The 144,179-nt window shown below is 35.9% G+C and overlaps 9 protein-coding genes and 2 long non-coding RNA genes across 17 annotated transcripts in view; 6 read left to right on the top strand and 5 right to left on the bottom strand.

The window, feature by feature from the left end:
* Positions 1 to 3,967, bottom strand: part of LOC105325492 (mucin-2) — a 12,017-nt gene extending 8,050 nt beyond the window's left edge. Inside the window, exon 1 of the mRNA XM_011425079.4 lies at positions 3,605 to 3,967. Within this exon, the coding sequence (XP_011423381.3) occupies positions 3,605 to 3,811 (207 nt within the window). The 5' untranslated portion in view covers positions 3,812 to 3,967. The remainder of the gene's footprint in view (positions 1 to 3,604) is intronic.
* Positions 3,968 to 41,098: 37,131 nt separating this feature from the next.
* On the top strand, positions 41,099 to 43,799 carry LOC105325504 (uncharacterized protein sll1735). Of its 2 annotated transcripts, XR_010708375.1 has the most exons (5): positions 41,099 to 41,311; positions 41,751 to 42,360; positions 42,530 to 42,628; positions 43,134 to 43,244; positions 43,563 to 43,799. XR_010708375.1 is itself a non-coding variant. In XM_066068580.1 (4 exons), the coding sequence occupies exons 1-4, from the start codon at positions 42,174 to 42,176 to the stop codon at positions 43,697 to 43,699; spliced, it is 534 nt and encodes a 177-aa protein (XP_065924652.1). In that variant the 5' UTR covers positions 42,148 to 42,173; the 3' UTR covers positions 43,700 to 43,799. The 2 variants fall into 2 exon arrangements, 1 of the variants encoding a protein (XP_065924652.1); XM_066068580.1 differs by lacking the exon at positions 41,099 to 41,311 and having other exon boundaries at positions 42,148 to 42,360.
* Positions 43,800 to 44,097: 298 nt separating this feature from the next.
* Positions 44,098 to 58,163, top strand: LOC105325493 (carboxylesterase 1C). 3 transcript variants are annotated; one of them, XM_066068555.1, is made up of 4 exons: positions 44,119 to 44,255; positions 45,631 to 45,720; positions 47,663 to 49,202; positions 49,410 to 49,662. In XM_066068555.1, exons 3-4 carry the CDS (start codon positions 47,665 to 47,667, stop codon positions 49,582 to 49,584), a joined length of 1,713 nt encoding a protein of 570 aa, XP_065924627.1. In that variant the 5' UTR covers positions 44,119 to 44,255; positions 45,631 to 45,720; positions 47,663 to 47,664; the 3' UTR covers positions 49,585 to 49,662. The 3 variants fall into 3 exon arrangements, with proteins under 3 accessions (XP_065924621.1, XP_011423382.3, XP_065924627.1); XM_066068549.1 differs by lacking the exons at positions 45,631 to 45,720; positions 47,663 to 49,202; positions 49,410 to 49,662 and adding exons at positions 56,184 to 57,726; positions 57,955 to 58,163 and having other exon boundaries at positions 44,098 to 44,330; XM_011425080.4 differs by lacking the exon at positions 45,631 to 45,720 and having other exon boundaries at positions 44,105 to 44,330.
* Positions 58,164 to 59,436: 1,273 nt separating this feature from the next.
* On the bottom strand, positions 59,437 to 66,866 carry LOC105342497 (mucin-5AC). The gene is made up of 22 exons (XM_066086471.1): positions 66,555 to 66,866; positions 65,826 to 65,852; positions 65,539 to 65,745; positions 65,064 to 65,180; positions 64,714 to 64,875; positions 64,434 to 64,586; positions 64,127 to 64,297; positions 63,798 to 63,941; positions 63,512 to 63,676; positions 63,357 to 63,413; positions 63,159 to 63,254; positions 62,959 to 63,069; positions 62,573 to 62,734; positions 62,199 to 62,348; positions 61,936 to 62,094; positions 61,627 to 61,779; positions 61,306 to 61,455; positions 61,080 to 61,229; positions 60,833 to 60,988; positions 60,574 to 60,729; positions 60,082 to 60,228; positions 59,437 to 59,606 (listed from the first exon to the last, which is right to left on the bottom strand). Exons 1-22 carry the CDS (start codon positions 66,604 to 66,606, stop codon positions 59,437 to 59,439), a joined length of 3,015 nt encoding a protein of 1,004 aa, XP_065942543.1. The 5' UTR covers positions 66,607 to 66,866.
* Positions 66,867 to 68,610: 1,744 nt separating this feature from the next.
* LOC105342490 (uncharacterized) lies at positions 68,611 to 75,205 on the top strand. 2 transcript variants are annotated; one of them, XM_066068541.1, is made up of 14 exons: positions 68,611 to 68,853; positions 68,892 to 69,012; positions 69,120 to 69,218; positions 69,476 to 69,937; positions 70,084 to 70,254; positions 70,339 to 70,469; positions 70,712 to 70,895; positions 73,261 to 73,341; positions 73,716 to 73,748; positions 73,993 to 74,046; positions 74,169 to 74,366; positions 74,542 to 74,577; positions 74,674 to 74,736; positions 74,964 to 75,205. In XM_066068541.1, the coding sequence occupies exons 2-14, from the start codon at positions 68,955 to 68,957 to the stop codon at positions 75,083 to 75,085; spliced, it is 1,692 nt and encodes a 563-aa protein (XP_065924613.1). In that variant the 5' UTR covers positions 68,611 to 68,853; positions 68,892 to 68,954; the 3' UTR covers positions 75,086 to 75,205. The 2 variants fall into 2 exon arrangements, with proteins under 2 accessions (XP_065924613.1, XP_065924611.1); XM_066068539.1 differs by having other exon boundaries at positions 68,615 to 68,853; positions 74,169 to 74,399; positions 74,964 to 75,204.
* A 224-nt stretch (positions 75,206 to 75,429) lies between these two features.
* On the top strand, positions 75,430 to 91,966 carry LOC105342492 (kinesin-like protein KIF23). 2 transcript variants are annotated; one of them, XM_066068517.1, is made up of 23 exons: positions 75,430 to 75,536; positions 78,078 to 78,123; positions 78,547 to 78,639; positions 78,925 to 78,963; positions 79,285 to 79,390; positions 79,721 to 79,857; positions 79,988 to 80,112; positions 81,235 to 81,396; positions 81,805 to 81,917; positions 82,229 to 82,350; positions 82,690 to 82,792; positions 83,077 to 83,156; positions 83,350 to 83,469; positions 83,689 to 83,812; positions 84,388 to 84,461; positions 84,637 to 84,739; positions 85,565 to 85,773; positions 87,421 to 87,531; positions 87,857 to 88,189; positions 88,290 to 88,380; positions 89,698 to 89,837; positions 90,803 to 90,993; positions 91,171 to 91,966. In XM_066068517.1, the coding sequence occupies exons 1-23, from the start codon at positions 75,451 to 75,453 to the stop codon at positions 91,202 to 91,204; spliced, it is 2,742 nt and encodes a 913-aa protein (XP_065924589.1). In that variant the 5' UTR covers positions 75,430 to 75,450; the 3' UTR covers positions 91,205 to 91,966. The 2 variants fall into 2 exon arrangements, with proteins under 2 accessions (XP_065924589.1, XP_065924593.1); XM_066068521.1 differs by lacking the exon at positions 75,430 to 75,536 and adding an exon at positions 76,612 to 76,749.
* A 3,029-nt stretch (positions 91,967 to 94,995) lies between these two features.
* Positions 94,996 to 105,887, bottom strand: LOC105342493 (blastula protease 10). The gene is made up of 13 exons (XM_011449458.4): positions 105,681 to 105,887; positions 102,835 to 103,055; positions 101,810 to 101,884; positions 101,521 to 101,613; positions 100,298 to 100,385; positions 100,068 to 100,206; positions 99,609 to 99,693; positions 96,348 to 96,542; positions 96,114 to 96,243; positions 95,898 to 96,014; positions 95,545 to 95,651; positions 95,251 to 95,375; positions 94,996 to 95,151 (listed from the first exon to the last, which is right to left on the bottom strand). The coding sequence occupies exons 1-13, from the start codon at positions 105,853 to 105,855 to the stop codon at positions 95,004 to 95,006; spliced, it is 1,698 nt and encodes a 565-aa protein (XP_011447760.3). The 5' UTR covers positions 105,856 to 105,887; the 3' UTR covers positions 94,996 to 95,003.
* Positions 105,888 to 106,446: 559 nt separating this feature from the next.
* Positions 106,447 to 112,230, bottom strand: LOC105342494 (transcription activator GAGA). Its single transcript, XM_011449460.4, has 2 exons — positions 112,000 to 112,230; positions 106,447 to 107,418 (listed from the first exon to the last, which is right to left on the bottom strand). The coding sequence occupies exons 1-2, from the start codon at positions 112,069 to 112,071 to the stop codon at positions 106,768 to 106,770; spliced, it is 723 nt and encodes a 240-aa protein (XP_011447762.3). The 5' UTR covers positions 112,072 to 112,230; the 3' UTR covers positions 106,447 to 106,767.
* Positions 112,231 to 117,549: 5,319 nt separating this feature from the next.
* On the bottom strand, positions 117,550 to 127,398 carry LOC136270581 (uncharacterized). Its single transcript, XR_010708381.1, has 4 exons — positions 127,271 to 127,398; positions 122,175 to 122,277; positions 117,945 to 118,099; positions 117,550 to 117,790 (listed from the first exon to the last, which is right to left on the bottom strand). It is a non-coding gene; the product is annotated as an uncharacterized lncRNA (long non-coding RNA).
* A 4,933-nt stretch (positions 127,399 to 132,331) lies between these two features.
* On the top strand, positions 132,332 to 138,038 carry LOC105342498 (acidic leucine-rich nuclear phosphoprotein 32 family member A). Of its 2 annotated transcripts, none has more exons than XM_034465977.2 (8): positions 132,332 to 132,496; positions 134,265 to 134,408; positions 134,559 to 134,678; positions 134,977 to 135,133; positions 135,225 to 135,284; positions 135,748 to 135,839; positions 136,817 to 136,877; positions 136,993 to 138,038. In XM_034465977.2, exons 1-8 carry the CDS (start codon positions 132,437 to 132,439, stop codon positions 137,064 to 137,066), a joined length of 768 nt encoding a protein of 255 aa, XP_034321868.1. In that variant the 5' UTR covers positions 132,332 to 132,436; the 3' UTR covers positions 137,067 to 138,038. The 2 variants fall into 2 exon arrangements, with proteins under 2 accessions (XP_034321868.1, XP_034321867.1); XM_034465976.2 differs by having other exon boundaries at positions 132,333 to 132,496; positions 135,748 to 135,875.
* A 1,707-nt stretch (positions 138,039 to 139,745) lies between these two features.
* LOC105326825 (uncharacterized) lies at positions 139,746 to 140,922 on the top strand. The gene is made up of 3 exons (XR_010708382.1): positions 139,746 to 139,829; positions 140,478 to 140,533; positions 140,708 to 140,922. It is a non-coding gene; the product is annotated as an uncharacterized lncRNA (long non-coding RNA).
* The last annotated feature ends 3,257 nt before the right edge of the window (positions 140,923 to 144,179 follow it).

Genomic DNA, 144,179 nt, shown 5'->3' on the forward strand with positions numbered 1-144,179 from the left:
ACAACCTAGCTGCCGATCGACCCTCATTTTATTGTCATGTTTGCGGTATTTCTACACATCGTTATTTCCTTTTCCAACGTAAAACATAGAAATCGTGTTGAATTTTAACAAATAGACCGAAATCCCCGAGAGTTTTTTTTACCGAGTTGTCCATGCACATCTGATGAGGGGCTGCTTATGTTGACCGACCTGTGCATGTCTTTGGTGACACTGTTAAAAAACTGTTACAAGTAAAATGGAATCTGAGGGGCTATGACCCGCACACGTTAACATACTGATCACAGCCTGGACGAACACAGATCGGCTCCTTTAACCTTCACGCACTCGCAAATATATGCAATTACGAGACCTCTCGCCCTTTGTACCACGAATGAACTATTCCATATCTTAATAGTGTTCGTTTTATTTCTTCTCATTTTTATTTTAAATTAAATTAATTGAATTTGATTTATATGTCTTCATGATGATATGACATAATCAAATTGATATGATGTACAATATACCTTATAGCTCTATTTCTGTTGATAAGTTGACAATACTTTTCGATAATACTCAAAGTGACTATATTTTATACATGATTGATGAAATCTTTATAATTATATCGAGTTATTATGCTGTTAAAAGATTGATCATACAGATATAATGTACAAATATCTGTCATTGGCACATGTATCTGTAATTTCAGAAACGGAAAGTATTTTTAAGACATGCCCTGTCTGTAGGGGCTCTTATTGGCTCGTTGCTGGCCTTGGTGAAGTAAATCTTTGGTACGTACGTAAGTAATTTTAAGAGAATCAATACATTGATGGATTAAGCTGATTGGCATAATGTAAATGTTACCACCAATGAGACCCCTCGGCCACAGTACATATAGGATCAGAAATGTCACGAACTGCACTCTTGGCGATGTACATGAGAGAGAGAGAGAGAGAGAGAGAGAGAGAGAGAGAGAGGGGGAGAGAGAGATGGTTCCGTTTAATAGAAAGCTGATAACAAAAAGTCCATCTGATTAAATAAATGAAAATTGTATTTTATTTGCTTGTTCTACAATGACATTTAACCTCTGTAATGTTTTTTAATCACATCAATACAGAAACCGGTTATGATACGGAGTATTACTACATCATCAGTAACTACATGTATTATCTTTAGTACGTCGTTTCTGATTAATAAATAAAAAAAAATTTACTTCTTTTGAAACATATAAGATTTTCTTGTGAACCTTTGAAGAAGCAAATTGAATTCCTAAAAAGTATGATAAAGAATTAAATTATCAAACTACATTTTAAATACAATTAAATAAAATTAATTTATGATAAGAAAGCCTACGAATAAACTTAAGACCATAGATCAATCAGAAGGTCAGCTGTGGTGTCCAATTAAGAATCATTATTTATAATTAATTTAGCGCCAAATTACTGGTACAGAGCCGTACAATTTTAAAATGTTGTAAAAGTCAGCATCAGTGATGTATGGTAGTAATTATATCATCAAGACAATAACAAAAACACTTATTTCCATTTGATGAAGAAGAAATTAAACCCTTTTGATTTTTACAGAGTCCTATGAACCAGTCTTTTAAATATTTCATTTCCTCGTTTGTCGCCGGATCATTAAAATATTTTTAAAAAGTCGGGTCACGGATTTAATTGAAATTCATTCATCAAGTCAGCAATAATTCAAAAAGAAATTGGTAGAAGACAGAGGGCCTACTACATCCTATATGAATTTACTAATTAAATTTCCTGCAGAGGTAAATGTCACACATTGAAATTCAACAAGTGACGCTGGAGTTTTTATGAAATGAAATTTAAATATTTATCTAAATATACACTTAGGAAAAGAAAAACTTGCACGCTTGCGCCATTTTAATATGTGTTTTTATTCCTTATATGTACAGCTGTGCATTTCATTACCTATCTAAAACAATAATGTATATTTTTCACTAGCTATATAGTGTATTCTGAGAAGCGCTTTTTGAGAAATAAATGTACAAGAATAGTCCGTACGAAGTTGGGAACTATTCTTGTACAGTCAGTGGTTTTGCATCTCATAAAATGCAAAGAATGGTCAAGACCGCCTCAGTTCTTCTGGCAAATTGGTATTTCGTGAACAAATAAATCAACGCAAGCACCTCTTTTTGCAAATTTTGGATTCACTGCTTGAAAAGTTCAAGTATACTTACTCAAGAGAGTAAGACTTAATTTGCAGGACCTTATAAATATCGCTGTTGTCACCATTATGTAATTCTTTAAATCAGCGCTTTGGAACACATACTGTTTCGTAACCAGCGACACTTTAGGCTGAATAATTTATGTTTTCAGAGTTGCACTGCTTCATTTTTATCCCAAACACATTCAGAACTTTGCTTTCTAAAAGGATTTTATTAAAAAAAGCATTTGTAATTCTAAGCAGTAGGCAACCATATTGCATAATAAATATGACTAAAATGTCCATCTGTGACAACCTTTGTTGACACATAACTAGTGTGTACATCAATTAGGAGACCACATGCCTTACATTAATTACTGTGAAATTTGCACGCGGATTAATCAACGAAATCCACAAATACATGCAGGACTGGAGTGACTTTGGAACTGGTGTATCGCTTAAATGTAACTCAAAGTTACGGGATCTCTAAGTCAATATAAAATGTAGATTTCATTTCAATAATGAAACTTCTTGTGTTTATTCGTAAATTAATTCCATCCAATTAAACAGTGTCTTTTAGCTCATTTATCTCCAGCAGGCTTTGATTTGACAGCAACATCTTCATTCCAACATTAATATTGCTCCTTTTAACTTTACATACACGTTAATTAATATACACTTCCACTAATTGCAGATTGGATAGTCGTAGGTATACATTTATTTACATTTTTTTGAAAAATTGCCATTTTTTCATTATTAATACTTTTACAGACAAAGTGTGCAATATGCAGTTATTTACACACACCTTTTATAAAAGTAATGAACATATATTACCAAATATTACTGTACATTTTACATTATTTTTTTCATAAATGGCAAGAAAAGCGTGTGTAGAAATTAATCCTATTTATTGCTACAACACTTAGCCCCCACCCCATTTAATTATTAGATATTCATATTAAGTTGTCAACGTTCATTCCTAGCCAACTAAATCAACGTCACCTCTAGCTGAATCGTACAACGACAAACACTTTAACATTGCTATTAAAAAATTTAAAAAAATTAACATCTTAAATCTCGTTGAATTTTGTATACTGTAGACACGGCCTTTCCTTAGTTATTTGACCTTCATAACTACTATTTTCTCCACATGTATTTAATCCCAACTGAGTCGTTCAAAGAAAACGAACAAAAACAATTTATTTCTTAGATTGAAATTGATATGGCATTTGATTTTATTGCTCAAATTATTCTAGAATTAATACCGGGGTATTTATAATAATGATACCAAAATGCATTTGCAGCAAATTGACTACAACGATTGAAAAAGGAAAATAAAATGTTCGTAAAAGTTGAAAAATAACATTAACTTTTATAGAAATAACTTGTCACAGATTGTATGATAACCTAGGAAATAGCTCAAACACATACACAAACCGCTACTAATACTAACCTTAGAACACTGAAAACTCTCTGGCGAAAGCTGGGGTTCGGGGTTCTCTAAATTCCGAACTTTGTGTCTTGGAACAGGGTAAATAAGTTCTGAGTAAGTTTGCACTGCACTACTAAATCCTTGTACTGAACACAGAAAAAGGAGCAAAAACGCACCCATGGTCAAAATATGTCTATTGGTAATACAAATATATTGGGGACAATCCATTCAAATGACAAGCTTGAAACAGATGAAACTTTTTCACTCGAAAATAAAAGTTCAGAAAACTATCACATTGTTTCAGACCATGTCAACGAGAACCCCGCTTCTAGGTGTTCAAGCGGTTCGCGGATGAATACATCGTATGCAAATTTTGATGTTTTTAAAAAGAGGTACAATTTTAATGTCTGACGCTTGACAGCTCTCAAAACAAGTGAAGCATGGAAGGTATATTCGTTTTTCTTTCATTCAAACTTCCTGTAGAGTGTTAGTTCCATTTCGTAATAATGCTCCTTATATTTCAATTTTTGGTCGTTTGAATATTAAAAAATGCAACTAGTCCAGCAAAGCATTGTATAATACTCACAGCTTTGACAGCCTATTGTTGCGGGCTTTGTTCTGCATTTTTTGATGAAAATTAATTAGGAATGGCAATTAATTTTATGTTAACATCTTCATTTGTACACAAATTGCATACAATAAATGGACGTGTCATAATTTTAGTAAGACGAATCACGCACTGGTCCTAGAACAGTCAAAATTATCCGGAGCCTGGAGAAATGTAAAAATAGATACTGTATAAATACAAATAATAACAATAATACTTAAAAAGATAAAATCCCTTGACAAAAGGCAGATTTCTCGATTTAAAGATCAACTGATGTCTTTCCTACGGTGTTATATACATATATAACCAATAAATAAAGTATTAATATAACTAGAAGATGAGGTAATTAGTATCTCATCTTACTCAAAACAATAGATGTACATTGTATATAGAATCGCCCCCTGTTCTCACCCAGTATAAAGAGAATATAATCGTTTGATCAGCAATTCATTAATCATCATAACGATCTAACTGTGGTTATCAATGGCAGACATATACGATCATAGTCAGGGTCGTACACACAGCCCAGGCCTGACAGTCATAGCTGTTGTAATGGCTCCGTAATGTGTGGGGAGGGTTCCAGTGGTGCACGGGGGAGGAGGGCGGGGGGACAAGTCTATAAACCTATGCAGTCCCAAAAAGCAAACTCTGCGACATCATTATACAATGTAACGCTTACTGTAAATAACATGACATTATAAAAAATTGTAATACAATAAAAAGTGAAGTTAGATTTGCATTTATGTAACTCAACAATTAATTATAAAATAAGCATGCATTAGACCATGCAAATGGAAAAATGTCTAGGATAACATAATTTTATAATATCAGCCTTTTGAAAACCTGTTCCGAAAATGATAGATTAGTTTGACCGCGAATTATATGGACATTTTATTTGTTATAGAGTAGCACTGGACAACAGTCATCTCCCATTTAAATTTTACACGATTTTAATATACTATTCTGTTGAACTTAACGTACAACAGAGAATTTGAACGTTTTGGACTCTTTTATAATTTGATGCAATCTTTTTTGCCGAGACGAAACACACATGCATGTGAATCCAAACACCGTCTCGAATTCCAGTGAAAAGGAAAATAAGCAAAAATGTTGTATTCATCTCATGATATTACCTTTGTAAACAAGTTTGTAAGGAAAGGGTTGATTAAAACAAGCATTTAACATTTCGCCCTGACGTCATTTGATCACGGACGCCTTTACTGTTTTCTCTTTCTTTGTTTCGATGCATAACAACATTAAGTGGCAAACAGTGCAGTGTTATCCTGTTAATTTTGTCGATTTATTTTTTAATGTGCCAATTTTTTAAAATAGAAACATGTATATATAAATACAGCGGTGTTATCTTAGTTTATATGAATTGTAAACACCAGATTCAACAATCAAATCTCTGAATTGACGACTGATTACATGTAATGTACAACATTGTAAACCTTTTTCATTTAAACGGACTATTTACATGAATATGACAACAACCAAAAAATGACCCCCTATAATAAGCATCACAATTTTACTATGTATGTATTGGTTTGTCCAAATATAAGTATGAAGTTTATTTCCGATATCGGACATATATGATCATAGTCATGGCCGTACACACAGCCCAGGCCTGACAGTCATTGCTGTTGTAATGTCTCCGTAATGTGTGGTGAGGGTTCCAGTAACGCCGTGCAGGGAAGAGGGGGGGGGACAAGTCTATAAACCTATGCAGTCCCAAAAAGCAAACTCTGCGGCATCATTATGCAATGTAACACTTACCTATTGTACATAACATGTCATGAGAAAAAAAAATACGATACAATGAAAAGGGCAATTAAAGTTGCATTAATTTTGTGTTACAAAACAACCTGTTATTAAATAATCATGCACGCATTTGACCATGCAAATAGAGAAAGGTCTTGGAAAACATCATTTTAGAATAAAAACCATTTTGATTCAGAAAACTGCGAATGGTCACTATGTGCATTTAATTTATTAAAAAGCAGCGTTGGGCTACATGCATTTTACTTAATATTTTCTCCACAATTAAATTTCATAATTTAAATGCATATTATTCTTCTGCACCAGGACGACCTTAGTTGACACTGGTATAACAATCATAATGACCACGTTGCAGTGTTTCTAAAGTTTTGGAACATTTCGTTACTAGATGCAGTCAATATCCTAAATAGAAACATAAGTTGCAGAACATCTGTTCTTTTTCATTGAGTGAAGCAAAATAATTTTTTGTAAATACCAGATACAACAATAAAATCTCGGAATTGATGACTGGTTACATTAACTGTCTATAACAAGGTCTTCATATGACCTCCTACAATGAACAACGAACAACTAATAATAGGTTAACTTTACTTTGTTCATAAGGACATACATATGATTATTATTTTTGTGCCTTCGACTAAGAGAATTTGACATCATTTTTCACTTGTATGAAAGTGAATAACTCTGAGCTCTAGCTTAAACTTTTAGTTTTCATTGAAGATGTTTTTATCCAAGACTAATATACCGACAGATTTTTTTAAAAAATAATGCTTATTAAGCCGTGTTACCAAAAAACGCGTTATTTCTGACAGAAACAACATGTACCACTGAGTGCTAATATGCTGTAAGAGTCAAATAAAATACAAGTTTACGTTATATCCACTTCTCTTCATCTATATCATTCGGGTCTTATCATATATGTTGTCCTTTGACAACATTCTGCTCCTCGACACAATGTATAATAACTTTCTTGTTTCCCCTGTTACTTTACCTAAATACATGTTGGTCTATACCAATTTACTCTGATTGTGAAGAAGTGTTATTTTAAAATCTTACGCGTTACTTTTAGATGAATTTGTACGTTCCTCTGTTCAAATCTGTTCAAATTATTCTTGAAAATACGGTAATCTGAATGTGGGCGGTTATTTGGTGAAAGAATCCGACAAAAACATCGGTTTGTATGAGACATTATTTGATACTGTAATGGTTAAAACTCGCAATAAGTATAGCTTTTACCTAAAATTAAGACGAGCAAAGATGAGTAGTAGTTTTGTCAGATGTGTTCTTAAATATCTGACATTTGAAAAATGGCTAATTATAACACGTATGTTTCCTTATTTTATAAGCTAAGGGAATCTTAATGGAAAAACCTTAAGATTTGTAAAGAATTTGAGAGGATGGTATTGAGTGACAAAATTGAATGTTTCATTAGATGTTATTGTTTCTGACGTCACAACTAATGAAACCAGAGGACCGGCCTAGCGTGGCCCGCTGGATTAATTACTTACGCTGTAAAATGTCAGATTTAACAAACACTTGTTAGTCATTTCAAACAATTAACACAGTTTACTTAAATCAGACACGCATTCATTTTCTATTTTTAGGATAAAACTCCCAAATGTGGGTTTTTTAATGAATCCATAGCCTTGTCATTATGACAAGCGGTTTCTGAATTTTTGCTATTATAACATGTTATAAATACAATAATCTATTAAATATGTGGTTGTACAAACACAGAAAGTGATTAGTTTATGGGGGAAATTTATTCAATTTCTTGTTTTACACATTCGTGTCTTTATTTTGCATTTTTTGAATATCAATGATTTATGGAAAGAAACATATTAGATAAAAGAAAAAAAGAAAATGAAAAAAAGGAAAAATGTCAGGAAAGAAAAATCAAAAAGGAAAATGTTAACGTCGATTTTCATTTATCGGTTATGTCTATTTGTTCTATAAATCCATTGTTTGATTATTATTGATTGATATTTATGAATTGATTGATTTTTGTTTGAGTTAAAGTTTCTTGTAGCTTACCACATAACCAACTATACGGTTAAGACATTATGATATATGGTGAGGGACTGAATAGATACATCATACCGTTACGTCAAAACGAAGGAGAGAAAGAAAAAGATCCTGATTTTGATAATAACCCCTATTTAATTATACTTTATAAGATTGTATCGAAGAACACAGAGTTATCTGTTCACACTCGGTCATCAATGTACCGGGTCCTTTGATTTATTGCATCTCATTAATTAATTCAGATTTTTTAAACAGAAGTCTGATAGCCATCTACATTGTCAGCTGTCACCGGTTCCTTTCATGTTACAATCTATTTCAATCGTTGTAGAATTCATTATTCTATTCTATAATTCTTCATAATTAACTGTCCTTCTGAATATAACACTTCTTATGATAATATTGCTATGCTTAGAATGAAATTGACGCTTACATTTCACAGCTATGAAAAGTTATTTAAAAAATCAATATTAAATATATTAAAAGGTGTTTTACTTGATGATTAATATAATTTCATCTGATTACCTGTAAATTTTTTCGTGTTTTTTGTTTTGTTTTTTCATATTTTTTTTTTTTACAAAAGCAGCCCACGATATATAATATATTTCTTTGCCAAACACATTTGTCAAGATATAATATTAATATTTATTATTAAATATATTAATATATTATTATTATTTATATTTAGACAAACCGAATTTAAGACCATTTACTTTTTTAAAGCTGTCATATGCATTTGTATACAGAGAGGTTTCAGGCTGACACAACTTTATCTAGGTCTGTGAATGGATTTTTTATGAGATCTCCACATATTTTAGACACACTTTTTGTTCAGAACAACAAAATATTTTATCATACTTTCATGTTAAATACTGAAATCTGATTGGCTTAGACGCAGTTGATAATCCGTTCTATTACTCTCAGTGTTAGCAACACTCTTAGCAACGGGTTACACTATATAAATAGTGCCTGTTTGGGAGGGTAACAGTTGAAATTGACACCCCGAGAAAACCATTGTCAACCGACGCGAAGCGGAGGTTGACAATGGTTTTCGAGGGGGCACTATTTATTTTGTTATACTGAATGTCTTTTTTAAAATTTTTAAGAAAATTTTACTGCTTTTATATAGGAATAATGTGAATTCTACAGCGAACCGTACGCGCATAATTTTCGCGCATGTAACATTTTTTAATGTTACCCGTTGCCAAGTGCGTTGCTAACGCTGAGGGTAATAGTAAATATTATTAACTGCGTCTTAACCAATCAGATTTCAGTATTTAACATGAAAGTATAACAAAACGAATTGTTACATGCGCGTAAATTATGCGTGTACGGTTCGCCGTAGAATTCGCGTCATTTCTATATAAAAGCAGTAAAAATTTCTCTAAAATTAAGACACTCAGTATAACAAAATAAATAGTGTCTGTTTGGGAGGATAACAGTTGAAAGTGACACCCCTCGAAAATCATTGTCAACCTCTGCTTCGCGTCGGTTGACAATGGTTTCCTCAAGGTGTCAATTTCAACTGTTACCCTCCAAAACAGGCACTATTCATATACTAACGCTTGTGTCAATATATTTTTGTAGTATTCTCTTATAGATCTTGCGTGCATTTCATCTATTCAGCAAAATTGTTTGCAAGTTATATTTTGATGAATATATCACGTGCGCCATGAATGCCTACAATTTATCCCTCACGTCCATTATTAACAATAAGGGAACATTGATCTAAATTTTCAAAAAGAATAAAATCATCAAATATAATTTTCAAAGTTATTCTGTCTTCTAGATTGTGTTAACTGAATCTCTATTTCAGTATTTTGAATACAATAAATTCTAAACACAAACTAAACTAAATCGTGTTTTTTTTTTTACCCAAACAATTTTCTATAAAGAACATGGTCGCGTCTTGCTCTTGAAGAAAAAACGTTTACCAATGTTTTTTTCCTCAACAAAGTTAGTGTATCCTTTGTTTTGTAACAAGAAACCAATTACATCGCCATAAATTTCAGGAGCACTGAAACGCAGAAAAATACACCAAAAAGTGTTTCAAAATTACAATGTTGACGGACACGTGTCTGCTGTAGAGCATGTTCTATTAAGTAAATTAATTTTTAGAAGCACGCAAGATCTATCTTAATTATAACTAATAAACAGTTCTCACTTATTTTGCATATAAAAACAGAACAAAACCAAAAACAGTTTGATGGATGATCAGGATTTCGGGATTCAGTGATAAGTATTACGTATTATGCTCACGACCACCAGACACAATCAATTAACCTCGCTCATGTTACATGATCACACCTGTAATTATTACCTGGTAAACTTCTCCGACATGACTCTGCAACGACCTGGAGATGCTGAGGAAATGCAGAGTTTAATTAATTGTAGAATACACTGGGGGAATACCAAAAGTATGACAAACAGTTGTACACAGTCTTACAATAAATTATACATGGGATTTTTGATGTGCAGTATCATCACAATACGATGAATCCTGCGTTTCTGTGAAACAATTGAATTTACATGACTGTATAATTATATGATCACCAGTTAATATAAATACTTTTTGCGCTTTGTGTTCTGACAGCAGTGCCAAAGCTCTACATTCTTCTTTCCAGGAAAAAAAAACCTCATGGCAGCCAAGATGTACAACCTACGTTGTACCGAATCAAGCAAATACAGAGAAATACTATAACTTTGACAGAAAAATCAAATCAGCTGTGAGAAGGAGCATATATAAAAGTATTTCATTTACTATTATACTTAAATGAATTTTACTGTAAACCCTAGACTGATTGATTGAAGAAGTAGTAATAAAACATATACATATACATTCATGTTGTAGTATAGAGCGGCCGTGGTACTCGGTACTATACCTGTAGGATAGTTGTTGGTCACATCATACGAATCCGTCATTATTACTTTATACCGATTTCTAAGAACTCAAACCTGTAAAAATGAAGATTTTTTTTTTTTTTTTTTTTTTTTTTTTTTTTTTTTACAAAAGATGGAAGGAAGACGCTTAGGATGTCAGCTCTGTAGTTTTTACCTGTGTTATAAAAACAAGAGCTATGAAGATGAACAAAATGAATAAGGTCAGGGTGCCAACAGTTCCTGCACCGATAGCTGAGATTGACAGGGACACGGTGGTAACTATTAAACAGGAACATTTTGGTACTTATATTCTAATGTAAGCCGAACATGTTGAAAGTTGTCAAAAATAGTCTCTTATATATCAACAACCTGTCTCCGTGCGATTAATTACGAGATGTAGACATACTGAAGGTGTTCTGCATAATTAAAGACCAGTTAGAATGCAGAAACAGCCATTAAAATTAATAAAAGCATTTTTAAATAGCATAATAAGAATTATGGATTATTCAGAAACATGTAAGGCGTCAGCATTGTTATTATGCAAAACAAATTGCTTTGCTGCGTGGAGGATGCCCGGAGTATCATTGACACACAGGATAACCATCAAACGTGATTTACCTGCTGTTCACCTGTAGATTTATTGCATCACGCTTTGGTATCCTCTCTACATTCTTATCCTCACAGTCACCAAAGAATGGAAATTCTTTCAATCGGAATACGAATTACGAGGAGCATGTTTCTTTATCGAAGGTTCACTTAACAATAAAATGCTTTCTTTGGTGATTCATTCGGGATATGAAGGTAGCGACATTGCAGGAAAAATACATAACCCGTGTTAGCGTGTTATGTAAATTTTTCTTGCAATGATCGCTACCTTTATAACCCGCATGAATCATCAAAGAAAGCATTTTATTGTTTATATTAACATCTTTCTTGAACTAATTGATAAACTGATTATGAAAAGTTAATAAAATTCACTAAATTACTGTTAATGTACAAAAGTACGTTAGCTAAAAGAAACAACCAAATCGTCTCCTGTGAGACTTTAAGTCTGACATCGTCATGATTATTTCGTGCAGTCCGGGATTTTACTAAGGTCGCTGTAGGTTCAGACCAATTGATAAACAGTGCGTGTCAATTTCAGTCCTGTCACTTTCAGCCGCTGTAGATTTCGACCAATCGATAAATAGGGCGTGTAGATTTCAGTCTGACTGTTTCCGTAAGAAATAGAGGAAATTATGCTTGGTAGATGTAAATATATCATGGTATCGCCATGCAGCCCACGTGTCGACACATTCTTTACTTACCCATTATTATATACATGTAAGAACCACTAGAGTACTACAGTAAGATACAAGAGGCTTCACTCACTGGACTCTAAGGAACTGGAGAAGAATCTGGTTTAGTTAAAAAAGCAGATTTATGCTTCAGCATCGAGATGGCTGTATGCGTGTTTACGGCGAAAAAATGAACGTTTTGCAAACAGCTGCGTGGTAGAAGCACAGGGACCAAGCCCGTTTTAACATTAATTTCAATGTAACCATAAATAAAGAAAGGGGTCGAACTCTCACCCAGATAAAAAACTACCAGCTAGCTCGCTTCAAAGGCCTGATAAATCAATAATTTTTACAACACTTGCAATATGCATGTATTTTTCAGAAAAGTAATGTCTAAGATACACTCATGCCGAATTTCGAGTTGATGGGTCTCAAAAAACTGAACTATTATTTTGACGTCTTCGACAAAGACTGATTCTGATTGGACCATCAGGAATATTAACCAATGAAATTGAGTTTGACATTTTCTATCACAATGGCCGGTCTGGTCAGAAGTCAATCGCAACTTCTCGGGCCTTTCCGGCAAGCTCGGAAAAACACCTCGAATGTATTAACATCACCGGGTGTTAGAATTTTATACAAAATGGAGTCGCTTCCCATTAAAAAAAGTATCGGCTAGACAGTCTTGTATGTCGCTTCTGTGTTATATTTTAGTGTATATCGTTTACTTTAATGAAGTATAGCTCACATCTCAACAGATCATGAAATTTGTTGTTTTTATATCAAGTTCTATTAAAAGGGGGGGGGGGGGGGGTTGTCATGGACGCCTAGGTAATACATTCGAGATGTTTTTCCGAGCTTGCCGGAAAGGCCCGAGAAGTTGCGATTGGTCAGAAGTTGATGTGGAAAGTTCATTTTGGAGAGTATTTAAGGAATTTTATCGGAATTTAAGGATGTAAGTAGCGTGCGTTTGATGTGAGATTTTAAAAGATTAGTGCGAATGTTTCTCGACTTGTTGCAATACTGCTGTTGTCATAGGCAAAATCCCATCGTGAGCCCTGGACCAGTAAATGTCCGCGTAAAAATAACTGGCGAATTCGAGAGAATAATGACGTAAATCTCCGCTATTTTAAGACCCATCAACTTGAAATTCGACATGAGTGTATCTTAGACATTACTTTTCTGAAAAATACATGCATGCATATTGCAAGTGTTGTAAAAAATAATTGATTTATCAGGCCTTTGAAGCGAGCTAGCTGGTAGTTTTTTATCTGGGTGAGAGTTCGACCCCTTTCTTTATTTATGGTTACATTGAAATTAATGTTAAAACGGGCTTGGTCCCTGTGGGTAGAAGTTGACAGATTCGGTGAGGGCAGTGTTATGATGTGGCGCTATTTCTTACAATCAACGGACGCCACTGGTTCTTGTTCCTGTCAATTTAACGGCGCAAATGTATCGCGACGAGATCCTACAGCCTCATCATTTCCAGTCATCAACACGCAGAGAAAGGTTTTCCAGCACGACGACGCCAGACCGCACACAGCACGTGCTCCTGTCGACTTTCTTGCTGACCACAACGTCACTGTGTTACCCTGGCCGTCCAGATCCCTGGATTTGAATCTGATTGATCATCTCCGGGATCAATTGGATAAACGTGTGCGCATGCGTCAACCAGCCCCGCAAACTCTTCTGCAATTACAGCAGGCACTACAAGAGGAATGGCAAAAATACCCCAGGTCCAAATTCTACGTTTAATTCAATTAATGCGGAGAAGGGTTACAACAGTTTTGCAAGCAAATGGTGGTCACACAAGATACTGATGTAATTGTGCAATTAAACATTCGTTAAACCTTCGCGTCAATTGACAATGGTTTTCTCGGGGTGTCGATTACAATTGTTACCCTCCAAAACCAGCACTATTTATATAATGTTAACATTTTTTAAAGTATAGATGATGTGCCAATTCATTGCTATTACAAACCATTGCCTGTAAAAGTTGCTTTAAAATGTCCGTTTCTCGTAAATATTGCATACTTGTATTAATGTGCCTTTCCCCAATCGAGTTTCTTTTTAATTCTAGAATTCTACTAGTAATGTCTTCAGCGGAAGCGTTATTTTTGTTTTATAAAATGATTCTCAAAAATCTTTTTAAAATCCCATATATCTATCACAGTGCAAAATTGACTGTTCTATAATTATCTTTATTTCGGACTTTACTTTTCAAATACAACATTTATTTTGTCATATATTCTTAGAATTTAATGTTTACAAAGTGAATTACCCATTGACACTCGGCAGACTCTTTATTTAATTGTTATTACAAATCAGACAGATGTTTCTCCCAAGAACTGCTAATCTCTTGAAACAACATTGCGTAATTATATGCCTTTCATGTTTTTTGTGACCGCGTAGATTTTACGGTACTAGGGAAATTCTTCTGGATCTGTATCGGTCGTGTGCAGTACGGACGGGGTGAGGGAATGTTGGCGTAAAAGTAACAAGTTATAAGGTTGAGGCGCGCTGTGGGCCGTAAGTTAAAAACGAAGGTTATGTATGCCGTATTCCCAAGGGTCCACCAATATGCAATTCCAGAGAAGTAAAACCAAGTGATGAAGGATTCCGTATTTATTATCAATCGAATTTAAAAGATGAACAATAACAAACAAATAAGCGACACAGACGGAAGTGGCCGGTAATGCGTCAGGCCTCCGAACTCCAGATTGACAAATACAATTCAGTATATATAAGAATCTAAACAATGAGTAAAGGTGACAATTTGATGACATCAAATGAATTGAGTGAAAGATTCACAGGTATTAGGTAATTAGATTAACTCAATGAGTCTTTGATGGCCAAGACATGAAAGGCATATAATTACGCAATGTTGTTTCAAGAGATTAGCAGTTCTTGGGAGAAACATCTGTCTGATTTGTAATAACAATTAAATAAAGAGTCTGCCGAGTGTCAATGGGTAATTCACTTTGTAAACATTAAATTCTAAGAATATATGACAAAATAAATGTTGTATTTGAAAAGTAAAGTCCGAAATAAAGATAATTATAGAACAGTCAATTTTGCACTGTGATAATATCCCCCCGCTCCGGTAAAACACGTCCTCGTGTTTGAAAGGAACTGTCAACGGTAGAAGTGTCCGTTCCCATAGTGTCCGTTGTAACCGTTGCTATGGTTGGGGTATAACTGGTTTCGCAAGTCACAGATTTCTTTGCGGTGTTGAGATATGACTTGTTTTAAATCAAAATTTGTTTGATGTAAATCTTCGATATCTTCCATCTGATGTTGAATAGTTTGATCTTGGTGATAAATATCATCACGAAGGTCATCTATGATGTGTTGTTGCTCGGATAAAGAATATTCTAAATCGGAATTTCGAATGTTCAAGTCAGAGATGGTTTTTTCTTGGTCCTGAGAAATTTGAAGTTGGTGATGATTTTTCTGGATTAGCGCTTGAATTTCTTCGGATGCCATTTTGTTTATTTCTTTGGATGCGTCCAGTTTTGTCTGTAGCTGTCTTATTTCTTCTCGGGAATTCTCTTGAATCGCGTGCATTCTGAGTCTTGTCGAATTTAACTCCTTTTTCATTTCATTAAACTGGGTAATCAATCCTAAAAAGTTGTCCTGTGAATCTTTAAGAGATTGTTTTGTTTGGGCAAGTTCGTGTTTAAGAACAGCCGAATAGTCCATCAAATTACGAAGGGCCGAATTTCTGACGTTGTAGAACGGAAGTTCCTTCAGATGTTGTTTTTGTTGGGAATACTCTTGGATCCTGTATTTACCACGTACCTGGTTCGATTTTGATTTCTCTGCTCTGTGAAATGTGCAGGTCCTGGCGAAGTGTCCAGGCATGCGACATCTGAAGCAAGTGTTGTTGAACCAGGGTCTATGTTGTTTGGAATTTGGGGGAAAGGTCCAAGACATCCAAGCTGGCCGAAATCGATAAGTGTCCATCGTCGTAGGGGAACTCGCTTGCTGTTTAGGTACGGGATCTAGCTACTGCAAGGTATATGCAGCAGCCCCGGGCGTTGTAATTACCCTTAGGATTCATCCACCATTGTGACCGCGTAGATTTTACGGTACTAGGGAAATTCTTCTGGATCTGTATCGGTCGTGTGCAGTACGGACGGGGTGAGGGAATGTTGGCGTAAAAGTAACAAGTTATAAGGTTGAGGCGCGCTGTGGGCCGTAAGTTAAAAACGAAGGTTATGTATGCCGTATTCCCAAGGGTCCACCAATATGCAATTCCAGAGAAGTAAAACCAAGTGATGAAGGATTCCGTATTTATTATCAATCGAATTTAAAAGATGAACAATAACAAACAAATAAGCGACACAGACGGAAGTGGCCGGTAATGCGTCAGGCCTCCGAACTCCAGATTGACAAATACAATTCAGTATATATAAGAATCTAAACAATGAGTAAAGGTGACAATTTGATGACATCAAATGAATTGAGTGAAAGATTCACAGGTATTAGGTAATTAGATTAACTCAATGAGTCTTTGATGGCCAAGACATGAAAGGCATATAATTACGCAATGTTGTTTCAAGAGATTAGCAGTTCTTGGGAGAAACATCTGTCTGATTTGTAATAACAATTAAATAAAGAGTCTGCCGAGTGTCAATGGGTAATTCACTTTGTAAACATTAAATTCTAAGAATATATGACAAAATAAATGTTGTATTTGAAAAGTAAAGTCCGAAATAAAGATAATTATAGAACAGTCAATTTTGCACTGTGATATATCTATACGCATATTTTTTTGAGATGTATGTGCTATATCAGTCATGTACTTATCAGAATACATGTATAATTGGCTATGTGTAACTTGTAAGTGTTGGTAAATTGTTGTCAATTCAATTCAATTTAGTTTATTCGCTCACACCATGGAATGGTACATGAGGTCAATCATTATATACACTTCAAAAGTCAGAGGTACATTGTATAAATGAATAGATAAGTAGTAGATAAATAGTAAATAAGCATAAATATACAATATATACAATGAAGATAGGAAAAAGTATAATAATGGAGGACAAACTATTATATCAAACTGTATATTTTGATAATAAAATAACATAATTTTTTCAGGTTTGTAGCATTAGAACAAGACATAAGTTGACAAAACCTAATAGTATTTGGCGCTGACCAATATTTATCATCAAGATATTTACGTCTAAATGTCAATAGTTCTTTACATTCAAGAATATAGTGAAATTCGTCAGCAATTTGACCTGAATTACACAGTTTACACACTCTTTGGTTTAAAGGTGTATTGTACCATCTCCCAGTCTCCACTGGGAGATGGTGATTTGAGGTTCTAAATTTCATAAAAACCTTTCTGAGCCTAAGTGCCAATATATTAATGTAATTTTCATAATTAAAATTTTTCTTAAAAATATTGTAAATTTGCCCTTTTGACGAGTCATTAATTTCACTAGACCATTTTTGGATATTGGTCTTGTAACCTTTGTTTTACACTTGTAGAAATCCACTTTACATTTACAATATTTTATTCATACCTAATATTTGAAAAACCACACATATCTAAGGGGGGGGGGGGCAGACTCATCCAAAAAATCTTGACAAGCAAAATTAAAAAAAGGGAAATTAGAAATTTCCCAAAATATTCAAAATCCTAATCCGGGGGGGGGGGGGGGGGAGGGTGGGGCTGGCGTAGTATGACACTTCAATTTCAATCTTAATATCCTTATTTCCATATTATATTTTTACATCCTTCCAGAAAAGTGGGGGGGGGGCAACTCCATGATAATTCAATTTTTTATATGTAAATTTTAAAAAATTAGTTGCTGCGAGAAAAAGTGGGGGGGGGGGGGGGGGGCCAGGCTGGTATCATTCTGGTATCATTCTGGTATATACATTGATACATAAAGGGAAACGACCTGTTTCCCCGTAAACCATATAGGATGGTGTACTACTTTTTAAGTTAAAAACATATTTTAAAAATTTCAAATGTACACGTTCTATAATATACTGCATAATTCATTTGTATATAACTGCTGGTCAAAAAAGATTCCGTTATAATTATCATTTAAGAACTGAAATCCAGAAAACAAGACACGATATACCATTAATAATTACATTAAGCCAATGTCTGAAACCGAAACGGGGGGTGTTTGCTTTTTCTCCTAAATAGGCTTAGATTTATGAATGCGTCTTATTGAATAGGAATAGCAGAGTTGCTTTTCTTACTTCAACGATCACATGGCAAATTGCCTTCTATAATGCATCGTCTCAAGCCATTGTCCGGAGCCCGCAAAGCTCTCTTCCAAATGGGAGAAGATCGTGCAAATATATGGCCAATTGGATTGCGACAATGATCATAATGTGTTTTTATCCGGGCTGTTTGTAAGAGGTAGCAAGTTCCCTTCGATCGTGTATACAGACCATACCAAAATCGGCATGTCCACTGCGTAGGTCAAGTTTATAATAAAATTAATTGGTATAAAGAACAATTCCAACTCCCTTTCACTGCAAAGATAATTCTTCCCGAACATCCGTATGTCATTTATAGCTAGCTAGGCCCAAATGATTACATTTATTTGGTAACGCTACACAAGATAAAGATTTGGAGTTGTTGTTCTCTTCATTGTTGGTACATGAATACAACTAATTATACAAGTCGTGCTCATACGCGGATCTTGGGCTGCGTTTTACAAAAGAACTTACGACTTACAACAACTCAATAAATGCTAATTAATCACCAACTAATCAATGATTTATTCTTATGGCTGGAAAATATAAATATGGGAATTGATATATTTGTAAACAAATGGTTTTATGTCAATTTTGTTCTTTAGCGATCATTTTACGAGGCTGTAAATATTTACGACTTTATTAAAGTTTGCCAGGAGGGTCTGGGGCATATTTTCGGTATCTAAGTAAGTAAATTTAATTTTTTTTTAATTTTTCAGAGGTTCGGAACTCCACCCCTATACCCCCTCTGGATTCGCGCGCTGTTCTAGAGAAAGCGACGCCAATTTGTGTTTGTCCGGCTTGAAGACCAAATATTAAAATTCTAGTTATTAACGACAATAATATCTAACCATGATCCAAATCCCGTAAGAAACTTATTTTTGAAGGGAGTTGAAAGACAAAGGATACCAGTATTTTTATAACAGTTTAATTTTAAAACTCATATCTTTATATAAAAGTATTTCAGTATCATTTACCGAGACAGCCTTGATACTGACACCGCACGGCTCATCACCAGTACCCAGAAGCTGCAGACACCCCGACACTGCTTTCTCTTATCACGAGAAACTATACTTGAAACTAGTACTGGGTCAAGACCAGTTTAATAAGTCATTGCGCCTTCACTGTTCACCACCTTCTGTAAATTATAAACTGGACACAAGTGAAAAACTTTCACTGAATAGTACATTTATCACATACAAATGTAAATGACGGTGCCCGGCGAGTCAACCTCCTGTCTTCGTCGTAATTTTCGAGAAAGAAGATGGGTGGATAAGGCGTGTAAAATGCCCATACGCGATCGGACAGGCTACTGAAAAACTAAAGTATCAATAAATCTGATGGGTTTTTTTTTAAATCAATTAAAACGATATATATTTAACGAATCATTGATTTTTAACCTATAGGTATGTTCAATACTTGGAATATGTTGACTCAAACAAGCGTATACGTATCAAAACCTGCAAATACTGTCATTTTTTAGAACTTCAAGGCATTTTCTTTTATAGAGTGCGTCTGAGCTCCATATTTTTCTCATAGTCTAATTAAGGTCTATTGGAAAACAAACCGATTTCAATCAACAAAAACGTGGAGAGATGACCCACTATACATTAAAAATATCATTTTGTATCCCAACAACTGAACGTTTTGAAAAAAATAATACAAGTCCGGTAGTTCGTGACCTTAGTCACACATAATATCTAAAAAGACCACTTTGTTGTGTCTGAAATGGCTCAGTGGTTAGAGTACCTGGCATAAGCTAACCTTATATATCTAGGGTTTTTATATTACGGGTTCGATACCACCACAATTTTCGCCAATATTTTTTTTTCTTATTTATTGTTAAATATATCAAAATCTGACTATAGTTAGAAATTTTGCTTTTGCAAAGTTGTATGATGATATATTTGAATAGATTTAATTGGGGGAAAATAAATTTAAAATTGTATTTCACTACTAAACCGAATGGGCATTTGCGCCATCTTATTCCCCCATCTTCTTTAGTCTTGTTCCTCATCGCAGTCCACACACATACGTTGTGACCCTCCCCATCCCCCATATTATGGCTTAAATGATTTGGAAACAAATATTGCTGTGTATATTTCTGTAAAATTTGTGGTCAAACACTCGTATACTTGTAGCTAACATGCCTATGCCCCCCCCCCCCTCCCTGCATGGCCCAATGTTTAATAAAAATAATTATTTTTTACCCCATCACCATATGAATCTGTAAACTTTGTGCATGGTCAACCACTCGTATAGCTAACACGTCTATGCCCCCCCCCCCCCCCCCCCAAAAAAAGAAACAATAAATACACTTAGGTTCACGACAAATTACAAATAGATTGAATCCGTTTACCGTTCACGTTTGACTTCCAATATTAAGGATTTAGTTACTATAAAGCAAACTTTTCAAAAGCATTAAGTGTATCCGTAAATATTTAAAATCAGATTTGTAAAATATATAGTGTTCAATTGCAATGCATGCTGCACGTGAAGTATTAAATCAAACCCACCAGTAAACATACTGACAATATGGGATCATTCTACAAGACTGAAGAGATTTACGACTTTGTCGCAAGTTCTTTTGTAAAACGCTGTCCTGCAATTCATAACCATGTGTGATAATGCGTTTGTTTTTTAAAGAAACCAAAAAACCAAACTTTGCGATAGAAAGGTTTTCAAATGCGGTGCAATATACAAGGAAAGCTTTTTCGATCATCATTTTATTAGATACAAAGAATATACCTTGACAATCAAATGAAGTCGTTCGTTTTATAATGTTAAATCTTATTTATATTGCATAATCATTCCGGATGTTCTGGGAAAAAAAGATATACCTAAATCATTTAAAAGACAAGGGATTGGCATATTAAGGTGGTATGGGCACCTGTCGATATAAATGTGGATAAAAGTACGTTATGATCAAAATACTTTTAAATTTTACAATATTTGACGAACAAAAATTTTTTTTTGAAAAGGTAAAAATTATATAAGTCCCAACTCATTGGTAGTCAACGCTCTGACCCATTGCGTTGCGCAGTTAGGTATCAATTTTGGGAAAGAAAAAGTTCATAAAAAGTTCATAAAATCATACCAGTTGATTTTGTTGTTTATTTTGATCAGAAGTACGTCACAAAATGGAGGTGCCCCATACCACCTGAAAATGTGAAGCATCCAGAGTTTGGTGGTTCCATGTGCAACGGTTCTCTTTCAATCTTTGTTACCTACAAACTTTTATAAACTATACTCTGTCCCGAGTTTTTGCTTTGACCACTTTTTGCTTGATATTTCCATAATCATAAATACCTTCGTGCTCTAATTAAGTTCATCCACTAATATGAAAAATGTCCAGATTATCTGTTTTGAAACACCCCCTCTACCGCTTCAGGTTTCAATACACATCCAAAAATAGAAAGTCTTGTACAGAAGGTGCAGTGGGATAACTTTAACTTTTTAACCAAAGATTGAATTCTCTATTGAATGTAATCTCTAGGATTCACATCAATGAAAATAACGTACATGTATTGATGGTAAACAAAAATATACTAGAAAATAGAAAAATCGTCTTGATACTCAACAACTTTTCCATACATCAGCACAGTATTTCATAGAAAACTATACAAATCGGCGCTCTCTGGATCAGCGACCCCCGGTGAAGTCGACTCCGAAATCCCCTGAAGACGTGCAATTCACGGGCAGGCCGGGACTTGTGCAATTGGATTTGTGTTACACCATATTGCCCTGGTCCCCGCCGTAACGTAATCACAATCTACTCCCCCGCACCACCATTAACTTGTACCAGCCTCCTCCTCAACCCTCGCCACGGATTGATACTTCAATATGTTCCCTGCCGCAGGACTTCTTCTCTTTGCTGTTGGCTTACCTTACGTTATAGTTCTACGAAATTTTCGTTTCACATTGACATGGCACGCAATTGCCGAACATGTTCCGGTCCCCTCGTCTTCCGGTTCCTGATCGATGTTTCCGGGTCTCCGTCGTAATCGACATCCAGTGCAGGCCGGGACAGGTGCAATTCACGTAAACGTCATGAAATGATTGCTACCTTTCACAGCCTACATTGCATGACTTTCTAATATCTCTAAACGGGAATCGCAGTCCCTCTTCAGCCATTCCAGCACGCTGAAAGTAAACACAATATATGATTTATACAAGTGCATTCCTGGTTTCTCACATAACACATAATGAATTATATCAAAGTCCTACTTTTATAGCCCAGATCTGCAAGAGATTTTCTTTTTTATAAAACAATGAACTATTGGTCATAACTTAAACTCAGACGCTTTCCCTGATCCTAATAATCCGAAATAATCCGGGATTATAAGCTCTGTCCGGTTCTGCTTTACAGACTCAGATTTAAGTTACGTCTGTGGGCTCTGAGTGGACGTCATCTTAACACACGGTATTACGTTCAGGGTAATTCCCCGAATCTGATTACAAGTGGTCAATTGAACTCCACCAGATGAAAAGGTTTGTGTCTGCCGTCTACCTTACTTATCAAAAACAATACTTACTGGATTAATGATGTCAACGATTCTAGACCGACAGCATGTATTAGTTAATAAAATGGTAAAATTCTTATATGAACGCATGTACAGATTTTAAGCAGGCATTTAAAGGTCACGGAGATTTTTGTTGCGTCCGTTAGATTTATATTTCGACTCGCCAATAAACAATACACACTGTAAATTTAGCGGTTCCGCCGCTATTCAGACACTGACCCCACCTCCAAACAATATTCATAATGCCTAGAACAAATACGGAATGACACACACTTCTTCCATAATGAACTCGGTAAATGTTTTGTAAAATTCCACTGACAAACAACGGGGTATGGACCTGTGGTAGCGTTTGGTTAGCTGGTCCCCGGTACCTCTGGATCAGGACGGTCCTCCCTCGCGGCGTGGAGCCGGTGCGCGCTCTACTGTGTGTGACTTCTGCGAGTCTCGGATTCGTCTCCAACACGCCTGTACAAGTGTTCAATCTTTTCGGCAATAAACGAGATACATTTAAAATATCAATGCACAAAACGGCTCGTATTACCTCAGTGGAATGTCAACGCCATCACTAAATATTGTATAAGACGATCGCCGGAGATTTAATATTCCATTTAAGATGTATACATAAAGATAAAACGCGCCAATAACTTCGCGCAAGAACACAGCGCTGAGTGAGCACATCAGCGCCCTCAATAAGACTGTCCCCCGGAACGATGGACCGTCCGATTGTCCGCCTGACACAATTTATCCTGCATCAGATTGGGGCCCCCGTTATCCCTTCTATCTAGTATCATTATAAGTTAGTTCCTTATCTCCCATTTATCTTTCCAGAGGTTTAATGCCAATTAATGGACTTAAAAAAAGACAATGACGGTCTCCCCAAATCATACCCCGGGTTCACGTCATACCCTTCCATAGAGCTGCAGCTAGCATTGCTCTGTCCCAGGACGTCACAAAGACCGCTGGGTTGTGGGTATTGGTGCCCAATGACCCCTAAGCAGGTGCCCGACTCATCTGCCGGATCTCTATAGCTTTGTTGTTATTTGTTGATTCATGACTAAATAAGATTCATACAGTCAATTCCAGTAGATCGATCAGATAACTAGTCAAGTATACATCGCTTTTGTTTCGCCCCATGGAGGGTACCGGGGTGTCAATTTAAATCGAGGATAGCCAACTCGGGATATGCTGGGCACTCAAGGACAACCACTAGCACGGGTCGAAACAGGAGAACTGGGAAAGCTACATGCAATCATGTTTTGTTCTATCCATGTTCGGGGTAGCACAAAGAGGTGCAAATAAAACTCCAAGACCAGGAAACAAAATTCTTCGCGTTTATTTAATGTACGATTATGAAACATCAGACCTTTTTCTGCTATACTACGTGTCATGCATGGTAAAACTAGAAATGGAATTACAAATGACATTAAAACACACAGCATATGTCGCATTTAAAACATAAATCATCAGACAACTATTTATACAGCCGTGAATATGGAATTTAATTGTAACACCAGTACTACAAAGCTCAAACCTATTGTGTTCAGAGCTTCCCCCTCGATCCCGTCCCCATAGCACTGAATACCAAAGGTCGAGTACAGAGATGGAAGACAAGTTTTATACAGAAACATCAAAGCGGTCGTTAAAAAATATTTTGGTGCGATAAAGCAGCCATGAATAAAAGTGAATGGAAATTTGAATTTTTATCCAGCTCCGCTATTGAAGCGTGATACGTGGTGATCCGCCCTATTCCGTCTTAAGAAACGTCGTCATTACGTTTTTCTTTTTCATATTTATTTAACAACTTTTAGCGCTTCCGAAGTCGTCCACCCCTGCGTTGTTTATACCGACCACGTGTATGTGGTAGTCGCCATATTGATGTTTTCATTGTTCCCGTGGACACGACCCAGATATCACGGATAATGGGTCACAAAATTCTGTTGGTTTTTTATTATTTTGTCAAGTACACTTCTCTGCAATTACGTTTCGTTGGAGAAATGAATCCGTTAAGTAAACACGCTTAATATGTAAAAAATCTAGGACGGCTTTAAATAAGCCCAAATGGGACATACACTTTCCCGCCTTATCAAATGTTCTTGGAGATCTTAAATTTCAGGACGAAAAGGCTAACAAAGGAAGTCTAGCAGAGCCACCACGGAGATAACTCCTTTTCCACGAAAAGACAAGAGCCCAGACACAGAGAACAGGGCTTACTTACCTTTCACATAAATAACAGAGACAGTTAGATCCGTGAATATCATTGACCTGTTTTATATAACTGACGGGGGGACGGTTACACAGTGGAGGAGCCCCGCGTGTGTCCGGGAGTCCCGCTACCCGTGGCTGCACCTCTCTGTCTGCCAGTGGCACGGTTACCTGTATCGTCACATACCTGGTCTCCGCGCTGACTAGGAATGACCAGACTACGGCCGAGAGTCCACGGGGAGGAGAGACAGGCCGACATACCGTTTACTTACCTACAAAGGTGTTTTCACATGTATTGAATCGCCGTGCAATTGACGCGCTAAATCACACACACACTCCTCGCTGTGTATTGTTTGTGTTTGCGCTAAACACGTGGTTCCATGGTGTTCCTTTGAGTACCTAGTGATCGATCTCCGACCGTCCAACGGGACAACCTTCAGGGGGTGGGGTATGGTAGGCCCCCGTATGTCTTTTTTTTGGACGTTGGATCCTTTCTCCCTCCTTTGGTATGAAGAGTTTCCAAATATTTAGGCTTCTATCACAGGAAGGTCAACAGAAGTCTGTCGTAATCCAGGTATAACAAGCGAGGGGCACGCCAAGGGATATCGGGTATCTTATATGGGATTAGGAAAATTATTTTATTTTCTAATTTGTATCAGAATTATCTTTTTTAAAAATAGTTCTCTGTAAAACATCAACAATATATGTATACACTGTACAAAATACTGTCACAACATTTCTTACTGTCATTTTGATTATTTCGCAAATAAAATCATAAATAGTCTCAGATTAATAATTCCTTTACTCCGTCCATTGTACTAAATCATTGTATTAAAACACAGTATGCATCAAATGTGCACTTATTCAAATGATTTTTTTTCTCTCTCAAGAAGTGTACAAAATTAGGTAGTTTCGAGAAAAATTTCTATTTTCTTTGTAATTTAGTCAATACATGACAGCGTGTCCCGTGAGTACCCCCCTAATATTCCAGGAGATCAATAAGCCCTGGTGAATTGCTGTACTGTGGCGATATAGAGAGGGCAGCGAAACAAAGATCAGATCACCCCAGGATTAACAGGCGTGACGAGACCCGGTCACAACGAGGCGCGCCACCAAAGGCACTCCACAGGCACCGGGTACCCCGACATACAGGCGCGGATCTAAACACTGTACACATCAATGGGTGGATCTACAGGTACATAAACTGGATTTTGGATATTTGAAATTAAGGCGTGGATCTAAATACTGTAGACATCAAAGGAGGGAGTCTACGGGTACATGGTGTTCCGCTTTTCAGGCGCAGATCTAATCACTTCCAACATCAAAGAGTATGTACAAGCAGTACGGTAGTGCATGTACTGAGATTCCTGAAGAAATTTCCGATGTATTTAGGACAGTTTTTAGGCCCGTGCCTTGATTAGTTAATACCCATACATGTATATCCAGTCTTTGATGTTGAGGGTCTTTAGGTCAAGGTCCATATATTGGAATACCCACTCTTTTAGGGGATATTGAGGCACGGACATAAAATTGTTAACATTTAAAGAATGGATCTTTCTTCATGTTATAGAAAACCAAGATATCACTGCGCTACCTAAGAACTGTTTACATATATAGGAAAAATGGATCTCGGTTATGACTTGTAAATGCTTTGTCAAATAGCATTTGTTAGCATTGTTCACTTGTAATACAAAATTAATTCTTGCAATTCATTAAAATTGTTTTTAGTCTTTTCTTTAAATATTACTTCAAAATCATATTCTAAATTTAAAGTTTATTATATATTCGAAGGAAAAACCAAATGCAAATTTTCTGTTTTAGGATTGTGCAATTGTATACACATACATATCAAGGCATTCTTAGGAAAAAATATAGCAATTTTACATACCTATTCAAAGATCATTCCTATAAAACTCATCTACGGTAATATTCTTCCCAAACAAAATGCCACACATAATGGGGTTCTGAGCTAACATCAAAAGCTTTAGAGTCCCTACATTCTATCACTACATGTACCTACATGTATGTCCCTCTTGATTACCATAGTCAGCCCTACCCCTCGGATTCCCTGCCTGGTGAGTCCTCCACCCACCGTCCCGTGTTCCTTTATATCTCTCTCCCCACACACTGCGACCTGGTGGAGGACATACAATGGTCACCTCGATCGGGTACATACATGTCTGCTACAAAACACACAACCCAATTCTCCAAAACTCCTTCTCCTGTGTTGCATATTGATTTTTTGAGCAATTCTTTCACTTCTTTTCCAATACGTTTAAATTCTAAATAAACAATATCAACAACCTGCCCGTGATAAGAAAGCTATTGATTCAAAAGGCGCGCGGAGCGAGAGAGACTGGGAACAATGCGGAGTTTGCAGTAGTTCAATGTCTGTTTTATTGGGTTATTATGCAGCCAATTATCACATTATATTTACCAGATTGTCATGTCATTGTGAGAGGAGAGTCGACTGAGCAGAATGTCAGACGAGGCCCCTCAAACGCTGACTGCACTGATCTGACAAACCCTTCACTGGGATGTTCCTCTAACAGGTGCTCCTATAACCAATGCCCCTCACAAAACACCTTTTAAGTTTTTATGACCAGAGAGGGGTCAAGTATCGGCCTCACCTGAAACTGTTTTAAACAGCTAAGGTATCCAATATCTGGTACCGTTTTGGGATATGGAACAATTTTTGTCACATGACTTGTATGTAATCAGGATTGGGAAGCACCAAGCCCAGTGCTGGCCCCCCGACTATTTACAGCAGTTCAGTAGGGAGCAGCTATGGTGTCTATAAAGAACCTCTCAAACACTTGTTAAATATCTGGATATTGATTTAAACTGTCTGAACTCCCGGGTACAGTTCTGATATTATACCACATATGATGTGTGCATTACATAACTATGCCCGGCTACAATGCAGTAGTCAACGGTACACAAAAACATGACAATGCACTTTACAGAGGCATCAATCAAGTGAATCAGGACAACAAACTGGACCAGTCCAAAACTACCATCAATGAAAATGTTTTTAAAAAAATTATTAGCAATTTGACAACATCTGGACCTGATCATTTTCATGTCCATGACATTTTATGGTCTAACCTTGAAATCCATGAAGATTTCATCTGATTCTCCATGAGCAGTGTTTACTGCAGTCATTATCTGCTTCTCTCCCACGATGTGCTAACCATCAATGCACAGCTTCTGAAAAAGAAAGAAAATTTGTCCATTCCTTGATAGCACAACACACATTCACTATAGCTCCTTATGGATACACATCATCAGGTACAATCAAAGTTTTACGGGTCAGGTACAAATGACTTCTCTGGATGAAGCTCACAAATTTGTTACTAAAAATCATGCATTTAACGAATGTTCTGAAGGGAAAAAATACCTGTAGAGATGATGACTGCTTGCATTGATATATGTTTTACAAAGACAATAAATCTGAAGTTCAAAGTGCAAGTTCAAGACTCCACTTGTCTATGCATTGATCCCCAAAGACTCAAGTCATTTATCCTTTATCTTGCTGCTACCAGTAATGTACCCCAACCATAGTCAGTGCTCCCTTGTAAGTGTTATTACATAACGTAGATCATGTAGAGCAGAACTTTTTGGATAGATTAGCTTTCTTTGGTGCAACAAGGAAGAAGCTACCAAAAAACATTGATCAACCAAAAATGTCTAATTTCTCTGACGCAGAAATGACAACACAATTCAAAACATAAATTAAGGGGGTAAAAACCCTGATCCACTGCAGCATAGAAAGAGATCTGAATTCATTCTGAGGACAAATGAAGCTTTTCATGTAATTGAATCCTTTTAAGGATCACAACAATAAAAAGGTGGTGAAGTTTCAATGGAATGTATGACAGCTAGATCAAAAGCAGGCCCCTAAATTTAGTCTTCAGAAATTGATTTTATTCCATACAATACACAAAAACTTCCAAAATAGTTTGCCATAAAAAAAAGATGTCCTTACAAAACACCATTTTTCATTTGTGATTTACATATGATACAGAGAATTCTTTGTAAGGCACAGTTGGTGGAAATGGTGCTGCAATAAGCTAGCCATCGAACAGGGAAATTAAAATGGCTGAAAGATATTCTACCTTGGAAACTATAAGCAGTCCCAACACCAAAATGATCTGCTGCAGAAATGAAAAACCTTCAATGGTTGCAAATACGTAATTCACCAGTAGCAGCAATGACCTGGACCTCATCAAGTTTACTGCTGAGAGGATACCTAGTATTAACTGTCCAAGCATATTCAGTTTTAGATTCACTTTTCCTTTTAATAAATAATGATAAGGAACCTATAAAACATGTATTACATGTAGAGCATGTTCACTTGGTGGTTGTTTTTATTTGTTTTTTAAACATTTCTAACTTTTACATCTCTGTAGAATCATTTTGAGCCAAAGGCCAGGATTTTTTTTTCATCCAAAAGTACCTGATGGGATATAATTCAATTTCTCAAAACTTCTTCTGCCATTACCAGATTGTTGGAGAACCAGAGACTAGGGGTAGCTACAGTGGAGCGGTGTTTGACAGCTGGGGCTTTACGGGGAGCTTTACCCTGTGGATCGGGGCCGTTGTGGTCTGGCAATGGTGAGGATAGCATGGCGACAATGCTGTAGTTGTCGGTGTCTCTGGGATTACAACTATCCTGATTTAGGCCTTGTTATCAGCCATTATAGATTTCCTATCAAACAGGGAGATCCCCTGTAACTCCTCACACCAAACCAAGGCTGTCCATCACAAACCTTGAAAGACCTTCATTTGTAAACAGTCAGTACCCCCCCCCCTTCATCATCTCTGAGGCTGGACACACTCAGTAACAGCAGCTTGTGCAATAGCCATCATCCATTGCTTGTTAAACATGAAGAATGCACAACATGAAACAGCCAATTTGAACAATCTATTAACAGATAACCAATTTCTTTTAATAGAAATTATGCCATTGTCCCAACCTTACAAAGATATAATACAGCAACTTCCCACCTGACCATTAGTTCAACAACAGCTATTCTTCAATGCTAACTTTTACTATAGAAATTTAATGTCAATGACCAAACTAAACAGAAAAGTAAAAGAACGAGTTTCAGACAAATCCATAGGTTAAAAAGAACACCTTTTCCATTCTCAAGACATCAGTTTTCCATTGATCAGTCAGAGTTATAAACTGTAGACTCTACCTATACCTGTATTGGACACAGGTTCTTTCACATTCTAGAACACAGTCACCCATCTACTTGACCCTATCTGACATATTTCAGAACAAGGAATTTGGGTAGAAGTCACAAGGAGCCATTGAAGTGTTTCCTATTGAATCCTCGTGGATCTCTTGGTTAACAAGGAAGCTACACAAGTCAGTAATCTGCCTGCAAACAGAAACTCTGGTCGTATTACTGGGGTCGTGACAATGTCTCCTTTACTCACCTATCAACCATTACCTACACTGCACAGATTGCAATTCTACATGTTCTCGTCCCAAGTTTCTGCATTGAATACCATGAATTACTCAAACCCCTAGGAAATAAGAGTTGCGCTTCATAGCAGCAACAACAACACTGATCTTTAAAACACTGGGTAAGAGTAGAGAGGGAGGATGAAGGAAGGGAGGTCCAGATATCGGCCGGGACGAGTGCAATACAGAAACCACCATCACTGCTTTGCAGCCGCTCCAGCCCATACAAGACCCCTGATAATAGAAGCCCTCCACATGGTAGAATCAACAACAGCCTTCAGGTAATCCAAAAATAAATATCTACCGTTCTTGGCAGTCCCCTTACAAAGCTCTACATGTACGTACAACACCCTTAGTACGATCTAACAACAATTGTCCATGATTCCTCATTGGTCCCATTTATATACAGAAGAAACAAATTCTAACATAGTTCCCCTTCTGTGAATCATCAGCAGGTTGACTAATTGACCAGTACTATCATGGCAGGAGAACTTAGTAGTACAAAGATAATGTACTAATGATAAGTAGTGACCAAAAAATCCCTACCAAATGAACAACCTCTGATGAATTTTTGTAGGGAAAAAAGAAACACTGAAAAACAAAACAAACAAAATATCCTATTTACAATCATTAAAAGGAAACCTAGTGTCCATTCCTTTGTTCATGTCATATTAGGCAATGATAAAGTCTGTGACACTGCGTGGCACTAGAGCCTGCTATATAGCTAGCATTTAAAGTTTTAGATCTGTAGATACCAGAGTTCCATTAAATGCATGTTCCTACAATACCCACACCAACTCATGACCTTCCCAACAGTAGTCAGGTTTCATTTGAAGATCACCAATAATTCAGTTCTACAACCATGTTCTTACTGAATGTACCTGCATTAACCTAGTTGATCAGAAAATGGGCAAATCAAATAACTTTATACAAAACGATTTTCTTTCAAAAGAAGACAAAAATTGTTGATAGTTGACCTGCATGTCCATAAAACCAGGTTTTACTTTTTACATCAAGCAAAAGAAAAACTCCTAAAAGCAGTTAAAATCTGCCAGAAGTTTGGAAAATATCAGTGTAACTTCCTCAAAAGTCCTCAAAACTTTAATTATAACTTCTTAATAAATAACAGAAACTCAAAATTAACAATTGAATCAATATTTTTGAACAACACACATTTTTCTTACCTGGAAAAATGCAATGAGTAAATCCATATATTTGATAATCAAAACTTAAAATAATTGAAGACTGATGCTTTGTCCAGTAATTCCACTTTGTCTGTGCGTGCAATGGGGGGACACAATAAAATTCCATATCCACACTCAAATACACCCGGACTAAAGTCAATATTTATATGGTGTACCCGGCCACTTAAAACTCGTACTACAATCTGAAATGCAAGTCTGCTATATTTATTCTCCCGAATTAAGAGGCCCACCAAGGGGTTGGACTTATACACTGATTGTTCTAGCCCTAGTCAGCCAACAGCAATGTGATGCACAGATAAGCTTGTTCTCACATTGGGTTCTTTTTCCCCTGTTCATGCTGGATATATCATAAAGATTCAAGCATTACCAAAATCAGCAAATTAAGCAATTGTCAACTATTCCTACTCTTCGGGTTGGATTCGCAAAAAAAAAAATAAATACTTATGAAATTTGAATGAAAAAGTTTCTGTGAATACTGTAAAAATTTAACTTTTTGGAACTATTGTATAAGGGAACTGGTCGACACAAAAATGAAATATATTTCAAATTGGTAAGTTACTAGTAATTTCATCACATAAAATTGGTGTTGCTTTAAACAAAAGCTGTCTTTCCAATACACTTAGCACCTGATTTCAATAGAAGATATGGCATGAGTAGATGCACACTGAATTGCACTGAGAAACATATAAATGCTATCTATAACAAAAAAATGCCTTTGTTGGGAAAAAGCCACCAAATTGGTTTTTAATTATAGAGTATTATAAAGCTGTAAGTAAACAACTTCACAACATATCCTATCCAGACCTGTCTCAATCCTGCCAGTGCTTGGGGACACTGCACTCTCCTACACCAATTGATCTCAGACCCCTACTTTTATTGGCATATTAACAAAAGGTCTTCACAGGGAATATTTGCTACCTTTGTTTTAAATTAACACCCAATCAGATCAATTTGTCAAAACACCCTAACGTATATACACACTTACATAGACAGCAGACAGAGCACTATAACAAATCGGTCTTCATAACCAAGCACCCTTCTCACCAGAAAGGAACACAACTCCATTAGCATTTAAAGACATTAACATAAATTGGAAATTCTGCTAGGAGCAAAGGTGAGATTCATGCAAGATCTTGCAGGCACCTGCCATTAGGAACAGGTATGTACACTATGGAATGGAGCAGTTTGAACACTTTTAAACAAAACAAGGTCTTATTCAGTAAAAGTGAAAGAAATTAAATAAATATTTGTACTGGTAGCCAGTGTTGGAGTAAGATAAGGAGCTAGAATTAGTGGTCACATGATCTTTCTTAAATCCCCGATAACACACTGCCCTAATCAAAGGCATCACAATAAAAAATATACAAAGTCCGATAACTCCAGCCAGCCAACCCAAGCAAGGGAGATAAGCCCCTCCAGCACAACAGAGTGCAGTGTGATACAGGGCTGATAGTGGGGAGGGAGACACAATGACCGTGATAGGTTTCCTGGAGGCTGCCTCTGTGTCGATAGCCCGGGTTGTACAGACCCCAGGTATCTGGGACCACGATCACAGGTAAACACTGGAGGCTTGGGGGGCCCCGGCCAAAGGACCAGAAATAACCGGCCATTACGTCATCATCACTGTGACGATGATTGTGGGGACAAAAGGGGGACTGAGTAATGAGAAAATAAACTTGATAGGTCACAAACCACCAGTCTAATCAACCCAGCCTCGTGACAAATGACTGGCCGTTTCTCTACAAGTCTTATTCTTTTTGCCACCAGGGTAATCAAGTTAAGAGGTCTTACAAAGAGATTAATACTTGTAAATCTCTTTCAGCAGTTTTCATGCCTTGGTACCTCATGTCTTAATCACCGGATTAATTACACTGGTAATCACAGATTCTACACAATCAAGAGGCCCTATTTATTTCACTGGAGTGTTCAATAACCGGTCATCAAGAGCTCACAAATACCTATACTCAGCACAAAATATCAACACAAACCAAAAGCACCAATTTTGATTATTTCAACAAAATCTACACAGGAATTAAACAGCAAATATCATGGTATACTTCCAAAAAATGCAGGGTTTCATCTAAAAAAAAATTTTTTATACTAGACAAGAAAGCTTGTTTCTTTTTATTGAAGCAGCTATTTATGATCAAAGAAACTTTTTAAATTGCCTCCTGCCACTCTTAGCTAAGTGAAAGCCCTGTCAATTTTAATGAACTAAATTTACTGACAATATATTCTTTAAATGAACATGAAAATGAAATAAAATTTACTTTTCTTGCTATTTATATTTAGCAAAGTTCCAACTTGACTTAAAATAGCAATTGTGCCTTGATTTAGTAATCTACAAAAAAAGTGCATTTTCTTTTTTAATTTTCATATTTTGATTTCATTTGTAAAATATTTCCTTCGAGGATTAATATATAAATTTATTAATTTTGTTTATTTATCTCATGACCAATTCATGTACTAGTACCTGTAAACAGACAATTTACTTGACTGTCCAGAGCTATCATTTACAAGAACGAGTTGGTCAAAGTGTCTTCAGCAATCGCCCAAATGGGATATAAGACTGTTTGGGATATATTAGCCCAAAAGGGGTACCAATTTAAAATAAAATTGATTTTGATATAAATTCTCTTTAGAATATATGAAATGTAACAACTTTTGGTAAACAACTTTTTCTGTAACCGTACTAGTACGGAGATTAATCCCTCAGTATATCCAAAACTTCTTTTGGATCAATCTTACAAACTATAGACATATAAAAAGCTTCTTCACCAAAAGTTGTTGCATTTGATACACATTAATAATTAAACCTAATGTTTGGGGATGTAACATTTGTGTCAATTTTGTTACCTCTCGCACACCCTCACAATCAGACACTAAAAGGAAAACTTAAACCAATTTGTGCTTTTATAGTAAGTAATGAAGTCTTCAAAATGTTTTATGAACAGTAAGATATTCATATATATTTACATCTACCGAGTTGATTTTCTAATGGACAAGCTCTATAGAAACTAACAGGACTGATATCGTCACGCACCGTTTACCAATTGGTCGAAACCTACAGCAACTGAAACTGACAGGTCTGAATTTCTGAAATCTACGCCCCGTTTACTGATTGGTCGAAACCTAATGCGACCTAACACAAATCAGGGACTGCACAAAATTATCATTTTGATGTCATACTCAAATTCCCATAGGAGACGATTTGGCCGGTTTTTTTTATCTAACATACTGATGTACATTAAGAATTATTTAGTTAATCTAACTTATTTTTTGCAATCAATTTATCTATTTAATAAATAAAAACAATAAAATGCTTTCTTTGATGATTCATGCAGGTTATGAAGGTAGCGACCATTGCAGAAAAAAATTACATAACCCGCTAACGCAAATTTTAGCAAAACTCATAATTCTTCAAGTACAGCAACTCTCAATTTTACAAAAATATTGAAGGGTACTTTATTCAAAACTGTCCCTTGCTTCCTAAACATGTTTGTCTCACACAGATTTGCAAATAAAACTTTAATTGGACAAAGTCTCTTCTCTGCATGTACTAAATACATGACTGAGACAAACCACATTGTTTCAATAGTTTGTCATTTTGTTTATATTGAAGGATTTTTAACCCAGTGTAAAATTTAATGACCCAAGCAGACTTTTTTGGTCATCAAATGGCGAGTGGCTTCTAATTTAATTACGTTGCAAAACCTGAAATAAAGTCGCAAATGCAACCTATTTAGTTGCAACTTTGAGCCCTGGCTCACTAGTGAATATACAAAATAAGCAAAGTTAACATTTAACAGGAAGTGTTTGACATCACATTTGTTATAAAATGAATCCAAATGGTGGCCAAGAAATCTTTGACAAAAAATTGTTAGAAAATTTTGCTTTTGAAAAACAAGAGATGTTTGTGACACACCTATGCCCCCCCCCCCCACCCCCTAAAAATTGCTTGATCACACCACAAACAAACTTTGACCTAGATATTCTTAAAATTAAATTTGCACACCAAATATCGTATCAGTATGTGCAACTTCTGTGAAGAAAATGAACAGAAACTGCAAATAATTTGAATTTTTCTGTAAGTCCAAGGGGCATACAACTCTGTCAAAAATTGCTTGATCATACCCAAAACTGAACTTGACCTAGATATTCTTAAGATAAATCTGCACACCAAATTTCAGTTCAATATGTGCAATTTCTGCAAGAAAATGAACAGAAACTGGTGGTGGACTGACAGACCGTACGACAGACATCAGCAAAGCAACATATACTATATACTCTCATAAAAAATTAACAAGAGCTTGGACTTTGGGAAATACATGTAAGTGACAAACTCCAATATTGATGAAAGTGGGTTCTACTCATGGTCCAGCCATTGGCTAATATGTATATATAAATACATTCAATGCAATGACACTTGTCTGACTTTATCCATGGATGTATATTATTTCAGTTGAAACAATCAATCTAACAGAACAGAGCAGATTGCGGCAAAAAAAACTTTTCAATTTTGACAGTCTATGAATATTAATGAGCTTCTCTAAGTGATTTAGAAGAGAGGTCAATATTTGACAGATTTTTTTGATGAGCAAACTAGATAGTAACATCCCATCAAAGTCCAAGCACTTGTTAAAAACGGCTCTGAATAGGGCAGAGTTGCAATTTTCACTGAGAATCAAAAAAGATCATTTGTCATTGTTTTGTAAGATACAAACTAGAAATCTCCAAGCTTCAATCTGCTTCACTTGCAATAGATGACAAAAGAGACAGAGGGACATGCATGTACTCTTACATGATGCACTGTGCCACCACATGAAGAATTCAAAATTGTGAAAAGTTTGTAAATTACATAAAATGCCTTAGCCATTCAAAAGTGCTTTTAAAGTTTTGTGGCATTCTTATATTGGAATTGTACTGAGAAACATAAAAAACATGATTAAAGTAAACAAGTTTTTTATTTTTCTGACTTAAAATTTTATAAAATTCAAATGTTTAACATTTTAAGTCATATTGGGAAGAAGCTGGCAAAATTCTATTCAGCAAATAGAGCGTTACAACCCGAGTTTAATATTGTCACATTGCAGCACAAGCAATAGCATGTGAAACAAAACAAAATGCACGAAAAATTCAAGATGAAACTTACAACATTGAATCAAGTTTATATATGAATTAATAAGATATACATAAATACATAGTAACAGCATGGTTTTACTTACAATTCAGATTTACAGATTCCAACCATCTATTGTCTTTCGTCCGGTAAATTCATCAGTTACAACAGGTGCCTACAAAAATCCATTCAGATACCTTACACCATCCATGACACTCAATGTTAAATTTTAAAAAATCCCTATTATTTTTGTACACAATAAAAATTTTTACCTGTGCACAAAGACGGCATTTCAGTTACAGAACAATGCCAGTTAACAAACTCCATTTGATGATAAGTGCTAAGGTAATTAAAATATTGTTTACTACTTTAATATACAATTTAAAAAGTGTAGATATAAGTAATACCAGTAACTCTGAGTGGTTGACAAAACTCGTCAGTTGCCAACATTCTTGATTTTCCACTTTCGGCCATGTGGGTCACGATCAAAATTAAGTCGCACCTTGGCCAAACGATACAAATATCCCTGTGCCTTAACATTCAAAATACGTTCAGTAATGTGAGGGGAAATGAGAGACATGCACTTTCAAACACTATTACCTTTGTTTTTGCTGATATCGTGACTTTGTAAACTTTTCCCGCGAAGTTTCTGCGAATGGCAATGGCGGCCTTGACATGTGCGTACATATCCCATAATCCTACATTCCTGTTGTTACCTGTTGAAGAAGCAAGGCGCCAATTTCAAAAATCGATATACTCCAACTTCTTTCTGATTGAAAATCGTGTAAGATTTCTTTAAGTTGATTTTCGTCCAATCGAATCGTTGGAATTTGTGGCAATGTTTATGAGGAAAACTTTTTTTGTACATGACACTTATCTGCATTGGCGTTGAAAGCCAATTGAAGGGGGGGGGGGGCTAGATATCAGAAATCTTGACAAATAAATAAATAAATAAATAAATAAATAAATAAATAAATAAATAAGATAAAATATAAAATAAAATAAGAATTATGGGTATGGTTATGTCTAACTTTGCAAAAAAAAGGCTAAGCACCCCTACCCCCCCCCCCCCCCCACTTAAATTAAAGTCTGTACAACTCAATGTACCTTGAGCAGATATTATAAATTGATACGAACCCGTCCCTCAAAAGGCGAGCGACGAAATTTCACCTTTTTTTGTCGGATAAATTGTCATGCATACACTGATTGATAATATAATTGGTAAAAAAAAAAAAACCAAAAAAAAAAAAACCACCGCTTCCCAATCAAAATTATTCAGAGATCTCAGAGAAACATTCATTACCACTTTTAAAATTATCCCTTTTTTTTTTTTAAACATTTGCATGAATTCTCCGCATTTCTGGGGGGGGGGGGGGGGTGGATAAATAAATTATGCTTCCTTGATTTTAAAATATCTTTTTAAAATGTTTGTTGTTAAAAAAAAGATTTTTTCTGGTTGTTTTTTTTTTCATGAGTTGTTATATATAGAGGATATCTATATTGTGTGATTTTATATTTGCTTTATCCAACGAGTTGAAATGGTGTATATATTCGCGAGGCTTGCCGAGCGAATATAACCATTTCAACGAGTTGGATAAAGCAAATATAAAATCACACAATTATAGATGTTCTATTTATCTCATACAATTTGATTTATATTATGAAGCTTTTGAGACAGTCCCTTGTGTGACCCAAATTGGTTATTTTTTTTCAAAGATTAAAAACGATGATGCAACGTTGTGTTATGCGGCTATTGTGACCTTGCGCAATACAATTTAGTACGTCATTCCTGAGATAAATCTAACTGTTTTAATGTAAAGTTTCACTGAAATAAACCTTAAAATAATTTTTTAGCTCTAGATAATTTTTCTTAGAGCTTATTCACTTGATTAAATGGAAATTCCGATTAGAAGACTTGAATAATCAAGTTTGTTGACATACACAAAGTTGCGAATGCTCGTTAGTTTGAATTGACTCGAACAAGGAACAGTTGTTGATGCATGATGTTTAATAACACAAACACTAGGCTAGCCTAATGATTCGAAGTTGAAAATAATGAATAAGGATGCTTACTGGTGGTGGAATAAAAGTCTCATGAAACATTATTTCGGTAAGTTCTTGTATATAAACACAACCAGAGCGCTCTGTTTTCATCGCGTCGTCAGGATGAACTCCTTGATAGTTAACGTAATTTATAGTTTTATAAACTTCACAAAGCAAATTGAAAGTTGGAAGTGGGCTAAATTTATCAAAAATCTTGACAAACAAGAAAAAAGGGTTTTGTGGTTACGGTTATGAATAACATAAAAGGTGTGGGGGCAAACCTCCCCCCCCCCCCCCGCCGGTTCCGACGCCTGTGCTACGCAGTTATGTGTTTTCCTTCATATTTGTAATTTAAATCTTTGACAAAATCAATTTTATATTAATTTTTGTAGTAGATATAGTTATGTTGAAAGTACTAGCAAATCTTCGAAAATAGGTCACTGAAGCGTTGATGAAGCGAGGGGCTATGTCAAAAGTAGTTCCGACCGGAAGTATTTGATATAGCATCACCCGTGTGATAGGCCTATAGCAAAGGTTTATCACACGGGTAATATACACCACACGTATGAGATAAATAGCAATCCCCCAACTTCATATAATTTGTAATACTTCAAGTTATGTTAATGCAAAACCTTTTATTAATGTATGTATACCTCACCTAAGGCATGCTACATGTACTTTATGTTAAGGATGTTTATTTATTTGATATCATATAAGATCTTTTTATTTCACCTCCATATTGTGACGTACACTACTCTCTGTTGAAATACGCAATAAAATCAAGTTAATTTCATAATTTTTATCTTTCCCAAAATTATTATCTAACAGCGGAGCGCTAGCGCAATAAGTTAAAGCGTTATAACTATAAAGAATCTGTTAGCCATGAGTTCGAATCCCGCTGGGGCTTTTCTATATTTTTTACTTATAAGTGAAAATTTTAAAACGTTGAGAGTATTTTGATTATAATGCAGGCACGTAGCATCGGGTGGGGGGGGGGGCACTTTTTTCCCAGCAACTAATTTTTTTAAATTTACATATAAAAAATGGAATTAACATGGAGCTTGCCCCCCACTTTTTTGGGAGTTTGTAAAAAAGATTTTCTTTTCTTTTTTTTTTTTTTTTGCTTGTCAAGATTTTTTTGGATGACTTTCAAAAACGATACTACGTGCCTGTAATGTACTTTTATTCACATTAATATAGACAGGTGCCCCATACCGCCTTTAACTAAACGGTGGTGAGATTCTAAATATGAATTAAAGTTATTCATTCAATTCAATTAGACTTTCATGTCTGGAAATGTTGATAATTAAATATAAACCATAACCACAGTCATGTCGCGTCATTTTCGTATGTACCAGTTCACTCCCTTAGCACAGACATGCTGAGAGAGGCGTCTTCACCACACGTGAATGAGTTTTATATATGTATGTAGTATTTTAATTCTGAGATAACTTGTGATGTACATGCATGTACTTGTTGTATGAATAGTGTGTCACCTTGAATCACAAGCTGTACGTACTACAGTGGGAAAAGGCCATGTAATTGCATTAATGATAGACGAAATCATAAGTTGAGAATTGATATATTTCACAAAATATATTCACTACTAAATATTTTTGCAAAAGCAATTGCAATTACTTTCTATGAATATCTCATTATATTTAATTTATATATATATATATATCATTACCTGACTATTGGTTATTTATATGTCATTAGGGGTGTATTCGTTTGGTCGATTTGAGAACTGCAAGAGTAATCCTGATTTGCTCGTTTGCAGTATGGAGATCCCCGGCAGATCTCCACTGTCTACTTTCCAAATAGCAGGTAGACTCTGGAGAAATCCTGGACCAGTTCTAGAGGTAGCAAAAGAATACACCCATATCATAGGTTTGGTTTAATTGGGTCATTATAAGATTACCCATTATTGACACGTGCAAAATATTAAAGAAGGTAATGTATTTGTTAACTGAAAAATTCCAGTTTACGGAGGATCCTCCGTTTCATTGCTCCGCTGTCAAATTGGTATTATTGTATATGGTTTTAATTAATTCTTAAACTGTCTGGAAAATAGCATTGTTACTACACAACTAAACATTTTGTTTTCATAATTGTATGCCAACACGTAGTTCCACGTGAGATAAGGGCCGCGATTCTCGGTATAAAGATGGCGCTCACGTGTGATGGGGCCATCACACACTATGAGGGTGTACTGTACGCTGGTCTGTCTGCTGGGCGTGGTGGCCGGTCTCCTGGGGGTGGTGTCCGGTAGGACGGTTATACAGGTGGCCCACGATCTACACGCCACCACCTTCACCTCCCTGGTGGCCAAGGCCGGACTCTCCCATCAACTCGGCTCACAAGGTCAGTCCTGCCGGCTTCATTGTAAACTGTGTCATTCAAATATTACGATGTATCATGATGTTTACTAGTATATCATGGAATCAATACATAGTGTTTAGGGAGTGATTGTACAAGCAATTTTAAGAGGATTGCTCCTCTGTTTTTGGGTAGCCATTCTGGGTCACTTCTAGACTAAAAATTATGCATCATATATTAAATATACTTGTAAATTCATTTTATAAAATGCCAAATAAACTATATTGAATAAAAAAAGTTCGTCATTTTTAAAAAATGGAATCAATAATGTGTGTACATCATGGCAAAAGTGAAACTTATTAGCACCACATGTAAATGCTATCAAAATTTAAAAATAAATGAAGGACGAACTATATTAATATCTCATGTGACATGAACTTTCCATCTTCTTTGCTCTATGATTTAAAATTTCTCACGATTTTAGGACCATTTACACTGTTTGCGCCAAGCGATGCTGCTTTTGCCAAAATCTCCAATGATGTCATGACAAAGCTCTCTCATGATAAAGACCTTCTTGCCAAAGTGATCAAATACCACGTGGCCGCAGGCAAACAGTTAATGTCCAGTTTCAGTAATGATATTGAGATTGGATCATGGGAGAATGGTTACAAAATTAGGATCAATCGCTACCATAACGGCCAGGCAAGGAATCTATCACTCAATATGACAAACGGGTTTACGTGAACACATACCAATATTTTTAAACCGATCTCTGAAATTAAAGATTGCGCAGTTCGAACACAAAGTTTATAAGAATTTAATTTATTTTATTCAACACAGTTTTACTGCGATATGTTTTAAACATTGACGCATGATGACGTAAGGTATCTCTTCATTTCGCTAGGTGATGACAGCAACTGGAAGTAATATAAGCTCACGTGATAATCTTGGATCCAATGGAGTGGTACATCTCCTTGATGATGTCATGTTTCCACTTCCGGAGAACAGTATTCTACAGTACTGCGCATCCAACCAGAACCTAACACAGCTGACTTACTCTTTTGTCCGAGCCAACCTACAGTATGACATTCAAGGTGTGATCTAATAGTCTAAATAAACTAAGCTAACATCTCTCTGCAGTATTTGATTTATTCTATATCGGATCAAACTTTCAGAAAATTCATACGAATCATATGCAGTTATATATCTTAATTATTGATTAGTCGTAGTTCGTAATTACAATCACTTCAACTGTTGTTCTAGGTGGTCCCTTTACCGTCTTTGCTCCAATAGAGGCTGCATTTGACGCCCTTCCTACTGGGTTTCTGAACACAGAGTTTCTCACACTGTCCGCTTCTCGAAGTGAGTACAATGAACCATAGGATACAATATACTCCTCAAAAATCGTCAAAAATCAGAAAGGAACGTAGTCAGTGTTTCAGACAGAGATTTTCTCTGTTTGTTACTGATTAATTTGGGGAACAGCTCGGTAGGATGCCACTCGGCAACTTGTTATAGATAGTTTTAAATTCTCTGAATTTTAAAACTTCAATGTAACAAATGTTTTACTCTGTATGTATAATTTGATGACGTAACCATTACGTAGTGAATAGATACCTCTGCATATATGAACAATGTAATATTATATCATATTTGATGAAATACTACATGTATTATAAACTTATTAGTGATATACTTTCTTATTTAGTATAATTCTCCCGGTAATGATTGTTCCATGAACTGTGTATCTCATTTGATTTGTTACAGACGACCTCCAGCATATCCCTACATCCGCGTATCTCTATTTGCAGACCTTCTAAAACATCATCACATTCGCCTACCTTCTAAAATATCTCTCTTATTTCAGACCTCTTACAATATCACTACATCCGGGGCACGTATTACAGCGCCGGTCTGATGGACGGAGATAAAATCCAAACCGTCCAGGGCACCGATGTCGTCATCCACAAAACTAACGGTAACTCTGCTTTATGGTCAGATTATGGAACTTCTTAAACTATTACTATTTTCTCTGTAAAGACACTTATCTTGTTTGTTTTTTTTTATTTCTCGAAGTATATCCATTGATTGTCCTTTTGGGTTTTTTTTTCTTTTAATAATTTTCATATATTCTCTTTTACTTGAAGTATTCATTACAAGTGTTTAGTATATTATTAGAATCAAACTGTCTTGAACGAGAGGTTAATAGTGTGTGCTTATGAAGAATACCGGTATGCTACAGTGTTGCCAGAATACACCGAGATATCTTATTCAATTATATAATTTGAACTTTCAGGCGCGGTGATGGTGGAGAATGCCAAGGTTCTACAGGCGGACATCAAGGTCACTAATGGCGTCGTTCACCTGATTGACAAGGTCTTACTGGTCACAGATCACGTCAGCGGGGAATCCCTGCCTCAGTCCATCGGATAAACCCGTTGTAAGGGATCACACTTACATCCACCCATCTCCTACATTGTACATAGTCACATATGTTCACCTTTCATTTAATAAATGTGTTTTTCTACTTATATTGAGATTTCTTTATGGCTTTCTTGTAAACAATTATCCGCCCTCTTTGGAAAAAAAATCCAGAAAAGATACTAACACATGAATACGTCTTTTTAAATTATGGCTTAAACTCCAATTTTGGAATCATCCTATCTACATTGTATTATGATACATGTGTATACATTTTGTCCTGAAAAGAAGTTTTTAATTCGTCTCGCATGAAAGGACAGTTTGGTGTCGCTGGGATTCATGATATAATTGGTTGATTTAGATTTTGAATCTCGACTTTTTCAAATTTTTAATGAGCATTCTGGGCTTTCGTAGGCTCGGGACTTATTCTAACCCTACAATTCGTCTCGGGGAAAATTTATAGTCTGTCATAATAACAAAAATCGCTTTGGGTAGACGAGTAGCAGACATACGTTCAGGCCTGTTGTAAAACGGGCTCTTTAAATGGGACATGCTTTACATAAAGGCTTCACAGTCAACTATTAATTAAGCTCGCTGCCTCATCTTTGTCCAGTCCGTGCAAGGTTAAAGTGAATACAGTAAGGTAAGGACACATATCATTAGCGTGTTTTAGCATCATTTTGATACCAAGGCGCAAATGGTCATAAAAGGGTGTCGACAAGTACAGACCAAATATTGCAAAATCGTCCTGTGTATCAATCACAATATTAATGCTGGTTTTCTTGCAACATGTGCAAACCGGTCGTATATAAGTTGAAAGTGAAAATGTTATTTAAAATAAATTAATAATTTCAAAATAGAATGCAGCATACTTTATGTTCAATTGTGTGCTAGTTTGTTTGTTATTTTCGATCCTGCAGGATAGCTTGCGAAATTGCTGGTATGGTGTGGCATTGCTGTCACAACGATCGATTAAGCAAGACCGTTGATAGCCGTGCTAAGAAAAGCAGTAGGACACAAAAAGTATTTACGTTCAACACTGCATGTTTTGTGGGTTTTTTTTACTCCGTGAAAATTGCATTTTTTCACATGATGACACAATGAACAAACAAACGGACTTTCTTTTACAAACCCCGAGAGTGCATTTTGCGTTGACTTGCTTGCAGCTACATGTTGAGATTTTTTCTCTTAATAGAAATAGAACTAGCACATGTTTTACAGTTCACACCGCGGCACTAAATCTCATCGTACTTGGAAAAAATTTACCAACATAAACTTATTGACCACTTTCTGTAAACAAATATTCTAACACGTTTGTGATTTACTGATGGCCCACATAAACCACACAAGAGCTTCCGGTCTGTTTAAACACAGGATTAAGTTTTAACTATTTAAACAATGGTAGATAAACATTTTTCTTTTGTGTTCCATGAAGGTTTGAAGGTAGTGGGCTACTTCAATCGTGAACTCGACTAATAAATAGGCACTACCACACAAATTTATATAAGCTCTTCGATTTCGTTGTTCTTAAACTCATGGTCGACGTGTAGCATTCCTTACGTTGATATAGATTTTGCGCTTTTATTCCTTGTGATATGTACATTTATAGTTTGCATCTAATACATTGACCTGTCTTTTCTCATGACTAGGAAAAAGTGCAAAATATTGATTCTAGAATTATTATAACGAGGTTTCATAATATTTTTTAACTTAAATAGCCTAGATATGAAACACAAAGGTAATAATGAAAGTACGAAATAAACGAGTCCCTTCTGTCTACAAACATTTTCCTCATTTTGCGACTTCATTGTGGTTTTAGAAGATATTTCATTAGCATTTGCAATATCGTTGTCAAATCCATGTCTGTACACATTACACAATGGTAGATGGAGACCTATATATTCTATTGGAATTAATGACGCTGTTGAACTGAGTTGCAAAAATCACAGTCAACTATTAATTGAAACTCTGATAGTAAGCTCACTGCCTCATCTTTGTCCAAGTCCGTGCAAGGTTAAAGTGAATACAGTAAGGTAAGGACACATATCATTAGCGTGTTTTAGCACCATTCTGATACCAAGGCGCAACTGATCATAAAAGGGTGTCGACAAGTACAGACCAAATATTTCGCTTGTGGGTGGATTTTAGGAAATCGCCATATCAGTCTGTTCATTTTTATTAAGTCATAATTTATTGCTATTCAACCAGAGTTTAGTTACTCAAATCTTGATCTTCATCCAAGCATACCTTTAGGGATGTAAAGGATGAGAAACATTCTATGTAATGAGCCTGAAGCTTAAGAGGGTATTAGATCTGTCCACAGCTATAGGGAACGCAACAGGATTTCTCAAGACAAATGGCCCATGGGCCACGTCGCTAACCTGAAAAACAGTAAGACCATTTTTTTTTTTAAATTTCAAAATTTTCATATATTCGAAGATTTGACAATACATTAAACAATACATGAAAGGAAGCCTACTTGTTTGGACAGTATTTCCTAAGATATAAGAAGCAGTAACTGACCAATCTCCTTATCCTAGGCCTCGGTGTATCAAAGATAACAAAACTGTAATATGAACTAAAACTAGTCATAAAAAGTGAAAGAAGATCACTGTGATTTTGATATGAAGATTTGAAGATACTTACATTGTAAAGTTACTAAATATTTAATTTATTGCATTGTATTTGTTAATATTTTAAAACGTTATTTATATACATTTCAGTGGCGTAGCTACATTGACGCAATATGTATGTTTCTTTTAAAGCATGGTTTGCGTGAGAATATTTATTATATCCTCCAATTTCGGAGGAAAAAAATCTTACCTTCAAAAGCGGAGGTAGCCTACGCCAGGCAAAGGGGAAAGTAAATTCCCATGGTAATATAAAATTACAAAACAGACAATAAATAAGTTTGCATCATATGTATGGTAACCGTAAATTATAACTCTTAATCCCTTATTAGACAATTATACCGGGTTTAAAATTCGGCTCGAGAAATGCTGCAACTAGTAAAATTAAGTCCCACTTTCACCTTTTTGTCAGTCGTGGTTGCCTTATACAAAACTTATATAAAACCTTATATAAAAACTTTAATTATTTTTTAGGTGTTTTTTGTTGATTTTTTTTTGTGTATCTGTTGATATGTGTTGTTTTGTTTCGTTTTTCAATTTCTTTAAAATTTTTTGGTTCCAATATATTTGATTAAAAGAAAACAAAAAATGTATATCTAATTCAGCTTTTTCTCTAAGTACAATTACAATATCATGGCTGAGGTATAAATTAGTACATTGTACAAGATTAAAATTACTGTCATCAAAAAGTGCTCAGCCTCTAGGGGACCGCCGCACCTCCCAAACCATCTGCTTAAAAACATTTTGTCCCTAGCTAGGCCACTGTACTTCTATGTTGACATTTCAGCACCTCTTGGGCCCAAGTATTGGTCGGGGGTAAGTTTGAACAATTTTGAAAATCTGCACTTCTCATTAAAACTCTGAATACCTCTTGAGGTCCCAGTATTGGTCTACATGGGGGTCATGGTTTTTGTTAGAATCTTCACTTTAAATACAAACTTTGATGTAAGTATTGGCATTTCTGGTGCAGTGGTTCTCGGGAAGATTTTTTAAAAACACACACCTTATTTTCACTGTTTTATGGTTACCTCCCTTTAAAATAGGGTTTCGTCATTTATTTTAAGAATTTAGAAAACCCCTTTCCATAAGAGTGCTTTGTACACAATTTTGTTACTTTGGCCCATGGGTTCTAGAAAAAAGTCAGAAATGGAAATTTTACAGACAGAGGACGGACGGACAGGGTAATTCTAATGACCCCACCCCCTTGTACTGCGTTTGCGGGAGAATAAAGTTTAATTTCAGACATCGTATTTTACAGTCTTACAGTTGCTTATATTCCAAATAATACACCTTAAAGTTATCATGTGAAGGTCAGCTCATATTTGTCGACACTTTGTTTTTCTAGGCATGGAAGTATATCAAGGAATTTTCGTACTGGTCTTTCTGGCTTCGTTTTGTAGCTGCAACGACGATGGCCACCAATCAGTTGTCATAGAAACTCCATCGGGACCAGTCCGGGGCTACCATGAGGCGCTCCATGATGGTCTCTATGTCCATCGTTTTATTAAGATTCCATATGCACATCCTCCTTTAGGAGACCTCAGATTCAAAAAACCAAAACCAGTCGGAAGATGGACGGAGGAACAAGGAATTCAGGAGAAAAATGGGCCTGCCTGCATGCAAGAAGACTATGGTTATATAGAGTTCAAACCAGAATACACTGAAGACTGTCTCTATCTCAACATTTATGTCCCAGGAGACGTGTCACGTGACAGACGTCTGTCCGTCATGCTGTTTATCCACGGGGGTGGGTTTGTCATGGGATCTGCTGGAGAATACAATGGCCAGAGACTGGCAGCCCAGGGAGATGTCATAGTCGTAACCATCAATTACAGACTTGGGTTGTTCGGTTTTCTTAATCTACTTGATCCTATAGCCAATGGTAATTATGCTCTTTGGGATCAAATGACGGCACTACGCTGGGTACATGAGAATATCGAGGCATTCGGAGGAAACCCCGACTCGGTCACCATTTTTGGAGAATCGTCTGGGGGAATGTGCGTTCATCACCAAACCTTAATACCAGCAAATATTGGAATGTTTCAAAGAGCAATTTCCATGAGCGGAGTTGTAAATAAGCAGATTATCATGAATGACAATGATCTGAAAAAAGTTCTTAATATGATTTCAGACAAAACAGATTGTAAACAGGAGAACAAGGCCGAGCTCTTAATGTGTCTACAGAAGCTCACCCCTACAGAAATTCTGGGTATTGTAAATATTTATGAATTCATGACACCAGACAACTACACAGAAGAGATGCTAATTGGTCCAAGCATAGATGGAGAATTAATCAATGGTCAGTTGTATCATACCATGCACGACAGGTCGTCACCCGAGGCGACTTTCTTTCGGTCTCTAGATTTCATGTCTGGTACAACCAATGCAGAGGGTTCCGTGTTGTTTTACTCGCTCATGCCCGATTTCCAGGAAACGTTCAACTTTTCTGTCGAGGACGGGATCCCAAGACGTGTGCTGTGTGAAGGTATCATACCGGGGCTAATACAGGGACTGTATGGCAACAGACCAGACCTGTCTCAGAGACTGTGCGAGTTTTACACCTCTGACAAAGGGAACGACGACCAAAGCAATCGAGCGTTGGCCTTTTATGGAGACCTTACCATGGTGGCTCCATCCACCAGTGCACTTATTGCACACAGCAGAAAGAACACAGCACACAGGACCTACAACTACATCCTCTCTGCCCCAAGCCCGGTACCATTTGAACCCCCACCCCCGGCATGGTTCAGCGGAGCAGGACATGCGGACGACCTGTACCTTTTGTTCGATATGCCCATATTGCCAACCAAAAATCGCTTAGAGGAGAGACACACAACACTCAGCTCGAGGATTATTCGCTACTTCACAAACTTTGCCAAAACAGGGTAAGTTAGATGAATTCAAAGAAAATTGAGAGAGAGAGAGAGAGAGAGAGACAGAGAGAGAGAAATTTGTTTTTATTATAGTATCTTTTTCTGTAAAATTGGTTTTAGTTTAACAAAGATGGTCTTATATTAGAGGTCACGGTAAATCGTTGATGCGAACTTTGTTATTACTGATTGCCTAGTATATTTTATATATTTATATTTTAGAGATCCAAATTCTGAGGAATTGCCAGAAACATGGCCTCTATATGATATACAGACGCGTGAATATCTGGATTTTGACTTTGAACTTTCAGTCAACAAAGACTTCCATGTTGACGCCACAAGAATATTTCAGCCACAACTACGGGAGCTCTTCCAAAATGAAAAACAGGAGCTGTGATTTTGATCTCATATTTTATTAAGAAGGTAGACATTGTCAAATCATACCAATTAAAATCCTGTATGTTTGTAACTCAAATGGCTTTTATTTTATTTTATTTGTTCGTAGTTCTGAATGAACAAGATATCATAGTGATTTGGTAGATTGAAAATCTGCATCATTTGATAAGCAGGACATCTTATTACACGAGAAAGGAGAATGCGCAGTAGTTGGTTTTAGTGTAACGGTTATCGATGCCGTGGCCTGGCGAGTTGATGCAGAATGACACGGGTTTGTTGCTGGTATTGGGACAAGGGATGATTAAAGTTCCCTACAATTCATAATTTGATATCGAAGGCGCCACATAGTTGAAAGATTTGTACATGTATATATTAAACAGTTCTTTAATTGAGTAATAACTCTGTGTAAAGCTGCATTGGAGATTTGTTTCACATGACTTAATTCCTGCGTTTAATTTGGAAAAAATATGAAGTTACTGGGGTTTTATTTCAATAAAATTTCACACACGTTTAAATATTATCTCTATGCTAGTATTTAAAGACACACTACCACAAACTGCATTTTGTTTTAAAATCCAAACAACGTGGGTAGTTACACTCGCATCCTGCTCATATGTTGTTATATATGCTCAAATGGTTTATTTCTTTTCATTGCAATTTTTTATTAAAAGTAAAACGATTGCCTAAATAGTACATTGCCTCCTACCAACATTTTTTCTCTCTAAAATACATTGGTACTTTTATCAGGAGTTTTGTTATTTTTCTCCAGAACATAACTATCTTTATAAAGCGCTTAAGATAGTTGTTCAGTGCGTCTCCATTATATGACTTCCTTTAAAATACGCGTCTCCACTAAATAAGTTGTTCAATACGACAACTTCTCCACTAAACTGTTCAGTGCGTCTTCAGAATAAACTAACTTTGCAGTGTGTCGCAAGAAAAAAAAATCACGTTTCAATAACTAATAAGGCTGCTTTTCATTTTTTTTTTGGAAAGAGAATTTGTCACAAAATGAGAATGTTCCATACCTCCATGAACTTATACAGCAATACAATGTGCACTCATATTGTGTACAACACAAAATATGTCAATTTCTACACATGAAGGTAATATTTCAATTAAAATAGGCGTATAGAGGAAGTAAATGTTAGAAATACAAGATGCTTAGACTGCATTTGGAGGGCAAATCGGTCTTTGAATGAGGCAGAATATGCTATAAACTAATTCAACTTATTTTAAAGTAATTTCGTCTCCAGGACCACTAAGATTTCGACTAAACATCACACAAAGCATCTTTGAGAAATGGGTATATTTAAATGACACCTATATCGGCTTCCAATTTTTTATGAATTTTTTGTGTGTATTTTTTGATAGAGACCTGAAACATCGTTTTAGCTGCGAACATGATTTCTTAGAGTTAAAAATAATATCAATTAATGCACAATTCTATGAACACATATCAAAAGACGGCTACATAAACTTAATAATATTTTTTTTAAACTATCAATGAAAATGAAAAACAAGAATTGTAGCTATTTTTTAAATCTATGGATAAAACTGCAAACAAACTGTTACTCGCATTTAACAATTGCTGTGCAATCATATTTCAACAAGAAATTGAAACGAAATAGTGAACTTGGAGAAAAATTGGAAAATCTTAAAAATCGATTCGATTCCAATTGTAATTAAACTAATCCCGAACGAAATCATATACAGTTACATGTAGTATGTATCACAATTTTGCAAAAAATCCAGGTTGTTTATCTGTAAAATGGTTTGGTCGTTTACTGACTTAATTCAAATATAAAATTTCAAAATTATTTTGACCGAGATCAGTTTTTTTCTTCAATCGGGATCGGTTCAATTTTGATAAATAGCAATTTTCCTATAATTTCGCATTTTCGTTTCAATTTCTTTGTGAAATATCTTTGTTTATTAAGTGCTTTATTTGACTACCGGTATGTGCTATTCTTTAAATTTTATCCATGATTTAAAAAGATATAAAAGAACTCCAATTTTGATTTTCAGAAATAATTTTTTTATACTTGACCAAACAATCTTTGGCATGTTTTTGATCAGTTTTTCCTATTTCACTGAAAAAAAATCATATAAAATAAGTGAAAGCCGATATTGATTTGATATTGGTTTTGTGGAATCATATTTCAAAAAATATTCTCTATCGATTCATCAAATAAGATTTTGGTGTGTCGAGGAACTTTAAAGAGGTCTGGGTCCTCATTTGCAGATAAATATTACTTATAAATTTCAACTTCAATAGGTAAGTCTACCAGGCTGTTTCGTTACTTCCAATCTTCCAGCGTAGCGTATGCTCAATTTCAGCTATAGAGGTAAATAGGACTGAGTAAAATTTTAAACTTTAAAAAAACTATTGCATAATAAATGGGGGGTTTTTTGTTTGAACATATTTTATTGCATAAACATATACAAATGGTTCGAACACAAGTTCTTACAACTTACGAGGTTCTTACCAAGTATAACAATTTACAACTGTATAGACGTTTAGAATGGAAAGTACATAGAAATGGATATTACTAATATAGTTAAGTTATTGAACAAACGTACATGTATAAACAGTTCTGTTGAGTTTGGTCTAGGCAGTAAAATTGAAATTACAAGAATATGCCACAATCTCTTATAAATAAATGGTTGTCATAATAACGTTCCTAAGCCTGCAGAACGTAGACGGGGTCTTTAAATGGGACACGAACCGATATACCGCTCAGCACTCAACTTTTTAAAAAAATATTTTAATCGATCTCTACAAGCAAGGTACCAAGTCTGAATAAATCAAGGTATGTAATAAAATCATTTGGGTCGTGTTTTCATCAATATTCTGGGGTAAGGGCGCTGATCAGAATATAGACCTGTATGTTCGTGCACAAATTGGAAACATGGAATTGAACTGGTCGGTTGAATCTATACTACTTTAATAAAATAATAAACTCGAATTTTTGGCCTGTAAGGACCATGTTTACTCAGGGTTTGAGTTCTCAAGTTTGGGTTGTTATAAAGTTCAATGTCATGAGTAAAATTTGTTCTCAACACTAAAAGTATTTATAAAATGAATTATTATTCATATAGCATTCGATAATTTTACTTTATTATGGAATTAGGCTCTAACAAAGTTGGACTTTAAGCAAAACAGAGGAAATTCGGACTAAAATTTTCTGATTTTGTTTTTCACTGAAATATTCTTGGTAGTACTGTAACATTCAAAATTAAGATTTTATTTGTTAGTCAACATAATTTTACATATTTCCTGTTGGTTTGAAATCACTTTTTCATTTAAATAATCGAATGGTACACGCTACAAAAATATTGAAAAATGCTAAAAAAAAAAAAAAAATGACAAAAGATACAATTATTTCAAAATTTTGATCATGAACTCATACTTATGGTTTTTCATTATCATCAGTGGAATTTTTTTTCATTCTGAATAAACGTATACATTAATACCGATAAATCGGAAGAGTGCTGTTTGTCTTTTGTTAAACATCATTGGTACCTGACGATTACCAATTTGTTTTAATTTCTCAATTAAGCTTCGCTAATCAATAATCAACGAAAATTTCTCTGGATTCACTATATTTTATAATCTTGCGCATGCGCATTGCATTCACGCTAAACACGTGGGTAGGGGGGGGGGGCTCTTTATTTATGTTTTTACAATATCACATTTGCATGGATAAACTCAGAAACGATACTACAAATACGTGTAAATTTTTCTTTGGAAATATGATAAATATTCTGTTCATATTAATATAGATTTCCTTTGAGAGAAATTATAAAATAACAAATATAGAACCATTTTAACAAGGCCTTGGACTTTCAGTAGGATGTATCTATCTATTTCTTGCATCAAAACAAGTTCAAAATGACGCTGGTTTCAAGCAAAATATACACCGATTGGGTAGACTTAACTGAAAAGCCAGACACATTTTGTTCAAAGAGCTAAGTGGCTATCAATGCAATAGACAGGCCTACGTCACATTGCTGTTTGACACAACTACCCAAAGTCCAAGCTCTTATAAAAATGGTTCTATATCAACTTAGTACTTGCGTGATGGCAAAGAAATATTTAAAAAATCACATTATATTTCTAAAGAGAGTGTAGATAAAGTGCTCTATCGTTAAAATGATAAATGTGCTACGGACCCAGTTTAACGATAGATATTGCCTCTGTGGCAGAGAACATACGGGAGATAACTTAAATCCCGAGAGTTCCGAATGTCAATATGGTGTGTAAATTGAAGCGAGCAAAAAACGTTGGTGAAAAAGTGCTGGATAATTAAACTTTTAGATGAAAGGTTTTAACAACCTCAAAAGGTTTGCTATGATTAATTTGACTGTTATTTTCAATGCAACTTCATTGTTTTCTCCAAAATCGTTTCGGAGCGATTCTGCAATTTTCTGCTACATTACGGGTATATGGGAGGCATTCCAAATGTGGTGAGCATGGTGAGGGCCTGTCCCGAGACAAAGTTAGATTATTTTAACGAAGGGGAGTGTGGTGAAATCAATATCTTGATTGTAGGCATACAGCTTTGTTATGTATATGCCAACAATACGATGTGTCTATTTTTCTACTTCGTAAGTGTCCGATATGCAATGTCAACCCGTGCACGCACGGGTCAAAGTCTGGTCTATATGCTGATAAATCAAGACTTTGCCAATAAACTAAAAAATACCTGCACCTACAACTTTGGTATTTCAAAGCGTGCTATATGATGTGCGTAACTTATAGCTAAATTTTACCTGATAAGTAATTATTGTAAAGTTGTTTAAAAACCACCTTTCATTTTCGAAATAGCAAAAAAGATAGTGAGGTGGTGGACACGCTTTTGCGGATCCAAGTCAGTGGGGTTAGCATTAAAATATATATCCTTGCAATAAAATAATATTGAATGATTGCGTAAACAGTGAAAACATGTATATTTTTTAGGAACTTACTTGCAATTGGAATATGCATAGAAGTTAAGATTTGACAAATGAATGATAAATTTGATATTGAAATTTGATAAACAAGAGCACCGCAAAAGCGGAGTAACTCCGCGAAATGAAATATTGTGCGGGAAAATGCAATATTTCTAATAGGATTATACATGTCGTTGAAGACCAAATATCTTTTTCTTAAAACCACTTTGAATTAAAATATGTCGTTTATTCCTATCCCCAACAACGCTCGGGGTGTAATGGGGGGGGGGGGGGGGAGCGGTTACATTAACATTCTCTTTATTCAGTGACATACATTACGCATTTAGACAGTTGATGTAGACAAATATAAGTTTAATTATGAATATAAAAAGTAGTCAAAGATCTTAGACTAGCGATATATAATCTGCTCTATGGGAAAATTCGAATTTACATAATAATTTAAATTTCCACCCATTTTTTAAAAATAGATTAACGTATCTACAGCGATTAAAATGAAATGAATTCCCGGTTAATAATGTTGACGATATTCATCAAATAATCAAAGTCTCTTCTGAATTATAAACCTGTTCTTATGTTAGTAATTATGGAAATAAATTGCCAAAATTCGACTCAGACGGCTGCTCGTTTTGATTAAATTGGGAGGAACTTATTGTCTTAATCTCCTGCTTGCATCAATTTTTCACTTTGGGCGTCCTATCAACTCCCAATTTCTTCATAACGCTTGTTCCTTACAATAACAAGGCATAAATCCAACAAAATATCAAGTTGTTGGTTTGAAATGTTTACTTCTACGAACCGGAATTGTTTATAGTCAAGTCGTGCATAAAAACAAAATTCAATCATAATTTTAACAGTTTTACGATATTTTGATAAATATTTAACAGAATTCCTTAAAAGTCAATAGGCATTGTCCTTTATTCATTCTTATAAAGTGTACAAAGTTTAATAAACATACATCCGAGGGTTTTCTTTAAATCTTCCTCACAAGGCTGAAATGGACACACATATATACATACATGCACACACACACACGCACAGCAGCGATGCTATACCCCTTCGCAACCAGTTCCGCTTTGGGATATTAAATGTCCAAAGGACCAAAATAAATTAAGATAAGACTTTTCCGACCTTTTCGATATGCTCAAAAACTGTGCAAAATTAAGGCCATTCACTGTACGATGTCCCATTTCTGCAAATATATCGTTTTACAAATAACGTTTGTTATGGCAAAATTGCGACGGAAAAAAGCATTAAAATGTGAGATTTGTGTAAAACTAAATAGTTCGTTTTCGTCGAAAGCTTACTCCTTCAGTATCGCATTTTCCTGAAATTGACACAGCAAGCAACCAAAAATTAATCTAAAATATATTAATACCGGTTTTTTTTAATGTAGGTAAATGTGATATCTTTACTCCTGGTAGATTTAAAATTATTGACCACATTCTTTAATCAAACGTTCTACTAACATGTTTATTGTTAGGTGTGATTTGCTCTTGACCTAAATAAGCCAAGGGCTGTCCTGTTTAAACATGGGTCCTGTTTGAACTTTAACTTTAAATTCACAGTCTGAGTTCCCATAGCATTTAATATTCCAAATCATACAAACACAGATCAGCTCATATTTGTCGACATTTTGTTTTCAAGGCATGGAACTATACCAAGGAATTTTTGCGTTGATCTCTCTGGCTTCGTTTTGTAACTGCAACGACGATGGCCACCAATCAGTTGTCATAGAAACTCCATCGGGACCAGTCCGGGGCTACCATGAGGCGCTCCATGATGATCTCTATGTCCATCGTTTTATTAAGATTCCATACGCACATCCTCCTTTAGGTGACCTCAGATTCAAAAAACCAAAACCAGTCGGAAGATGGACGGAGGAACAAGGAATTCCAGATAAATACGGACCAGCGTGTATGCAACAAGAGATCGGTCTTAACTTAGAGTTCAATCCAGAATGCTCTGAAGACTGTCTCCATCTCAACATTTATGTCCCAGGAGACGTGTCACGTGACAGACGTCTGTCCGTCATGCTGTTTATCCACGGGGGTGGGTTTGTCATAGGATCTGCTGGAGAATATAATGGCCAGAGACTGGCAGCCCAGGGAGATGTCGTAGTCGTAACCATCAATTACAGACTTGGATTGTTCGGTTTTCTTAATATACTTGATCCTATAGCCAAAGGTAATTATGGTCTTTGGGATCAAATGGCGGCAATACGCTGGGTACATGAGAATATCGAGGCATTCGGAGGAAACCCCGACTCGGTCACCATTTTTGGAGAATCAGCTGGTGGAATGAGCGTTCATTACCAAACCTTAATACCAGCAAATATTGGAATGTTTCAGAGAGCAATTTCCATGAGTGGAGTTGTTAATAGACAGTCAATCGCAAAGAATGACGACCTTCAAAAAGTTCTTAATATGATTTCAGACAAAACAGATTGTAAACAGGAAAACAAGGCCGAACTCTTGAAATGTCTACAAAAACTTCCTCCAGCAGATATTCTTGGAATCATAAATGTTTATGAGTTGATGTCACCAGACAACTTTACATTAGAGATGCTGATGGGTCCAAGCATAGATGGAGAATTAATAAACGGTCAGCTGTATGAGACCATGCACGACAGGTCGTCACCCGGGACCAGCTTCTTTCGGTCTCTAGATTTTATGTCTGGTACAACCAGTGCAGAGGGATCCTTGCTGTATTTCTCGCTCATGCCCAATTTCCAGGAAACGTTCAACTTTTCTGTCGAGGACGGGATCCCAAGACGTGCGCTGTGTGAAGCCATCATACCGGGGCTAATACAGGAACTGTATGGCAACAGACCGGACCTGTCTCAGAGACTGTGCGAGTTTTACACCTCTGACAAAGGGAACGACGACCAAAGCAATCGAGCGACGGACTTTTATGGAGACCTTTGTATGGTGACCCCCACCACCAGTGCACTTATTGCACACGGCAGAAAGAATACAGCACACAGGACCTTCAACTACATCCTCTCTGCCCCAAGCCCGGCACCATTTGGACCCCCGCCCCCGGCATGGTTCAGGGGAGCAGGGCATGCGGACGATCTCTACCTTTTGTTTGATATGCCCAATGTACGCACTGAAAATCGCACCGATGAGAGACACACAACACTCAGCTCGAGGATTATTCGCTATTTCACAAACTTTGCCAAAACAGGGTAAGTTAGATGAATTCAAAGAAAATTGAGAGAGAGAGAGAGAGAGAGAGAGAGAGAGAAAGAGAGAGAGAGAGAGAGAGAAATTTGTTTTTATTGTATCGTTTTCGGTAAAATTGGTTGTAGTTTAACAAAGATGGTGTTATATTAGAGGTCACGGTAAATCGTCGATGTGAGCTTTGTAATATCTGATTACCTAGTATATTTTATATACATGTATGTATATTTTAGAGATCCAAATTCTGAGGGATTGCCCGTAACATGGCCTCCGTATGATGTACAGACGCGCGAATATCTGGATTTTGACTTTGAACTTTCAGTCAACAAAGACTTCCATGTTGACGCCACAAGAATATTTCAGCCACAACTTCGGGAGCTCTTCCAAAATGAAAAGCAGGAGCTGTGATTTTGATCTCATTAAATAAGAAAGCAAAAATGTACTTACCTGGTCTATTTTTTATCTCTTGTAATATCATAATAATAGAACAATCTTATAACTATAACGGGTGTGTTCCCGTTTTGCACACATTTGATATTTGGGTATAGAACAATAGGTGTGATTTGTGTTGTAATAGTAATTATAGTCTGCTTTCAATCAAAGAATTTACCTGGATTTTTACCTGTGTTTTATCAGCGCCTTACAATGAATTAGCAAAAAGAATATAAATATTTTGTTGTGTTTTATGTCTGATTATTAATAACTCACCATTTTTTTCATTTGATCAGATGAAATAAAGATAATGATATTTTTAGTCTTTAATTTCCGCTCACTGATAATAAAAATAATGATTAGATGATTTGACTTTTACTTTTTTGTCCATTTATCTTAAATATATAATGAAATGAATATTGAGGGAAAATTCTGGTTCCAAGCAAACTGGAAGCTGATTCAATGGATAATTATATATATGATGTATAATTAAATGATGATCAAATGGGAAAACTACACGTACAGTCATGGGGTACTCCGTGTCTCTTTTTACAACTTGACAGTAGTTCTTATGACATCACCGCTTTAGTATATATTGTGGGTGGTCACTTTCTGGTTTTTCAAATCAGTAGCTATATACATGAAGCACAAAAAATTTCCTCAAAAATAATAATTTTAATATTGATTCGGTAAGTTCTTATGACATCACCGCTTTAGTATATCGCAGGCCACTCTCTGGGTTTTTTTTTTTCAAATCAGTAGCTAAATACATGAAGCACAAAAAAATCTTCCACTACTATAAAAAATGTCCTGGTTATCTGTTTTGAAACGCCCCCTCTACCGCTTCAGGTTTCAATACCAATCCCAAAATAGAATGTCTACGGGGATTTTGCATTGCATCAGCCAATAATAAGCCCGGATTATAACGTTGAAAAATAGCGCGAGGTGTCTCGAGTACTTCCGAATGGAGAAAAGATGTATACATTTCACATTATAAACCCCTGTAAGAAATTTGTTTTTGGTTCTGTAAGCGTTTTAGAGTTAAAAGGGATAATTTGTCAATGATGATATCTTGGATATTTTCCATTTCATCGATTTCAACTGTACTTCTTTCACTGGTATGTGTATTTTTATTAAAAATCATCAAAAAGTGACGGAAGCAATAACTTGGGACAGATTATACAGGTTTTTTGTTGACCACAAGAACATTGTGAACAATTTCCTAATGATTGGATAACCACTAACTGTGGTCGAATGGTGTGTCCCGCAAATATACCGGTAATTCACTGTTGTCCTGTCTTCCAAATAAAAATCAATTGCGCTTCTCCTACTTTTGCCGTAGTTGATCGTGGTGTAACAGTTGTTGATGAGATTGGTGGACGAGTTGTTGAAGATTGACGCGGGGTTGTTGTTGTTGGAACAGGGACAATGGTTTGTTTTCCACTTTGGTTTCCTTTAATGGAAGATAGGACGTCAGATATGTAATACGTTTAAAGGCTTTAAAAACATTTTGAAAGTCACAAAGTTTCTCGTCAAATGACATACATGTATTAGGTGTTTCTAGTTCATTTCTAACGTGTAAACAGTTTATAAATAAAATACGAGGGGATCCCAGTACATACCAACAAGTTTGCTCTATTGATTTATATTCAGCATCATTTTCCTAATATCATAATGATTACTAAGTAAATGATTTTATCCAAAGTCTAATCTTAGCATTTAGTTTTTGACTCAGAAAAAACTACTGTTTTCTTAATAGAAGAAAACACATACTCTAAAAATATAAGAGCATTTATTTACTTTTCCTTATAGATGTTAAGAATGCTGTCAATACTTTAGTACTAGAAAATTGGTTGCAAAAATATCGGCCTATTACCTAGAAAAAATTACTTTATCTCACGCTTACTACAATTATTCCATCATTATACCTGAGCACGAGCATGTCATGCAACCCTGGGCGTCCATAACAACACAAGCTGGGTCACATCTGTTAAAGTCAAAGGAGGGACATCCCCCTGCTCCCGGAACTGACGTCACTGACGCTGTAGTATACCCAGATGCAGCGGTGGAAGATGCTGCAAATAAATAGAAACAGTGAACAAATATGATAAATACAGTATAAAATATGATAAAAACATTAATACAATATCAAATATGATAAATACATTAAGACAGTATTAAATATGATATACTAAGTGCATAAATACAGTTTCAAATATGATAAATACATAAAAACAGTATCAAAGAAGAATTCGACTGAATGACCTTCTTATTTTATCCTTTTAGTATATCATTTAAACTTTGTCCAGTTTCGTAGAATTCTAATACATATGTAGCATAATTAAAATGTAATAGATTGCCATTGCTTTTTTAACAATATATAAGCTAGACATGTTTACAAAACGAAAAAAATGAACTACCCGCACAGTGACACGTTAAGCACCCTCTGGAGTCCATGACAACACAGTTTGGATTACAGGCACTAAAATCAAAGGAAGGACAGCCTCCTGCCCCGGGAACAGAGGTTGTCGTCCTTACTTGTTGCGTGGTCTGACCAGGTGGCGCTGTTGTTGACCCTGCCAATAACACTCTAATTGAACCATCATTTAAATTTTAACCCATCGTTATTTTAATATTGCTAACTTAAAACACTTTAAAGCAAGATATATAACATCTTACCAGTGCAGTGACAGGACAAGCAGCCTTGACTATTCATGACGACACAGTTAGGATCACATGTACCAAAATCAAAGGAAGGGCATCCTCCAGCTCCGGGAACACTGGTCACGGCACCGATTGTAGAGGTTTGTCCGCCAAGAGGAGAGGGAGTGGAGGCTGCACGTCCGAGACAAAAATACAGTTAAACTAAGATCTGTAAATCGCAAACCTTATACATGTAACAACATTTGGCCTGTTATAAAAGTACCTTTGCAGTGACATGACATACAACCCTGTCCGTCCATTACCACACAGCTGGGGTCACAAGTGCTGAAATCGAAGGAAGGGCACCCTCCAGCGCCTGGAACCGACGTCACTGTTGCAGACGTTGACCGACCACTTGGAGCAACCGTTGTTGCTGAAAAAAAGCACAAAGTTGTTGAGCTTATATTTTCCTGAATCACTGGAGTTTGGTGAATTTGAATTTTGGGCACCTTTACACTGGCATGATAGACATCCTTGGGCATCCATTATAACACAGTTGGGGTCACATGTACTGAAATCAAAGGGAGAGCATCCACCAGCACCAGGGACACTGGTTGTCCCCGTGGTTTTGTTAGTTGTGGGGGGTGCTTGCGTAGTCACTGCAATGCAAAACGTAATTTACTGTTTAGTTAAATTGTGGTAAATGACTAGCACTTTGTACAGTCATCAAATATCCCTGCAATACATAAGGTCAGGTGCCTGTGAAGGAAACATCTATATTTGTAAACAAGTGTCTTTTGAAAGAGCAGTCGATTACTTATGTGTGATACCTGTGCAAGTACAAGACATGCAACCTTGTGCGTCCATTACAACGCATTTAGGGTCACATGTGCTGAAGTCAAAGGACGAACACCCTCCAGCACCCGGTACACTGGTTACCGCCCCTGATGTACTTGATTGTATCCAAGATGGGGCCATGGTTGCTACTTAAATCAAAAACACTTGTTTTAAAACAGAGAATTTAAAAGTAAATAAAGGTTAATAGGCTTTTTATTATAAAACAAAATCAAACTCACCAGTATTTAAAATATTCATCAAAACATTAATTTAGTTTTCTTTTTTTTTTTAAATTGACCGACCTGCACAGCTACAAGACAGGCATCCTTTATCGTCCATGACAACACAGTTTGGATCACAAGTACTGAAGTCAAAGGCCGGGCAGCTCCCAGCCCCCGGGACACTGGTTACCGCCCCTGATGTGGTATTGGATTGACTGCCCGATGTCGCTGGTGTTGTTACTTTAACATTGATAACCATTTCAACTTTAGACTTTGAATGTCATATCCTTATATCATTATAATAATCTGTACATTTCAGTAAGTTTCCATGTGGCTGCTATTACCTGCACAGTGACAAGACAAACAGCCCTGAGCATCCATTACAACGCAGTTTGGATCACAGGTACTGAAGTCAAAGGCCGGGCAGCCCCCAGCCCCAGGGACACTGGTTACCGCCCCTACGGTAGTAGACTGTCCACTGACAGGCGCTGTTGCTATGAGAAAAAAAAATTAGTGAATAAAAAACCCATCAAACTTGGCAGTAAAAAAAAATCGTATATCTATTTACCATTTTTAATTTAAACACCTCTTCTATGGAGCTAGTTCGTCAATTGTAGATATTCAAAAACGCGGGGAGGGGACATGATTAGCATCAAGAACATTAAAATATCAAAAGAAAAGGTGCGCTGCATATAAAGACAGAATAAAATCTGTTCACCTGCACACGAACAGCTCATACACCCGTGGTCATCCACTGACACACAGGCCGGGTCACAGTTACCGAAGTCAAACGTCAGGCACCCCCCAGCGCCAGGCACCCCTCCACCACTCGGGCCGCCTCCGGTGTTAGTATTGATTGACGGCGATGTTGTGGAGCTGACTTCAGGCAATGTGATGAAAATTGTCACTGAACTAGGTCTTATGACAAATTCAAGTATCGGTTTTGCTTTGTACATTGACAAAGTTGTCTTAAATTATTTACTTGAGCAATCATTTTAAAAACTCTCTCTCTCTCTCTCTCTCTCAAACTCTCTCTCTCTCTCTCTCTCTCTATCTCTCTCTCAAACTCTCTCTCTTTTTCTTTCTTTCTCTCACAAAACTTACAATGTTGCGAACAATCACAAATAGGACAGCCATGAGCATCCGTCATTTTGCATACATCGTCACAATCGTCTGCTTTAAACGGGGAACACGTAGCACCAAAACCGCTCGTACCTTGGAAATGATGTGATATTACTTCAAATTGTTTATTTTGAAATTATTGTCATTTTGATAACGTATAGAATTATGTCACGTGACGATACCTGCATTAGAAGGACACGAGCAGACGACACAGCCACTGGCGTCGATGTTCAGGCAGGTCAGCTGACAGTTTTTGGGAATGGCGGGACATCCCCCTGCTGAATGAAAAACAAGTTTACAGAAGAATCAGCTGATCAGGGTAAAGATTCATTTGAGATGTCTATCCCAAATTCTAATATATTCCGTTTAACTATTAATACCATTGCTGCTTGAGACGGACGCTGACTGAGAAACCGAAGAGGGAGGTGATGTAGAACCTGTGATGAAACATAATTTTATGACGTCATTCACTTATACAGGGCTTTATTTAAGACAATCCTCTTTTATTTTCTCTTGAGAAAGACACAATGCTTACACGTGCAGCGAATACATCCTCTATCATCAGTGGATGTACACTGTGCTGGACATTTTGGGTCCAAAGAAGGGCAGCCATTTCCGTTTCCAGCTAAACCCTGACCTTGTACATTGACGTAATTTCCGATTTGTTGGACCCCGGTCTGCGATGAATTGTTGCTCGAGTCTGCAAAAGTGTTTGTTTTATTTATGATTCATCCATGGCTCATGTATAAACGTATCTAGTGCTTCTAATATTTTTATACAGTGTTGTATTTGCACTTTTCATTTTAAGGCAAAGAACTTACATGGACATGAGCATATAACGCATCCCAAGTCGTCTAGTTTTACACATAAGGAATCACAGCTCTTTGGGAATGGCGGACATCCATTTATTCCATTTCCAGCGGAGGTAGCTGTTTGTGACGTAGTGGCTGAAGAGTTCGAGGAACCTGCACAGATATATTGGGCTATTTAATGAAGATTTTTTTTTACTTCCAATCTAGTATAATTTCATGTCTTACAAATACAAAATTTATATGTAGACCTCTCATACTAGGAATATATTTGCCTATGAATCTATAGTGATCTACTGAGTATCTACGTTTGCCCAGTATCACTCTCAGTTTATTGGTACCTGTACTTGGACACTGGCAGACGATACAGCCACGAGAGTCGACCATCGCACACTCCACGCGGCAACTCTTAGGGAAGGGTTGGCATCCATTAATGTTTCCCTTGGATGTGGAGGAAGAGGAGGAGGATGAGGAGGATGGGGCTGTGGTTTTCCCAGTTTGTCCTGCACTTCCTTAAATATAACGATTTATCTTACGCTGTGCATTAATGAACATTTAAGGACAGCTGACAAAGGGGATGTCTTTTGTAAAAGTTGGACATCTGTACATAGTATTGATAGTTTGATTATCCATACTGTTATAATATACCTGATGGACATGAGCAGACAATACACCCCATGGAATCAATACGGGCGCATTCTGCACTGCAGTTTCTTGGGAACGGTGCACATCCGTTTACCTTTGATGGACTTGCTGTTGCTCCAGAACTTGTTAACATTTGTGGTCCAGCTGATTGGGGAGCTTTTAAACAAATCAGCAAGACCACATGATTTTGCAAAACGGTGTAACTAATTACATCAAACCCATATATTTAAAAGAGGTGGATTAGTGGTTATAATGTTTCTGAGAACAAAATTCTTTTTCTTACTTTTTGGACACGAACATATTGGACACCCCATGCCATCAAGGGCGAGACAGTTCGGGTCACAGTGTGTTGGAAACGAAGGACATCCATTGTTATTCCCGGCAGATGTAGATGCAGCTGCCCCGGTATGTGTAGAGTTTGAGGACGTGGAGGACTGAGACGATGCTGTATAGAGATTGTAGATCATGTAAACCATACATCGTGTATCAAAACTCAATACGTCAGAGTTATAAAAATCTTAATCCTCATGATTGTCAAGATTAGAGCATATAAAGGATAAATGTGGATTTGGTTCTTTGCTGGTTAACATATTTGATTGACAAAGGAATGAGAACTGATTCCGGCGATCTTACCGTGTGACTGAGGACACTGACAGACGATACAGCCGGTAGAGCTGATGGAGTAACATTCCATCGGACAGGTGCGAGCGATCGCCGGGCAGTCGTTATTGTTGGCGCGACCACTGGCGACTGAGTTAGAATTCATGTTAATGCTAGTACGAGTCGTAAATAATTATAGTCTTATATAATAGTGAGTGGAAATATTTAATTTGAATTCGACAGTTTTCACTTTAAGTTAATGTTCTTTTGCATTTTATCTTCGTTTTTCTACATATGTGCCTCAAAATGAACATTTTCTTTAAAATACCGGTTTATTAGTCTTAATTGTGATACTTGATGATAAATAGTAAATGAATGCATTCATTGGTATCTGTTTGCTTTTAAAAAAGTTAAGTGAACAATATGTATCTTTGGTGGACAACACAAAGCAATTGGAAACACGTAATTAAGCGGGTACAAGCTTTTTGGATTATCTGACATACGTTACCACGCATAAGGAGTGTGACGTATTGGGAAGCAAGGAGGGGGTTTTCCATATAAAGCTTGAGGAAATCGGGGTTACCAAGCAAAAGCGGAAGAAACGAGTTTTGATTCAGCGCCATGCCTTGTTGTACGTCACTTCCCCCGAGCGGCACCCCCGAGCCGTACCGATCCTGTGTCAACAGAGGGGAGAGGGGCTTTCTCTGCGGGAAACCTGAGAAGGTTTGCATTGCATAACATGTAAAATTGCGAGACATTAACACTATAAAAATACACAGAATTAAGATGTTATACCTTGCCTATGATCCGGGTTCGGTAAGCCTAAAAATCGTCATAATTATAAAAAAAAAAAGAAGAAAAAACTTAGGCTACACCAATATAATTTCTTGATCGTCGGACCTATTTATTCTATTTTTAGAAACTACATACCCATACCTATCAAATGAGTATATAGAATATATACCTTTCCAGGCCTCATTTTTGGTGAATTGTACATCGGATACCTTAATTAAATGTAACTATACAGATGATTTTATTATTAATTTCCCGCATCCAGGAAATTCTACGCTGTTTTCTGTTCTATTTCCGCTCCATTTTTCGCATTTAAATACAATGTAGTTTTAATTTATAAATCAGAAACAAGTAGAAAAAATATACCCGTCCGCACAAATTTATTTATGTACCACCTAAAAATTTTGGCTACAAGAAATAATAATTTTATTATTTAATCGCTCGCCCACTCGTTCCTTTTTCCACTGGGTGTCCGACAAACAAGAAATTATATTGGTGTGGCCTTAGATTTCAATGAGACAAATGGTAACTTACTTCCTTTTCACGCCTTAATGTTTTCAATCAAGATCAAAATAATATGGGAATAAAGGAAAAAACCGTGAACTAAATATCATTGTAAAGATATGTAATTTGTGATCTCCAGAACGATTTAAAAGAAAAAATATAATTTTTGACATGATATGATTATAGCACCTTAATTGATGAGAAAATCAAGTATATTTTAAAACTTACATGCTGCCACAGAAATCAAAAGAAAGATAAGAAACGAGCCTCGGACTTCCATGTTTGGTCTTCTCTTCTTGGTTAATTAATTAAAGCTGTATGTACGGTCCTCTACTTAGACTTTGCTGTGCTTTTGCCAAGGTTATGTAAACCTTAGCGTCGAAATTTTCGAAATGAATGAAAGTAACGGGAGTGCCAGAGTGAAAGGGATATTAAATTTTTACGTGTTGGCCAATAATGTTTTGTAAATTTATGAGTAAAGGCCATACTCCATAAACTTGACCCTTGTGGGCTGGTCTGAAATGATAACCTGTGGTCGCTAGATTGGACACTCTGACGTGGTCTTATCGCCGTAAGTAACGCTTGCAGGTGCGAGAAATTTTGTCCATCGAAGAACTGCACGCATAAGTGATAACGGTTTCCATTTTACATGTACATCCAGGAAATAAAAAAATAAGCGGGTTCAGAAAAGAAGAATTCAAAGTAATTTAAGTGCAAAAGGGTATCTTTTAGCCGGCATCAAATGATTCATTTGTTGATATATGGTTTCCAAAATGTTATCTCATTACTGGTTACAAAAATCGCTCTGATTAAACATTTCAAGCTTTGTTGGAAAAAGGTGAAAAAATTTCGAAGACTTCAAAGTCCTGTTATTCATTGCACAGTTTATCATTTGAATATAAAGTTAAGTGATGTATAACTATACTAAGTTGGTATTTTGTTTGTTTGTTTTTTGTTTGTGGTTTTTTTTGGCTGAATTACGCATGCTTAGAATCATGAGTCGAAATCCGAAAAATATGCACTCGTGTTTTAACCAATTCGTATATTTGCCATCTTGATGTTACGTTGATATTCGAGAATGTCGCATTAACTTTCAAATTGTCTAAAATTTAATTATTTATAATTAAATACATAATTACATAATACACAAATTCCACTTAATTTATGTCATGACACTCTCCCATTTTTTTCGGCAGAGCTTGGATTTTTTTTTTTTGTCGGAATGACCCAAGAAATATTCGTTGGTGGCTTCTTTATTATTGATGACTTCAGACAACAACACGGTGACTTTTTGTTGTCTGTTTTTTTTTGTAATCTATTAAATTTCATGTTTTATATAGACACATGATTTTGGTCCTCGATGAGCATTATAGAACTTATTTCACTGCACCTTATATTGACTTTAACAATCAGACGTACACGTAGACGAGCTTTCTCAGTATAAAAAGCATAACTGAGGTAAAAACATACGTTTTCTTTTACTCTTTTGCGATATTTTGTCATGATTTCTTTTAGTTTAGAAAACAGGAAAACAAACACAAGAATAAGTCAAGGAATAAAATGTTTTACAGTGATTGTTTACAGCCAACTGCGCTAACATCCTCGTCTTTTTTGTAAGATAAGCCTAATAAAAAGGATATCTGAAGGTTTGGACAGCTACGTCATAGTTTCGCTGACGCCATACATGTATGTGTTCGAGTAAATTAAAAAGGGTCAAAATCATGCATTATTTTTTTATAAAACATATATATTTATTGATTCTATAGAAGTAGTTTAAAATCAGTTATACAGTACGATTGAGATCAAATTTCGCATTAGAAACCTTAGAATATGATAGGCATATTCATTTGAAGTGTAACTCACGTGAGCAATTTAACCCTTTAACCCTTGTTTATTATTCATTCGTGTTAGCATGATGTTACGCGGTGTCCAAATACAAAGACTTCCGACAAGTGTATATGAGTTTATATGAGTGACAAATAGATATATATATATTTGAATGTTTACATACCGGTACCCTTATGTAGGTAATAACTACATGGAGATGGGTCATAAGGGCTTGTCTGTTGTCCATTTACATATAGATTGAGATTATCAATGAAAAAGGTTGAACTCAAGTATGTGAAGGGTTTGCATCATGCTTTACGCACTTGTTGGATAGACACGTGGGTGTAATCTATACGAATATACAGTGGGATCCACTCACCTGTTGACTCCCCAGCTGAACAAATCAAAAAGTGATAGCAAATCAGCAAGTACAGGCTTAATTCTGTTGTTTCCTTAGGGAGCGCACTCTCTGGGACCAGTAAACATGTCCTGTTACATAACGGTCCGGATAAGGAGGCTCTGTACCCTTTCCGTGTAACACTATTGCTGGGGTGTTTACGTACGCGGCCCTCCCGTGAGTTCTCCCTGATATCGCCAAACGGCAGGTGCTCCAAAACTGCCACAAGATTCACTGTTATTGGTTATTTGTCTTCAGTGAGAATTTTTTCGGTATTTCTGAATGAACTAACCGGTGACACAGTACATATTTTGGTACATTTGATTTTCATTTGATTTTTTTACATATTTTGGTACATTTGATTTTCATTTGATTTTTTTACGGGAATTTGCCATCAATCAACAATGAGTTGTCTCCCCTGGATGTTTGTTGTTCTGTCTGTTTTCAAAGTCACGCAATCTCGTAAGTACATTGATATTCATAATGAATACAGAACGTCTAAATGCATAACTTTTACTTTATATGGCAATGCTTAATACATGTATATTCACCTTCACTTCGTCTTACAGAGTTACCAAATATGGATTATTGCCCACCGGAAGACCCTAATTGTCACCCCTGGTGTATTGAATACGTCGACAAATGCCGTTTGTGTCGATGTAAAAACGGTATATTGGCTTTTATTTTGAAAATAATTGACTTAATACTCTCATATCTATATTTATTTTTAAATGATATTTTTGCTTATTATAGTAATTCATTGTATATATATGTGAGATCTACTGATTAAAGACCTAGTCCATCTTCGTCAGACTTGGAAATCCGATTCGAAATGCTGAGATTCTCCTAACAGATTTTACTGTTTAACTTTTACTGTAAAATCTAATAACAAACAATCTAACGAATGTCTCTTTCTTTCAAACAGACAAACACAGTTCAGGGGGCGGTGGTTTTAATCTGGGCGGATCTAACACGGACGGCAGTGGTTTTGGTGGTGGTGGTGGTAGCACAGGTGGGGATTCCTGGTCGTCCCTTGAAAATAAATGGGGATCCAGTGGGGGAGACTTAGGAGGCGCCAAGGGAAATGGGGGCAAAACAAATATAATTATCATAGAAAAGGAAAAGGAACCCCGACCAGGAATGATGTCATTTCCGGGATCGTCTTTCGCGGGGAAATCGCCATTTCAGATGAGTGCCGGTCCAAGGCCAAGCATGATGATGTTTCCTCCGAGAAGAAATTCTATTCCGCCTGGTTGTAAAACGAAAAACGTGCCCCTAGTGAGCCCGGGGGTTCCTAGATATTGCGTCACAGGGTTCATCGTGGATTGTCCCCATGACTGTGTGGTCACTGACGAGTTCGGCTGTAAATCATGTCCATGTGCCCCAGGTATCAGGGTGGTGACTACTCACTAGTGAGAAAATTAATCGAACGCGTAAATTATTGAAAATGAAATAAAATAATGTGTGTTTACACCACTACTCTATATATTACAAAGTCTTTGTAACAATCATATTTCTTTTCCCCTTAAACAGCAACAAAAGCGTGGATGCCTGTGTGTGAAAATGCCCCTGAGGTAAGACCCCATTCCACGTCCCATAACAGCTGTATAGGGACCAAACTGTGTATCATGTCATGTGACGGAGAGGCCAAAATTGGGGAAACCGGGTCCGACGGATGTCAACGGTGCACGTGTATCAAAAAAGGTAAAAGCTTAAATCCTAGATCTAGTTAAATCATATTTCGTAGTAATTTTACTTGTATCTGTAACTCACGTGTATACTTTGTAGAGAAGAACCCTGTTCCCCTGACCGTTACAACGACCCCCAAACCGACGACGAAGTCCGTCTCAGAGTGTACGAAGCTGATAGCGTGCATGATCAGGTGTAAGGACACGGGCTACGACATAGGGGACACACAGGTAAATCACACCAAGGGCAACCACTGCAAGCTGAGAGAGATTGGCTTAAGTAGTTGATGTTGTGGCTTCAAAAAGTTGTAATAAATGGTAATCTATGTACTTTGATAATTATGTCTGTCATTTTTACTTGTGTACTTGGTGATAAATACTATGAATATGATAATAACACATAATGTTAAATGTTTTTAACATTCACAATTCTTGTTCCGTGGTGCTTACTTTATCTTTGGTTACCATTTTAGAAAGATGGATGTCCAAGTTGTCAATGTAAGAAGAAGTCTGCAAACAACAGCAACAATAACAACAATAACAACAACAATAACGGCAAAAACAATAATTTCGGAACTGGGGGCGGAATGCAAACCTGGTCCGTCGGAAATGGTGGCAGTGGAACGAACACAGGAAGCGGAAGTAGTATTATTAGCAGTAAGTTATTTGTAATTGGGACATTAACTCTGCCTTTATTTATGCTCTCTTGAATTTTATTTTGTATTCAGAATTATGGAACGCCATAGCTGCCTTATGTGCCTATTTCATGTGAAGATGGTGCTTTATAGTATTATGCTGTGGTTATTTCATGTGAAGATGGTGCTTTATTATATGAAGGTGGTGCTTTATTATATGAAGATGGTGCTTTATTATATGAAGATGGTGCTTTATTATATGAAGATGGTGCTTTATTATATGAAGGTGGTGCTTTTTTATATGAAGATGGTGCTTTATTATATGAAGGTGGAGCTTTATTATATGAAGATGGTGCTTTATTATGTGAAGATGGTGCTTTATTATATGATGGTGCTTTTTTATATGATGGTGCTTTTTAATGTGAAGGTGGTCACTCGGAACTCCTCTTATTTTTGAATACTGGATTAACCATTTATGTATTATCTCGAAATATTGAAAGTAAAACAAAAAATTGATGCGATCAAAATCCATTTGATACACTATTGCTAGTTCCTCTTTTTTCTAGCACAATTAGTATATAAGCTATCGAGAAAATCTAGCTGTTTACGACTTTACCCCAACCGAACTTACATCTATTAAGTGACAACTATATAATGACTGAATATTACAAGAATTAAAGCCTAGTAACGTTATCCTGAAAAGCAGAAAATTGAATTTAATATTTATTTGTGTTTAAGCGAAGGTTATGCCCTAGCAATCTGATTAAAATAAGATCTTTGATCCGCTCTTAATTGGGAGTTGATTTTAATCAACTCTCCTATGCAGTTACTCAGACAAATCGAAAGTGAAACAGTGTTTGGACCTCATCACAAATCATCGCTGCTGACAAGACTTAGTTCTTGAACATAATTGATAAATTCGATGTAATGTATGCTAAAACATTGTTTTTCAAGGAAACTTATTTATAAATAGCTTGAAAATAGTCAGATTTTAAATGGTACGAACAATTTAGATATTTTTTGTAGTCGTATGTATTCCTACGCCAGAGTTCAATATAGTCTCGTTCAACTCAACGCTCGGCTGTCTCCGTAAATCTCCGACAAGCAGAGAGTCTCCCTTGCTTGTCGGAGATTTACAGTGTCAGCCGAGCGTTTGGTTGAACGAGACTATAGAGTTCAATATCGCTTGGATCCATACAACTTTCGTTAAATATATTTCTATTACTGATACATAGTTTGATTGAATTAATTTTATCTTTAAATATTATTTAAGATGATTCATATGGGGGGTTTCTCGACATTCTTGTCGAAAGAGTCCAAAAATTCATATTATAAAATTTTATATTATAAAAATGTGAGTAATTCAAATACAAATTAGAAACTACATGTACTTGTCATGCAAAATAACATATCATTGATTTTAAAATAAATAAACATCGACAAAATCAACTCTCGTCAGTTCTTCAGTACTTTGATTTTGTTATTGTCATCGCCCAGTCGGTCTTCGTCATTGATGACCGTTCCTCTTTAACCTAAGTGGTGAGTTGGAGGAAGAGCTCACATTCTGAGTGTTTCAAAACAAAATGTTATAAAAAAAACAAAAACTTGACAAATAAAGGAACGGATTGAGGATCTGATTTTAAACAGACTGATGCCGTAGGTGATAGGATTTGACTTGAAGATAAAGTAAGGGAAAGTCACAGGGAAAGGTCTACTATACTATAATATAGCTCAAAGAAGGCCCTTTTATAAGTGGTAAAGGCAAAAGTAAAATGTCAAGAAATACTTACAAAATATTGTATTATTCAATTAATCTTATTTGTCAATTCAGTTGAGATTAAGTCTAACAGTTCATCTCGTAACATATATACTTATTATGCTAAAAAAGAGAAACTAGCAATTGTGTATTAAATGGATTTTAACTGTATCAATTTTGTTCTAGCTTCAAAATTTCGAGATAATAAATGTTTAACTCAGTCTTCAAAGATAAAGTTCCGAGTGACCATCTTCACATTAAAAAGCTCCATCACATAAAAAAGCACCATCTTCATATAATAAAGCACCATCTTCATATAACAAAGCACCATCATCACATAAAAAAGCACCATCTTCATATAATAAGGCACCACCTTCATATAATAAAGCACCATCTTCATATAATAAAGCACCATCTTCACATAAAAAAGCACCATCTTCATATAATAAAGCACCACCTTCATATAATAAGGCACCATCTTCATATAATAAAGCACCATCTTCACATGAAATAACCACAGCATAATATAATAAAGCACCATCTACATATAAAATAGCCACATAAGGCAGCTATGGCGTTCCATACAGAATCAAGTGAAAACACTTTTTCTTTTTTATGATGCTATTTTCAGATGTTGGCGGACACGGTACTGGTTCCGGTGGCGGATCAAAGTGCGAGTTTCCCTTGTGTATGAATGGCGGATCCGGAGGGGGTGTGTACACATTCTATAATATATACAAGATTTCGTAACGTTTTGAAGAATTGTCTTGAGTTAATTAGTTTCCGTGGCAATAAGGTAGCGAAAGAGGGTTACTTGTGTTCTCTTAATGTAGCTTAATACAGTGTGTGATCCAGATAACACATCTCCGAGAACACAAAGTATAAAAACACAGTGAATTTGAACCTTTCAGTCCCTTGTCAAACCTATGACCAACGAGCCACATGTTCCGCTGATTAATATTATAGCAATCTAATTAAAATTAGACTTGTAAAACCGCTCCTCTACGATATGCTGTACAAATAAAGCGTATCTTACAAATTTAATCATGATATAGTATAGTAAACATTATTTTTCTTTTACTATAGGTAATCCATTGATGCCTTCGTCTGGATCAAGTGGTAATGATCTACATAAAAATAAACTTCCTTTCTTTTATTTCCATATCAATGGGTTCAGTTCTGAACATTTTACTCTCGTTTATAATGTATGATCAACTATATACTGATTGGCTTTTACTCCCTAATGGCTAAATCTTCGGAAAGTGCTTGTGGCAATTCGTGGTTAAAAACTTATTGGAACACCATTAATACCTGTAGTAAGTTTGGGTTTTCTGATAATTTATTTCTGAATTTCTCTATCTAGGGAGTTCCAGTGGTGGGTGTGCAGGCCCATTCTGTGCCAGTATGACAGGGGGAGGTAACTCCTTATTATTCTAGAATTCTTTTTATATAATATGCTACCATGTCATGATTAGTTCTGCAATTCAAAAATTGAACTTTATTTTATTTACAATAAATTGTTTTGCATTTCTTGATTAGGTGGATCCGGCGGGATGATGGCGGGAGGGGGCGGTGGTGGCATGATGATGGGCGGGGGTGGTGGCGCTGGGTCAGGCGGGGGCGGGCCTTTCAAGGCGTCACTGAGTTCTGGGGCCTCCGCCAGTGGGGGCATGGGCAGTGCGATGAAGTCTCCATTCATGGCGGCAGCAGGGGCCTCTACCGGAGGCGGCGCAGACGGTAATCCAATGCATGGTCCGATGTTATCTATGGGCAAGTCAGGCTCTCTCTCTCTCTCTCTCTCTCTCTCTCTCTCTCTCTCTCTCTCTCTCTCTCTCTCTCTCTCTCTCTCTCTCTCTGCGTGTGTATGACACACGCACACATAATTCTTATCGACAGATTATATAAATTTCAGGAGGAACAGACTCGGGTTCTCCAAAACATACAGAAGGTATGATTTGTTCTCAGTCATGGCTTTGGGCCTGCAATGAATTAATACACCAAAGTAAAAATAGATCTAATGCTAGATGCTGATTTTTTTTTACAGTTGAAAAAGTGGCTTACAATACAGAGTGTTTCGGACCTTCGTGTTCTGCGAAAAATGGAAAAAGTATGAAATAGTTTTAGTTTTCTTTCAAACTTCAGACCGAGACATAACACCGATTTCTTTTAAATTAAAGAATGTTACATTGAATACATATTCTATCAACTGCTGACTAAAACATGAAGAGAATTATACTTGTGTTCATTAAGAATTTCTAGCGTGTTTTAGGTGTGTGCCAAATTTTTAAAATTAATTTGAATCTTCTAAGTATAAACGTTTATGTTTTATAACAGTGCATGGACTGATCGGGAGTTGTATGGATATGGAGAGATGTATCGCTAACTGTGGGGGGAGCTATGAGATCGGTCCGCTGGGATCAGACGGTTGTCAATCATGCACGTGTAATCCAGAGTGACGCCTACACTGACGCTGAAACAGTTCCAAAGATAACATCATTCATTCATACATTTATTCATTGACGTTTTATAATTGCCATTCGTGTGGTGATGTCATATATCACTGATTAAAAAAGTTGAAATGCTTATATATTTTGTATACTTTTATCAGAAAAAAATTTTGCAAGGCATTTATAGGCCATCTTCGCTAGCCAAGGGTTTTCGGTCCACTTTGCTCCCCATAAACGTTTATGGGGAGCAAAGTGGACCGAAAACCCTTGGCTAGCGAAGATGTTATAGGCAAATCCTGACAAAATCTTACGTCGACGTCAAATGTATTATGACGTCACGATTGATGTCATGCACGTTGAATTAGTGCATACATATGGAGAATATTTGCTTTTTTCGTCCTAAATGGGTTGCATCTCCTTCATCAAGTAACGAAAAATTAACTCCAAAATCCAGTGAACGGTAAGTCGAATTCCAGTTCATCTTTATGCCTTTGAAAATTTCGGCACGATATAACCTGCATGGTGAACAGATTCGAATAAAGCAACAGTTTAATACACGCCATAGCCGTCCTTATGTACTTTTGGATAGAAAGATTCAAGGTAATGTGCCGCTATGTGTATATGCATAATGGGGAACTTTCTCCCCCTTTCCCATGTTTGTTGTCACTCTGAGACACTGCTGCATTGGTGCGGGTTCGGCCGTGCAGTTATCCAATTTGAAAGATAACTAAAGAGATGAAAAGCATGCAAGAGGAATATAAGTAGCATTTTTATAGCATACCTGATAATAATATAATTAATTATGTGTCTCTGATATTTTCTTCATAAATTGTATTTACTTGAAATAGTTTATCAGAACCAAAGTGTTCTACATGCATATGTTATATAACTGTGTGGAAGATATTTTGGCGGCTCAGTCGTTCTGGTGAGTTCTGGGACTACATAACCCCCCCCCCCCCCCCTCCCTCCCCTAACCCCGATCAAATACCGAGGACTACTTGTCATTTCGTTATGTCTCAAATTTTTAGTTAAACAAAATAGAAGCAATTTCATTAATAATGACTTGATATTTGTGTAACCAGTTAGATCGCCTATTTATGATTGAATTACGCAAGTAACATGTGTTTCATGATTGGTTGTCCACACATTATATGTGTCCTATAAATCAATGCTTTTTACGATATCTTAAAAAAAGCATGCGCTGCCCATAGATTTCAACGTAAAATTCAAGATGCAATTAATTGGACGTCAGTCACAATTTTGAATTCCTTTCGTGGAGTATTTTTTTTTTTATATTAAAACGGACCATTCACTATTATTTTATAGGTAATAACATGTCCGTGGTCGTTATTCGCAATGATATTTCAATATTATGGTTACGAGAAGCAGAAATTCGAAATACATAACTCAAGATTTTTCTAAAGGAATTAAATGTTTGTTTTTGATTGAAAAGAAGGTTTAGCACATGATACATGTGTAAACCTCGTTATGTGTACAGTATGAGTTATCTCCCTTTACCACTAGAGGCGCTCTCATTTAGGAAGCGGTGATTGGTCATGTGATTTTTCGAGGCAAATTTTAAACAAGCACGAAGTAGGCTTCCATTGTTTACGCATTTCGTTTCATATCCACGTAAATACTGTTACTAATGTGATCCTGATTATGAAGCCACAGTAAGTATTTAATGGGATTTTGTTTTCGTCATTAGAAAACACGTTAGAATATTAGAATCCTGTAAACCTTTGAATTGCATGGTGTAAACATAGACAAGGAATGACAAAAATTGCTGGAATCTAAACTCCTTGCTCATTTAAAGGGAATGTAGAATTTTGATTCCGATTTAATATTTACGTACTACTGTATATCGTTTTAGTCTTTGGCAGAGTTCAAAATAAAACCGGTTGTTTGATTGATTTATTACACCGGAATGCGCGGATGCATAAGTCACTGTTGTTTTCAATTAACCGGTTAAATACTCAGACTGTAACTATAAAATATGGGCGTGCTAAATTACTGTTTTTAACTTATTTATGATTGATATGGTAATAAATATACGTTTAATTATTGATAGTTATACAATAAGCACATGATGCATTGCAATGACTCTCAAATTAACGTATAACCTGCCCATAGTGAGGGAATTAGATAGATTAAGCACAGAGAATTGAGAAATTCACAACACTGGAGTTCCACCTCCACCCCAGCCGTGGTTTGAACTCATGACTTTTGCTCTAATAAGTTCTTTTTAACAAATTCTTTTTCTATGGACAGGTGTACTGTATGTCAATTTGAGAGTTATTGCCAAGTTTGTGCTTAATTTATGTATAGTATATATATCTATGCAATGTTTATTGCTCCGATCCTCTCAAATTGTTGTTTAACTGTATTCCTCCTTAATCTCAAACGACTGTGTAGTGCGTAGTGATGGGAATTGGTGAGATTTCCATAATCGATAATCGGTTTCCTGCAACTAACTAATTATTGATTATAATCGGAAATTTTGATATTTTATAGTGTAGTGCTAAATAAATGTAAATAAACAAGTTACAATGAACAGACTCATTAACTAGGCTTTCGTAATTTGATTTACTCAGTATTTCTAGCGATATAAAAAACTATATTCAAAAGATTTTCCTTTGTAGGCAGTCCAACATTAATTTTCTTGAAACTAAAATGTGTCCAAATTCTAGAATGTGCTATATTTCCTGATTAAGAATATCGAGCTCGTCTGACATGTCAGCAATTTTCAGATCGCGCGCCTTTTTAGGGTTTAGATAGTTCGCGTCTAGAATATTCTGTTTATGATATGTGCTCGTTGAAAGGGAAAAAATCTTAACCGATTAATCGTAATGAAACAGATACCCTGACACAAAAATGTTTACACTTGAATACATAAGTTAACGTACGTGACACTAGCTGTTGTATGAAAATCAAGATTTTTTTCAATTTATATGGTATATACATGTATTAAGCATATTCTATTTTGTCTCATTTTTTAAAGGAGAGGTAAAAATTCTAAAAAGAAGGGAGAAGTAGACCCAGTTGAGGTTAGTACAGTATTTCTACTTATTCTTGCAAATTAGCCATTGTAATGTAAGGATGAAAAGGCTGAAGAAAAAAGCTGCCCATGCAGGGAATTCATGAATTCACATTTGAAATATAAAAACTCTATCGTTCTAATAATTTTCCAAAGATAGTATGTACTGTTAATCAATGAGGGTTTTTTACTTGTCTCAAAATTTTGTGTAAATACGATAGATTTGTAACCTTTTTTCTTTGCAACAATTGTTTTTTTGTGATTTTCTAAGTTTCTCTCAGCAAATAACAGTGCAAATCATTTTTGCGTATTGAATTTTCTCGAGTGAGAATAGTAGTGAAAAAAGCAAAAATTTCATTATTACAAAAACGACTGATAATGCAGTGAACTGGAAAGAATCTGACTGATGTACGATATTTTGTGATTTGTAAAGGTATACTGTCGTGTTCGTCCACTTGACAACCCCGATGAAAACTGCTGTGTGAAGCCTCTAAGTACCACCGTGGTCCAGCTTATCCCACCAGAGGTAAGAGACAAGCATGGCCTACATGTTAGCTAACACCTAGCACCAACCTAACATAAAGATAAATGTAGGACAGCAAAGATCAATTTATACATCATTGACTTGTTACACTAGCATCACTCAATTGTCATTTACTCCTTGCTAGCGTGGGTAATTCGATGAAATATTCTGTGTTTCTGATGACGCCCTTATTTTAAGGAAGGATAGTACGTGTATAACTATTTAAGTAAATGCAAAATTAAATAAGATTGGATTATGTTTGATTTGGTGCATTTCTATTTCCAATAGAACTCTTTGGCAGTGGCAAGAAATGGACAGATTAAAGAGGTATGTATATAATTACTGGATTGTCACCTCACTCACAAGGGGATGAGTGTACAACAAGTCGGGCACTAATTCATTGTTCTACAGTTGATCATTTACTTGAAAGCAAAAGTGACCCTAAAAATAGTCTCTCTAATTTTGCATCCATACAAAGCTACACAAATTATAATTTACATATCTTAATTGTCATAGCTTTCATCAATTTTCAAATTAAAAAAAGAAGAAAAAACCCTGTTAATTTTGAGTTGCTATCATCAGTATAAATGTTACAGCTCATTGTAGTTCTGTTGTTAGGGAGTTTTAATGGCTGCTCTTTTTTTACAGTACCAGTTCACGTTCCAGTACGTGTTTGACGAGTACACATCCCAGAAGGCCGTGTTTGACTACGTGGCCTGTCCCCTAGTGGACGATCTTCTCCGCGGCAAAAATGGTAAAAACACAACTTGTTTACATTTGTTATAGCATTGCTTACTATTAAAATATATGAACTAATTTTTTTCTTTTTGTATCAATAACTAAAATATCAAAGCACTTTACACAACTACTGTCTGGACATTTTCCTGCTATTACATGCACTAGTATTAAATAAATGAATTCACAGGGGTAAAACCATTAAATATTTTGCATTGAGCTTTGAAGTACAAGGTTAATACCAGCATTCCTGAGAGGATGACCTTTGGGCTTGGGAACGTAATTGTCCAGATAACAGAGGCTACACTGTATTCATGAGAAAATGTCCTTTGGGTTTGTTGTGTTGTAGGCTTGCTGTTTACCTATGGAATCACCTCCTCCGGTAAGACCTACACAATGACCGGGTCCCCCAAGGACCAGGGAGTCCTCCCCCGATGTCTGGATGTCTTGTTCAACAGTATCAGTGGAGTCCAGGCCAAGAAATACGTATGTCATTGTTGTTAACCAATGATAGTTTTCAAATGATGGTTATTTTATATAACTGTTGTCTTATATTAAAATCTTAACTTTCTCTTTTGCTTTAAATGTGAAAATTTGTTGGATTTTTTTTTTGCAGGTGTTTAAGTCAGATAAGATGAATGGCTTTGAGGTGCAGTCTGAGGCTGATGCTATGATGGAGAGACAAAAGCGAGACATAATGCCAGGAATCACCACACCTAAAACCCCCACCACACACAGGAGGTAGGTCTCAGTGCTACAATCACCACACCTAAAAACCCCACCACACACAGGAGATAGGTCTCAATGCTACAATCACCACACCTAAAACCCCCACCACACACAGGAGATAGGTCTCAGTGCTACAATCACTACACCTAAAACCCCCACCACACACAGGAGGTAGGTCTCAGTGCTACACAGGAGATAGGTCTCAGTGTTAAAATCACCACACCTAAAACCCCCACCACACACAGGAGGTAGGTCTCAGTGCTACAATCACCACATCTAAAACCCCCATCACACACAGGAGATAGGTCTCAATGCTACAATCACCACACATAAAACCCCCACCACACACAGGAGATAGGTCTCAATGCTACAATCACCACACCTAAAACCCCCACCACACACAGGAGATAGGTCTCAGTGCTACAATCACCACACCTAAAACCCCCACCACACACAGGAGATAGGTCTCAGTGCTACAATCACCACACCTAAAACCCCCACCACACACAGGAGATAGGTCTCAGTGCTACACAGGAGATAGGTCTCAGTGTTAGAATCACCACACCTAAAACCCCCACCACACACAGGAGATAGGTCTCAATGCTACAATCACCACACCTAAAACCCCCACCACACACAGGAGGTAGGTCTCAATGCTACAATCACCACACCTAAAACCCCCACCACACACAGGAGATAGGTCTCAATGCTACAATCACCACACCTAAAACCCCCACCACACACAGGAGATAGGTCTCAGTGCTACAATCACCACACCTAAAACCCCCACCACACACAGGAGGTAGGTCTCAGTGCTACACAGGAGATAGGTCTCAGTGTTAGAATCACCACACCTAAAACCCCCACCACACACAGGAGGTAGGTCTCAGTGTTAGAATCATTACCTCCATAGACACCACTTGTCAAAAAGCAATTGTAAATAACAGCTTAAAATATTCACTGCGTTAGATGATCGGTTATGTTGACTGACCATACAAGGTCTTGGTCACAAGACACTCTGGCTGCATTTAAAGTTGCAAGAACTCTTCACTAAATCTCCTAGAGGATAAGCCATACTGATTCTACTATTTTGATTACCATATTTAACTTCGTGCCATTGTGTGTTGTTTACAGAGGTAACTTTGGAGATCAGGAGAGGATCAGTGACCCGACCATCCTGAGCAGTGTTGATGATGACAACCAGTATGCCGTGTTTGTCTCCTACATAGAGATCTACAACAACTACGTGTACGACCTGCTGGAGGAACTACCCTACGACCCGATTACTGGCTACAAGTAAGTACCCTACGACCTGATTACTGGCTATGAGTAAGTACCCAACTGACCCAATTACTGGCTAAAAATAAAGCTTTAATTTGTGTTTCCAAATTTTTAGTTTTTTCAAAGCCAACAAACTTAAATCATTTAATATTTACAACAAGTGTTAAAAACAGCAATTGCATATGTTGTTTTTAACAAATTGATCCTTGGAATTTATGTGCTCCTGATTTTGGGAGATTCTTGTCAATTCTTTCTAGCCCCATCTCTTCAAATGAAAGATTTCACATCATAATTGCCAGATATTGAAACAGGTTAAGAGGGTTACTTATCTGAATCCCAAATCAGAGATAGATAAATGTTTCCTTTTGTGTTCCTTGATCCTGGTTGTTGCTGTGTTTATATGAGTGTATGATTGATATGCAGGCCGCCCCAGACCAAGATCCTGAGGACGGACTCCAGTGACTGTATGTACGTGATGAACTGTGTGGAGGTGGAGATCACCAGTCCAGAGGAGGCCTTCGAGGTCCTGTTCAAAGGTAAAACACTGAACCTCCTCATCCACCAACAATTATCCTGGGAGTTTGACTTTGACACACAGTCAAAACACCAGAACATCAACATTTTTAGTTTATTTGATAAGAAAAACCGAATTGATGATATACACTGTGTAAACTATATTTTATTTCACCTATTTAAAAAAAAAAAACTCATTATGGGTAAAGTATGTATGAGAGTATACATGCATTATTTTTTTTTTTCTTCAACACAAGGTAAACCTGTGGTTTTATGGTGACCTTTTATAGAATTGTTCATTGCTGAAAAATAAATAAAACTTTAAAAATTGCAGGTCAGAAAAGACGTAAAGTGGCCCACACTGCCCTGAATGCTGAGTCTAGTCGGAGTCACAGTATCTTCAACATACGCCTCGTGCAGGCTCCGCTAGACCCCAGGGGGGAGGAGGTACTACAGGTAATCTCACAACAGTGTTACACACATGGGGAATTAGTCCATGCAATACCATCACATCTAACTTCCCAGAATGATAAGCAAAATTGACTTCTTGCATATGAATAGTCATTAACTATTTATAGATCGACGGAATTCATTTTTCAAATTGCAACATGCATGAAAAAATTGGTATTTTTGTGTGGTCTTGAAAGGTTTTTTATTTGCTAATAAACTTTTCATTACAAACAATGGTAATTAAATTAAGTTAATCTATTTAAAAAGTATATAAAAAATGCTGTACATGATATTTGCATCAGTCGTTATACAGTGTTGTATTTATTGATGGTGATTTATTGACAGGACCCTGACAAGATCTGTGTCAGTCAGCTGTCTTTAGTGGACTTGGCGGGCAGTGAGAGGACCCACAGGACAAAGAATGCCGGGGACCGTCTCAAAGAGGCTGGTCAGTGAATACTGAGTTAATTGGATATCTGGAGAAAGACTCAATTTTTGCAACTATTCATATTGTAATATTAGTATAAATCTAATATCATTTTATTGGTCTTATAAGCAGAAGGATGTCATGCTCTGGTGATGGCTTCAAGAAATCTTAATAAAAATTGGAATGAATAAAAATTGACAGATTTTTGAATTTTCACAATCTGGTCTCGCCCAATTTATAATGATATGTGTATAAGAGGAACATTGTAAATTCTGATGACAGTATAAATGGAATTCTTTGTACAGGTAACATCAACCAATCCCTGATGGCCCTCAGGAACTGTATCGAAATTCTTCGAGACAACCAGAAAAACTGCTCTAACAAGGTTTGTAAATATTAATCATCTGATATAAAAACATACCATTCAAACAGATTTTAACATGACTTGTCAAGAAATACAGTTTCAGAATATAGATGCAGAACTACTTTACTAGTGATTCAATCTGACCTTGTAAGCTTTATCTTGTGCTGTGGGTTATTGTGTTGTGTGTTGTACATAGTGGTGATTGATTTTACAGATGGTGCCGTACAGAGACTCCAAACTGACTCATCTGTTTAAAAACTACTTTGATGGAGAGGGCAAAGTGCGGATGATTGTGTGTGTCAATCCCAAAGGGGACGAGTTCGATGAGACAATAGTTAGTAACCCTATATATACATGTATATGTGTATAAATGGTATTTGTGTATATGAATAACAGACTTTATTAGGCCCCCCCCCCCCCCCCCCCCCCCCGTCTCTCTTAATCATTTTCTTGTCTGTACTAGTGTAGCGATATTTTCTCTCCACTTGGCCCTATCTGGCTAACACGTCTGCTATGGCTGCTGATCACTAACACAAATTAATTTTTCTTTCAGCACGTGATGAAGTTTGCCGAGTTATCTCAGGAAGTGCTCATTGCTAGACAACAACAGGTCCGATTCGACATCGGGCTGACGCCAGGACGCCGTAAAATGAATTACAAGGAAAAGTTTAAATCAGGTGACTTTACTGAAATGACCTTTTCAACGTCTGTAGTCTGCAGTTTATAGTGTGTTAAAAACAATGTTAAATACATGTACTTATTTAAAATAACAGCTTTTACTACTGTAGATTCCTTATTTTACGCGAGTACTTAATTCCGCGATTCAACGGTTTTCCATCAAATCGCGAGAACATAAAATCGCGAATGCCGAAATCTTATCATAGTTTCATGTAGTTTACATATGTCTGAAAATTAAAAGCGAGATTTTAAAATTCGCGAGACGGGGTTCTCGCGATTTTACGCGGATATTTATTCCTCGCGTTTAATTAGGAATTTACAGTATCAGTACTCTATCATCATGTCTATATAACAAGTACATTTTTATATGTCTAATCTTATGTACATGTAAGTGTCCTTGACAATGAAAATTAGCAGAAAAAGTTTATACTCTAATTATTGTTGATAAAATTTTAATCTTTCTCAAGTTTGAATCGGTTGCCCCGATTATCAGGCTCAAATTGTGACGAGTTTTTTTTTTAATGGAGATGATATGCAGTATGAGTCAGTTTTATAAATGTCACTGGTGTTACAGAGGATGACTTGTGTACAGCTCCCAAAGTCCCAGCCTTTGATTTCTCTCTGGGCCCAGGATTTCCTCCCTTTGAAGTAAGCAAAAAAAGACTTAAAAGGTTCCGTAAGAAGACTGCTCAACAATTGTACAGCCAACTTTGTTAATCTTTATACATTTTGTAAAGCTATAATTTTATTTGTGTTGCTCTCTTTTTTCAACCCTCAGGATTTGACTTGTCTAATAGCTTTGATGCTTTTGTAATATTCACAGTTGCTGCGGTCCAGTGATGATATAGTTCTCCCCCAATTAGAGAAATTCCTGGTAGAACGCCAAAAACGGCGCGAGGCCCTACAGCTGGATCTGGACAGACAGAGTCAGTATCAGTAAATGTGTATTGCAGGGGGGCAGTCAGTAACAGTAAATGTGTATTACAGGGGGCCAGTCAGTAACAGTAAATGTGTATTCAATAAGTCCACATAGAATTAATTTTTAGATTCTCTTCCCCGCCCGCCCCTCTGAAAATGGCCCGCCCCAATGCATTTTATTTTATTTTGAAAAAAAAATTGTGTGGGGAAAAAAAATTCCAGAAAAAAAAATTGGGCTCGATATACAAAAAATTGGATACAAATGTTTTTATGCATTAACAGATAATTCCAAATAAATGGAATTAAAATATAACTAGTGGGTTTGTTCACTCATATTAGCATTAACAATTTATAAGAATACAGCTGTTGTTATTTCTAGAACATGAACGGTGAAATGGGAGAACATGAACGATGAAAAGGGTGGTTTTAAAAAAATTAAAAATAATAAACAAAATCCTCCCACCTACACCATATTTTTTGCAAATGATGAGAATCTAAGTATTAATTTTATGTGGCCTAATGTTGTCGGAAAAATACAAAGATATTACGAAATTAAATGCCAACAAAATTTTATTTGGTTGAAAAACAACAAAATTTTGACCCAATGAAAATATGTGCCTCTACAGTAAACATTAATGATTAACTCTTCTGTAGATAAGACTGTATTCAGTTTGAAACATCATGATAAAACAGTGTGATTTAATAGTGAATTTTGAGAAGTTAAATTTAAGATGATCTATGAAATGCCTTATTTATTTCACTTAAGAGATACAAGTATTTTTGTACACCTACCCACACAGTCCATTTAGTGTTATGTTGTTGTTCCCCTGTAGATGATGAGTTTCGGGCTCAGTTGGTCGAGTTTGAGAGGAACTACGAGCAGGCAATCGTCCAGAATGATGAGCTCCAGCAGCGCGTGGAGAAGTCTGAGTCCTACGTACAGAAGCTGGAGAGCCGGATCAGATCCCTGGAGCGACGCATGGAGGAGAACTCCCGCAACTACAAGGAGTCCGAGAAACAGAAGAGGGAGTTAGAGGCCATGGTATGTACACGTTATCCTCCCCCTGTATCAGTTAGAGGCCATGGTATGTACACGTTATCCTCCCCCGGTATCAGCTAGAGGCCATGGTATGTACACGTCATCCTCCCCCTGTATCAGTTAGAGGCCATGGTATGTACACGTTATCCTCCCCCTGTATCAGGCCATGGTATGTACACGTTATCCTCCCCCTGTATCAGTTAGAGGCCATGGTATGTACACGTTATCCTCCCCCTGTATCAGTTAGAGGCCATGGTATGTACATGTTATCCTCCCCCTGTATCAGTTAGAGGCCATGGTATGTACACGTTATCCTCCCCCTGTATCAGTTAGAGGCCGTGGTATGTACACGTTATCCTCCCCCTGTATCAGCTAGAGGCCATGGTATGTACACGTCATCCTCCCCCTGTATCAGTTAGAGGCCATGGTATGTACACGTTATCCTCCCCCTGTATCAGTTAGAGGCCATGGTATGTACACGTCATCCTCCCCCTGTATCAGTTAGAGGCCATGGTATGTACACGTTATCCTCCCCCTGTATCAGGCCATGGTATGTACACGTTATCCTCCCCCTGTATCAGTTAGAGGCCATGGTATGTACACGTTATCCTCCCCCTGTATCAGTTAGAGGCCATGGTATGTACATGTTATCCTCCCCCTGTATCAGTTAGAGGCCATGGTATGTACACGTTATCCTCCCCCTGTATCAGTTAGAGGCCATGGTATGTACACGTTATCCTCCCCCTGTATCAGCTAGAGGCCATGGTATGTACACGTCATCCTCCCCCTGTATCAGTTAGAGGCCATGGTATGTACACGTTATCCTCCCCCTGTATCAGTTAGAGGCCATGGTATGTACACGTCATCCTCCCCCTGTATCAGCTAGAGGCCATGGTATGTACACGTCATCCTCCCCCTGTATCAGCTAGAGGCCATGGTATGTACACGTCATCCTCCCCCTGTATCAGTTAGAGGCCATGGTATGTACACGTCATCCTCCCCCTGTATCAGCTAGAGGCCATGGTATGTACACGTCATCCTCCCCCTGTATCAGCTAGAGGCCATGGTATGTACATGTTATCCTCCCCCTGTATCAGCTAGAGGCCATGGTATGTACACGTCATCCTCCCCCTGTATCAGCTAGAGGCCATGGTATGTACACGTCATCCTCCCCCTGTATCAGCTAGAGGCCATGGTATGTACACGTCATCCTCCCCCTGTATCAGTTAGAGGCCATGGTATGTACACGTCATCCTCCCCCTGTATCAGTTAGAGGCCGTGGTATGTACACGTCATCCTCCCCCTGTATCAGTGATTCCTTCTTTGTCAATTGTTCTCTAGTTGTGTACAGTCCAAGAATTTTGTTGTAAAACAATGGTTTAGATTTTAGATTAGTTTTAAGCTTACATTTATTCATTTATTTATAAACCTCAAATATTTTGTAACCCTGAAATATGCTCTTTAAAGAATATTCATTTAACATTACTTCATTGCTTAGGTTGAAATAATGATTTTACACATGAAAGTAAAAATCATTACAATATTTGTTTGAGGTTTTGAGTATAATTTGATATAACGGTAGAAAACAGACATACTTTTTAATATCTAATACCAATAAAGAATTTATTGAGAGCTTCATCATTTCTTTAGATTCAAGACAAAGAGGTGAAGATTCGTCAGGAGAAATCTGAGAAGGAGAGACTGAGGAACGACTTCAAGACTCGCCTAGACATGAACAACCAGCACTGGGAGAGAAATCTGGTGTGTAGCCATATGCCTCCTGTATAATGTTTAAATGATTGTCGCAGACTGACAAAATTCCACAAGATTTTACTAATTTATAAATATATGAATTTACATTATACTGTGGTCTATACATGTACTTGCTCTAAAGTTATATTGATATTGAAAATCCAGTGAAAATTGGCGGTCTCCCTAATAGTGTGACGTACTGTCATATACCGGTAATTTTATTTTTGCAGAGAAGTATATTTAAATAGATGTACTGCCTTTTTTTGTCACTATTGAGTTATAATCCTTCAGTTTTAAGTTTGGACCAGTGTTGATTTTCTCCTTTTTTTCAAAGGAAAAAGAGAGACAGAAAATTGAACAGGATTATGGTGGTCAAATTTGGGAGAAACAACACAAACTGAACATGCTGAGAAATATTGTGAATGAGGGAGATAGTGATGCCATGCCCGCCCCCCAGGAGACCTTCAGAACTCCCGCACCCAAAACCAGGACCCACACAACCCCCGGCAAGCTTCTGTCTGCCCGCTCAGAGAACGACATGAGGAAGATTGGTAACACCCCCACACCACGAAGTAGAACCGCCACCACCGGGACCAGTCTGAGCGCCGCACGGGCAAACCTCAAACCCACACCACGATCTACCTCCAACTCCAACACCCCCAAACCTGTAGGTGGACCAAGCCTTATCATGAGCAAGTACAACAGCCTCGTTATTTTACATGTTTAAAATAATCATAATTATGTTTACACAACATTTGTAATTTCAGACACCTGCGTATAACCCTCGACACAGACGGTCAAGGTCCTCTAACGCCGAGATCTGGCTGGACCATCATCCCCAGGGAAATGTGGAGCTAGGTCAGTGATGTCAGACTATGTGTAGCATGACACCAAGTGCATAGCAGTGATTGAGAATCTGTAGTCTTCTAATACATAGATCTGTCTTTTTTCTGATGAGAATTGATATGTTTATACTCTTTCTGTCCTTTCCTATCTTCAGTAATTGGTGAGTTCTATGTGTTTGCTTTGTTCATTCTTTCTTGTTAGCACCTGTTTTTACTGACAATTACTGTGTATGTGAACAGCTTTTCTTTGTTTAAGGTAGCTCACAGGTTTACTGTTTGTGAGAAAACCTAACCTAAAAATTTGTCCGTGTAATCCATAGGTTTCAAATTTATTTGGTGCCAAGTTTTTAAAGATTTCACATATCTACTGACATTACAGTAACTTAGTGCGATGTCATCATTTTCTTGCATCTGAGAAGCAAAAACAAAAATGTATTGATTAACTAAACTACCTGATTAAGACATATCAGAACATGTAAATACTTATTAGATGTTACTATGAATTTGAAAGTGGATATAAAATGCAAAAATGCAATAAATGTAAAGTTGCAAAGAGAGGAAATATTACTTTTTTAAAAATCAATGCAGAAATAATTGTTTAAAAACTATCGACATAATAAGTTTGTAGTCGTATTCCTTAATTAGCTAAAAGAATTTTTATAGAGTGGTAGCTGAAAATACAGAAGTTTTATTATTAAAGAATCAAAGTTAATGCATGTAGTTTCAATTCATTTACCATACTTTTCAAATATGATTTTAAATAAAGCAGTTTCAATTGACACTCATACTTCATGGAACAAAATTTGGCCATATATGTCATGTCTTAAAAATTTTAGCACCATAACTAAATATTTGTCTCTACTGCATTAGAGCTTTCTGAAAATCTCATTTTATGCTGCTAAAGATTATTAATGATTTTTTGAAAATTGTATAATTTTGCAAGATGATCAACTTTCTAAGTTGATTCCTATTGTTATGTCAACAAACCCACGAGCTACCTTAAAGTCAATCATTTACATGTATATATCCAGGATTAAGTGTTCTGTTCACCATTCAAGATGTAGACTGCATGAGTATCAAGGAATTCATTTATTTTATCCAGATTTTTTTTTAATATTAAAATTTTGAATGTATGTTATAGTAAAAAGAAGGATACTCAAAACTTGTGACAATAATTATTGTGTTGTTTTTTAATTGCTTTGTACTGGGTAATGATGAAACTGTTAATTTCTTCTTAAAACAAAAAAATCCTTAAGATTGCCTACTAAAGAGTTAAGTGCTTCGGTTATTGAATAAATGGGTGTATTATTGTTAGTGTGTATATTTACAGATACGGTTCTTCAGCCAAAAATAAAAAAGAAGAAATCGGTGTCCAAGCTAGAGGTGAAGGACACAAAGGAGGCCTCCAAGTACATGCTGACCCACCAAGATATGGACTCAGAGGACAACCTGACCACCAAGATATACAAGGTAGGGGGCACCACCAAAATTTTTCATACTAGGTAGGGAGGCACTATCAAGATATTTTATACTTATTTACTGGGTATGAGGACAATGGTGAATGTATTGTCCCCTGAGACAACAACTATTTCATAAGGCAACCTCGCATGCCAAAGATCACTTTAATTGGCCGAGATGCAATTTTCTTATATGGTAAACAAATAAGAGTTATTGGACATTGTTTAATGTAGACTCGGATTACACCAGAGGTTTAAAGTTTAAAAACAAGGGAAATTGAATGCAACCGGTGAATGGTTTCGATGACTTCACCATGGGCAGATAGTACAGAAACTATTTCACGGTTAGATAGAATTAGCATGTTTATTCGTTGTAATACAAGATAGAAACTATTCACAGACGTAAATAATCACAAACTAAGATATGCTAGGTGGGGAGACACCACCAAGATATACTAGGTAAGGTGGCACCACCAAGGTATACTATGTATAGAGGCACCACCAAGATATACTAGGTAGGGAGGCACCATGAGATATATACCACAAAATATACACCACAGGCCTTGCCTTCATTTACTTTCTTTAAGTCCAAGTATTGACCTCAAATTTATGCACTTCTCATATATGGATTTGAGTGTAGAGAAGAGTTGAGTAGTTTGAAAACTTTGATGATGGCGGGGCCAAGATATACTAAGTAGGGCTGCTGCACCAAATGTGTATTACCAAATATAAAAGGTATTGCCACACCACTACAATTAATGTGACTATAGTGTGTTCTACTTCAACTGTAAAATAGACATTTTGGTTTTTCTAATAACATTTGATCACACAAAATAATTTCTTATATATAAACTGGTAATAAGTATTCCTTTTATTATTTTTATCTGATATTCTATTTAAAAAACTGTTAGGAATAGAACTGAGTTTTAAGGTAGCATTGATCTGTATATTGGTACAAGATGTGTTGTTTGTTTACAGGGTGAGTGTCTGCCCACGGCTGGTGGAGGCACTGCGGTGGTGTTCAACGATGTGGAGACACTGACCCAGACGTCCCCAGGGAGCAGGAAGAGGCGCAGCTCCTGTCCCCAGCCCCAGGACTTTGAGGGAGACTGGACAGACGTGGAGGACCGCTGTAACGTCGGCATCGAGGGGCACGGCAACGCCAGGAAGTAAGTGCTCGGTCTCTCTGTCTCTGTTTTGTCTTCAATCCTACGTCCTACTAGGTTTTACAGTATATTCTAGTTGAAACTTACTTTTAAATTGAATAAAAGGAATGTTTTCCCATTAAAGTCATTTTATATAGAAAATTTCATCTGGATTTCATTAATTTTGACTTTTTTTTGTAGACGAAGCAAGCCACTTCCTGGGACGAGAGTGTAGTTTCTGTGTCTCCTGTGATTTAGATGTTTACTCTATGCTTACCTCCAAACTGTCAATAATATATAGACCAAGCAACGCTGGCACAGGGTTTTATTTACTGGCACATCATACCATGTTTTATTTTTCTTTCTTGCACACATACAAATGTATTTGCCTTTTATACATGTTCGTCACTGAAAATGTTTCTTGTAGTATGTTTATGCTGTAAAACTTGGGAAATATCTCTCTTACAGTAATTGTTCTACTTAAACAGCCCAGTATTAACTCCTTATTTGACGTTTCTCCCGGTCCAATATACAGTCAGACCCTCTCCTCTACGTAAACAAAATAATCCTGGTCATGATTTGTGATACAATTTCAATCTTTGTGATGGCATCAGAATTAAATTCATGTCCGACACAAAGCAGATTCAAGTTTGTAAATATCTGGTGTATATAATTATTTGATGTGTAGGACTTGTGGATTTCTCCGTCTTTCCTGAGAATGTTTGACCTGTTTAGTGTCTCGTGTTGGTCACAAACTGCGTGGTTCTGTAGAATGATGTGATATACACATACTTTGTTCATGTAGGTCAAATACAATTTCTTTTCTTTTTTATGAATTGTCTTTTGTTTTTCTATTTTGTTTTTCTTCTTTCTCATATAATTTCTATCATATGTTTTTAATGTCACAATTCTGTATTTTTTTGTCCGAACAAACCTTTTTATATAAGTTAAATGAATATTTATGTATACACGAAATAAAAAATGTAAATTAATGATATATTTGTTTTAACTTTTAACTGTAAGGATCTAACACTGGAATATGTTTCCACTGAAGAAGAAAATAGTGGCTATAATATTGACGCAAGCCATTTTGATTGCCCAATTTATCTTTGTGGGCTTACAGGGAAGTAGGGTAGAAGGAGAGATCCAAATTTGACGTTTAATTTATTGCCAAAGATAAATTTTATTTGTCAAACAGTTTGAAGAACTTAAGTTTATAGTGCAACTCATCATTGTCATGCGGGACAGAGAAAGGCTACTGAAACACGTATAGTAGTTAGGTTCCTTGTCGGCTTCATGTGTACGTCCTGTCATATTCACCTTCCTGCTGCTAACGTTTGTGTGAAATGGACGAGGAAAAGTATTTATTCTACTGCTGCACGCTCTTGACATTATAATGGCAACCTGTTGTCCGCTGCCCTAGTCTAACATTGGCCACACATCGATCATTAGATAAATGGGAATTCATCTTCATTGTTCACGTTCTCATGTTAAAATAAGCCGTGACTTTCCTGATCCAAATACTAGTATATATGCCATAGGGACCAAACCCGTTTTAACATTAATTTCAATGTAACCATAAATAAAAATCTTTATCCATGGTTACATTGAAATTAATATTTAAACGGGCTTAGCCCCTGTGGTATATATGTATACGGAAAAGCGATCCTCCGTATTTGAACAATAAGAGCTATACAACTTGTTCATGATGAACACTTTTACGATTAATTATTATCTTATCAATTTAAATTAAATCTTTAAAAAAGCGAATGCGTATGTTTTAAGTGGTTACACCTTTTTCAAAGGAAATACTATGTGAAAAACTAAGGGCATCCTTAAAATCTTTCCAATAACCATGTATCATAAATGGCAGTTTTTATACCCCTGCAAACGAAGTTTAGGGGGGTATATTGGTTTCACCCTGTCCGTCTGTAGACGCAACTTTGTCCCCCCCCCCCTAGAATTTTTTACTACTGCATGGAACAGTTTGAAAATTTGTACATATGTTGAACACCATCTGAAGATATGCACCTGCAATTTTTTTTCAAGATCAGACAAGATTTAATGATTTTATGACAGTTTTCATTTTCCTTGTTCTATATATTGTACACTGATGTTGAAAAGTAAGGGAGGTAATCCTTACAGATTTTATTAATTAATTCATAGTATTAAAACACTCTAAAATATATTTATATATATAAATACATCCAGATGGAGGTTTTTTTTGTCTTTATGTCTTAATTAATAATTTTTTTTATTTTTTATAAGTATTCTATCAACTGACAATGCAAAATTTTTGTTTGTCAATGTTAAATTCTTAGGAGCTAATAAGATTTGTCCCAAGGGAGCCATTATCTGAGCCATGGTTCAGATGGAGCATGTGTTAAGGGAAAATTGATTATCTGTAAAATGGGTGATGGTTTTGGGGCTATTTTAAAACTGTTTCATGTACTAGTAAACCACAAGTTTCTATCGTTATAGGGAAATAAATAATATCATTATTAATAAAGAAGTTAACTATTTTTAGAAGTTGTTTAAACTTATTAATTAGTCAAGTAAATTGTGAAGTGACCCTATAGGGCATTAATTTAAATGAAATTCAAAATTACTGATATGATTGTAGTGTTTGGCAATTTTAAAATTGTTTGTAATATTAAATTTTCTTTTTTACATATTTTTACATAGTATGGTAATTATGGTAATGTTTTGGGAGTTTATTAAATTTAACAAGCTCATCAAAGAAAATCATAGTCCTATGGGATCAATTTTCTGATATGGAGTTCCATTGTGCCATAGGAGAAAGTGGGGAAAATTCGAAAAACTTATTGCATCTGTCAAGACTCTTATTAGAAAGATATTGAAAGTTTTATCAACAGAAGAGCATTGCTTGGCTACCGGTATTTTCATTTACTGCAAAGGGAGGGGTTATTGTCATTTTGTTGGTTTTTCTTTAAAACAATTAAATTTAAAAAATATCATCAGATACATAGATTTGTAAATATATTACTGTTATACTCGTACATATGTATTTACAGTGAAATTCTGACAAATTTGATTTTAATTTTTCTTTGTTAACTAATTTTTTTTTACAATTCTAGAATTTTTTTTATATGTACTATGTGTTCCAAACCTTTATTATTCTATTCGACTATTTGTTCCATTTGAAATTAGCCTTGCGGGGGTATTAGTCCCATGAGGACACTTCTAGTTACTATAAACACAGCAAATACTGAATTACAGAGGTTGTTCCAAATTACGTAGACTGAACTCAAAACAAAATTTTTCCCTGCATTTTCATTAGAAAACCATCTTGTAATTTGACTCTGGCGAACAAAAGTTAAATTGTAATATAAATTTGTATTTGTAGAAAGACTAATTAGTAACACGAGAAGTCCAGTCTTCACGTTATTGGTAAACCCTTCACGTCGTTTACCATAACTTTTGCGATTGATTTCCGAAGACGTCTTGGGCGGGGGGGGGGGGGGAACAACTTTTATTAATATGTATACACTTTGCACATTACCATGCTTTTCTAGTCTAAAAAAAATTCCCCAAGTACAAACGATCTGCAGTGTCCAAATATGCCATGTGTAACAATGTACTAATATTCGTCTATTTGTGTCGGGCGTTCAGCATTTGTCAGCCATGGTTTCTTTTTAATGTCATCATATTTACAACATATCAAAGATAAAAACTTTTTGTGACGCAAATCTGTTTACCAACATAACTTTTTTTTTTTTTTTTTTTTTTATACCAAACACCCTAATATAAACATGTTATATAAATATTCTTGAAAAAAAGATGTAAAAAGTGATTAGAAATACCCCAAATTATGACTATTCAATACCAAATTGCAGAAAAGAACAATTTTATTTTGATTAATTGTGAAAATTCGATACAAAAGATAAAAAAAAAATTTGCAACTGGATAAAGGCACATGTTTTCTCGTTGTGCCCTTTGGCCAACTGGAAGTTATTTGTCGCTAACAAGAAATTCGATTTTTTTTTCAGCATAAATCATTCGTATAGAAAATATCAAACGACTTCTACTTTCAGTTTGAAACCTTTGGTCGGCGCTACATTCGCATTGAAGGCGCTATTAAACAGTAGAAGCAGTTTGCCTTTGGCGTCTGATGACGTCATGACATACACGCCACTCCCCGGCCGATGGTATCCGCATTCTCTGTAAAATGAAGGGGAGAATATTAAAGAACACAACTGTCTTGTGAATGCATATGCAAGCTACATTAATGATTTATAACAGAGGAAACAGATGTGTCACCTGATCCCGGTCTGTCCAATCAGGTTGTATCTGATCTCCACCCAATGGTAGCAGAAGCGCCGCTGCTGGTTGAAGGCCACGTGGAATTCCAGAATCGTCATCTTTATTTGCTTATCCTCTGGTCCCTACAGGATCAAAACAATATTTAGTTAAAGAGCACTAAAATTAAGAAAGGACCATAGGTATCTGATGACGATACAGTTCCTTTAACCAAAAATCCTGCATCTCTGCAATATTTTAACTCTCTGAGGTGTGTGTACATTATCTATCAATAAAACATGATTACAGCGTCACCTTAATTAACCAGGTACATTGGGCGCCCCTGTTGTAGTTGTTGGGGTAGTTAGGTGTCGTGATTTCACGGCTCTCTCCTGCTGCCAGTGTAATTATCCCGCCACAACCTAAAAACCAATCGAACACGCTTTTCATATAAACAGATGATTCTAACTCTACACAGGTATGAATACTTGGGAAATGGTGTTTTCCCCGAACGGCTACACACCAAAAAACATCTACTTATGCAAATCAATACGAGACCGTCTTAGGGGACCAGGTTTTTACATGAACAATTATACAAGATTTACTGAAGAAAATTTCTTTTTTTGTGACATGGTGGCATTGATGCAGCCCTCTTTAATTTGCCATACCGGAGTCTGTGTCGGCCTCCTCACACCTTTGTCCCTTTAGACCTTTGGGACAGAGACACTCGCAGCCCTTGTGGACGAAGCCGCCGTTCTCACACGTCGGAACGGACGGACAGTGGTCTAAGTCACAGAAATAAAATAAAAGTCATGAGTTTAAATGATAACATTCCACATAAAGAACCCAGAGACTTCAGAGACATATGTAACTCGAGTTTTTACCTGTACACTGGTATGCCTTAGTGATTTCCGCGACGTCGTAGAAGGACAGGTTTCGTGTCATGGCGGGAAGAAACTCCAGCAGCTTGTCTCTCAGCTCCATTGTTTTCTGATTACTGTTCATAGCGAGGTCCTGACAGAAGCAGACAGGAGATGTAAGAGTCCTTGGTTCTTTGACATTAATTCCGTAAGTATACATTCATTGTTAGATAACTTAGATTATTATGGTTGACTTACATACAGTCCATATTGAAGCACCGACTCGGCGTCATACGGGTACCTGTCGAAAGTGGGGTAAATGTTCATGTTTTTGTTTCCGGTGCCACCCACGATATTGTCGTAAAATATCTTGATGTAGCGATCTCTGTCGTCACGTGACTGCTCGTGGTGCATGCCGATTGCGTGCATCAGCTCGTGCAAGATCGTCTGCACCTGGAGTGACAGTTAATTGTTTGTTCACTTCACAGAATGAGAGGTTTGGTATATCATAAACTGTAAAACTTTCCGACATGATACAGATATTGAAAGACACATGTATTTGGACCAGCATTGTTCCCGGATACTAGTAGTCACAGCATTCTCATTGGTTTTTATCAGGCTTGGGGCGAATTACATTGTAAAGTAATGCATTACATTACCATTACTTCATGAATTTGGGCATTAAATTACCATTACTTAATTTTCTTGAAGTAATGCATTACATTACCATTACATGAGTAAAGTAATGCATTACCATTACCATTACTTTGTGAAAAATCAGTAAGTTTTTAAAAAGTGATTAAAAAGCTGAATTTTTTTTGGGCAAAACGTTTCATATCTAAAACATGATTAAACATATTTATAGGTTCATGTTCACTATCACGTTCAAATTTAATGACTTATACAAGATTGCTGTTGCGCTTTATGATCATCAAAGTTTCAAAGGTTCATCTTTAAACTGCATTTATGTCGGGTATGAAAATCTAAGATATGTGTTCAAGCAATAATAGAAAAAATACATGAATCTTTTATTTTCTATCAGTCCAAACTATTGTACTTATATAAAACACAGAGAGAGAGAGAGAGAGAGAGAGAGAGAGAGAGAGAGAGAGAGAGAGAGAGAAAAATTATTTTCAAATGGGTTATAATACATGTACTAGATTGAAGTAAGTTTTAAGCTTACAGGGATCATGGTTGGACACTGCATTCTCTTAAGTGCAATTTTTTTTTTTGCTTTTTTTAAATGGTGTATGCAACTGTCTGTTCTCTATTCCAATGGAACACAGCCAATAGAGGGGTGGGGATTGGGGTGTTTCGCACCTCTTAAAACAATAGATTGTTTTGATACTTAGATTATCCTTGGGGCATTGTGTGTTGTTGACACATTCTTCAAAGTAAATAATTTATTTAATGCACAACTAATTGGATTAAATGTTTCAAATGATATATAAAGCTTAATAACAACACTCTTAAAATGTTTTGAAATTTTGTTGTTATATGCAGTTATATTGACAATTTAGGAATGGAATTTTAATTTTAATTTAAAAACTATTTAGTTGTGTGATTAAAAAAATCATACAACTTAATATTTTTATCTCAAGAATTATTTTTTTTCTTAAAAACAATTTTTAATCAAATACAATTTAAGTTATTCAATTAATCACAATTTTATGAACATGAGCATGCATAAAAAAGCATAGTTATGCAAAGTAATGCCATGTAATGCCAGCATTACACTAGATTTTGGAAAGTAATGCATTACATTACCATTACTTGTAATGCTAAATTGGTGGCATTACACATTACTAGCATTACTTTGAAAACATGTAATGCATTGCAATGCATTACCATTACATTTAGCATTACCCCAAGCCTGGTTTTTATACTGGTCAAATCAGGGACGTATATACTGTATCTATATCGTTTATTTAAACAATAAAATGCTTTCTTTGGTGATTCACGCGAATTATGAAGGAAAAAATACACAATCCGTTTTAGTGGGTCATGTATATTTTTTCTGAAATGATTGGTACCTTCATAATCTGCATAAATCATCCAAAAAAGCATTTTAATATTGTTTGTACTGACATCTTTCTGTTAACAAATTGATAAACTGATCATAAAAAATAAAAAATAATCCACTAAATTACTGTTAATGTACATCAGTACGTTAGCTAAAAGAAACAGCCATCTTCTCCTAAGGGAATTTGAGCCTGACATTATCATGATTATTTCGTGGAGTCCGTGGTTTTTCTTTGGTCGTTAGGTTTCGACAAATCGATTAAACGGTGCATATAGATTTCAGTCCTGCCAGTTTCAGTCGCAGTAGGTTTCGACCAATCGATACACGGGACGTGTAGATTTCAGTCTGGCTGTTTCTATAGAGCTATAAATTAACTAAAGTTCTATAAGAAATAGAGGAAATTATATTCGGTAAATGTAAATCTATGTTAATATTGTCATTGTCATGTTGTAAATGTTATATTTGTTGGACTAATAGTCATACAATAATTGCTGTATCTAGAAATGAAACGGAGGCGTGACGAGTGCCCGCAAGGGCACGAGGTCACGACCCCGTTTCATTTCAAGATACAGCAATTATTGTATGACGATTGGTCCAGCAAATGATTTGTGGCACGCCTACTTTCACGAGCTGCATTTTTCGCGCGGCATTTCAGTTTGGACCGCTTTGAAAGATAGACGTAGATTTTCTTGAGGATGAATTCAAAATTGAAAAGATCGACGACTTTACATCATCTCAAGTTTGTGACGAAATAGAAGCTTTCGACGGATTACTGAACATATATGAGCGTTACGCAGACGCTTGCAGAGTACGAAACAGGATTGGATCATGGTGAATTTAAACTGGATTGGAACTTTTTAGGTGAAGACGAAAACGTTTCAAAAAAGCCGACCACATCGCCCAACGAGTGTACCGATAACTCGATTGCGTTGAATACTCCTGCTCCTAATATCCCCGAGTGTTCCGTTTTTCCGGAAACATCTGCAACTGTCCATAGTGAAGAGGAGCCCATGAGCAAGAGGCCTAGATTCCCGTTTGGATAATTTAAAAACTGCAACATTACGTTTCAGTTTTAAAGTATAGTTAGTAGCCAGATAGGTTGTTAAACTACACGAAACGTATATTTTTCATAATTGTTGTTGAATTTTATGTTGTCTGTGTTAAAAATTATACAAGGACGTTCAGCAGAATTTGAGTTTAGAGTTGTTATGAAATTGATTAAAGCATAAGTTTTGTGGAAGTTTGCTTTTTTTTTCACTGTACAATAATAAATATTGTACGGTACTATCACCATGCCTTCTTTCATACAGTACAATAACTTGTAAATTCTAAAGTTATTGTACGGTGATAAGCCACGCCTACTCGGGTGAAGAACAAGTATTGGAAATTATTGTACACCAGTCATCAAAGGAAAAACGCCGCATAAGTGCCACAATTTGTATTTACACCCACCCAGTAAATTCAAAATTTACAACATGACAGTATTAATGACATACCTGGTTACACAGGGGATAGCTGAGTCCGATTGGTTGGGCGTCTGAGTTCAGGTATTCATACCTCCCGATAAACGAGATACAGATTCTGTCAAATAGAGTCACAGGCTGCTAGAGTGTACGTCACGTGGGCATTAAACAACGAATCAAATAAGCAGAACACATTTCGTCACAAATAGATACATCACTTAGCCCTATATACTGTACAAAGGCGTTCCCCTGCTAATTTTGTAAATGGCGAACGATATCTTTTTATATATGTCTACCCTTTATATAGAGGCTAGATATATGCAAATAGATATCGTTCGGCATTTAAAAAATTAGCTCGGGAGCGGCTATGATACTGTATGCAAAGTCTTTTCTGATGTTCCACCAAGCATTAGTTCAAACACTAGAATCAAACCGTTAAAAAAGCGAGTCTTGAATGTATATATTTGATGGCGATGCTACACGAATACTCACGAATCTGGCTGGAACAGTAAGTACTGTTTGTGTGGAAGGTTCATATTCGTGGTCTGAGAACGAGGCAGGATGCGTAAGCACGTGTACTTGTTCATCTGGTCGATTCCCGCCTTGATGGTGGCTATCATGTCAGACTGGGCTGTCAAAGAGAAGGAATATCAAGCCAGTTTTTTTTCAATAGGTACCAGTGTAAAAGAGAGTTAAAAGAAACGAATCGAAAAAGCACTCACTTATTTTGGGATCGATTTCGTAAGGTACGACGCCATACTCCCAAAGTCGTTCATCTTTGGCAAAATTCCTTTTCTTTAAGCTCTTACTCTGTGGCATAAATAGAATAGTGGGTAATTTTTGCGTCAGTTTTCAGGTGTCAGTCATTTCAATGCTAAATAACCAATTATGGTTTTTTTTCATACATAAAACCATACACTAGCTGTATTTAATTATTTTGGATTTTTTTAGGTGGGGGGGGGGGGTCGAGGGCTGTTTGCAGTTAACTACACACATAATTTCTTCTTCCACCACTCTTTATGCTCAAACTACGTTTATCCTGTAGTTAAAAAAAGCCCAGATTGCCCCCTCTGTTGCTTCAGGTTTCAATACCCAACCCAAAATAGAAAGTCTACGGGGATTTTGCTCTGCAAACGTCATAAAAAGTGCCCGGATTATAACGTTGAAAAATTGTGCGAGGTTTCCAGAGTATTTCCGAATGGAATAAAGATGTTACAAACATTTTTCATTATAAATCTCCCTAAGAAATTAGTTTTCGTTTATGTTATTTCTCCGGGTTAAAATAGATGAAGTGTCAATGACGAAATCTTGATTTTTTTTCGCTTATTTAAGGAATGAATTCAATATTTATTTGTTTTATACGATATAAAATGGTTTGGGGCAGTTTACGCTTTATAAACCGCGAAGCGGTTTACAAAAAAGCGTAAACTGTTTCAAACCATTTTATATCGTATAAAACTAATAAATATGAATTCATTGCTTATAATTTAATTTTTTTACTCTTCATTGTAGATAAAAACGGTCATATGACCTTTAAAATGACGTAAAATTGTACAAAATTCAAACGTAACGTCAGGTGTATTGATACGTTTTTGACGGTAGTCTTACTATGACATAGGCAACATTCTTTATACGATATAAAATATTTTTTTTAACCAATCAGAAAGCGCGTTACAACCAGAATTAAATCATATCGATTTCAAATCTACTTTATTGACAGGTATTTGTATTTTCGTTAAATGTCGTCAAAAGGTGACGGACTCAGTAACCTGGGACAGATATAATAGGCATTAGCCATTACGGTAGCTGCAGGTCTGTATCTCCAGGTCGTCCATCCAAATTCTTACAGACCGGAGGCTATAGACCTTTATTACATGTATAATAATTTACTAACCACTGCAGAATATTTCATGTCATAAAAGACTTGAAAGAAGCAAGTACTAACCGTTGCGTCATTTCCGCTTTCTCTGCCCTCGACATGGACATCGTTGCTCTCTGCATTCACCACAGATTTGTCCCATGGTCGGAGACCGACCGGCTAGGAATACCAAATATTGTACAGAACTAACAAACTTCAATCGAAATAAGACATCGATCACCATTACCATTGATCAAAAAATTTACGCTGATTTAAAGCACTACGGGATGTCACAACTGATTTGGTCGAGGGATCAGTTCTATGCAGAAGTTTATATCTACATGTATTTATTGAAGTGTAAAATAAACAGTGATACCTTCAGTTGTTTATCGCCGTCGATGACCACGAAGCTCTCCATTAGATCCGCCTCTGGTACATTCTGATCTCCATTCTACAGAATTAGAGTACTAATGTATATCGGTACACCTCATTAATTGCTTCATACATGTACTAGGATATGTGTACACAAACAAGATACTCTATAAATAATAATTATCAATACAATGCCTATGGAAACATTGAAATGATGCAGATGCCTGTGTTCAGAACTGCACAAATGAACTATATAACTAAAATGTAAATAGCGGGATTTAAAAAGGAGAATCGGAAAAAGATAAAGAGACAGAGCCAGCGAAAGAAACGATGACGACTTTGATACTTGGAAGTATGCCCACGATAGGATATGTTAAAAGACAAAGGAGTCGGTGTTTTTTGGGGGTTTTTTTTGGTTTGTTTTGTTTTTTGGGGGTTTTTTTGCTGTTTTTTTTTCTTTGAATTACTGAACATCCTGCATGCGTCGACGATCCCCATGGTGTGCACAAAAATATCCAACATTCTCAATTGAAAAAAAAAATATCTTTAAAGAGCGGACATTTTTAGAGAGGACATACGAAGTGTATAAAGAAAAAAATGAGAGTACTAAGTCAAATAATTAAAATTCGCCAGCGCCATTCCTTGACAGTGTTCATTATTTTGATGTACAGTCTCATGGGGAAGAAAAATTCGTGGAATCGCTCAGCAATAATATCAAAACTCGTTTCTCTTTTCATTGATACATCCAATTAATCCTCGAAAAAGCAGCCATTATCAATTTCAATGATTCTAAGGTAGTTTTACATCAATAACGTATATTGATAATTCTAAGAATTAAAAAAAAATATATATCTATATCATTTTTATCAAATTATTAAAAATACTGATACAAACTTAACAGAATTTGAAATAAACATTTATACACGTCACGTTTTTCTAAATTTTCTAGAGCTGAGCAGTCCTATCAAAGACTTTAAAAGTATACATCCATAAATCATTCTATTGTTAGATGTTGATTTTACAAATTACCCACGTGTCCAGTTGTTTTGTGGGGTTTTTGATCCGCTCCCAGTTTTCTTTGGTTAAATCACTGATCTTCCCCTCACTGGGTACGTCTCCTCCCTGCGCCCCTGTCTCCGTGCCCCCGGACTCCGACCGCCGTAGGGGGTGAACAGACCCCTGGTGTCTCTTTAACAAGGTGAGCAGGTCCCTCACCAGAGTTCCCTCGTCTTGCTGTGGATCAGAGTCCGCTGTACATAGTGTCAAAACGTACGTCAGATCCCAGTGATAGCAAATTCTATGCTGAATTATCAGATATAGGAAGTTCTATATTGTTTTTAATCAATTATAATAACTCTATGCCGAGATTTCAGAAAATTCTATGCAGAGATTTTATTGACAGCAAGTTCTATTCCGAGATTTGAGAAAAAGCAAGTTCTATATGCCGAAACTTTATTAATACAGTAAAACTTGTTTAGTACGAACACGGATATTGCAAAATTCACGGATATAGCGAAGTCATCTTGAATCCCCAACTATGTAAATTTAATGAATTTCTTATACGGTTATAACGAATTACGGATATAACGAAGTAATCTCTTAGGTCCCAGTGACTTCGTTTTAACCGAGTTTTGCTGTATCAAGTTTTATGCCGAGATTTTATTTATAGCAAGCAATATGCCGAATTGTTTTGAAATTTCTATGCTGAGATGTTAGTGATACCTATTTCTATGCTGAAATTTAGTTGCAGGATAGGAAGTTCTTAGCTAAGCTTTAAGTGATAGTTCAGTGATTCTATTAAACTACACAGTTCGGTTGAAAGCAGGTTCTAAGCTGAGATTTCAGAGATATACAGTCCTTTGCCGTCATTTTATATTTTGAAATTGATAATTTGCCAGTCATAAAAAATGATGATGCATACTCAAAATGATGTCCCCTTGCTCGTGGATAATAGCAACATTTTAATTAATTTAAGCTAGAAGACACAACTGAATTACGACCAATTTCTATTTAGAATCTGAATTGTTTTGGAAGTGTAAAGAAACACATTGTTTTTCAGCATTTATATAATTGATAAAAATCTGTATTGCAAATTGCAGATAGGTTATAACCAGGAGTTCAATAGTATATAGAAACAGCCAGACTGAAATCTACACATCCCGTTTATCGGTTAGTCGAAATCTACAGCGGCTGAAACTGACGAGAATGTGACAGGACTGAAATTGACACGCTCGTTTATCGATTGGTCCAAACCTACAGCGACCTAAGAAATATCACGGACTGCACGAAATAATCATGATGATGCCAGACTCAAAGATTTGGCTGTTTCTTTTAGCTAACGTACTTATGTACATTAAAAGTAATTTAGTGAATTTTACTTACTTTTCGTAATCAATTTATTACTTAGTTAAAAGAAAGGTGTTAATATAAATAATAAAATGCTTTCTTTGGTGATTCATGCGAGTTACGAAGGTAGCAATCATGAGAAAAATTTTACATAACACGCTAACGCGGGTTATGTATTTTTTTTTCTGCAATGTCGCTACCTTCATATCCCGAATGAATCACCAAAGAAAGCATTTTATTGTTTAAGTATTAACTTAAACATTTGAACTACTAATGAGGGTAAATACCCCAATAACGCATGTGGCGCCAAATATTAAAAACTTCTAACGTACGGAATCCATCATGGCATGGTGGGTTTTTTTAATGGTTTCATGGCTGCTTAATTAATAATGTATCGTGATTCATATTCGTCTGTTAGTATTTTACATGCATGAGTTCCTCAGGGTTCAGCATTATGAACCGTTTTGTTGTTTTCTGAGTGACTGACATGATGTACAGATACATGCAGCAGATAATATGCTCACTTTTTTGTAGACTTTTTGTATTAAAGTGCATGTATTATGCCTAAATAGTCGCCAGGGTTTGATATACAGTGCACGAGCGGTGACTATTTTAGGTATGATGTTTATAGTAGATTGTCCACACGTGAGGGGGTCAGCGACACATATCTACTTCTTTTCTTTATTGTACTAAGAATGCCCGCGCCAGAAATGGGTTGTCGAAAATTTATTTTCAGCATCAGTAATTTGAAATATTGTAAACATTACATGTTTTGCTCTTGGCCAACAATTCACTTAAAGACAACGTAAATAAGCACTCGTTTCCTCTGATTCACTTATACATAAAAATCAACATATTTTGTATCCATAAATACTTTTAGAAATTTCACTTTATCGTATATATATTTACATATTTACATTGTATATAGACATTTTTTTTCATTTAATTTTATTTGTAGGTGGGTTTTCTTTTCATTAATGCATTTTTAAAAAATGATCAAAAATTACTTCTGGAGCAATCTTGAAAAGATTTAAATTGATAAATACATCATTTTGATGTATTTTTGCATAATATTAAACTAAATTAAAATTCCCGCACTTTGTTGACGTAATATTAACAATTTTCGGTGCTCGAATACTGCAAAATGTACATAGAGAAAATTTAAAAATAAGTTGTAATAAAACTATTTCAAAATAATTAAATCATATCTAAGGCAGATATGATTTAATTATTTTGAAATAAACATTTTTCAAGATCCATCCTTTTTTGATTTTGTTCTTTTTTTTTTTTTTTTTTTTTAAAATCCGACAAATATTAACTTCAGAACACTTTTGAAAAATAAGTTCACTATAAAAAATACAGAAAAAAATATATTTTTTAAAATGACATAGGGTAGGTACTTTTTGTCCGTGATTGTTTTTGTTTTCTTCCATTATATTAAAAATACATGTATTATGATAAAACTATGCTTATATAAATCAATCAAAGACACAGATTTACTGCTAAAAACAGTCTGGATCTGATCTTACCTGTAACGACCTGGGAAAGGTATACCAGCACAGACAGGTAAAAAAAAGTTGCCGTGTAAAGGGCCATTTGGTTCCTCTCATGTAAAACGTCGAGATGCTGGGCAAGGATTCGAGATAACCGGTTATATATGACCGGCGAGGGCCCGGGCAAAGCACCACTAATTTTGTGTGTCATATGTGGGGTATATAAGCGGTATGTCTTCTTACACCGACTTTGTTAAAACACGGTACTTGCATACTGCTGATTGATATAACAGGTATGTTAGCTTTATAAGAAATACGTCAACTTGTAAAATGAAACAATTTCCTAGAATTTGCACTGATGATATTCAAACAATGCGTTATTATTACTGATCTAAAAGAAACTCAAATTGTTTTGGCCTGGCCCTAGGTAATTATGATTCTACCTGGACTAATACCGCCTAAAGCCAGGCAAATGACCTGATATTAAATTGGAAATTAAAGCCAGCGACTAAAATAACATTTGTCCGTAAGAAAATGCGAGTAAGATTCTTGCCAAAAATAAGCAGTTTGTAATTCGATCAGACAAATTAACGAGGAAATCTTAAAAATGTGTCGGGGAAATCAACACGCGATAAGTAAATTCATTTTTTGATTAAATTTTACTTATTTCTGTGGTCATAAAATTATAATAGGTTGATTTTAAATTTCTGTACAACTCCGTGTCTAGCAATTTTCTTTGAGGCTTCATGTATTGACGATTCTTATCCTTGATGATGTGTTTACAAAGACGAAAATAGCTGAAGTCAAAACAAGATTTATTCAACAACAAACCAAATGGTTGGAACAAATAGATTTTTTAGAAAAGGTGAAAAATTTCAAAATGTACTTGAACTGGGCTGCTATGGGGTCCAAATGACTTGGAAAATTGTTTTCTTCATTTTCTGGACAAATTAGGATTTTTTTTTTTAAAATCAGTATATGGTGACACAGAGCTGACGTACGGTAAAAAGACAGGTCCGACACTCAACCCTGTGACAAATTCGCCAGAGATCTGCGCTCATTTTCCCCACAAACACCGAAAATGAGAATCTATGTGCAAAGCTCATAGACTCGAATTTTAACGTCACTTCCTGTGACCAAAAGGCAACTTGATTTCTGGTTCCGGGGGATCTTCGCCGGGTTTTAGGGTTGCAGCCAGCGGATTTAGTCCCATGCTGGAGGCATCAATCACTATATGTGTTTGTCCGTTTGCTTTTTTGACTTCTGAAAGCTGAATACTTCCGTTTGTTTCTATAACCACTGGGTTGTTGTTGGCAATTTGTGTCTTTGCTGCGTTAGCTGCACCCTTTGTTGCTGTTGGCGGTGATTGTTTTGGAGTTTGTACCTGTGCTGTATTTGTTGCTGTATTCATTTCGTTCCCTAGTAAAGCTGCCAACAACAAGTTTCGCAGCATATCATTGGAAATTGGTATTTGTTGCTGTTGCTGGAGCTGTGTGTGTTGCTGAAGGGGTGTTTGTTGCTGCTGCTGCTGCTGTGTAAGAAGCTGGGATAACAAGTTTTGTTGGGTTGCGGCATTGTTTTGTATCTTTGACATTTGGGCGATTCGTCTCTGTTGCTCTTGTAATTGCTGCTGTCTTCTTATTTTCCGCGCTCTGTAGATAGCACGCAGTTCCGCTGAGGTAATGATGGGGACTCGGCTGTTGGAAGAACCTCCCCGACTTGGAAGTGATGTTCCAGTTGACTGGCGAAGAGATCGTCTGTCTGACGGAGCGGCCTAACGGGAAACAATCAAACAAAAGACGATTAAATTACATTTTCATTTTATTCTTCACAATCAAATCAAGCAACATATGTAAATAAAACTTAAGGATAATATGGTCTAGTGTACTTTGTTGTAAAAACCTACAATTTTTCCTGCGCCAGTAGTGGGCTAATTTTGACGCATTCAAATTTAAACGATTCATTCATATATATCGGGATTTACTAAAATGTCCTTTTGCAAATTTACGAGGCACTCAATTCGTCGCTGATTGTCCGAGTGATTGGTGATTAATGAGGTCAAGAAAAAAAGGTTTCTAGACTCGTTGTTGGGAGCGCGCCGTGACAGGCTACACTAGCCGGCCTACACACGATGCCTACTTATTGAATGTATAATGAAGCTGTGGTCCCCACTTGCATATTTTTTTTGGTAAGAAAATCGGACACATGAAAATCTGACCTTTCGAAATCAATCAAAATGGACCCAGTTTAGAATTTCTCTAAAAAAGATCGTTAGGGAGAATCAAACTCAGCAGGAAACCGCCCCAGTATAGACATATACCCCCCCCCCCCACACACACACACTTCTCAAGAACAGGTCATGCATGTTTCTTTTCTATAGGTTGATTTATGTCCAAAAATATTTCGCTAATTGATAAAGTCACTGAATAAAAATTGAGGGGCATGTATAAAAATTGAGGGGCATTTAACAATTAACGTTTGAAAATTTTGTAACATAAATGTTAACCAACGACTTCTGTATCGATCAGTATACCGGTAAGATATTACCGGTATTTACTATCAAATTTTTTTTCTATATTATTTTAGACTGTTGCAAGTATTTCCCAAATCTTTGTATCAACAATCAGAGTACATTATTTTATACCTCCATTTTGTGAACTTCATGACTTCATTTTGAAATAGCAGTTTTCCTTGTTAACCCTATACAATTACAAACAATTACCGTGAGTATTAGGCGCCATTTGTGGCTTCATTGCAGTTTTTTTGTAGTATGTTTGCTACATCAATGCTACAACATACAGGCCTTGGTTCCTGTTAGTGGACATGTAAGTATAAAGTTGAATCAATTCTCTTGTTATGCGAAAACGAGGGACAATTCTTTCGAAAAGCGGATTTTTAAAGAGTTCTGTATAGAAAATTAGATTTAACGGACACCCCCTCCCCCCAGACAGTGATATACTTCAGATTGAATTCTTTATACAACCCCATTGAGGAGTGAGATCGGTCACCTTAACTTGTCCTTAGGTACAGTATTAGTCTACGATTTAACCTTAAAAATATGATATAAGACTTTAAAGTCGCCAAGCTAATTCTTAAAACTGATGGCAAATGATTCTATTTTGGAGACAATTTTAACATATTCCAAGATCTGCAAGTTGCGATTGAATATAAACATATCTTATTTTATAATTAGTGTTAATTAGATTGCTATAATAGGATATACATGTACTACTATACATATCTCACAGATAACATTAGCGCCTTAAACCTTTTATATCAATAAATACCAAACAAAGTGTCAAATTCATCGCAAAACTTCCATCTATCAAATTTGGAGAACATCTTATCAGTTTTTCAGATACTAAACGTTTTCAATTCTAACAAATTGAGATGTAATTGTAGAAATGGCACTTTTAGCGGTTTCTCGCTCAATATTTACATCTTAATATCTATATGTTTCATTTCCACAGCCTTGCCAGCCGTAAATGCCAGAATTTGAAAATTAGAGATCCTGACTCCCCCATCCCAGGTCAACAAGCAAAGCTATCAAAAACATTTTGAAATGAATGTTGCATTGTTCTGCTTTTATTCATTCAAATTTTATAGACATTTCTTGAACTGGCTTGTTTCTACTCGAAACTGACCAGAACTGTTGCCAAAAGATAGAAAAGCAAATAATGTGAGATTCTACGTATTATTTTGCATGAAAATAATGCATACAACAACATGACAATGTCTTTTTAATCAATTAAAACAGCTGTCGAACTGCACAGCTACAGACATATTTGAAGATTTAGAAATCTGAAAAAAAAAATACTTATTGGTGTCCTTTCTACAACTATTTGTTGAAAAAAAGTTTGAATCTTGAACATTAATATTGTAACTGTGCCTAAAAGAGGGTACTCTATTTTTATCATTCGCCATGGGATCTATTTTTCGAACAAGAAAAATCCAGACTATACTTGGAACTCCTGTGTCTATGGAAACACATTAACGTTATATTTTCATAGAAAAAAAATGTCAATTCAAACCGATTCCATGTTGAATTTGATAAACATCTCTGTGCCTTAAATTAAAAAAATTATACTTCAATTTATATTTCAATGAAAAAATCTCCAGTGTACCTCAAGAAACACAGACAAATATTCCTTGTGGAAATTGCTACTAGTAGTTTGAGACCCATTTTAAGAATAGAGTACCCTTCTTTGAGACAAAGTTAGAACTTAAATAAGCAAGCTTAGACCTTTTTCTCAACAACTGGTTGTAGAGAGGACACCAATGAACCCCCTTCATATTTTATCAAAATACGTCTGTAGCAGCGCAGTTCGACAGCTGTTCTAAGAGATTAAAAAGGCATTGTCCTGTTCTTGTATGCATTCTTTTAATTCAAACAAAATGACACGTAGGAGTTTCATATTTATTGGGATTTTTTTTTTATATTTTGGCAACATTTTGGGCCAGTTTCGAGCACATACAGCATACAGCAGTTGAAGAAATGTTTACTTTTTTATCCTTAAATGTACAAGATGGCCGCACATCCCCCATAAACGGAGGACAACCAATGCGCCGCGACCATTAGAGCTTTTATGGCCGAGCCGGATGCTTAACATATAAACATTTACTTACTATTAATTCAGAGTGTGTATACATGTACAGTGCTTCATTTATTTATTGGATGTTTCCCCTTTATCTCATCCCTACGTTGAGCTATGGAAATTTTTGAAAACAAAAGTACTCAGTATATTTTGATCTTTCAACTTTTTACCCCGAACAATATCAGTACACAACTTGGCATATTGTCCTTTCCGATATATTTCATTTTATGAAATAAAATATACAACATGACTACTTTTGATAAAATGAAATATATCGAAAAGGACAATATTTTAATAAGGATTAGAATAAATACACAATAATAACATGTTCAATTCTCGATCACGTGAGAAGATTTGCCATCTTCCTTGCGGCCGATAATAAATATGAGCTCTATAATATTTTATCATTTATAAATGCACATATAATCCCAGTTTTAAATTTCTATTCTTTTTAAATTTTACCGTACAGATTATCGTGAAAAACCACTGTCAGATTAGTGACGTGTACTGAAATTGTTTGACACTCATTTTTTTTTTTTCAACTCTTGCAAGAATCAACTTTTAGAATCATTCCGAATGCTCATCCTATATAGTATGTGCGAAAAGGGGGAGAGATGTGTTCGGGATAGAATTGCAATAGCGGCAGTATAAGCTAGCCTTGTCTCCGACAGATCGGTGTTGATGTGTTACTCATCCCTCAGTGATCTATGGCGGATTCCCTGTCGGTCACAGATCAACCTACTGATGACTTAATTGAATTTAATGTGATGTCGATCTGGAGGTACAACAATGAGTCATAATGGCATAATGGCAGGAACCAACGTGCATATCGTACATGGAGACCCTAATCAGTAAGAACATCGAAAATAAAATAATTCTTTGTCCCTATTGTCAATCTGAGAGAGAGAGAGAGAGAGAGAGAGAGAGAGAGAGAGAGAGAGAGAGAGAGAGAGAGAGAGAGAGAGAGAGAGAGAGAGATGCAAGAATTAATCATGCTTGCTGGGAGCAGGCAAGGTGATGTCCAATGTCCGTGAGTTTTCTTACATTCATTATACAATTAGGTAAAGTATACTGGCTCGTAATTCTGTCACAGCCCAGAAGCTGGAGCAGACTTTGATTAACATTTCGTGTCATATTAAATAGGAATGAGGGTTGGTCTGTTATATCATGACATATTAATTAAGCTATATGAATATTGATACGATACTTTATCTCATACGTTCTCCAGATAAAATAAAAAACATTAACCACCTTATTTTTCAATTAAAAGCTGAATACTAGTAGCTTGATATAAAGTAGCGACGAATTAAAAACATGCACTAATAGTTTTCCATCAAAGAGCACTCTGAAAGTACTCTGAAATCATGATATTAACTAACAGACGAACCGTATCACATATTTTTACTACTGAGAAAATGAATAACTTAATTTGTTAAAAGGTATATAAAGAAAGGACATGGTTCATTTAAATAAAGAACATTTTCAAAGCCGAATTATGTGCTGTTTTATTATTTTTTCCATTTTAAATTCTTATCTTAGCTATTCAAAATAGCATCTTTACATGACAGGGAAGGTATGTATGAATCGAAATTCTAAGATACTTATCAAATAAACTGTCTTTTTTTATGAGTAAGCATTTCATCACAGCTAAAATTAAAAACTATCGGAACTTTGTTTAAAAAAAATATTCAGAGTATGTTTTTTTTCTATGTTTAAAAACGTTTTGAGAGCCTGTTGTTTTTATGGTTTTAATCACTTACATTTCTGGAAAGGTGAGCCGGGAAAGCCCCTGGGAGGATGGTGAAAACACAGACCAGTAACACAATATCCATGTCTGTCCACGCGCAAGTCTCTTCGCAGTACTTTTCTTTGGGCGACCACCGGAATGGAGATTCACACTTTTGACTGACCAATCAGAGACGGGGATTCCGTGTAACCCGGGACGAATAAGGTCACTGGCATGTATTAGCTCTGTATATCCTTATTGACAAATTACGTAAGACGTGTACATAAATAAAGCATTACGATAAAGCGAACTTGACCCACTACGGGCCGTGCATTTGCCGTGTGTGTGGTGTTAATGAGGGGTTTACGTCTACTGCAACACGTGATGCGTGACCACTTATTAAGGTATCCCTCTCTGAGTGTAACTAACATGACAGGGCATTGTCTTACATAACGCCATCACTCCGCCGACTGGGGACGTGCTAAACCAGGTTTTACAATCGGCCTGCATGGCAAATTCGACTTAACTGGACTATTTGTTTGTTTGTTTGTTTGTTTTTCCATTTTTCTTAAATCGTAGTCAAAAATTGAGCTCAGAGAACATGTAGTATCTGATTCACATCTAACAAATATTATATGACAGAATTATGTGGAACGAAATCTTATACTTTATTACTAGCCATGTCAATTTTACTCGTTTAGCTTAGTCGATTAATCATTTTTCAAATTAGATAATGCTACTGTCACATGTTATCTTAAACTCAAATAAATTGAAAATGTGAATACTTAATGGTGGTAGTAAATATATTTGATTTAAAATAAATTGAAAAGAAATTTATCTAAATATCCATAAGCAAATGTCTTAGCTTTTTTCATTTTCTTGTAACGCTTACAGATTATTGAGCTCAATATCATCTTAGTCAAATTAGATGTGACCTGTTTTATATCAGGTCATTGTTCCGTGCCTAATCATCAATTAAAGATATATGTTTATAAAAACAAACGCCTTGAAATGATTATTGATTTGACTCTATTGATAGACAACTTTTGTGGCTTAAACTTCCATAGGCTGGCATTGAAGGGAAATCACTGGATCGTCATGTGAAATCCTGTATTGGTGTTGACGGATTTTTAAAGAGAATGTTTTTGTAATAACCTAGGATTAATGCAGGGCGAAGTGTTATCACCTATTCTATTCAATCTGTATGTCAACGATTTCGAAAATAGTTGTTTGTCTTACGAGTTATCTTTCCTAAATCTGTTTCTATAAATGTGTGCTGATGACACGGCCCTGTGGCTTTACAATGTCTTTTGAATGAATTATATAGATATTGTAATATTTGGAAAATGCATGTTAATGCAAAAAAGTCAAAAATTGTGTTTTTCAGAAATAACGATAGAATGAAAAAATAGTGAGTGTTGGCACATTGGTAATTGTAAATCAATTCATTTACATGTTCTTAGGAATACTTTTTAACTTTAACAACAAATTCTAAAGCTGAAAAACAATTATCAGAACAAGGCAGAAAAGCATTGTTTGCACTTAGAAAAAATATACCGGGAAAGTAATTTAATATAGAAACTTTATTGTTGCTTTTTGGTTGTTTTATTGGCAGAATTGTTAATTATTGTTCCAAAAATATAGGGAAATGATAATGGTTGAAATATCGAGAAACTTCATACAGACATCTGTAAACAAATTCTCCGAGTGAAGGAAAGTACGAATACTGCTTAATTATATGCTGAATGGGCCGTGTGCCTCTTGTACATTATAGAGTGTCAGTCTGATCCAACCAATCAGCGTGGGTGATGAAATATGACCAAAGACCATATTCGTATTTAAAGATGTGAGTTCATTAGGAAGGCCATATTACAAGTGATTGAGATGTCAAACATATCGCTTATCGATTCCTCCGCGTTTCTTTCATTTCATGTAGTATGGGACACCTTACAATACTGATGTGGATAGAAATATATTATAATCAAATTACTTTCACCGTTTGAAAATTTTCAAATATTACAATATCTGACCCCCCCCCCCAAAAAAAAATGAGTTTTAAAATTTTTGGGAAAGGTAAAATTTATAAAATCCCTAGCGAGTTTCAAACTCATGTCATACAGATTTACAAGTAGTTAACGCTCTATTCTACTGCGCTATGTTGTTTAGGTATTAAACTATTTTGAGAAAATTTTAGAATTATTTTTGAATTTATTATTTCGATCGGAAATACGTCACAACATGAAGATATCTCATAACACCTTAATGTAGATAAAATACTCAAATCTATATGTGTTACAATGCCTACTCATCATCAAATTTATATCATACGCCCCTCATCATGCTCACAAATCCTGAAATTAATATCGATATCGCTGAAGAAAATCAGGAATCTTTTAGCTGTACAATTTGCATGTGATTTCCTTTACTAGTATGCGTAAGAAAAAGCCCAAGGACAAGCATACTGATTAAATCTAAAATATTCTCGTACAAGGCATTATTACTTCAATAGAGTTGAAACACGATTAGAATACGACGTTTTCTATATTGTCTATGTTACTCGGTATTATAAACAACTGCTACATGAATGCTCGGGAGATATGAAAATTAATCCCCCAAGAAAAATCATATACTCAGTATTCCGAGGTTTCCTCTCGGGAAAAATAATTTTTTGGGGAGAATAAATCTTCACATCCTCATCCACATCGTGCAATAAATGTATAATGAACAAATGATATATAATATTATATATATATAAGACATGAAGCATAAGTATTTACAGATTATAGTGCTACATGTACTAGTTACCGAGACGAGGCATAATCTTTATGAGACCCATTTTCCCTTTCCACTCTCTTCCCACTCATTCTGCAGTTGCTCCCCACTCTCTTCCCTCTCGCTTCCCACTCTCTTTCTCCTCTCACTCCCAATTCACTCCCTTCTCTCTCCCCACTTTCTTCACTCTCTCTCCCCACTCGATTCCCTCTTTCTCCCCTGTCTCTCCACTCTCGCTATCCACTCGCTTAATTACCACTCGCTCCCCCCTCTCTCTCTCTCTCGCCCCTCTCTTTTCCCACTCGCTTCCCACTCTCCCCTCTCTCGTCTCACTCACCACTCCCTCCTCTCTAACTCCCCTCTCACTCACCACTCACTCCCCTCACTCACTTCCCACTCGCTCCCCTCTCACTCATCCATTCCCCCAACTCTCTTCCACCTGCTCACCACTCTCTCCCCTCTCACTCCCCACTCGTTCCCCATTCCCTTCCCACTCGCTCCACTCTCTCCCAATCTCGCTCCCTTCTCTCCCACTTCACACCCCACATCCTTCCCACTCCCAACTTGCTCCCCTCTCTTTTCCCATTCGCTTCTCACTCTCCCCTTTCTTTCCCCTCTCTCACTCAACACTCAATCCTTTCTCTCTTCTTCCCACTCGCTCCCCTCTCTCTCCGCACTCACTCCCCACTTACTACTCTCTTACGTACCACTCCCTCACCACTCATTCCCTTTTCTCTTCCCTATCTCACTAACCTCTCACTTACCACTCACTCCCCTCTCCCCACTCACTCACCAACCACTCTCCTCTCACTCACTACTCACTCCCCTCTAACTCATCCCTTTCAGTCACTACTCACTTCCCTCTCATTCACCACTCACTCCCCTCGCTCTCCCCACTTACTTACCACTCTTTCTCCACTCACTCCCCACCCACTCACTACTCACTCCCCTCCCCTCTCACCACTCACTCCCCACTCTCTCCCCACTTACTCCCTCTCTCCCCTCTCACTCACCACTCACTTCTCACTCACTCCGCTCTCACTCACCCCCCTCCCTCTCTCTCCCCTCTCACTAACCACTCACTCCCTTCTCACTCTCCTTTCTCACCAATCACTCACTCCCCTCTCACTAACCACTCACTCTCTTCTCACTCACCACTCACTCACTCCCCTCTCTCACCACTCACTCCCCTCTTACTCCTAACTCACTCCCAACTCACTCACCACTCACTCCCCTCTCACTCCCCACTCACTCCCTTCTCTCACCACTCACTCCCTTCTCACTCTCCTTTCTCACCAATCACTCACTCCCCTCTCACTAACCACTCACTCTCTTCTCACTCACCACTCACTCACTCCCCTCTCTCACCACTCACTCCCCTCTTACTCCTAAATCACTCCTAACTCACTCCCCTCTCACTCCCCACTCACTCCCCTCTCACTCCCCACTCACTCCCCTCTCACACTCCCCTCTCTCACCACTCACTCCCTTCTCTCACCACTCACTCTCTCCACTCACACTCCCCTCTCTCACCACTCACTCCCCTCTTACTCCTAACTCACTCCCCTCTCTCACCACTCACTCCCTTCTCTCACCACTCACTCTCTCCACTCACACTCCCCTCTCTCACCACTCACTCCCCTCTTACTCCCCTCTCACACTCCCCTCTCTCACCACTCACTCCCTTCTCTCACCACTCACTCTCTCCACTCACACTCCCCTCTCTCACCACTCACTCCCCTCTTACTCCTAACTCACTCCCCTCTCACACCACTCACTCCCTTCTCTCACCACTCACTCTCTCCACTCACACTCCCCTCTCTCACCACTCACTCCCCTCTTACTCCTAACTCACTCCCCTCTCACACTCCCCTCTCTCACCACTCACTCCCTTCTCTCACCACTCACTCTCTCCACTCACATTCCCCTCTCTCACCACTCACTCCCCTCTTACTCCTAACTCACTCCCCTCTCACTCCCCTCTCTCACCACTCACTCCCTTCTCTCACCACTCACTCCCTTCTCTCTCCACTCACACTCCCCTCTCTCACCACTCACTCCCCTCTTACTCCTAACTCACTCCCCTCTCTCACCACTCACTCCCTTCTCTCACCACTCACTCTCTCCACTCACACTCCCCTCTCTCACCACTCACTCTCTCCACTCACACTCCCCTCTCTCACCACTCACTCCCCTCTTACTCCTAACTCACTCCCCTCTCACACTCCCCTCTCTCACCACTCACTCCCTTCTCTCACCACTCACTCTCTCCACTCACACTCCCCTCTCTCACCACTCACTCTCTCCACTCACACTCCCCTCTCTCACCACTCACTCCCCTCTTACTCCTAACTCACTCCCCTCTCACACTCCCCTCTCTCACCACTCACTCCCTTCTCTCACCACTCACTCTCTCCACTCACACTCCCCTCTCTCACCACTCACTCTCTCCACTCACTCCCCTCTCACTCACCACTCACTCCCCTCTCTACCCTCTTACTCCTCTCTCACTCCTCATTCACTCCCCTCTCACTCACCACTCACTCCCCTCTCACTCACCACTCACTCCCCTCTCACTCACCACTCACTCCCCTCTGAGTGGTGAGTGAGTGGTGAGTGAGAAGGGAGTGAGTGGTGAGTGAGAGGTGAGAGAGAGAGGTGAGTGAGAGAGGAGTGAGAGATGTGAGTAGCGAGTGAGAGGGGAGTGAGAAGGGAGTGAGTGGTGGTACCTACTCAATCCTCACTCACTCCCCTCTCTACCAACTTGCTCCGCTCACTCCTCTCTTATGAAAAAAATTTTGAAGTCAATAAATGTATATATCAAATAATTTAATAATTACATTTGCAAAGTAGTTGTAATCTTATTAATTGCATTTGAAAATCCTTGTAATGGTAATTTAATTGACAGTTTAAAGCATTCCTGGTTTCTGAGTACTGTAATTTGCCATCCTTGTATCTCTAATGCAATAAAGCTGCTGCATTGCACCTCTTCTTCACCAATTGCCTTTTATTTGAAGTTGTGAAGGTTCACTCTCATCCATGTCTACATATCTCTCATGAAAAAAATTGAGAAGTCAATAAATGTATATTTTCTCAAATGATTTAATACTTACATTTGCAAAGTAATTGTAATCTTATTAATTGCATTTGAAAATCCTTGTAATGGTAATTTAATTGACAGTTTAAAGTTATTGTTTCATTAATTACTTTAGAATGTAATTGACCCCATTCCTGGTTTCTGAGTACTGTAATTTGCCATCCTTGTATCTGTAATGCTGTAAAACTGCTGCACTGCACCTCATCTTCACCAATTGCTTTTAATTTGAAGTCGTGAAGGTTCAGTCTTACCAATGTCTACAAATCTACGAATCGATAGATTTATTGGTACATGGAAATATCATCTTCATAATATTCCAAGCAGGTTAATAACTAAAAGACCATTCAATATCTTTCTAACAATTGAAAATTACAATAATTGCATATATGTCTTTATGAAGCTATATTCACAGACGTGAGAATATACTAATGAATGATACAAAATCTCATACTTATCATACAATACAATATTATGCCATAGACTTGTTTGTTTACATAGAAAATACTAATACAGAATATACTGTTTCCAGCTCTATGAAATATGCACAGTTTATTTGCCTACCCATATGTCATATAAACTTTAAGAGTGTCATATAAGATTTACGTTACAAACCTTTCTGCCAATCTTTGGAAATATTGATGTACATAGAGACTGGTACGTGTTGTTTGTATTGATGTCAAATGACTACTGAATACAGGATTATTTTCCCCCATCTATAATACTCTCAAATGGTTTGCTCTGTCTTGAATTTGCCCAAACAAAATTATGTGAAAAAAAAAATAATTTGAGTTAAAGAAATTCACCCTGTCTTGAATTTGTCCAATGACAACGTGGGCGAAAGGGGTGAAAATAAAACGGGGGCGAATATTTCCCTGTACACAGTATGTCAATGTGAAAGAAGAGGGTACAGGTTCTTTCAATATTTGCCCTAAAATTCAAAAGTTGTTTAAATCTCATAACAATACACATGTACCATCTTGAACATGTGTGTATATAAAGTACCAAGTTATACACTTTAATCTTGTTTCAACAAATAGTTTTGACTTAAACATTTTTGCATATCTCTAAGATTTGGTAAAAAATGATGAAAAATGCCACTTTTTCTCACAGTTTTTTGAAGAGGAAAATGTGTCCACAGCCGTCGCCCACAACAAAATTAATATATTTTATTTGATATCACATGATAAATTATAATGCGAGTTTCATCGTGGGCGACAGATGCGGACATATTTTTCTATTTAAACCACTAAAGGAATTGGTGTCTTCTGCTCAGTTTTATGAAAATTACTGGAAAATGCACTGTTTGTGATGTCACAATTAAAGTTGTGGAAGTCTAATTGGGTAACTATATATAGATTCTTAATCTATGGGTATTCTTGTGTAAATAAACGTTGCATTTAAATTCCTTGAAATATCTTTAAAAATCACACTAAAACAGATAATGGAGATCAGGCTCTCCATCTGAAGCAACCTCTGCGTTTCATTTATAATATAGCTAAATCAACTATGCAAGCTATCATCAATAAAACCTGTGACCTGTTCCAAAAAACTAAACCTCATCAAGCATCCAAAACCTATGGCTCAAATTCAGCATTCAAACCTGTTAGGTGCATCAGTATCATAAGACGCACCATCCATACAAGTTCGGCGAAGTTAGGACCAGTAGTAACTAAGATATAATCATCAGAGGGCACCTGCAACAAAAACTTAAACCAGCTCTAAAAACCTTAACCTCCTCCAGCATCCAAAACCTATGGCTCAGATTCAGCACTCAAGCCTGTCTGGTGCACCAGTATTATAAGACACACCATACATGCAAGTTTGGTGAAGTACGGACCAGCAGTAACTTAGATATTGCTATCAAAAGGCACCTGCAACAAAAACTTTAACCTGCTCCAAAAACCTTGACCTCCTCCAGCATCTGAAATTTATGTCCCAGATTCAGCATCCAAGTCTTTCAAGTCCGTGAGTAGGTCCAGATGCATCATCCATGCAAGTTTGGTGAAGACAGGACAAGTAATAGCTTAGATACAGGACCTGCAACAAAAACTTTAATCAGGTCCGGACGCCGACGCCGGGGGTATAGCATAAGCTCCCCTTGACTTTGTCTCAGTGAGCTAAAAATTGCAGGTGCACATCTTCAGATGGTGATCAACATATGTACAAATTTTTAGACTGTTCCATGCAGTAGTAAAAAATTCTATAGGGGGGACAATGTTGCATCTACAGACAGACGGACATACGGAAAGACAGACAGACAGATGGACAGACGGACAGGGTGAAACCAATATACCCACCCTAAACTTTGTTTGCGGGGGTATAACTAAGATTAGTCTATCAAAATCCACCTTCTCTAAAAACTTTTACCAGCTCAAAAACCTTAATCTCATAGAGCATCCAAAATCTATGGCTCAGATTCAGCATTCAAACCTTCAAGTGCATAAGTATTATAAGACGCACCATCTATGCAAGTTTAGTGAAGTTAGAACCAGTAGTAACTAAAATATAATCATCAGTTAGGACCAGTAGTAACTTAGAAATGGCTATCAAAGGGCACCTGCTCAAAAAACTTTAACCTGCTCCAAAAAACTTAACCTACTGCAGCATCTGAAATTCATGGTCCAGATTCAGCATCCAAGTCTTTCATGTCCATAAGTGGGTCTAGATGCATCATCCATGCAAGTTTGGTGAAGTTAGGACCAGTAATAATTAGGTACAGGACCTGCACCAAAAACTTAATCAGGTCCAGACACCAACGCCGGGGTTATACATTTATACAGCATAAGCTCCTCCGACTTTATCTTAGTAAGTTAAAAATGGTACCTGCGCAGGCATGCGCTTGATGTTTCAAAGTAAAAAAAAACATTGTAAAACGCCTTTATTTTGCTTAAAAAACATAAATTTATCAAGCTAAGACAATCTTCATTTCTAAACTAATTTATATATGATGTCTCCTGGGTGAAAACCTTTTCCATACTTATCTTCAATATGATTTCAACTATCTCCAACCTTATTTTTAAACCTCTCTTTAGAACTTAAATTGGAGGGTGAGAAATGCATCATGTCTCATGTAGTTCTATTTGACAAAAAATATTCTTTGAAGGGTAAAAATTATAAAAGCCCCAATGATGTTCAAACTCATATGACTTACAAATTCCTAATGAATGCTCTAACCCATTGCACTATGTTGTTAGGTTACAACTTTTCTTTTTGAAGGGGGGGGGGAGGCATAAAATTAAAAATGTACTAGATTTTATTTTGATAGGAAGTACATCACAACATGGAGGTGTCCCTTACCACCTTACACTAGCATCCAATATCAAGATCAAGTTCTGTACTTGAATTAATGTGAATGTGTCAATGTGACAAATACTTTGAGAGCATCCAAAACCTTAATTTGGTTGGGTAAGATTGAACAGTCTCCTATCCTGTTTAATACAGTATAAATTATATTTATCAAAAGATGCATCATCCATTTAAGTTTGGTGAAGATATGACCAGCTATATACCTTGGATATAAAGCTCCTGCTCCAAATACTTCTATTTCCTTCATTGCTCAATTGCAGATTGCATGACCATCCAAGTCTATTTTATTCACAATTAGTAACCATAGATGCAGTTGGTAAAGTTTGGAACTCTCATAACTTAGACATGGGACCTGCTCCAAAAATCTTTAATAGGAACCTGTTGCTAAGAGTATACATGTATTTACATACTTCAACTTCCTCTGAGTGAGTTAAAAATATGACCACACACTCTTTCTTTGTATTTATCTTTGATGTGTGTATGCTAAGAAAGGCAACTCTTTCTATGGAACTTGATTGTATAAAAAAAGACTAATTCAGCTATAAGGATGCTCCACACTTTTTGGAAAGGAGTTACTGATCATGAATTTAGTCAAAATAATCAATATAAATATGTCATGATGAATTAATTCTGAATATTCTGAATATATTATGATATACATGGGCTTTCAATGAGAGCAAGTTTGGCATAATTAGGTAAGATGGGTGTGTGAATTAATGAATGCTGCTCAATGGAGACATATTTAAGGTCGTCCATTAGAAACTGAAGACCTTAAATATGTCACCATAAATCTGAATACCGTACATGTATTATCACAGGGTGTGGAGTACCTTAACAAGATCCTGTAAACCAACTTTATTTGCATGTCAACAATTTTTGCGAGGTTTGCGATATCCTCATCGTCACAAATATTAATCGCCACAAACCAGTACTCAAATGTCTCTGGTATTTTCATGAAAATCTACATATTGCGAAATAAAGTTGACACAAATAAGAGCTGGTTTACAGTAACAGCACAGAAGGAATGGCCCTACCACAATACAGGTAGCTGGACTTTTTTGTTGAAACTGATTCAGCTGATGATGATGATGATGTAATGGCTGTTAGATCCAATCCTCCAACATCATTCATAGCAAGCTGTAAGAAGAATTAAGTCCTTTTTCATACTATCAAAAAAACTTTATACATGTATATCAAACAATCTAAAAACTCTATAAGATAGCTTGAGTTCATATCAAATGTGGATTTTATATGTGTCTCATTCTGATTCCCAGTTGTCATTGTATAAAAATTATAAACTTGTCATATACTGATTTCCCCTTTTAATAACAAATTGTGAGCATGAAATCACAAACGCCAAACTTAAATTATTTGTATAGTTGACAAATGATGGAATATTAAAACGTAATTTATGCAAATATGAATTTCTTGCGTTGTCTTTAAATAATATCATAATATTATTAAGTAGAGGAATCTACTGAAATTAATTTCCTTAATCATTTTCCCCCCAGAACCTTGGACCCCCCCCCCCCCCCTGATAGTTGCTTTACTCTGACCTCAAGAATATGCTTTGTCTAAATCATAAATTATTATTTACAAGCTTGCTTATAGATATCAATTTTACACGTTGTATATCCTCTATCAGTAGGATTTAATTTGTTTTTAATTTTGATCCCCCCCCCCCCACCCCCACCTTTTGAATTATGGCCACTCCTCGCTGACATTATATTTTATCACAATACAAGTATAATCACAGTATTCTGAAACTCATTAATAGCTCCCTCTTATTAAGGGAACCTGTAAAGTGCAAAACGAAATAGAAACGAAACGAAACAAAATGAAATGATATAAAACGAAATCTTCTGGAACGAAATGAAATCTACCGAAACTAAACGAAATCTACTGGAACGAAATGAAATCTACCGAAACTAAACGAAATCAAAACAAAAAGAAAAGAAACTAAATCAAAACTAAACCGATCTGCAGGCATGTTCACGAAAGTTTCCTAAGATATGACCTAAGTGTGTTCCTAAGATGTGACTTAGGAACATCCTAAGATCAACTTAAGACACGTGGTGGTAGTTACATGAAACACTATAGGCCTTAAACTAGTAATTTTATCGTTTTCATTTTTAAAAATTTACATTTACTTAAATATATATCACTGAACAATAACAACTTATGAATAGTTAAAAATACCCCCCCCCTCCCCCCAAAAAACAAAAACAAAGAAAATAAATCAAAAATTAAAAAAAATTAAAAAAAATTAAACAGCACCCCCAGAAATCTAAATTACTGCTTTTTTCTATTAAAATTTGTATCATGCAGGACAGAATTGGCTTACAAGCAAATAATTATTAAAATAACACGTGTCCATTCTTTGAGTGTAAATTAACATTTGATAATCGTGCCATTCTAGTGTATGTTATACATAAAAATGCGCTTTTCATAGAATTTAACGTTACATGTAGAAACACAACCAATTTCCCTTTAATCTGCTATATATAGGATACACGATGGTAAATACGAAATAAGTTGTAATATATCTAGAAAATTCATAGATACAGTTTATTCAACTTTACGATTTTTTCAAAGATTATTTTTTTCAGAATAAAGTGAGAAAAATTCTTATGATCACGTCTTGCTTATATAAACCGATGTTTTACTTTTTAGCCAAGGAAATTTGAATAATCTTATCCAAAAGTAATCAAGAAAATGAATGTAACTTACTAAGTGTATATTGTATATATTAAAAATAAGTGAATAATTTTCATTTGTCAAACAGAGACAGTATTTGCGGGGGGAGCATCAGGGTCCCTCCAATTTATATTGATAAAATGAAAGGAATTAGATGTTTGTTGGAAATATTGGAACTGTAAAAATATTGCTTTATTCTATCGGTCTTAGGGAAAAGCTTCACAACAGCCCCAATATCCCCAAAACGTTATTATTATACAGCCTAAGGATGATTTTAGGATAAGGTAGGTGATGTCCTTAAGTTAAATCAAAGTTATGACGTTTCCTAAATTTAGGAGAGCTTCGAGAAACAGACTTAAGACTAAGACGTACCCTAAGACGTACTTAGGACACAACTTGGTCCTAAGATAGCTTCGTGAACATGCCTGAACAATGTTACAATATTTCAAATCAATATGTGTGATGTACGTATAATTTATCAATATGACGCGTATCTGGCATTTATGAACTATATTTTACTTCATTTGAAATTTAGTTCAAGCAGTTGTTAAAATATATAAATACCAGAAAATGCTTTTTTTTAATAGTAGTTATTTACTTTTATGCATATTTGCATTTCTGTGCATTTACGTGCGATCAATAGAGCAGATACCAGCTGCAAATATGCGCGAGCATACTATATTTCAGCGTAGTATTCTCTAATTTTTTCCACTTACTTTATCGTAACTTAAGTTCTAATTAATCTATAATAGAGCCAGCTTCAAAATTGAGGTGTTAAAATAAGTTTAATTTGTTTGCTGTTTTTTTTCCGATTCTGAATAAAGTTGTAATGCAAAATAAAGTATTAAGTTTGTTTTAATGCGAATGTATTTACACATTAACTTGCGAAAAGAATAAAGCTTTACATAATGAGTTAAATGAAATTAAGTGCGTTAGAGTAATTCATAAATACGTATGTACGCAATCAATTACCGATAATACAATTATTAAAAATAAATTTTCTATAAATGAGCTTAAAACCCTCTTTGTTATTGTGTTTACAGTAAAATACGATGTTAATCACACAGCATCTCTCAAGACCCTGTAAAAATTAAAATGTGTAACCCCGTTGATGTGGTTTCTTCAATTCACACGGATAATTTATATTTTAAACAGTCTGTCGGCAAGCAATATATAAATAGTGCCTGTTTGGGAGGGTAACAGTTGAAATTGACACCCCGAGAAAACCATTGTCAACCGACGCGAAGCGGAGGTTGACAATGGTTTTCGAGGGGTGTCAATTTCAACTGTTATCCTCCCAAACAGGCACTATTTATTTTGTTATACTGAAAGACTTTTTTAAAATTTTAAAGAAAATTTTACTGCTTTTATATAGGAATAACGTGAATTCTACAGCGAACCGTACACGCATAATTTTCGCGCATGTAACATTTTTTAATGTTACCCGTTGCCAAGTGCGTTGCTAACGCTGAGGGTAATAGTAAATATTATTAACTGCGTCTTAACCAATCAGATTTCAGTATTTAACATGAAAGTATAACAATAAATATTGTTTTTCTTTTAAAGCAAGAGCACGAGCTGAACAACAAGAATCATTCATTTTGTGGTGAATGAATCAAGCGCATGCATATAAACTATTTGTATCAAGTAAATCAGTGTTAGAAAAGGGACCTTTATAACTCGGCAAATAAATTCAACATTTTTCTGAGAAAATAATGAAACAATTGTGAAAAAATGCCCACCGGTAGTTATCAAATGTGAAGTTTTAAAATTTTGTAACAATTAAACAAATTTAAACAGAGTTATGCCCCTTTCTATAGAAATTTACACATCGATGTACCTAATATGTTTTCATCTGTACGATTTTGGTCATTTTTTTTAACAAAATATTTTTTGTGACTCAAAAATATTTTTCCCCCATATCAATTACATGTATGATGGAATAAGTTTGACTTATAACAAAAGTTACTAGACTACATATAATTTGAACCCCCATTTAATTAGGACCCTCCAAAATAGTTGCCCCGAATGACCCTATCATTTTTTATCTGTAATTTTTTAATTTTACAAGTTATAGCCAGCTCTATATTACACTATTTCTTGGTTAAAATTTCTGCCTAAGTGGTTAATGATTCTTTAAAGCAAAATTCACAAAACTTCTGATTGGCTTCAAACTATTTCATACATTCTAATAAAAAATTGTAATTCCCCCCCCCCCCCCGCAACTACAAGGGATGATGATAACATTTTGTAAACAACATTACGTTCTCTGCAAAATTGACCCCCCCCCCTCCTTAAAATGAACACAATCAAAACCCAGCATTGAAGTGTGCATACATTTTTGTAATAATTTCACATAACTAAAACTTCAATTTGCTGAATATAATTTGCTTCTATATTAGGTAAATTCTTAAAATCACCCCTATACCTTACCTCTGTGTAACACTGAAGAATTCATGGCAATTTATAAGGGCGGGATCAATGTGGGATGAAAAACTCAATTAAAACAGTTTACACTAGTTTATCTCAACATAGATACATCATTCATGTATATAAAAATGTGTATATTTCACACTGGACTTTACATTTTTTTTTTATCAGTAATTGAAATGTTCCAATGGAAAAAATAAATAAATAGAAACCAAAATTTCTTATTGTGTAGTAAAACTACGTACTTTAAAAAAAAATATTTCGATGTCATCAATTCAAATTTAAGTAAAAGAAATAATTTCTGGCGTTGAAAAGGTTTTTTGTTAGACACTGTCGTCGTTGATAAAATGCAGTGGTGCATTCTAAAAATATACAAATAACTGGGAACAGTGTGTGTGACGAAATTAATTGAAAATAAAAATTGAATGAAAGCAAATACAGTGGACACCCCCGCCCTGCAAATATTGTATACACTACTTTTTAGAAATTAAATATTTTATAGCATAAATTTTTCTTAGCCTGAGCTCCAAGCACTTTTTATTATCTAACAACTTATTACAAATAAATTTTTCATCATGAAAACCAAGACATCTAATTTAAGCAGAATCACGTGACCCTATAAGAATAATTTTAAATAGATAATTAATACTGAAATAATATAATTTGGGGGAATAAACAATAAAAATAAAGCTTAAAGTTATTCAAAAGCGAAGGGTTTTTTTTTACTGACGTCTTTGTGATGTCTTAGCCTAATGCAAAAATTTACAAAGATATCATGCGCAGAACTAGAAGGGTCCAGCCTCCCCCCCCCCCAATGAAAAATCAAACTATTCAATTTGAAGTTACTGAATAAAGGCCAGAAAAACAAAAGTTTTCTTCAACACCCCCCCCCCCCGTGAAAGCCTTTCTAGATCTGCGCATGTGCGCAAGACACATTTGAATATGGATTAAAATTCAGCAAGTCATGAATTATGATACACATGTAATGCTGATAATACATTACCATTGTACTATAGTCTCCGAGCTGCATATATAATGTGCATGTCTTCCCACGAAGTATTCTTTGACATTTCCGAATTTCCCAGCTAAGTTCCGCATCAGGGTCAGCTCGAACACTGAACCGGGGGGGGGGGGGGGGGTCTTCTGCTTAAAAAGAGAGGTATTATTAGTGGATGGTGTTTAAAACGATATAAATTATGAAAAGCGCATTATTCCGTTGTTACATTACCGGATTCTTTTCGGAATTTTCAGCAATTCAAAAGCGTTATTCTGTTTTAATTTCAGGCCTGGCGTTATAAAAGTCGCAAAGAATATAAAACAAAAGGGCATAATATACACATCTTTCTACGTACCTATCGAGTTCTACAAGGCTTCATTCAAAACAAGGGAGGTTCCTCTTTGAGGGAAATTTTTCTGACCATACTGGGTTTACGTCTGCTGCCCGCGAAATCTGCTCAGAACAATGCGCGGCTCCTGATCTTTGTCACGTGGGCAGTGAGGCCGACCGTGTCGTGAGCGACCAATCATGGGTACAATATTTGGACAGTTAACTTTAGACTGTAGAAACATTATTGGGTAAAAGATCAAGATGTGTAGAAATGTTGTTTAAAATATGTCGAACATTAAAGTCATACGTGTAATTCAGTGGGATATAACATACACGATAAAGAGATAAATGTAAACTAATAAAAGTAATATAAGTACATGTATGCATGCGCAGATCCAAATCTTTTTAAGGGGGGGGGGGTCCAAGGGATATTTGCATTTGCCAGTGGTATCCAAGGCTAATGTTCGGTAAATTTACATATGGAGATTAACTAAAATTGAATTTTCCAGCGCACCCCCCCCCCCCCGATCTGCGCATTGTATATACGTATAGACATTTTCTTCTTTATTTGAGGTTTAGCGCATAAATATCAGCCATTCTCTAGGACCAAACATATTGATAAGACCATTTTTGAATTTGAAGTGTACGTAGTCTAGTGTTAATGGTGTGATTGGTTTGAACTTGTAATATAATTACAATGGGATCTGGACAAGTATTTGTATAGCCCTCTCAATAAATGACAAACAAATTTTTCTCATGCAAATAATAAAAAGGTCAAATATGTAAATATAGGGAATTTCTCTGTGTTTTATACATTTAATTTCTTCACTGTGGGCAGGTATTTGTCAATTTGAGAGTTATTGGAATGTTTGAACTTATTTTATGTACATGTACAGTGTATATCTATGTACATATACTGTTTATCGCTACGATTCTCTCAGATGGCCGTTTAAGTATATAAATTTGATTTTGCAGACCCCGGTCGCTAGTTCGAATCCCTAGAGTTATAAATACATTTTTTTTTCAAATGTCCGATATTAGATTAGTGTATCGGTTTGTCTTAAACAGAAAAGATTCAATACATTATCTATCATCCAAAATTGTTTTCTTCTCCACGTGTAGTGTGTAATTTTAGATATGTAAATATATTTAATATATAAATTGATATCGAAATCACGACACATTATTCACATAATAGAGTCAGAAATTATAGTGGATAAAACTCAATACATGTATATTTGGGGGTGGAAGAGGAGGGAACCTGCAACCCCCCCCTCCCTCTCTCTCTCTCTCTCTCTCTCTCTCTCTCTCTCTCTCTCTCTCTCTCTCTCTCTCTCTCTCTCTCTCTGTGTGTGTTTAAACAGGCATATTTAATAAACTTGCATATATAAAGAAGTTTTTAACCCACCCCCACCCCACCCGACAAAAAAATTAAGGGTCCGTGTTAAAAAATCAAAGTTAAACCAAAGATACTGTCAAAGTAAGATACCATGCACAAATATTAAAGACCTTTATCTGTAGACCCCCCCCCCCCCCTTTTTTTTTTTGGAACGATACTACTTGCCTGGACTTTAAAGATTAAGCTATTTCTCTCTCTGTTTCAAAAAATGTCATTTATTTTCATGCATGTAATGAAATAAGACTAGTCGATGTCCATGAAGCTCGTTGAACGAAGCTAGCTAAAAACATTTTATTTTGACATTTATCTCTTATAATCTTTTCATTATCATCATTAAAAAAGAATTTAAAAAAAAAGACACCTCGTAAATTACCGTTATTTTCTACCAGAATGTTACATAGAAGGAGCAGTCGACTGTTCCATATATATGAAGATAACCATGGTTACATGTAGTACTGTACAACTTCCGGCAGTCTAAGGTCAGCCTGTTCAAGTCAGTAAATAAATAAGCAATTGTTTATTATAGTGGTATTGTGCTTATCTGACGTAATATATGTAAAAAAAAAAATACGACACACAGTTTAACTCACATTAATACATGATTTTGTAAGATCAATCAGTAAATGCGTTATTAGGACCTCAATGTGAAATAGTTTGTAAAATAATTGTGCTATCCTGTATAATAAATGACGTTATTATTGTTGTTAATAAATACCCCCCCCCCAATAAAATACAACAAGAGCTCACCCGAGCAACAAAATCCATAACTGATCAGAAAGCTTTAGACCGTCTTTCGAGCATCAAATAGACAACATCTAGACAACTGAGTAGAGCAGTTCTTGTTTGTTTAAATTTCTCCACATATTCCTTTGTTAAATATTATAAATATCATAAATATTAAGCTCCTTTTTATGTTTCAGTTTTTGAAAGAGAAGATTTTAAAGGATTTTTCTCTCTATGTTCCTTTGTAAAGATTCGAACCCCTCCCCCCCCCCCGCATTACAGCCCCACCCTACTCTCTGGGATCGTGATTTGAACACTAATTTCTACACTACCTGATGATGCTTCCATATACGAGTGGCTCATTTTCTATCCAAATGTTTTTTAAAGAATTTTCTCTATATATACTGACCTATGTAAAATGTGACCCCCCCCCCCCACACACACATTGTTGCCCACCCTATCCCCTGGAATCATGATTTGAATAAAATTGAATCTTCACTACCTGAGGATGCTTCCACACAAAATCCAACTTTTCTGGCAGATAAGTTTTTAAGAGGATTATTAGAGATTGTTTTCTATACTAGTATATTCCTTTGTAAAAATTTGACCCCCATGGTGGCCCACTCTACCCCCGGGACTCATGATCGAAATAAATTGAATCTACACTAACTGAGGATGCCTCAACTCAAGTAACAGATTTTCCGGTTAAAATGGTTTTTGAGCAGATTTTTAAAGTATGTATACATTCCTGTGTAAAAATTGACTTCTACTGTGGCCCAACCCTTCCTCCTGGATTCATGATTTGAAAAAAAAAACCCGAATCGTCTGTGGATGTGTCCACACAAGTTACAAATTTCACGGCTAAATGTTTTTTCTTAGAGAGACGATTTTTAAGAGTTTTTCTCTACAGGTACTAAATGTACTCACCCTCCCCCCCCCCACCCATTGTGGTCCAAATTTATATCCCTGTGGTTGTGATTTGAATCTACAGTACCAGAATGCTTCCACGAAAGTTTCAGCTCTTCTGGCCAAAAGGTTTTTGAGTAGAAGATTTTTTTTAAAAATACTAACAAATTTTCAATAACTCTAAACAGTCTCCCCTTTAAATGGGGACCTGCATGGTTCTTAATTTGAATAAATTCGAAAGCCCTTCCCCTTAGGACGCTTTGTGCCAAGTTCGATTTTAATTGTTCCAGTGGCTCTGGAGAATAAGATGAAGCCGAATCAATAAATAGAATATGTGTGTGTGTACTTTTTTCCAATCACTTAATTGTTTCGTGTTTAATCGGCATTGAAATAACATATCAAGAGATCGTTCGCATTTCCTAGCTTTTTAAAGATATGGAATACCTGTAATCAACCATAACGGTTGACCCCCCCCCCCCATTTGTTATGACCACAACTTTACATAATAGTTCATCTCATTTTCAATAAAAGGAATTTTTCAAATTTAACCATTCCAGTTTAATTCTTTTTATTACATATACAGTGCAAATAGTCATTTAACACTATTTATAAATAAATGCATATATGCAACAGTTCAGTGATCAATGGAGGACCGGCCCTTAAAAATATGGTAGCTTTCAGACACGTAGCATCGTTTTTGAAAGTGGGGGGGAGGGGCAGACTCATCTAAAAAATCTTGACAAGCAAAAAAAAAAAAAACCCCAACTTTCCAAAATCTTCAATATCTGTAACTTCAATTTCACTATTCACTTCCTTATTTTTATTCCAATTTTTTACATACTCACAAAAAAGTGTGTGGGGGGGGGGGGGGGGGAGGGGGGGGACAACTCCATGATAATTCATTTTTTATATTTAAATTTAAGAAAATTTGTTCCCGAGAGAAAAAGTGATGCTACGTGCCTGGCTTTATATCCTTATTCGTTGATTTATTTTTCCGATATATAATCCGTAATTTTTTTGTTACCTAAGACTTAAACAATTACATCGTATATGAATGACATTCATCATATACAAAAGGAGAGTCAGAAAAATTAACTGAAAGGGTTCATTAAAAAAACCACACACACAAAGTGGTTTTCTTTCAAAGAATTATAAATAAATATTTCATTTGCTGCAAAAAAAAAAAAAAAATAGATTTTCCATATTAAATTTCTAAAATAATACTATACAGTTTTACAAAAAAAAAGCTACATATTGGCAATAATATTTGTTCTTAAAATTCAGGATGAATGAATTTATAAGATAATGATTATTTTCAAATGTCAGAATATATCAATTTATCTGATTGAAAATTTAACCTTTTTAAATATCTTATTAGATTTCCTAATATTTATACGTTGTATATTTATATGAATATTGAGGATATACATTGTGATTATATTTTTTTTACAGATACGTCGGATTTATAGATCTAAGATGGGGCATTATTTTTTGTAATATACATGCATATTACAGTGTAATATTGTGTCATTCAATGTACTAAACGCGTAAAATTTGAAACTTTAAAAAAAAAATGACGAGGTTGTTTATCAAAATTACATCAGACAATCCATTTATTTCATTGGCTGGATTCCACCATCGATATGAATATTCATTAGCAGTTCACATGTTTGGGGTCCGCGCAATGCACCAATACCGCTATACCCTCTAGTGAACAATTGCTCAGCCCGCGCAGTGTACGACGTTCAACATTGTATTCAATCTCGATACAGATAATATAGTAAGGTAGTGCTAACACATTTATTACTTTCACCATGTCTATGGAAATGGCTAAGCGGATCGAGTTGGAGAAGAGGGGGAGAAAACCTTCAGAGGTAAGTTTTTAATGTATCCCTGTTGTCATTTAGCTCGAAAAAGCCGTGTGGTCTCTGTTTACATACATGGTCAGGGGAACATGTGCTTTACTTGGTCAAGAGGGGAAGTGATTTTTTTCAAATGTCGACTTGCATTTATGTAACTACTGTTAGAAATATACAGTATTGTGTGCAGTAAGCATTTTTCTACGATTATGTACCCGATTTTATCATTGTCGATACTTTCTTTCATTATTCAAATCAATTTAAGGTTCAAGACAACAAGGGGATTTGAAGTCAAATATGGCGCCCCTGTCATGTCCAGCAAATTGAAAGCCTTCAAATTGTGTGTTTTGTGTATAATAACAGGAGTTAGACTGAAGCCGTACTAATACATTTTGATAACAGATTAAGTACAACCTGTTACATTTTTTTGACATTTTAACACATTTGTATAGACTGATAATTTAAGAAAGCATCATGTCTTACTTGCACAAATTTTTTTTAAAAAAAATGATACTCTCCAAAATACGAAAAAGACTTTTGAATGCAGTACGAAATGACAGTTGTTAGCAAAATTATTATCACTTTCCCATGCTTGATGCGAGGCAAGGGGGGTCCTTCTTGTGGTCATATGCATTGTCGAATAACACAACACAAAACCATTCATTCGCCATGTTGGATGCACTGATGTACTTTATTATAAGAAATCCAATGTTCACTCAGTTACACATTATTTTCACTTTGAAAATAAGTCTTCCATCGTTTTGACACACAATAAAGCATCTCCAACACGAGCGCCTCTACGATAAACTGAATCTCGACTTGATCAACTTCACTCGGCGTCAGGCCAGGTTGGTTGTACCCGATAAAGGCAGCCATTACGACGCTAAATGAATTTTTTACTTTCCTAAACTTAGCAGCGAATAACCACATTTAAGTGCATTCTACTATAGGAATTTGAAAGATCGAAATGTTTTGTTCAAATGAAATAGATTTTAGAAGCTTTTATTCGCAGTGCTTTTATGCGATGTGTTTGACCTAGATTTGCAGACATGCACCATCAGAATTAACGCGTCACCATAAACAAAATGGGAAATCATTCATCATTTAATTAATCTGTAGTGGAACTATTGTTTAAAAACAACTGAACTCATACATTTATATTTTCATATAAAAACAAAATGCATTTAATGTAACTTTTACTGAATTTAATTCCGGAACTATTTTTAGAACGATTTTGCTGTCAGCTTACAGACGCCATTTTGAATATTTGGAAAGCAAGATTTTTGTTTATAAAATTCCACAAGTTATACATTCATTTACCGCTTGGTGTATGTCTTTTTCACGGATTTGTAATATTCTATCATTTTAGAAACTTACCAAGCTTTTGAACGCGATTTTTAGGTGATCAAATCGGAGTTCAGTCACGAGTTTTTACGTGGCGTTGTGAACAGTATGGCGGACATTGGCATTCTAGCCTTTGTTCAGCATTAACTTTGATGTATACATACGCTACCAAGAAAGTAGTGCCTGTATCAAATGTTCAAGCCGTTTTACAGATAGAAGTTGCCTTTGCGTAATGAATATCGGCAAACATGCTTTCCAATAAACATGCTCTCTGACATTGATTCAAAAAGCTCTTATTTATTTTCATTTAAGTTCAATTAATTTTAGGATGAATGTTCACAACCACCTGGAGATGTGATCAATTATGCAAATAACTTGTATTCGTACGCTTAGTGAAAAGTAGTGCATAAAATAATAACAAATCCACGTGTATTTTCAGATCCTGGAACTGAACCTGGACAGTTGCCGTGCGCCTTCAATAGATGGGTTATCAGAAGAGTTTTCAGAATTAGAGTCACTTAGCCTAATAAATGTTGGATTAACGTCATTAAAGGGATTTCCTAGCTTACCAAAGTTACAAAAGGTGAGATCAATTTGCTTTATTAAAGAAAAGAAAGTACTCGCATCTAAATTCATGAAATGTCACTTACTTTTAAGTTTAAAGGGGCATAAAGAGAATAAGACTATTGTTTTAATAATGTTTTTTAAAAATTGATTATTACTATTTTCACAGTTAGAACTTAGTGATAATCGAATCCAATCTGGACTACAAAACCTACAAGGCTGTCCCAACCTCACTCACCTTAGCCTTAGTGGAAACAAAATCAAAGAAATTGACACCCTTGAACCGTTGGTATGTATTAGAATGTTCATTTGGTATTATACTTAAAAAAAAAATTCCCAAGATTTCTTACCTCAAAAGCCCTTGTCCGGTTTCAATACACTGCTAAAAGTAAAAAGAATTAAGTTTTCTGGAAACAGCACAATTAACCCTAGATGATAACATTAACAATTGTGCAAGGTGTCCGAAATACTTCCCAATGGAGAAAAGATGTCAACATTTCCCATTATAAATCTCTGTAGAAATTTGTTATCGTTCCTGAGCTTTCTTATAAATTTATCTGTTAAAAGTTTTGGTATTTTTTTACCAGAAAAACTTCAGTGAATTGAAGCACCTTGACCTCTTTAACTGTGAAGTGACCCAGTTGGACGATTACAGAGAACAGGTGTTTGAACTCCTACCAAACCTGAAATATCTGGACGGCTTTGACAAGAATGACAAGGAGGCTGACGAGGACGAGGAAGATGGTGAGTGGAACAGAAGGTGACAGAATTATAAACATACCATATGTCTATTAAACTTTTCTGATTGTATGATTTTCAAATGTTTTACTTTAAGGAGAGGATGGGTCTGAGAATGAAGATGATGACGACGATGAAGAGGACCCAGACAATGATGGTAGGGGAATCGGATCTGTTTGTCATCTTGAGTGTCATGATGCTGTTTTGGCTAATCTCAAGAACAAATGACTGTTTTGGAGTTGAGCTATATGGAAAAAATAATTAGGCTGATGGAATGGGATGAATTTGAAAGTTCGAAAGAATCTCATCTTTTATATGGCCTTCCTTCAGTCAAATAAGAAATATTAACAAAATGTGTTTAGCCTGAATATTTATTGTCTTAGATTGGAGTTCCTAGGCCTAAAATAATGTTCAAACATAATATTTATATTGCTTTGCCTTGTAGAATTTAAAGAAAACTGAAAGACATGAAATTCAAATATTATATCCCTTTAAATTTTATTTACAATTTTAACATCTATAAACATAACTTTTGTCAAAGATTAATGTATGCATTGTGTAAAACTTAAAAGATAAGTCTTGAGTCTGGAGTACTAAAGTCTAGAGGTATGGTGTTGTAGACGATGACGATGATGATGATGATGACGAGGAAGGAGATGAAGATGAAGAAGAGTATGATGATGAGGAAGATGAAGATGGTGTAGATGAAGAGGTTGGTCTAGACTATCTCCAGAAGGAAGACATTGAAGTTAGTTATCACACAAAAAGGCCACCAATTCAATATTTGTCTCTACTTGTATTTCTGTCCCTATTTCATCATGAGCAGAGCATACAGTACAAACACAGTTTCTGAAAATTTTTAAATTTTCATACAAAGTTTTTATTTTTGAGTGTTAAGCAGTGATTAAAATCTTTAATGACACAGATCTTCCGTAAAGCATGTCAAAATACTTGCAATTCTTTGAGGTTTCATGTGGGTGGTCATTTGGACTTAACAGGGAATTCTCTCATGTAACTTGCTGAACTTTTGTAAGGGGCTCTAGGTCCCCTCTCCCTATTCCTCCTTTTGTCCTATTGGGTGTGCATATTACCGGTAAATACAATGTTAAAATTACCTCCCTGTATGCTCTGTTCATATCAGACTTTATGGACTCTCATGATAGTAATTTACAGTAGTACTTCTGACTTGAATTTTCAGAATATATGTCTATTTATTAATACATTTAATTTGTCTGATTGTTGTATATTTTTGTAAGTGATGATTTTTATTTTTACAAGTAACAGTGGTTATTGTACTTGAAACTTCATCTCCAAAACCTGGATGTTTTGAATAGACAATTAATATTTTTTTTTAAAAACGGCAAAACTATGAATGTTTGACAGATCTATTTTGAAGCTAAAAGCTAGAGATCAATTTCGGAGATTAATTACAATAGTCACTGCTAAAATTAAAATCAATATGCTTGCACAATGATTAGAAATTCAACAAAATAAAAAAAAATTCATTGTTCAGTGAAATATTGCAATTAGAGCAATGTATGTGAAGTTAAAGGGAGAGAGTTTTTTTTGGGTAAAATATTTAAAAGAGAGAGAGAGTGATGTCTTTCATGTACTGCTATAGTAGTTTAGTAGTGGACACAATGATACGTCTGTGTAAGTAAGTAGTCTAACCAACTGTGTGTATTACAGGAGGACTCTGAGGGAGAAGACTTTGATCCTGTTGATGGAGAGAACGAAGATGAGGAGGAAGGTATGTATTTATCTGTTATCCTAGGAAATCTCTTGTTTTGTATCGTTGCTTATTTTGTTTGATGTCTTAACACACACTTAATGTCCGGGATTAATGAGTGTGTTGTGTTTTTCAGAAGAAGAGGAGGATGATGATGCTCAGCGTGGGACCAAGAGAAAACACGAGGACGAGGAGGAAGGGGATGACTGATCCAAGGGCCCCATCCCCCACCTTCTGTGTAAATCCATGTAAATTTGTACAGTTACCGATGAAACCATGTTGTTTGTTGACTGATGATGATAGCTCAGGTTGCAGCACTTCCACCATTACACTGACAATTCCATTCTGCCGCGAGTACTCTCGTTCTCGTTCTCATCTCTCTGACGCCAGTACACTCATTCTCATATCTCTGCCGCGAGTGCACTAGTTCTCATCTCTCTCATCACTCGCGCACTGGCTGGCCCCCGAACATAAAGCCGAACAAGCAGGAGCAGCTCTGACCCATCACATAGAGAACTACTGCCGGGACATCTCAACCAGAGTCCTCAATTCTAATGGAAATTCTAAATGGAACCTCTTGACATCGCTGGAATGCAAATGAATCTTCTTTATGTCTCATGTTCATATTTGACACCTCAAAGGTTAACAGGTCATTGAGTGGAAGAGTTTTTAAGTGCTGAATTTTTAAAACCCTGTTTGCATTATGAAAATGATTACAATTAAGTGGATGTAAAATTTAATTGACAGACTATTCAAAAGACAAGATGTTATAACAGTTATTACATGTATTGCTGTTTTTCTTTCATGTAATATGAACCATATTTGGAAAGCAATTTTTGTTTCTAGAATTTTGCATGTTGGTATTAAGGAAAAACAATTATTAATTGAAAATTGTCTTATTTGGAAGGATAGTCAGGTATTGGAAAACTTTATTTTGTATGTTTGAATTATTTTTTTTCCCATGTCTTCATATCTATGGAATACACTGCCTACAATTGTTCATCAAATCAGCACTGATAGCGAGAGTAGCATTGATTGAAGAGAATGTATTTTTATGTAAATTTTGTATATCATTTCATTAAAACTGGTAGTTCATTGTAAATGACATCATTATATGTATAGCACAACAAGAGGAGTAACTCTTGCTCCTTTGAGAAAAAATTAAAGGTTTTTATATTGACAGGACTTGTCTCCCTTAATTATTTTACCTTTACTATTCAAAAAGTCAGGACAGCTAATGCTACAGCCTCTGCGTCAGCATCCGGGGTTGAAAGTTTTGCAGTAGGGTGCATCGTAAGTCATTCTACCTGCCTAAACGGTATAACGAAAGATGGCACTGATAATGCCTCTATGCATTGGATGATGCGTCTTACGATATACTTGTGACATGAAGGTAGCGACATTGCAAAAAAGAAAAAAATGGCGACTCTTGATCCTGAATTGAATTAAAAATGATTCACTTTACGAGGTTGGTTAGCTGTAGGTTGCTTAGGAAAACGTTTGAGGCAAGCAAACGGTGAATCAGTTGTAAAATATCGCAGGATTTTTTTTAGTATAAGAATATATACAGAATATATTTCTAGATTTAGTTTAATAAGTCATAAAACCATGCTCAACTAATGAAAAGGTTTTGTATGGTTTGAACTTTTAGCAACTTTGTGTGCACAACTTATGAATTGAACTGTAGCTCTACGGTCTGTCAACCCGAGTATCCCGTAGAGTTACAATTCTGCAGCAAGGTATGAAGGTAGCGAGCATTGCTGATTAAGATTATATTATACATTGTATATTTTAATCTGTATTGCCGCAAACTTTTAATCCACGAACCAATGAAGAATTGTATGTCGTTTTATCGCAACCTAAAGACATTTAAAAATAAAATAGCTAACATATATACAGTATTATAAAGAATATTTTTTATTTATTAAGTGGCAATATTTAACAAATTAAGCAGGCAATGACGTGGAATGTTGTTTTTGCTGATAACTCGTTATCTACTATTATGCGGTGGTTCTGTATAACGCACATATTTTGAGGCCATCGAGTAGAAGGTAAGGAAAAGACAATATGGAACATGATTCTCTATCAATGCAGAGTTTTTTTTATACTTTATCAATTTTATTTGAATCAGATTGATGAAAAGCCGTAGTTAATCGAATGACGGAATTAAAGAGCGACGAAACAGATAATAAAGAGATGGACTTTAGTTTTTAGCTCAGCTGAGCTGAAAAGTTCAAGTGAGCTATTCTGTTCATATTTTGTCTGTCGTCCGTCTGTCTGTAAACTTTTAACATTTTCAACATCTTCTCCAGAACCATAAGGCCAGTTTTAACGAAACTTGGCATAAAACATCGTTAGACAAAGGGGTTTTAAAGTGAAAATAAAGGGACAACACCCTTTTACAAGGGGAACTATTTCTAAATATCTAAAATTCATGTGAAAGCACCCTCAGGTAGTTTAGATTCAAAGTTGTGAAAATCATGACCCCCGGGGGTAGGGTGAGACCACAATGGGGGTGCCAAATATTTACATAGGAATATAAAGTGTATAAATCTTTAAAAATCTTCTATTCAAGAACCATTTGGTCAGGAAAGCTGAAACTTGTCTCAGCTATGTTAAGGAAGGTCTAAGAATTCTACCACGTGTGATTTAGAAAAATTTGCATAAGCCCCGCCCCTTATTCATGAGATTTTACGAGATATGGGTATTTCGGTAATTAACAAACATCTACCAAAATGAATATGATTAGTTATTGGGTTTGAATGGTTCAAGAAAGGTGTACTGAAATAAAATCATAAACTATTCTTTATATCTCACGAAATCATGAAATTCCTAAGTCGTCTGATGACGTGTCAAGGCTGACTACGTCACATCGGCGCTTGCAGCTGTTGTGGAATTCAGTGATACATCTCGGAATTTAACTCGTTTACAACCAGCGTGGACAGATATCGGCATAGGATTCAACTGAACAAGGTAGGATTTATCTGTACTTCCCCTAGATATTGTTTTATATTATTTAATATTGTTGGATGGAACGGAAACGAAGTGAAATTCGTCGGCTTCGATTTTATTTACTTGTTTACATTTGTTTTCATGTAATATTGTGTTCAAACATCAGTTTGGTGACTCAGTCAGGCAAAGTAATTGTTCTGCATTTCGCTTGTTTTGATCATAAAGAGCATTGAGGCTCATTGTAGCTTTTTACTGGTCTCATATCGCGATAATATTAGATCGCATTTCCTCCATGTTCAAAGTACACAATAAAAAGTCCATGGCCAAACACTGTATGTGCTAGCACTACAAATATTACTGTGAGGATCTGGAATGATAATATGATGATTATAGACAAGATTGTAATGTTGTTTAAGTAAATCGAAATGTGTTATTTTATTCAGTTTTCTTTTATGAAAATCTATACTAATTAATTTTATTTAAGACAAAATTAAAGTGTGTTCAAACTGAATTTCCACACATTTTAAAGAATAAACATTTGATTATGCCTGTTGTAATATCATTGAAATTGAAACCACCATTAAAATGCCCAATAATAGAGAAATGTTTCATTTTCATGTTATCTTTAACACAATAGCTAGCTATTTATGACACATTATTCCTTTTCAGGGTCACTTAGGCAGGAAATGGTCCACTGAAAACACTTGTTGGGATGTTGATAAAAAGTAGGTACTATATAAATATTTCTTTTACTCACTAACTTCAACTTCATGTATAGTTTGTTGTTTTTAAATATCATTTTGATAATGATACTAATGTAACCTATTATAATAATTTGCATTGATATCTAATCTATTGAAATGAAATTTGAAATTGATATTATATATTCATCATTTCAGGTATTGGTTTTCTGATCAACTGGACTACCTCCTAATATCAAAAAGACAGAAGAGGAGAACATGTAGTGTGCAAGAAGAATTGTCAATTTCCATAAATTCCACATTATGACTGAAAAATACTAAAAATCAGAAAACACTAGTCGTGTTAAACAGTTTGTCACAGAAAAGCAATCTCTATAGTATTTGTAAAGTTGATTATTAAAATAAATTCTTGATTATATTGATATAATGTTTCTTCTTGTTTTCTTTAATTAGTACTAAAATATCAATTATAATACAAGTAAACCTGATTATACATAAAACGAATTTATTCACCAGCATAGCAACATAAATTATTATGAAACATAAATGTGTAAATTACAAACTCATCACTTACACCCCCCCCCCCCCCCAATAAAGGCAACTGATGAAATTATTTTTTCCAATTTCAACAATTTTGTAATGATGATTGGTGTGAACAGAAACAACATTTTAACATTATTTTAGTGAAATTCACAGTGTTTAATTATTTTAAGAATGAAAATTAAAATCATGATCTTAGTCAGTGTTGCGTTTGAATTTCCCGCAAATGACGCTGAAAGTGAAATGGGTAAGATAAAATGCAGTAGTGCAAGGGCATACACTTGATCAAATATATTGAAAATTTCCATGTCTTACCATTGTATCCCCATTATATCAAAAAGTGCTGGGAGCTGTATGAAATAGCTACGCATTTGATATAAATAACCGTTAATTGCGGGAAATCCCTGTAAATTGCTGTTCATACACTGTATATACATTGAATTTAATAATTGTTCTTACTTGAATATTTTAAGCTCCCAGCACTTTTCGAAATTTTGGAGGTTCATTTTACAAGTTAGAAACAGAAATAACGATATTTGTTTATCTTATGCCCTTGCACTTTGCATTTTTTCGTATTATTCCTGGTTCATCTATTTTTAGCAGTATCACGTGACAGGGTATTCCCAAGAGACTCAAAAATTGCTCATGCGATAACAAATTATTTAATTTGTATAATCGATAAAATATCACTTTGTTTAACAATTTTTTGGAGTAGAATACCAAGATTGTTCAAAGGCTAACATTTCATGTGATAAATATCGCTATTTTTTTAAGGACGCCCTTAACATAGCTGAGGTGTGGAATCATCCTCATGTAGTGTAGATTCAACTGTGGAAATCATGATCCCCAGGGGTAGGGTAGGGCCAAAAGTGGGGGGGGGGGTCGGATTTTTACATAGGAATATATAGAGTAAATATTTAAAGATCTTTTCAGAAACCAATCAGCCAGGAAATTAAGCTGAAACTTTTGTGAAAGCATCGCCAGGTAGTGTAGATTTAAGTTTATTCCCCGGGGGTAGGATGGGGTCACAACGGGGGGGGGGGGGGGGGGGGTAATATTGAAAAATCCTTGCTTACAAAACTATTCGAGATAAATTAGAAATGTATTTCACTTGTTAACCATTACAATCGTTAAATGTGATAAGAGCACCTCTATATTAAATTGTACAGTTGAACAATGTGTAGCATTGCTGTTTTATTGCTTGGGTGTAAACACATTGAAATTTAATTAAAATTTATTCTAAAAGAAAATCAAACCGTTTGTTTATAGTTACTTCACTCAAAGAATGTATGCATTAGTATCCCTTTAAAAGAAATGATAATACCAAGGCAAAAGCGTCATTTTTGTTTAAATAGAGAATGAACTAGTTAGTAAAAAAAATGAGTCACTTACAAAAATAATTTTATCCTTATCTTTTCGAATTCAATTCAAATTAAAAAAACATTCAAATAAAAAAAAAATTAACAAATTAATTGCAATCATTTATTCAAATTCTTCATGTTCTGTAAAGATAGGGAAATATTCAGAAAGTATGCAGCTAATCTAATTAATTTGGGCAACTTTTTGTTTTTAATCTAAAAAGTACATGTTTTTAAACATTTTATTTTATCTTTTCTTTGACATTTTAGGGATTTTTTTTTTCTAATCTGGAATTTTTTTTAAAAGAATGCCATCAATGTTTTCTTTCTTGGGGATCCAGCTGTTTTAATTATTCACAAAAACTTAAATGTTATCAGATATGGTTTTACTTATATGCAAGCATTTTGACATATTGCTGACTCTTTAAAACTGTTTGGCCCCTGGGCGATTCTTGGGCCTAACAAGGGGTTCTGGGGCTCGTTTCATAAAGGGATCGTGTGCCCAGACTTAGCATGTTGCGTGTATTCAAAGACCTTCATATTAGATATGTATGTGTTGCATTTGATAAACTTTACATTATCCTGAGCAAGTTTACATCACAGCAATAACTTTACATTTAAAAAATCATTCATTTTAAGATATGCTTCTCGAGATAATGGCTTATATATTTTTTTGAAATTTATATATAAACAGTATATATTTATTACCTACGATGTATGTACCTGTAGATGCATTAATAATTGAATGCAAATGTTTTTGAAAATCGAAGCCGCTCAAACTCGCTGATACTGATGCACAACATGTTAAAGTCCAGATATATTGTTGATACAGGGTTCTTCACTACAATAATGATGAAACATTAGAGTTTGGACAAATTTGCCTTTCAAACTAATTTGATAAATACACAAAGTGTAACTTATTAAATACATATCCATGTATAATAATATATTATATTGCGCTAAAATACTATTAAACATCACGAAATGACTGACAACATAATTGTAGTATTTTCCTAAATCCCTAATATTCATTTCACTTGAATTGTGCAATGACAAAGAGCGACAAAGGTCAGAAAATTGGATGTAAACAAAAACAATACGACAACTTGTTAATTTACATCGACCCAATAAATTCAAAAATTTCAACTTGATTAAAGTAATAAGTTGACACATATTTTTCGGACTTCCTTATCACTTAGAATGATATATTGATAGTTCTGTTGAGCACACTACACAAGTCATGTACTTCAACCAAAATAATGCCGCTTTAAGAAAAAAATATGATTTTATCATGGTGCACATATCTTAGCAGTTTATGTACGAATAGAAACAATTCAGATTAATAATTAAACATTATTACATGTATTACTAGTACACGGATAATGCATGCAAGATTTATGTGTGTGTTCGACACTAAATAATACTGCTTGCGCTGGTATTCCAGAAAATATACACTATACCATTTACTGAATGAATTGAATTGACATATTTTATTGATTATATCAAATGGATTAGACCCAAGTTCTAAATAACTTAGATAGTCTTCTCCTCATAATGGAATTTTATAAATATTGCCAGTAATAACGTTATATATGAATACACATAAACATGCATGAATAAACAATCTACTACATATACCGGTATAATATTACGTTATAAATTTAGACATTTTTGAAAAGCGACCACATTCACTCAATAAAATTTGTACCGTCTTGAAAATTTCAGTGTTTTGTGTATTTGTCAAAGAATCATCCCCCATAACAGTAAATGTG

The sequence above is a fragment of the Magallana gigas genome, chromosome 1 (genome assembly GCF_963853765.1).
Source record: "Magallana gigas chromosome 1, xbMagGiga1.1, whole genome shotgun sequence".
In the NCBI taxonomy this organism is placed as follows: domain Eukaryota; kingdom Metazoa; phylum Mollusca; class Bivalvia; order Ostreida; family Ostreidae; genus Magallana; species Magallana gigas.

Excerpts from the sequence above, each read along its gene's own strand:
- LOC105325504 (XM_066068580.1), top strand. The coding sequence starts at position 42,174 with ATGACAGCAACTGGAAGTAATATAAGCTCACGTGATAATCTTGGATCC. Across the intron at positions 42,361-42,529 it reads CCTACAGTATGACATTCAAG|GTGGTCCCTTTACCGTCTTT; the intron begins GTGTGATCTAAT and ends CTGTTGTTCTAG. Across the intron at positions 42,629-43,133 it reads CACACTGTCCGCTTCTCGAA|ACCTCTTACAATATCACTAC; the intron begins GTGAGTACAATG and ends CTCTTATTTCAG.
- LOC105325493 (XM_066068549.1), top strand. The coding sequence starts at position 56,186 with ATGGAACTATACCAAGGAATTTTTGCGTTGATCTCTCTGGCTTCGTTT. Across the intron at positions 57,727-57,954 it reads ACAAACTTTGCCAAAACAGG|AGATCCAAATTCTGAGGGAT; the intron begins GTAAGTTAGATG and ends TGTATATTTTAG.
- LOC105342497 (XM_066086471.1), bottom strand. The coding sequence starts at position 66,606 with ATGGAAGTCCGAGGCTCGTTTCTTATCTTTCTTTTGATTTCTGTGGCA. Across the intron at positions 63,255-63,356 it reads GTCCGTCTCAAGCAGCAATG|CAGGGGGATGTCCCGCCATT; the intron begins GTATTAATAGTT and ends TTTTTCATTCAG. Across the intron at positions 60,989-61,079 it reads TATGTCATGTCACTGCAAAG|CCTCCACTCCCTCTCCTCTT; the intron begins GTACTTTTATAA and ends TCGGACGTGCAG.
- LOC105342490 (XM_066068539.1), top strand. The coding sequence starts at position 68,955 with ATGAGTTGTCTCCCCTGGATGTTTGTTGTTCTGTCTGTTTTCAAAGTC. Across the intron at positions 70,470-70,711 it reads ACGACATAGGGGACACACAG|AAAGATGGATGTCCAAGTTG; the intron begins GTAAATCACACC and ends TTACCATTTTAG. Across the intron at positions 70,896-73,260 it reads CGGAAGTAGTATTATTAGCA|ATGTTGGCGGACACGGTACT; the intron begins GTAAGTTATTTG and ends TGCTATTTTCAG.
- LOC105342492 (XM_066068517.1), top strand. The coding sequence starts at position 75,451 with ATGGAGAATATTTGCTTTTTTCGTCCTAAATGGGTTGCATCTCCTTCA. Across the intron at positions 83,813-84,387 it reads CAAGGAAAAGTTTAAATCAG|AGGATGACTTGTGTACAGCT; the intron begins GTGACTTTACTG and ends CTGGTGTTACAG. Across the intron at positions 89,838-90,802 it reads TGACCACCAAGATATACAAG|GGTGAGTGTCTGCCCACGGC; the intron begins GTAGGGGGCACC and ends GTTTGTTTACAG.
- LOC105342493 (XM_011449458.4), bottom strand. The coding sequence starts at position 105,855 with ATGACACACAAAATTAGTGGTGCTTTGCCCGGGCCCTCGCCGGTCATA. Across the intron at positions 100,207-100,297 it reads CGAAATCGATCCCAAAATAA|CCCAGTCTGACATGATAGCC; the intron begins GTGAGTGCTTTT and ends TCTCTTTGACAG. Across the intron at positions 95,652-95,897 it reads GGAGGCCGACACAGACTCCG|GTTGTGGCGGGATAATTACA; the intron begins GTATGGCAAATT and ends ATTGGTTTTTAG.
- LOC105342494 (XM_011449460.4), bottom strand. The coding sequence starts at position 112,071 with ATGGATATTGTGTTACTGGTCTGTGTTTTCACCATCCTCCCAGGGGCT. Across the intron at positions 107,419-111,999 it reads CGGCTCACCTTTCCAGAAAT|GCCGCTCCGTCAGACAGACG; the intron begins GTAAGTGATTAA and ends GTTTCCCGTTAG.
- LOC105342498 (XM_034465976.2), top strand. The coding sequence starts at position 132,437 with ATGTCTATGGAAATGGCTAAGCGGATCGAGTTGGAGAAGAGGGGGAGA. Across the intron at positions 135,134-135,224 it reads TGACGAGGACGAGGAAGATG|GAGAGGATGGGTCTGAGAAT; the intron begins GTGAGTGGAACA and ends TTTTACTTTAAG. Across the intron at positions 136,878-136,992 it reads GAACGAAGATGAGGAGGAAG|AAGAAGAGGAGGATGATGAT; the intron begins GTATGTATTTAT and ends TGTGTTTTTCAG.